The sequence below is a fragment of the Eublepharis macularius genome, chromosome 12 (genome assembly GCF_028583425.1).
Source record: "Eublepharis macularius isolate TG4126 chromosome 12, MPM_Emac_v1.0, whole genome shotgun sequence".
In the NCBI taxonomy this organism is placed as follows: domain Eukaryota; kingdom Metazoa; phylum Chordata; class Lepidosauria; order Squamata; family Eublepharidae; genus Eublepharis; species Eublepharis macularius.
This window is the reverse complement of record NC_072801.1, coordinates 65,162,105-65,294,437: the sequence shown is the minus strand read 5'-3', so window position 1 is coordinate 65,294,437 and position 132,333 is coordinate 65,162,105. Positions and strand designations below refer to the sequence as shown.

At 45.3% G+C, this 132,333-nt stretch overlaps 7 protein-coding genes across 10 annotated transcripts; 6 read left to right on the top strand and 1 right to left on the bottom strand.

The window, feature by feature from the left end:
- Positions 1-2,542: 2,542 nt before the first annotated feature.
- ZNF646 (zinc finger protein 646) lies at positions 2,543-15,362 on the top strand. Its single transcript, XM_054995366.1, has 2 exons — positions 2,543-3,575; positions 7,750-15,362. Exon 2 carries the CDS (start codon positions 7,900-7,902, stop codon positions 12,823-12,825), a length of 4,926 nt encoding a protein of 1,641 aa, XP_054851341.1. The 5' UTR covers positions 2,543-3,575; positions 7,750-7,899; the 3' UTR covers positions 12,826-15,362.
- A 611-nt stretch (positions 15,363-15,973) lies between these two features.
- Positions 15,974-36,090, bottom strand: LOC129340526 (serine protease 53-like). Its single transcript, XM_054995368.1, is given in 12 exon segments — positions 15,974-17,310; positions 18,052-18,283; positions 20,468-20,631; positions 22,907-23,166; positions 23,358-23,508; positions 24,198-24,414; positions 25,821-25,987; positions 27,302-27,582; positions 28,831-28,999; positions 29,933-29,959; positions 35,861-35,958; positions 35,960-36,090. Coding segments are annotated over 12 exon segments (1,914 nt in total). The 3' UTR covers positions 15,974-17,293.
- Positions 36,091-50,054: 13,964 nt separating this feature from the next.
- Positions 50,055-71,410, top strand: LOC129339549 (nucleolar protein 3-like). Its single transcript, XM_054994130.1, has 5 exons — positions 50,055-50,126; positions 56,000-56,297; positions 67,116-67,247; positions 70,365-70,436; positions 71,319-71,410. The coding sequence occupies exons 2-5, from the start codon at positions 56,027-56,029 to the stop codon at positions 71,408-71,410; spliced, it is 567 nt and encodes a 188-aa protein (XP_054850105.1). The 5' UTR covers positions 50,055-50,126; positions 56,000-56,026.
- A 2-nt stretch (positions 71,411-71,412) lies between these two features.
- LOC129340525 (up-regulator of cell proliferation-like) lies at positions 71,413-77,001 on the top strand. Its single transcript, XM_054995367.1, has one exon. The coding sequence runs from the start codon at positions 71,421-71,423 to the stop codon at positions 76,092-76,094; it is 4,674 nt and encodes a 1,557-aa protein (XP_054851342.1). The 5' UTR covers positions 71,413-71,420; the 3' UTR covers positions 76,095-77,001.
- A 2,954-nt stretch (positions 77,002-79,955) lies between these two features.
- On the top strand, positions 79,956-84,148 carry VKORC1 (vitamin K epoxide reductase complex subunit 1). Its single transcript, XM_054995383.1, has 3 exons — positions 79,956-80,185; positions 83,075-83,184; positions 83,507-84,148. Exons 1-3 carry the CDS (start codon positions 80,016-80,018, stop codon positions 83,734-83,736), a joined length of 510 nt encoding a protein of 169 aa, XP_054851358.1. The 5' UTR covers positions 79,956-80,015; the 3' UTR covers positions 83,737-84,148.
- A 4,693-nt stretch (positions 84,149-88,841) lies between these two features.
- BCKDK (branched chain keto acid dehydrogenase kinase) lies at positions 88,842-112,325 on the top strand. 4 transcript variants are annotated; one of them, XM_054995376.1, is made up of 14 exons: positions 88,842-88,940; positions 96,639-96,705; positions 97,694-97,776; positions 99,131-99,343; positions 100,342-100,410; positions 100,825-100,935; positions 101,416-101,463; positions 102,321-102,440; positions 102,901-102,999; positions 103,960-104,033; positions 105,427-105,555; positions 107,651-107,740; positions 110,179-110,340; positions 111,272-112,325. In XM_054995376.1, the coding sequence occupies exons 4-14, from the start codon at positions 99,149-99,151 to the stop codon at positions 111,414-111,416; spliced, it is 1,242 nt and encodes a 413-aa protein (XP_054851351.1). In that variant the 5' UTR covers positions 88,842-88,940; positions 96,639-96,705; positions 97,694-97,776; positions 99,131-99,148; the 3' UTR covers positions 111,417-112,325. The 4 variants fall into 4 exon arrangements, with proteins under 4 accessions (XP_054851351.1, XP_054851350.1, XP_054851352.1 ...); XM_054995375.1 differs by lacking the exon at positions 88,842-88,940 and adding an exon at positions 94,179-94,268; XM_054995377.1 differs by lacking the exon at positions 88,842-88,940 and adding an exon at positions 94,204-94,226.
- Positions 112,326-117,914: 5,589 nt separating this feature from the next.
- LOC129339548 (up-regulator of cell proliferation-like) lies at positions 117,915-131,329 on the top strand. The gene is made up of 4 exons (XM_054994129.1): positions 117,915-117,953; positions 122,107-122,356; positions 124,828-124,899; positions 126,618-131,329. Exons 1-4 carry the CDS (start codon positions 117,915-117,917, stop codon positions 131,327-131,329), a joined length of 5,073 nt encoding a protein of 1,690 aa, XP_054850104.1.
- The last annotated feature ends 1,004 nt before the right edge of the window (positions 131,330-132,333 follow it).

Genomic DNA, 132,333 nt, shown 5'->3' with positions numbered 1-132,333 from the left:
GTGTGAATTGGAATTCATGGGCAGATCTGACCCTAGTAGACTTGCTCAATAGGGACTCGGAGTGATTAGCCCGTTTCTTCCTCACCTAATTCATCAACTGATGTGAATAGCCCAAACCAACTATGAGTGGCTCTTTTATTCTTTTGACTGGATTTCTGCTCTATTTACTATTTATTTGTTCACTTCAGTTATACTCGATCTTTCTTCCCAATGAGAACGAACCCAAAGTCTCAACACTACACAACACTGCAGTGTAACACTGGCTCTGCAATGTAATGCAACACATCTTGTGCTGAAAAACGGAGTGTTCTGACCTTCACTCAATGAGTAGTTAAACTGTGGGACTCAGTATCAGTGAATGCTGTCATGGCACTGGTGTATTTAAAAGGGAATTAGATGACAGGTCCATCACTGGTTACTAGAGGAATTGATCTTGGCAGTGGACTGGTGATCAGTTGTAATTCTGGGAGATTCTCAGCTACCACCTGGAGGTTAGCAATCCTAGAAGTCTGGACAGAAATCTCACCGCTGACAATGTATTGCTTCACACATCTGACGTGCACAGGGGTCATTTCGTAGAAAAAGAGCTGGAGGAACGCATTAGAATAACTCATTAGTATATGCCACACCCCTTGCCACCACCGGAAGTGTCATTAGCATAACTGATTTGCATATGCCACATCACACATCACCTAGCCTGGCTGTTTTGGACCCAATCCTGGCCATTCAGGGCTGAAAATGGCCAAAAGGGGCCCAAAATGGTCAGGATCAGGCCACTGCTGAGTGGGAGAGAGATCCACCACCCATCAGAGGCCCAATCCAGGCCATTTTGGCCCCAATCCAGGCTGAAACGGGCCCAAAATGCCCGAGAGTCAGGAGGACAGGGCCACCTGACATGTGACCTCTTTGGGGAACTGCTGGAACTGCGTTCCCCCTCAAAACGAGCCCTGGACATGCAGCTAGTCAAGACTTTTTGCAACCGGCCTTTCAGGTGCCTTGAGACTTCGTTTGTTGCAGTTCTTTTCCAGGGAAAACTTCTTTGGCTGCCTTTCTTTTTTGCTTGAATGGTTATTTTGGTCAATGCACAACTGCGGCTGTCTCTGTTGCTTTTTGTTTGTTTCTGTCCCGTGGAATTTGTTTGCTAAAGTTATACTTCCAGGTGTCTCCCCCAGCAAAAATAGGTGATGAACCTGAAAACATAAACGGCAGCTGTAGGTTTGCCAACCTCCAGGTGGTGACTGGAGATCTCTCGGAATTACAGATGATCTCCAGGCCACAGAGATCAGTTCCCCTAACGTCCTAATGGTTGGTTATATTGTATTCGCTTCCACTGTATAATCCGCCTTGGGTCTTGGTGAGAAAAGTGCACGAATCGTGCAGCATGATAGATAGATAGATAGATAGATAGATAGATAGATAGATAGATAGATAGATAGATAGATAGATAGATAGATAGATAGATAGATATCGCTGTTTTGAATGTTTTGATTGCCTCTATGCTAATTGCATTCTGCCTTCTTGTGATTTATGACCCCTCCCTTTTCTGTCTCTTTCCCCCTCCTCTTCTGTATCTGCCCAGTTTTGATCAGGCATCTGATGAAGAGAACTTGATTCTCGAAAGCTTATGCTATAATAAAATTGGTTAGTCTTAAAGGTGCTACTGGACTCTTTTTGATTTTGCTGTTTTGAAAAGTGGACTCTGTGGCATTATGCTGTGTTGCGGTTCCTCCCCTCTGCAAACTTCATCCTCTCCAGGCTCCAGCCCCAAATCTCCAGGAATTTCTCACCCTGGAGCTCACAACTCCAGCCGCCTGTCTCGAGGTAGGTGTGAGCTCCCGTTTAAAACGGAACTAGGCTACTGTCCAGATTGGACCGTTGTTGTTGAGGTTGGGACGTCTATTTTTGCCTCACATCTCAGGTCGCGAACCATAGACATAGGGAAAAGGCTAGAGCGCTACCCAACTCCACAACTTCCGGTCAATGCAAGCCCTCACTGACTAGGACCCTCTATGGACATCGGAGTGGCGCCACTCTGGGCACCTCTGTCGGGGAGATACTTCTGGACGTCCACTTCGAGCCCAAAACCAGGTCATTAACGCCCCCCCCCCATCTCCCTTAAGAAATCCACGCGTGCGCAGTCGCGGTCCTTTTTTCCCCCATGCGCCGCGTCGTAGGGAGAAGACTTATGATAATAGAGTCGTTTGGGCCTAGAGCGACGCCATCCTGAACCACCTTGGAGACCCATAACCGACGGTGGCTTCCGTTTTGTCTAAACGGAAGTTCAGAAAGACTCACTAGGCTCCCCGTCTCCGTGGTCTGTTTTGTTTCCTGAGGGGGGGGGGGGAAGGCTTTGGCCGTCCTACCTTTTCCAACCATAGACATAAACAAGCCCTGCAGGAAGTGAAGGCTCGCCTAGGTTGCAGGGGGAAGGCTTTCGACGGAGCACATTTCCTGTTTCCTAGCAACAAAAGGAAGTATTGATGGTTGCCCTGTTCTGTGTGACTTCTCCGAGCGCGGACCCGCGGAGTTCCAGGCGAAAGGGGCCTGGGGTCGCCGACCCCTGAGTGGGAGACGCCTCAGGGAGCTGTGGGGGCGCCTCAGGGGCCAGGCTGGGCGCTCAGGGGGGCCAGGTGTGCCTGGAAGGGCAGGGCAGCCCGAGTTTCCTTCCCACGTTTTGTTTAACCTGCTTGGCTTGAAGCGGGGCTCTGTGTCTTTCCAGGAAATTGAGGCACTGGCGTGGGATTTGACCTCTGCCTCAGAGCAGCTGGATTTTGAATGCTCTCTGGAGTTCCCTTGTTCATTCCCTGCAGCTGGAATAGCCCTCAAGCTGGGACCTGATCACTTGATACCTCAGATCTGAAGCCTGTACTTGAAGCCTCAGGGCTCAAGCTCCACACACTCCCGGTGAAGTTCTGCCTCTGGTCGCACCATAGCTTCTTGTCCGTCAAGATTCAGATTCCGTTGGAGATGCCCAGGGTAAAAACGATTGCAGATTTCTACCTGCTTCTGGGTAATTAGGGTACCAAAAACCCACAAAGCACTGCCTCTTCTGGTCTTTTTTGGGGGTGGAACTAATACAGAAGAATGCATTGATCTCTCCACCTCGAGACCTCCAGTACTTGAACTGAAATCCCTGAGCCTGAAATCCCTGCCCGTACTTCAGCTTTAGTATTCGGATATATTGTGAAGGACTTTTGCAATCTTTAGCTGAACCTGATATTTTAAGGTACAGTTTCTGTGTACTCAGGGTACGTGCGTCTTTTCAAACTTTGAACTGTTTCTTGTTACCTCCTGAAGTGAAGATGGGACTCTAAAGGATCTCCTGAAGACCTGCATTTTCTCCCTACCTGTCAAAAATCCAAAATATAGACATAGAGGATTGAAGCCTGTGAAACTACCTATGAAATCTGTTGAACAAATGTAGGAAATTTGTTCCTCCTGAACTGTTTAAAAATTCGAAGCAAGATGCCTGCATCTTTGACTTTGTTTCCTGCCTTTGGGGAAGGAAATTCATTTCGACTTTTTATGCTGGAGAAGTTTTGCTCTCATCTGGGTTGCTTTACATGATCTGAGAGGTAAGCAAGCAAAATTCTTTGCAAGTGAATCTGGAGTCGTACACCATATTTTTATGCTGCACATTCTTGTTTATACTAAAACAGAGTGTCTCTTCTTAGGTAAACTACAGAAAAGTGTATTTCTAAAGCAGCATTTGTCTCAAAGGGCTTTATGGTAATCCCCTCCATGGCTGAGACCACCCATCTTCAAGTATCAAGAAAGAAATATGGGTCTGATTTTATGGTTTCTAGTTCCTGTTCAGTTGATGATCAAACTCATAATCTAGCTTGGTGTTTCCCAATTCACTACTCTCCATTCTTCTCCCAAACTTAAAAAAAGAACCGAACTGTGAAATGCAGTGTTGTAAAGAGACTTCTAGTCAAGCATGCCCTGCTCTAAACATCCCCACCCTGTTTTCCTTCTGTACTGCTTGCCCTGCTTTGAGCCTTTTTTATCTCGCTTCCTTCCCTGATTAGGGGTTAGTGCCCCAACACACATTCAGATTCAGGGCAGTTATAACACACTTTCTTTTTTATGAGAGATGTGCAAGAAGATGGCAGTCAAAAGGTTATTAATAATAATAACAATGTACTTATATACCACTCTTCTGGACAGATTAGTGCCCGCTCAGAGTGGTGAACAAAGTTAGTGTTGTTATAATCCCCACAATACAGCCAGAGTTGAGAGGAGTGGCTTACCCAAGGCCACCTGCAGAGCTTCTGGCAGTAGTGGGAGTCGAACCAGCAGAGTGCTAATTGGCAGCCCAACCACTTAATAATAATAACTGTGCTTATATACCACCCTTCTGGACAGATTAGTGCCCATTCAGAGCGGTGAACAAAGTCAGTGTTATTATTATCCCCACAGTACAGCTTGGGACCTGGGTCTGAGAGGTTTAACCAAGGCTACCTGTAGAGCTTATGGCAGTAGTGGGAGTCGAACCAGCAGAGTGCTGATTCACATCCCAACCTCTTAACCATTATGAAGCTGCCTTGCTAGACTGGACCAGGGTCCATTTGAGTCGTCAGTTGCTTCATTCCTCTGGGTATTCCCAGGCAGCGTTTCACAGTAATGGCTGTTCCCTGGTGGTCTCTACTATGAAGTATTCAAAGAGACTCTGCTTCTGTATGCAAACGTTCCGTTTAGCTATTGTGGCTGATCACTGTTGACAGCCCTCTTCTCTGTGCATTTGTCTAAACACCTCCCCCCACCTTTTGTGGGCCAGTGTGTGCAGTGGTTAGATCATAGGATCTTGAATCCCCAAATCCCCACTCTGCCATGGAAGCTTACTGGGTGACTTTGGGCCAGGTGCAACCTCTCAGCCTCACCTAGCTCAGAGAGTTGGGGCTAAGATAAAATGGAGACGATGTAAGCAGCTTTGGAATCTCCCCACCCCCCACCCCCATTGGGGAGAAAGGCAAGGCATAAAAATAAATGGTGAATTTTGTGAGTCCATTTAGCCCTGCATCTTGTTTTACAGTGCAGCCAACCCGTTGCTCTGGAGGGCCAGCAACCAAGTATAGAAATCAAGGCCTTCCTCTGCTGTGGCTCCCAGCATTAGGATTAGAGGTCTGTGGGCTTTGTCTGTCTGTGGAGGTTTCCTTTAGTCCCCATGACTGTTGATGAACCTCTCTTCCATGAATTTGTCTGATTCCCTTTTAAAAGCATCTGTGCTCCTGGCCCTCCCTGCCTTTTTGCTTGAACATGGGTGACGTCTCTGTCCCACCTCAGGAACTGTTGCATTTCAGCAATGGTGGTGGGAAAAACAGCTCCCAAACCTGTCTTGCATTGACTCACACCCTTTGTTGCATCTAGCCCAGGATTGTGTGCTCTGTTGGTAGCAGTTTCCTGGGTCTAGAACAGAACAAGGTCTCTCCCAGCACCTACTACCTAAATTCTTTTGTCGCAGGAGGTGCCAGGGCTTGAACCTTGGACTTTCTCCATGCCAGACACGTGCGCTCTTGCTGAGCTGTTGTCTCTCCATGCCCCATGGACATTTTCTTTCAGAAGATTAAATAGCTGACAAAAAATAGATTTGATCACAGAACAATAGAAGTGGTCGGATATTTTTATGCTTCTTCCGAGCCCTGCTCAGGGTGGCTTGCAGTGAAGATCACCACAAGATTCAAAACAAGCCATTGGACATAAGCAGCATAAGAACTATCCAAAAAACCAAAACAAACCATTAAAAAGTTGGTAAGATTTAAAAAAAACCCTAATTAAAAGCCTGGTTGAAAATAATATATTTTAGCCCAGCATCTAAAAGAAAGTAATGCCTCAAGGGGGAGGGCGTTTCAGAGGTGAGGTGCCGCTGCAAAAAATGCCCTCTCTAGTCACCACCCTGCTCAGCTCTGAAAGCAGGGTACAAAGAGCAGGGCACGAGAGACCAGTCTTGACTGGCAGTCTAGATAGTATGAGATGCCATCAACGTGGTGTGGCCAGACCCTGGCAGTGATGACACCCAACATTCGTTTGTGTGAATTGGTCACATTAAACAAATGTACCTGTTTACACTGTACAGCCCACTTGGGTTCATGGAGAAAGAGCTGTGAGGAATGCTGAAGTCTCATCCTCTGGTGTCTGGAAATCCCGGGGCGCCCTCCCACCACCGCCCCAAGCCTGGCTTTGAAGATATAACCAGCTCCACTGCTTTCAGGCCCATCATAGGGACTGGAGACTTAGCTTTCTGTTTGTTAACAAAGTTCTCAGAGCACTGAATCCTGCATTCACAACTGAATTTTGTGCTTGCAGTGTGCTGGTGGACTGTTTCAGGGCATGGCAGAAAAAGGCAGAGGGAGAGAAATGAATGTAGTGGTGTGAAGGAGAAATGGCAGTGAAATCAGCAAGGCAGGAATGCCAAAGATGGAGCCTGTGAGGAGAGAGGATTAAAACAGGGTCCACTATGTAACTTGGGAGGTGAAGGAACGTAACAGCTCATGGAGCAATGTGTTGGCCTAGGACTGAGAAGAAGTGAGTTCAAATCTGCATTCTGCCTTTAAGGTCAGCAGATGGCCTGGGTCCAGGCAGAAGAGCTGATCTGGCCAATTTGCAGAAGCTAAGCAGGGCCAGGGCTGTCAATGGCTGGACGGGAGACCCATTCAAAACTGCCTTGAGTTTCTGCAAATAAGGAAGGCAGGAATGTCAGTGCAATGAATAAAGAAGATTGCCTCTCAGAATTGTTGTATGGATAAAATTAGGGGGGTGAGCCACCACCCTGAGCTCTTGGGAGAGGAGAGTCAACCGTATCTCAAAAAGGAGATTGCAGAGCTGGAAACAGTATGGAAGAGGGCAACAAAGATGATTAAGGGGTTGGAACACCTTTCTTATGAGAAAAGGCTAAAGAGATGGGGACTTTTCCATTTAGGAAAAGGCAGTGGGGGGCATGATAAAGGTTTATAAAATTATATGTGGGGTGGAGAAAGTGGCTAGAACTTTCTATCTCCTTCCTGTAATGCTAGAACCTGGGGGCACCCAATTAAGTTGATAGGGAATAGGAACAAGACAGACAAGTGCTCTGTAAAAATGTCCAATGTTTCCATTAGAAACATTGGCTGATTCCGCACACGTTGGATAATGCACTTTCAATGCACTTTATCAATCGTTTGAGGTGGATTTTTTGTTCCGCGCAGGAAAAAATCTGTTCCAAATGATCTATAAAGAGGATTGGAAGTGCATTATCCAACGTGTGTGGAATCACTCATTGAGAAACTCCTCAGACGTTTTCATGCAGTACATTTGGAATGAACGAATAAGTGAATTGCTTTGTAAGGCAAGGTTTTTCTCACTCGAAAAGGGAAAATATTTCACAGAAGGCTTTTTTCACAACCCCTCCAAATTTCCCCATTAGGAGTATGGAAAAAGTCCTCAGACTTACACTCTTGAGTGTGAAAACCCTTGCCTTAAGAAGCATTGTACTCATTCTAAAAGAGAAATTTTTTCATAGGAGATTTTTTCAGTGCTTTCCCTAATTTTCCAATTTTTCTATTTAAAAAATTGGGGGTGGGAAACCCTTAACGGGGGACCGAGAAATCCACCCCCAGTATTTCCAGTTTCCCCCCAAATGTTCACATCTCTGCTCTTAGTGAGTTTGGTAAGCAGGATGGATGCCATGTCCCCATTTTCTTTATTGCAGTGATGCTCAGCCCGATGATGAAGATTGCACTAATATTTTTTGTCACTTCCTTGTTTCCATAGGTCTTCGTGTTAGAGCTCCTGGGGAAGCAAAACCTCGCTGGACACACCACCTTGAGGCTCTGTGATGGGACTGTGTTGCCCTCCAGGAGGCCCATAGCTTGCTCATTCCAGAAAGCGGGAAGCGACGGAGGGCCCTTTCTCATGTGAGCAATGGCTGAGGAAGATGCTGCCCAGACCTGTGAACAGTCCACTGGGCAGGAGGAACGTCCGTACAAGTGCAAGCAGTGCCCACGGAGCTATCGCCATGCCGGTAGCCTGGTGAACCACCGGCGCACTCACGAGGTGGGTCTCTTCCCCTGCTTGCTGTGCCACAAAGATTTCTCCAATCCCATGGCCCTCAAGAGTCATCTGCGCAACCACACGGAAGAGAAACGCCACAAGTGCCGGGACTGCGGCCGGGGCTTCCGGATCTCATCCCAGCTCAGCAGCCACCGCTGTGTGGCTCACACCACCCGGGACCAGGAGGAGGAAGAGGAGGGGAGTTACCGTGGGGGCTGCACCTCCCAAAGGGGCCAGGATACCTCTTCTTCTGATGCCGATACCTACTCTGGAGTGGAAGGTGGTGGGAGCCTGCTGACCAATCTGGAAAAGTACATTGCGGAGTCGGTGGTGCCGGCAGACTTCTCTCTGCTGGAGATCTCCATGAAGCGCGAGTCAGAAAAAGAGGATATGCTCCAAGTGCAGCCGGGGGAGAAGGATACGGGGCTCCAGGGTGCCGTAGTGGAAGAGCGGCGCTTCAAGTGCAACCAGTGCGACAAGGCGTACAAGCACGCTGGCAGCCTGACCAATCACAAGCAAAGCCACACACTGGGTGTGTACCAGTGCGCTATGTGCTACAAGGAGTTCTCCAACCTCATGGCGCTCAAGAGCCACACTCGCCTCCACTCGGAGTATCGGCCCTACAAATGCCGGTTCTGCCACAGAGCTTTCCGGCTGCCTTCTGAGCTGCTGAGCCACCAAAAAGCTCATGACCAGGAAGAAAACGAAGCATCCGGCCGGCTTACCTGGGATGGCTCAGAACACGGCATCTGGGCGGAGGACTCCATTGAGACTTCGGCAAAGCTGGATATTTACCAGCCTCCACCAGCAGGCACTCACTTTGGGGACAGTGCCCCTTGTAGCCTCAAAGACACTTCCAAGGCAGGAGGCGGAGAACGTTGCAACCCAGATGGGGAGCTTTGCATCCGCTGTGGTGGGACATTTGCTGATGAGGAGGAACTGAAAGGGCACAGCTGCCTCTACCCGGAGGAGGCAAATGAAGAGGAGGGTGGCAGTGGCACGCCTTCCCGGCTAGCCCCTAGCGCCAATGGGATGTGGGGAACGAGTTTAAAAGGTGAGGAAGGCTATCCCACGTTGGAGGAACGGCCCTTCCGCTGTGAGGATTGCGGCAGGACTTACCGGCATGCGGGGAGCCTCATCAACCACAAGAAGAGCCACCAGATAGGGGTGTACAGCTGCAGCGTCTGCTCCAAACAGCTGTACAACCTGGCTGCCTTGAAAAACCACCTGCGAGTCCACCTCAAATCCAAGCTTGAGTTGTCTGTGCCAGAGGAAGTCTCCCAGCACCCTTCTGCTGTCCCGGACTTAAATCAAGAAGAGGACAGCCCCGGAGAGCCCGCAGACTGCCATGTACAGTCGCCAGATGTCTGGGGAGGATCTTCCTGTCCAAAAGAAGAGGAAGAAAGAGGTGGCGGGGAGGAAGAGCGGCCTTACCGGTGTGAGGATTGTGGGCGGAGTTACCGACATCGTGGCAGCCTCGTGAACCACCGCCACACCCACCAGACAGGGGTGTTCCAGTGCTCCATCTGCCCCAAGCAGTACACCAACCTCATGGCACTCAGGAATCACGTCCGCGTGCATTTGCGAGCGGCCCGTCTGAGCAGCAGAGAGCAAGCCGACGGCATAACCTGCAGCAGCTGCGGAGAGAGCTTTGAAGAGGAGGCCGAGTTCCAGCTCCACCAGTTGCGCCACCTGTCCTGCAGCGAGGACATAGAGGCAGCCGCCATTCCGGGGCTCAGTGGCTTTCACCCCCAGGAGGCTGATCTTCTTCAGGCCATCAAGCAGGACGTGGAAGCCCTAGAGAATGGTACAGCCGTGGCCGAGGATGTCCTTCCTTCCTCCGAGATGCCGCACGCCTGTAACCATTGCAGGAGGACTTTTGCCAGTGTGGCCAGCCTACAGAATCACAGCCTGCAGCATGGCCCTGACAGGGAGCAGCCTGATGGAGTGGCCGAGAGGGCTGAGTCCCCCGTTCCTCTCCAGCGGCTCTACGGGTGCGATCTGTGCGGCAAATCGTACCGGCACTCGGGGAGCCTCATCAATCATAAGCAGACTCACCAGACGGGTGACTTCAGCTGCTCGTTTTGCGGCAAGCACTTCCAGAACGTCGCCTCTCTCAAGAGTCACTTGCGGGGGCATCAGAGGCCAAGGAGGAGCCACTCTGGGACAGCAGGGGTGACCCGTGAGGATGAGGGTGCCGAAGCTGAAGAAGGAGCTGCCTTGCCTGGGATGCCGCCCTTGGGTGAGGAGGCCAGACACAGTTGTGACCTTCTGGGAGATGGTGGTCTAGTGAATGGCTGCCAGCCACAGCTGGATGTTCCCTCGCCACCCCCAGGAAGCACAGAGGAGCCCACCTTCCTTTGCGAACAGTGCGGGGTGTGTTTCGACCAAGCCGGCAGCTTGGAATGCCATAAGCAGACCCACCAGCTGGGCATTTTCCAGTGTTCCCTCTGCCCCAAAGAGTATCCCAGTCTCTTAGCTCTGAAAAACCACTTCCACGGACACACCAAGACCACGGCCTCAAGCCATGGCAGCCCCGGTGGGAACGATGGTGCCGAGGAGAAGCCTTTCCTCTGTACCCTCTGTGGCATGATCTTTCCCAATGAGGAAGATCTCCAGGAGCATCATAACGTCGTGCACGAAGAGGGCGAAGGGCAGGGCGGTAGGCAGGACGCAGAGCTAAAAACGGTTGCCAAGACAGAGGCGGCGGATCCAGGGGAGGATCAACTGCTCTCTCACATCTGCGGCTATTGTGGGCAGACTTTTGATGATATGGCGAGCTTGGAAGAGCACAGCGAGGGGCATCAGGAAGAGAAGGCTGCCGCCTTGGCGGACACTTCTGTCCAGCTCAGACGGGCACCGCGCTCGGAGGCGGATCAGCCACGCTTGTCCCCCAGGGAAATCTCAGCTACTGCCAGTGAACCTTTGGACGAGAGGCCCTATGCCTGCGGTCAGTGTGGCAAGACTTATCGGCACGGTGGCAGCCTGGTCAATCACAAGAAGATCCACCAGATCGGGGATTACCAGTGTGGCACCTGCTGCCGACAATACCCCAATCTCTCTGCCTATCGGAACCACCTCAGGAACTATCCAAAATGCAAGCTGAATGGCAGCGTGCCGGAAATCCGACCGCCAGTCCCCATAAGAGGAGATGGCCCAAGTGTTGGTCATCAGACAGATGAGCTCCCTGCCGGCAAAGTTCTGAAGCGTGAAGAGGGAAAAGATCCACCAGAAACATCCTCCTTTTTGTCCCCTGGGGGAGATCAAAGATCAGGAGAAGAGGCAGTGTTGAACTCTAGCCAGTCAGAGGAGAAAAATACTCAGACATGCGACATCAATGGGGAGGGACATGAAGAAGCAGCAGAGCTAGAGGCCCCTCAAGTGCTCCGTTTGGCCGAAGTGAAGCAGGAGGAGATAGTGGTGAAAGAGGAAGAAACAGCCACAGGAGGGGAGGAAGACGGCAGCCCTGGCACCGAAGAGGAGGGCTCCCCGTCCGAGCGCCCCTTCCGGTGTGAAGTGTGTGGGCGCAGCTACAAGCACGCAGGGAGTCTGATCAACCACAAGCAGACGCACAAGACGGGTCTTTTCCATTGCAGCATCTGCCAGAAGCAGTTCTACAACCTCATGGCCCTCAAGAACCACAATCGCACTCACTTTGAAACCAAACGCTACCGCTGCCTAGAGTGCCCCAAAGCCTTCCGCCTGCAGAAGCAGCTGGCCAGCCATCAGCGGGTCCATCGTGATCGAAAACGGGACCCCTTGTCTCATCTCTCCAGGAGGCTCTCTCACACCAGGCGGACAGGCAAGAGCGAGAATTCCACCCATCTCCCTAATGCCACCAAACTTTCTCCGGATCCTGAAGAACGCCCTTACCGGTGTGGGGAGTGTGGGCGTACCTACCGTCACGCGGGCAGCCTCCTTAACCACCAGAAGAGCCACAAGATCGGCTCCTTCACCTGCACACTGTGCAACAAGGCATACCCCAATCTGATGTCTCTCAAAAACCACCAGCGTATCCACTATGAAGTCAAACGCCACCAATGCCTAGATTGTGGGAAAGCTTTCAAGTGGCAGCGGCAGCTGCTGAGGCACCAGCGCCGACCTCATCCCTGTGGCAGGAGCGCACTCGGGCAAGAGCAGGAGAGGGGAAGCGGTCGTGTGGAATCTCCCCTCGGCCCTTTCCACTGCCTCTTATGCTCGAAGCAGTTCCCGAACCGCACCTCGCTAAGGAACCATGCCCGCATGCACACCAAGAAACGTTTTGAATGCTCAGAGTGTGGCAAGACTTACCGGGCATCTCGAGATCTGGCACGCCACCTCAGGAGACATCAGGTGGAGGCAGAGGATACCAAGGGGGGCTCCTCCTCACCCCGTTATCTGAACACTGGTAAGCCACCGGAGGAGCGGCCCTACAAATGTAACAGTTGTGACCGGACATACCGCCATGCCGGCAGCCTCCTCAACCACAAGAAGGCCCATGCCACTGGCCTTTACCGCTGTCCCACTTGCCAGAAGGAATTCTATAACCTCTTGGCCCTCAAAAACCACCTTCACATCCACACAGACAAGAAACGCCACCGGTGTCCTCATTGCTGCAAAGCCTTTCGAACTGCCAGGCGCTTGGCCACCCATGCCAAAGTCCATGGCGGTCCCAAAGAGGAAGGGACTTCTTTTGCCTGCGCTGTCTGTTCCAAGAGGTTCTTCCACCAATTCAGCTTTCGGCAGCATCAGCTGACACACACCAAGGATGATGGACACTCTGCCGCTGGAGATGTTCCTACAAGGGACGTGAGCTGAGGGTGTAAGCATGTTTGTTAATGTGTGCCAAGGACAACACAGCGAACTGAGCAGGCTGCAAAGAAGTAGGACAGGCTAGGTGGAGAGATGTCTCCAGTGGGCAAAAATGGTCCACGTGTGGAAAGGGAGGAAGGGAGAGAAGGATGTACAGCAGCATATCTGGGGATAAAGAGGCACACCAACTGGATGAAAAGATAGAGGAAATTAGGTGCACGGTTCCCTGTTCTCTGTAGAACATTCAGTCAGTGGCTGAATGTTCTCCCTTAATGGAATGTTGCATTCAGCACTCCCAACTGGACCTCCTTTGTGTCCCTGGAAAATGTCCCCCGATGGCCACATATGCCCTTTTGGGGGATGTCTTGGATCCTATTCGGAGACCTGAGTTTTAGCACCTTGGAACCTTTCAAGCATGTGCTTAAAACCCCATTGAGTCTTCAGGGGTTTAAAAAAAAAAATTTAAATCTGTTTTGAAAACCAGATGAGTAGCAGCCCCCGAGTCTTAGCCACTGCTGGTATTTAAATAATTCCTTAAAAAAAATCTCAAAAGTACTGTCCTAAAAGTGGAAAGGAGGGGGGAACTTAGTTTAGCTGTTCAAAGATAACCACAACCCCTTGGTATGGATTTAGATTGGTGCCTCCTTCCCTGGCAAAACGACAACATTTCTTGGGGCAGGAAAGAAAGTTTTGAAAACTTGTCGAAACTTGAAAAAAAATGTATGTCTCCTTTTTAAAAAGTTTTTAAAGATATTAATTAAAAGATGAACCTGTTAATTAGAAACTGTTTCTAGAAGCAACTCACTTAAAATGTTGTATGTTTGAGTAAACAAGTTATTTTCTGCAAAACGGTACAACCTACCTATTGAACCCATGTTGCCCATTAAACTTAACAGTGCTGTACAAGAGCACAGAAAATTAAAAGTCTGTCTTCCAAAACCCATTGGACGCGTTCTTTACAATCCTAATCCTAGGGAGGGAAATGGTTCTGTCTGCCTGTGCGTATTCCTATTCCTCTGCTCTGCATTCACCCCCTTCCCTAGCCTGTTGTCAAAGGCCCTTCAGAATGGAGGGTGGAGGGGCACAAATTTGCCTGTATCAAGAGACAATCTGGCGTCTTGCAGTGGGCAAGCATTTCAGAACAACAAGACAAGGGATGGAGGGCAATTCAGCACTCTTCCAGCTCCAGGAAGCCTTCGAGTCTCTGGCAGTTTGTGTAGGAGAAAGTGGCTTGAGGTTTTTGGTGGCTTTTCCTCAGTCAACCTCTTAATCCTATTATTTGAATGGCATCCCCCCCACACACACACACACCCTTTTCTGGCTCCTTTCAAGATTTAAAACCAATTTCTGAATTCAGCGTAATCTCTTGCAAGAGCTCTGCTGGGGCTATACCACTTCAGCTAGGACAGGTTTTTGGTATCTCCCTCTAGCTGACATTCAGCTTTTTCACAGATGTGCTAAGCTAGAACAGTTCTCTCCAGCGTGTGTGTGTTTTGTATCATCAGTAAGATATTTTTTTTAAAAAAACAGGAAGAACATTTAAACACATCACCTTCCAATATGGTGTCGTCTTAACAGGGCTCTTTTACATGATTGTTCTATGGATAGGTTGGCTCTTGCCACATCTAAAATGTGCAAACGGGATGGTGGTGATTGTATCAATCAGTCCTTAGAGCCCGGGGCAGGGGTCCAGGAAGGTTTTTTTTAAAAAAAATCTTCCAACTCTGAGGCCTAGAACATTTTCCATGGCTGGTTTTTGTCTTCTGGTAGTAGTAGATGTGGTCCGAAGGACTGTGAAGTTCCTGTGCTGGGCAGGTCAGTCTTTAGCCTCTAGGCGGAACTCAGCATGTTGCAGATAAACTCGTGGGCCAAACCCTTCGAACAGAAGCCATCCAAATTCCTCAGCCACTCACTTCAGTTAAAGATTAGCAATTTTGAAATAGTTGAGAATTTTCAATTTGTGAACGTTTTGTAGGATTTCTAACATAGCTGGGTAAATTTTTTTAAAATTGTGGAGGGAGGGTCATATGTATGTTTTTTAATTGTTTGCTGAAACATGTCCCCCCCCTCCTCTAGTTTTTATTTTGACACCCGATTGTACTAAATGTTCAAGTCCTATTTCATGCTGCTGTTTATTTATGTTTTGGTTCTTGTATAAGGAAAAAACCCTCGTCAGTTTTCCAGGACTTCGTAGTATTTCTCTTCCCACAACCGCCCCCCCCCTTTATCATTCCATGTTTAAATAAATATCCCTTAGTGAGAATGTTCCTGCAACAAGCGTATTTAAAGAAGAGGGGGGGACCCAGGTCTAAATCTACTGGTGTTCCCTCTTCTGCCAGCCATGGCAAGACTATGTCCGGCTCCCCTAGATTACCCTTCTAGACCATGCCTTGCTCAGAGATGCAAATATCTCCCCACCACCACCACCTTAATAGGACAGAATAAATTCCTACAGTATCTGGCGACCCCTGGTGTCCATACCTGAGCTGTGCCACTTAAAAATACTGCAAATAAATTGTTCTTGGTTTCTTTTTTAAAAAGCATTTATTCTCTCTCTCTTATATTCTTTTGTCAAGTGTACTGCAGCTACTGGGATGTTAACCCCACATTACAAAGCTTAGCTATCCAGAAATCAGTTATCCATAGTGGAGGAGAAACACAAGTTCAAGGCCTTGTGTCAGATGGTCAGTGGGTGGTGCAGGGACTGCTAAAAGAGGAGAAATTGCTCTATGGAGGCTCCAGCCAGGCTATGTATTCATTGCAATGTTTAGGATTTGCCCTTTGGAATAAGTTAGTGAAAATTGCCTTCTCCTCCATTCTCAGAAATCCTCTGGAGCCAAGCAACTTACCTTCCTCAGTAGTAAAAAAAAATCTAAAACTTCTTTACCTATAAAAATAGTTGGTTATGTTGCTGTGACAAATCTGAAATTTCTGTTTGGTATTTTGAAGTATACAAGATAAGCAGTCATTACTGCAGGAAGAATCCGTCCTTCGACTGATTGGTGTGGGCACACTGTAGCCCATATTAGAAATGCTTTGGAGGAGTCCCTGTTCTGTTAAAATTTTCTAAAGCAGTTGTAGAGTTTCGCAGCCTATGGGTGTGTACCTGTTTCATAGTCTCCTGAACAGAAATACTGCGAGAGCCTCTAGAGAATAACCGTTTTCTTCAAATAATTTATTTAATACATATTAAAATAAATATGTACTTACACACACATACATATATACTCAGAGCCATGTCAGTCTTACAATTAAAAAAGTAAAAAAAAAATCAGGATTGGCACAATAAGATATTCGAAGAATTTGCAACATAAGGGCTGGATTCCAGTTCTTGCCCGAACAGCGGTTGCTTCATGAGCCACGATCGGTTTATAAGCAGCACTGGTGTTTGAGAGCAGTCAGTGTGGGCTGAAGGCTTAAGTGCAGGGCTGAGAGGCGGCAACTCAGGTTCAACATACTGCTCAGCTATGAAGCCCGCAGAGGAGGCTGCCTTGGACAAGTCTCTGGCTTTATGCCTACCGATCTGGCAGGGTGGTTGAAATGTTTAAACACTGAACTTTTTGTAGGACGGAAAGCAGTTGGCGCTGACCACTGGATAGAGGAACTGAGATTCCGTGTAATTTAAGAAACTGAAATTTCGTAGACTCAGAACCTCTTTACCAGGGCAGTGTGAAAGGTGGGACATTGGTCCACCCGCCCTTCCAAGTTTGCTCTGCCATTGACACCTGTGCAGAGCGATCAGGGCTGTGGGTGGGATGAAATGTTTGATTTGTGGAAATCTTCCTCCCTCTGGACATACTAGAAGCAGCGTTGGGGTGGAATTTCCAGTAGCAGCTGAAACATGCTTGTGCTTGCAGAATACAAGCGAGTTGACTACATACATAACAGTTCAGTCCTAACATCAGTGTCAAACCAGTTCAGATTAGCTCTGGGCAAGATGCCAAGGCTGGCTCTTTGGGTCTGATTTTCCCATGATAGCAGACAGATATGGTAGCAGTGTTGTGTTACTGTAAGTGGCTTACAGTATCGTTCTACCCCTCACAACAAGCTTGTGAGGTAGAATGAGAGACTTGCTCCAAACTGTCTTCCATGGTGGGTCATTAGACCAGCCCAGGTTTCAGTTTTTCTGTCTGTAAAACAGGAGGGAGAGGAAAACCACCTGAGCAGCAATCGCAGTTGGGTAGTGTTTCCGACTGTGTTTGGTATGGGAGGGTCCCTAATGCCATTTGGCATTCATGTCTAATAAGTGACCCCCACCCCAATGCAGATGGTGACCTGATTGCTTCTGAAATTGTAAGGACTAAATCCTGGGCTGGAAGCTTTGAACAGCTCCCCCACCCCCAAGAGTCAGGCGCATGATGGAGAACCAATGCCTCTCAAAGGCCCTTTCAGCTGGAGGCAGATCAGCAGGAGGGAAAACGGGATGTTGATTCCACCGAGTCTTTTGTCTTGAGTTTTGTCTTCTCACTGCCTGCTACCTGTTACCTGCTCCTGCAAAAAGAGAAAGCAGAGCAAACTTATTTCTCTGTGTGGCTTCAGCAGATGAGATTTTACTGACTTTAAAGCAATAGGGGAGGCTAGGAAGAACGCCACTGGGCTCTGCCATTTGCTTCAGCCAGGTACGGAGGACTTGGAGAGGCAGCAGCCACAGTGCTGCTATGTTCTTTCTGATCTGGAAAGGGCTCCTAAGATCTAGCAGGGCTTTGTCTCTTGACAAGAAAGCCAGGCGGCCACTATAGTGCAGCCGGCAAGAGTGCTGGACTTGGAAGGGCAGAACCCGAGTTCTAATCCTTGTCCATTGGGTAGTTTGGGGTAAATCATTGTCTCTCTACCTACATTGTTTTCACAGAGAATAAAAGAACTGGGTCACTCTATTGTACACCTCTGATCTTCTTGCTCAAGGAGAACATAAACGCATAATAACTGGCCTATTGGTTCCAAGTACAAAACAGCATTCCAACTGTGGGATTCCCTACAAGATGATCGCTGCCATGATGGCAAGAGACATGGGACTCTCGGTTTGGCAGTCAGTTTTTGCAGGTGCATCATGTATGGGGAAGCCAGCAACAAAATCTCAGCAAAGCAAACGCATGTATGGATTTTTGGATCACATCCAGAGAGAGCAGGAAGCATAAACTGTGAGCATCCAAACAGCCATCCTGTTTCTATGACTCCAAGAAATTACCCCCTAATGCCAGGACGGTCAGGATTCAATGGGTTTCTCCATCCTACCTGTAGGATTATTGTTCAGACAGCTATCTTCGTCCTTCACGACTGGGCCAGGAGGTGTTTGCACATCGTAGTAAGCAGACCACACAAGTTCCATGATCCAGTCCTCGTAGGCATTGACTGCTGTGTAAACTCCTGGACGCATCACAGTCCCGCAGCCCTTTCCGAAGCTGGAGATACCCGCCAAAAACCAGGAGCCCTTCTCATTGCAAATCAGAGGTTCCCCAATGCTCTCCTAGAGGCCCAAAAGCAGAAAGATTATCCTTTCAGTATGCCAGATGCCAAAAAGACGATACCACCAAAGCCTGATACAAAATGTGTCTGTATTCATGTGTGTATAGATATATAATTTCCTGTATATCCACCGCTTTATAAACAACAAACATCCAAATCACAACATATTGAAAGGAACAGTCAATGCCAATAGTAGCTTTTTAGTACAGCTCAGTGATATTAATAGCAGTACCCATAAGTTCACATTAGCTTCTATATTAAAAACCAGTATGACCACTAAGATTAATGGTTCCTAATGGTTTTCAGCACAAGCCCAGTTTTGGCAAGAAAGCTGGCTTCTACCAAGTTAGAATAATGTGGCAAGAACTCATAAGTGAGTTCTCATCCAGGGGTGGAATGGGATTCAAGGAGGGAAGGAGTGGAGCCAGAATTACCAGGTTCCCTTTTCTGTTTTCCTGGGGTAGGGGAGGTAGGAGAACTGACAGATGAAGTCAACTAGTTCTTCGGTGGACTGTCCCTAGATAGCAGAAAATGCCAGGCACTTTCAGATTTAAAACTGATACATCTGGAGAATAATAGTTTGTTCTTATTGAGAATTTCAGCACCCCAAGAAGTTTGGACAGCTCCCGGGGGCTGTCCTCTATCCATGTGCTTGGGAAAGGAGGCGAGGGCTGAGGGAGAAACGTTGGAACAGGCTAGCAAGAAGGGCAGCTTTGTCAGCTTCTAAGTATGACGCTTGGCATCGTTAACCCACCTGGCAGGGAGGGCATAAAAACCAGAGAATCCTTTTGCTAGAAACTGTACTTTTATGGGGTCATCTTTGTTGCCTTTTCCCAATTCATCTCTCTCTTTGGATGTGCATCGGATAAACATCGGATAACTGAATCGTAGCCTTAGTCGTAGACTCGCTTAGTTTTCTTCCCACAAGGCCCAGCCGTTCAGATATTTCACATACAGGAATGGGGCGGGTGGGGAGGTCTCTTGCTGGAGACAACCTTGCCTGGATCCTAGGGCCAAAAACGGAGATTCCGGCGCACACACTCTGGCAGCTGGCATTTAAGACCATTGCAGGGGGTGGGTGGGTGGGACAGTCAATCCAGACCCAAAGAATTAATCCCCAAGATGGTTGCTGTTCTACCCAAAAGTAGAGGATCTGAAAGTCTCGTGCCTAAATCCTCTTTAAACACACACACTCCAAAGCAGCTTTCTGGCTTTCTCTGTATGTCCGATAGCCAGTGAATTGCGGGGTACAGCAGGCCACATTTAGATCAAACTATTTTTTTTTAATTATGAAAAGTTCACACCTAATAAATGAGTGTAATCAACCCTTACCCATTTCTATACATGAGAAGATCATAAATTTGTGATTCTTCCACAGGTGGAAAACAAGCTGCAATATTGCATTTATTTATTTACTTTATTTATACCCTGACTTTCTCCCCAATGGGAACTCAAAACAGCTGATACTGTTTTCTGTTCCATCCTCACAACAATCCTGTGAGGTAGGTTAGGCTGAGAGTGTCTGATTGGTCAAAGGTCAGCCAGCAAGCTTGCATATGGCAGACAGGATTTGAACCTGGGTCTCCCAGATCCTAGTCTGAAACTCTAACCACTGCACCATGCTGGCTCTCTTACAATGCCATCGTAAGCAGAGTTACTCCGGTCTAAGCCCGTTGATTTCAATGGATTTAGACTGGAGTAACTCTGTTTAGGATTGCAGTGTTTTTCTGCTAACATTGCAGGAGCGGTTACTTGCAGGCTTCATTCATCTATCTCTGTACTGGCTCTCAGCCAGAGCAATTTCAGGAATACAGGAATAAGAAGGAGTTTAGCTTGGAGTTGACCGCTTGTTCCCTGAGCATGCAAAGGCGGTCCTACCACAGGGTAATGTCAGCCTGCTGCCTCGGGGAGCACCATCAAATGCAACTGAGCAGGAAGCAGACAGATGTGGTGCACGGTAAGAATCCACTGGGAAATTTCTTGTGCATGAACCACTGAGAAGTATGGAAAAGCTCACAATCGTTTCAGGAGGGCTTGCAAAGGAGACCACCCTGATGGATTGGGGCTCATGAGAATTCGCAAAAGGGATGTTCAGTCTCAGACAAGAGTGGCCCTATACTGAACACTTAAGAAGTGATAAGACCCTGTCCCCTTTCCTATCCCCCGATGGGTGATGGCTTCTTACCTCACAGCGCATGGTGCTTTTATGGGGCATCGCACACAGCATGTCGGATCTGATGGGGATCTCATGGCCAGGGTCACTGGTCACATTGTAGTGGCAGTTACAAGTCCGGGGGCCAAGGATTTTTACCTCCACACCCCCTGGAGAACTCAGCATATGAGGCTTATCTGCAAAAACATGGGGAAATATATTTGGTTAAGAGGAGAAGCTCCAAATCCTGCCATAGGATTCCCCGTCGCCACATCAGCCCTTGGGATTTCCTTTCCACCAATCCTTTTCTTCTGAAATATCAGGGACTTCCACAACTGGAAGAAGAATGCTGGGTAAACTGGGAGCTTAATGGGATGTGCTCTTGCTTGGATCTAACTAAATCACCATATTTTGAACTGGGCTGGAAGTATCCCCCCAGGCCATGGTCTTTAGGGATCCGGGAGGATGAAGCAGATATCTTTTCTAGCACGGTGGCTTGGCTCACTCAGTTGCGTGGCCTGTAGTTGTCTGCTCTGCAATGCAACGTGCTCTCTTCTTGTAGCATGTTAGGCACCATTTGATCCATGGAGGGTTTCATAGAGCCAAGCTACAAGTGACGAATGACACTTGAACGGCAAGTGAATAGACTCACGTGTATTCCTCCCTGTTCACTTGCGCTCCACTCGATCACTACGTAGTGTTCAGTATAAGGCCACTCTTGCCTGAGACTGAACATCCCTTCTGCGAATTCTCCCTGTTCGCTTGCACTCCACTTGGAACGCAAGTGGAACGCAAGCGAACAGGAAGGAATACACGTGAGTCTGTTCACTTGCCGTTCAAGTGTCATTCGTCACTTGTAGCTTGGCTCATAGTCTTCCCTTGTGACAGGCTGTATGTAAAGGGGACTCTTCAGCCCTTTTCTTCCCAATTCTACAAACTCAAGGAAGGGGGAAACCACCTTGTACTCCTGATACTTCCTGAGAAGAGGAAACAAAGCATATCCCCAAAGAGCCTAGGCCATACTACAGATCAGAACTGGAGGCCCCAGAACCAAACTGACATTCACCAGGGAGCACCAACTGTCCATCCCAGCTCAGTCTGCATCTCAGAGGCAAAAGGTGCCTGGTGATAGTGGAGGCTGTGGCGATGGGACTTTGGGAGAATGTTGGGGAAGTCTGGTCCTCCCCCGCTCTTCAAAGTGTCCTTAAAGTGAAACTAACTGCGGACATGGGACTTGGCCTCAAACAGAAGAACATAAGAATAGCTATGCTGGATGCAGTCAAAGGCCCAGCATCTGTTCACACAGCGGCTGACCAGCTGCCCCTAGGAAGCCTGCAATCAGGACGACTGCAACAGCATCTCCCAGTGAAAAAATCAGGCATCCCATTCAGTCTATAAAATACAAAGTGCAGCCCCTCGGTTTGCTTTGGGTTGTTCAGGGAAGGAACAGAGGGTTTAACCCTTCCACTTTTGACATCTTCTGGGCATGGAGCAGGGATAATTGGGTGTGTGAGGGGGGAGGTAGTTGTGAATTGCCTGCGTTGTGCAGGGGGTTGGACTCGATGACCCTGGAGGTCCCTTCCAATAATAATAACAACATTTGATTTTTATACCGCCCTTCAGGACAACTTAATGTCCACTCAGAGCGGTTTACAAAGTGTATTATTATTATCCTCACAACAATCACCTTGTGAGGTGGGGTGGGGCTGAGAGAGCTCTGAGAGAGCTGTGACTGACTGTAGGTCACCCAGCCGGCTTCAAGCAGAGGAGTGGGGGATCAAACCCGGCTCTCCCGATTAGAGTCCTGCTGCTCTTAAACATTACACAAAACTGGCTCTCTATGATTCTATGAACTTCCACTTCTCTTCACTATTTGAAATTGGGCTCCCCTGATTTGTTATTAGCATTTGAACTGTGTTTTTAAAGGACACATCCTTTCTCCTTGAAAATGCTAATAGCAGAGCTGTGGGAGTTGGTGGAACTAAGCAGAAGGAAGTTGGAAGGGTTAATCCTCCTCTCCTTTCCCCTGGGGAAAAATGCGGCTGGAACTGACTACATTTTCTGTTTTATGGACAGAGTGAGATGGGTGATCTTCTCTGTTTCAGCCTTCAGACTATGAACTAGATGATCAGCCTCTGACTGGACTGTACCACTTCATACTGCAGTTGACGGTTACTGCATGTTGGGGGAGAGAGGTATACGCTTGCCTTTCCATGCCACTTTTCTGAGTGAATGGAATTATTTTGTACAAGGGAGCACTAAATTATGCGAGCCTCCCCAACAATGGTATAGCCCTGACAGAGAGATCTGCCACCTCAGTTAGCCTAGGCCTAAGATAAGACCCTATCTGGCATTCACTACCAACTGCTTAGTTTCATGAATCAGCTTTGTGTGATTGTCATGTTCTGGGATTAAAGCTAATGGCTCCTGGAAGAGAATGCCCGTGTAGTCCTCTGTCCCCACTCCACATACCCATTTTCCGTCCACGGGTCCAGCAGGTAGAGCTGAATGGGAACTTGTGGGTTTTATACGGGGCGCAGATCGGCCGGATGTAGTCGTTGAACTCTACGGGATGGGCCAATTGGGCCACAGCAATATCAGACCCTTCGGTTACGTTGAGGTAGAGGCCATGGAGGACAATGTTCCGAAGAGACCTCCTCTCTTGCCACTCGTGTTTTAACCCCACCTTCTTCTCGCCCAGCAGGACCTCCCAGCCCTCAAGTTCCTGGCGCCTGCAAGACAACAGCAAACTTCATTATACACACTATACTTTGCTCTGAATAATTTAACTCGAGGCTGTAAAATCTGGCTTTTCTTGGCACTGAATCAAGATGTTAGCACAGAGTGGCATGCTTGCTGCTATTTACCCAGCATGCTTCATGTCCCCACATGGGCCATTTCCCGCCCAGTCCCCTTTGCTTACCCAATGAAGCACTGTGCAGCTGTCACGATCCAGTCTTCTGAGATCAAGGTGCCTCCGCAGGTATGCTGCCCATTGTGCTGCAGGCTCACATACCATGGCCAGAGTCCCTCTGCACCCAAGCCAGGTGTGTCCTGTTTCAGTGTCCCACAGCCTGGAAACAGAGTAAAATATGAAGTAGTCCCAACACCTTCTACTCCCCAAAGCCAACCAGATCCCATTGAATTTGGCTTAGAACCCAAACCCATCAAGTTACATACAAGGACAAAGGATTTGCTTCATATGATTTTGAACCTCCCATGCTTGACTACTGTAGGGGGGGGATTTACATGGGGCTGCCCTTGAAGATGAGCCAGAAGTTCCAGCTGAAACAAAATACTCCAGCCTGTCTTGAGTTAAAATGTCAGGGAACAGGAGCATGTGCAGGCTTTGTTTGGTCAGCTACACTGATTTGCTGTTATGTTTCCAGGCTTATGCTTCATAATGCCTGGGGTCGATATAGAGACTGCCCCTCTCCATAGCAATCTTCCCATCATCCCTTTCTCGTGTCAGATTAAGCTTCTTCAGGTATCCATTGTCTGTGCAATACAAACACCTACCACTAGGGGGAGGACCTGTACAGCTGTGGCCCTTTGGATTTACTTATTGGACTTAATTACTTAAGGTCTTGCTTTGGAATTGAGAAATTGTCCTACTTTAGAAGGCTGGCAAAATCTTCCTGACCTTTGGGATTTCTTTCTAGAGTATCTTTTCTAAATATCTGATATTTTTGTGGTTATTTTTCTGTTTTGTAGAGCAGATTGTTGGTGTGAACAAAAGCCCCTAGAGAATAAAGAACCATACCTGTACACAAATATTTGTCCGTTGTATTGGGCCGGGGCTCTGTCTGATTAGCAAAGGTAGCCCCTTTGACATGGCTCTGGATCCAGTCAGCATAGGCCTTGGTCTCTGTCAGGATTATAGGCCCATTGAAACGTTCACAGCCCATGGAGAAACTCATAATCCCTGCCTGGAACCATTGGCCATCCTCCAAGCAAACCAGCGGTCCGCCTGAATCACCCTGAGACAAAAAGAGAGGCTTTTTACTATTTTTTGTACGCTGTGACACAGCTGTGGGCCAATCTTTCCTTTCTTAGGAGCCCTGAAGTCCCACCTCTTCTCCAGTGGAAACCTTGCCCAGTCTCCCTAAGGATTCCTTGTTTTCAAAAATTTATTTTTATTAGTACAAAACAAAAAGAAAAGAAAAAAGAAAACAGTGCTGGCTACAAAAACACTGTTAGCAAATCTTTAAAAAGTTTCCAAGTAGCTAAAAATCAGTCCACACCCAATTGCCATCTATATGCTCTACATTCAAATGCTGGAAAGTTTATAAGGTCCTCAGTCCAGTGATTTCCAGGAGGTGGACATTTGTCTTTCCAGTGTTTAAGTGTTTTAGCAACTGTAAGGGCATGGAGGGTCCATTGCCACTGCCCATCAGTTAGATTCAGGGGTCATTTCGCAGAAAAAGAGCTGGAGGAACTCATTAGCATAACTCATCAGCATATGCCACCCCCTTGCCATCATCAGAAGCGTGTCATTAGCATAACTGATTTGCATATGCCACACCCCCTGACATCACCTATCCTGGCTGTTTTGGACCCATTCAGGGCCGAAATTGGGCCCAAAATGGCAAAAAGGGTCTGAAAATGGCTGAAAAGGAGCCCAAAATGGTCAGGAATCAGGATCAGACCACTGCTGAGTAGGAGAGTGATTTCACCACCCATCAGAGGCCCGATCCTGGCCATTTCAGGACCAATCCTGGCTGTTTTGGGCCTGATCCTGGCCATTTTGGGTCCGAACTGGGCCGTTTTGTCCCCGATCCTGGCTGTTTCGGCTCCAATCCAGGCTGAAATAGGCACAAAATGGCCAAGAGTCAGGTGGGCGGGGCCACCTAACATGTGACTTCTTTGGGGAACTGCCGGAATGGTGTTCCTGTGCGTTCCCCCTCAAAATGAGCCCTGGTTAGATTCCAAGAGACAGGCAAATAGTTTAACAGTACATGAACATCCTCAAAAATAAATGAATATCCTAATACACAATTAATATGATTCATAACTTCCTCCCGAAAGAGCTGAGTGACTGAACATGTCCAAAACATATGCTTAAAAGCTGCTTCTTGTGAATTACACCACCAACAATTAGACACTGTGCTTAAACCTTTAGTAAGGATCCATAGCAAACAGGTATATGGCTTAAAGCCTTATCCCATTGTTTTATTGGGTGCTCGTTATTCCATTCATCTCCCCCCTCTGGATTCCTTCACTAGATACCGCCTATGTCTCTGCAGCCTAGAAACCTGGGGAGGGGGGGCTGAGTTTGAAAAAGGAGAGAAGCTTTGTTGGTTTGCTGTAGCTGTGAGCACATCTGTATAAAGCACCAGACCTGTTTCTCCCTCCTTTGAGAGAATCACGCAAGTTTCCCACTGACCTTGCAGGGCCCCCTCTTGCGGTCAGGAGTCATGGCACAGACCATGCCGGGCTTGGCAGGGCGGATGATCTTCCTGTCCCGCAGGTTGTTGTAAATGCAGTTACAGGTGTCTCTCGACAGCAGGTCTAGGGTCATCTCCTGGAGATGCATAGGGTCCGACAGAGAAGCTGCAAGAAGCAGGGTGGGGGGATGAGAGATTAGAATGCTGGGATTCTGGCCCTTCTTCACATCCTAAGCCAGATGTTTAATGAAGCTATATTGATGCTACATGGGGTTCCCATAGATTTGGGACTGACCTCATTCATGCCAGCTTAACCTCAGTTAACCTTACTGCTTCAGGTGTTCCCAGACCATTCACAGGGTGAGGGTCCCTTTGCCTCCTCCTTGAACCCCACTTCATTCCAGAGCCAGGAGTCTGTCAACCACACAGGGATTGGTCTTTCCAGCTTCTGCATTACAGCAGAAGTGCCACAGAAAAAGGGATGACGAGGAGGAGGGGGAGCCCGTGGCACAACCGTTAGACTGACAGACTGGGGCCTGGGAGATCCAGGTTCAAACCCCCACTGGCCATGAAACTCTCTGGGTGATCCTGGACCAGTCACACACACAGCTCATAAGAGGAAAAAATGGAGGTGGGGAGAGAACCATGCAGGCTGCCCTCAACTCTTGGAAGGAGGGCCGGGATACCTACATATGCACGTGCCATCAAGTTGCCACTGACTTATGGAGACCCCAGCAAGGGGCTTTCAAGGCAAGTGCGAAGCAGAGGGGGTTACAATTGTCTTCCTCTGCAGAGCCTTCCTTGGAGGTCTCCCATCAAAGTTCCAACCCTGCTTAGCTGCCAAGATCGAGCTATACCATGCAGACTTCCCTCCCAAGGAAGGACGGGATAAGAACATATTAAATAAATGGGTGCATACCAAGCCCCTTTTTTTTCACTGAACCTGCTAGGTTACTTGTCTGTCAATTTGAGGGATCTCTGCTTGCAGCTTCTGGGAACACTGCCTTACATCCTACCACTCTGCTCAGCTTACATCCTACCACTCAGCTTGGCTGAAGCCTTCCGCTGGCCTCAGAGGCCTTCCTCTGATGCATCACGCTTGACTCAATGGAGTGGTAGGATCAGGGCTTTTTTCCAGCAGGAACACAGTGGAACGAAGTTCCGGAACATCTTGAAAATGGTCACATGGCCGGTGGCCCCGCTCCCTGATCTCCAGACAGAGGGGAGTTTAGATTGCCCTCCACCTCGCTCAGCGGCACAGAGGGCAATCTCAACTCCCCTCTGTCTGGAGATCAGGGGACGGGGCCACCACCCATGTGACCATTTTCTCCGAGGGCAACCCACTGAGTTCCACCACCTCTTTTCCCAGAAAAAAAGCCCTGGGTAGGATACAAACCCCGCAATCCACTCCGCAAGATCCCATGAAACGACAATTCATATTGGAAGCTCCCCTGCTAACCTGTGCTGTTTTTTCACTCACCGTTCATGCCTATGTCCCCCCAACCGGAGACCCAGCACTGCGTCCCAAAGGCAAACTGGTGATTAGCGTAAGGCAGGCAGATGGGGGATATATCTCGGGTGAACTTCACAGGCTGCGCCAGGCGCACCAGGGCGATGTCGTTTCCTTTCTCGTAGTCAAGGTAGTTTTCATGAAGGATGATTTCCGAGATGTCACGCTCCTCCCCCCGGGGGAGATCCCCTGTCAGTTTCAGCTGCCCCAGCACCACCTTCCAGTCCTGGGGGACTATCTTGTACCCTATTCTGTAGGAGAGGGAGAGAGAAAGGAAATTTTTGTTATTCCTTCTGCTGATCAGGACAAGCCCTAGAGAGCAGCAGATGAAAGACAGGTGGACAGGAGCTCTGCTCCGCTCTGCTCCGCTCCGCTCCACCGTTAGCCTGGTGTGGCTCCCCCAGCCCATTCCCAGGACCCTTTTCCTCCCACTCCCATCTCGCAAGATGTCTTGAGGCACCATTTTGATAATAGGCTGATGTCATTTCCTAGCTAAGAGTGGGAGTTGCAAAGTCCCGAATTCAAATTCTGTCTCAGTTACAAACTCACTAAGTATCCTCTCCCAGCCTCTGCTCCCCCATAGAGGTAATAATAATATTATCTTGAATGAATATTGTAATAATCTTGTTTTGGATGGGCGGGGAACTACAAGTATTATATCAATCACGATGCCCAACATATACATCCCTATGGATTGCCTACCTTACATCTTCACAACAGCCCCAAGAGGTATGTGAGTATGAGAGAGTGACATTCCCAATATCACCCAGTGAGCTTCATGGCAGAGTGGGACTTCAAATCCCATCTCCTAGATTTTTGACTCTCTGACCACTACACAACACTGCCTCTCAAGGCTACTGCGCTGAGATCATGTGAACAGCAGTACATTGCATAATCTAGAAGGCTATGTATCGTGGGGAGGGTTGCCAGCTCCAGGTTGGGAAATTCCTAATGATTTGGGGGTGGAGTCTGGAGAAGGCAGGGGTTTGGGGAGGATAAGGATCTCAGCAAGGTATAATGCTATAGACTCCAAAGCAACCATTTTCTCCAGGGGAACTGATCACTGTGGCCTAGGAGCAGTTGTAATTCTGGAACAGAGCTCCAGCCACCACCTGGGGGTTGGCCACGCTAACAACTAAGCCTAGGTATTGCTATCTCTCCTAGGCTCACCACTTGGTCTGCTTTTCCCCTCATTTGGCATCCTGGCTCTCTCATTTGAATTGAACTTATAGAGCAACTACACCCAATCAAAATTTGGCATGCAAATAAACCTGGCCAAATAAGGCTGCCAATTGGCTACATTACTCCAAAGAGGTCAAAGTTCACTTCTCGCTCCAAAGGTCCCTTCCTATTTTTTTTCAGAAGGCAAAAAGGGGAAAGCCTGTTTGATTGGCACCTAATGGTCTGACTGGGTTGGGCCACAGATGAGAAACTGGTGGGAATGGGGGGTGTAGTAGGAAACTGGGATGGATGGACTCATTCTAAGAAGCAAGCCTTACTCAAGAAAGCAGTGAGCAGCCGTCAGGATCAATGTATGGCCGATGATGCTTCCACCACAAATATGCTCTCCATGGTACTGGATGCTGACTTGCCACGGCCACTCCCCTCTCTGAGCGTTCACTCCACCTGCCACCCGGGTAATTGGTCTTGGTTTGCCACAGGTTAGACCTGGAGAGAAAGAAGAAGGTAACAAACTCACTTCCTACTAAATAACCCGTTCTGAGGTCACATCTACACTGCGGTGTTATTAACAGTTTTCCCTGGGACTGCATCAAGGGCTGTAGAGAATCTCTGAGAATTTACAGACCTTCCCCCTCTTCAAACTTCCCTAGGGGAATCCAAAATAGTTAAACAGTGGTATGTTTTTAAAATTTATCTCAACAGCCCGTCTCTGGGTTCCCCTGACGTCTGAAGCAAGGCCTGCTCAGTTGTGGCCCCATACTTCTGGATTATCCCTCCCCTCTGCTGCCTGAAGTCCACCAGGCGCCTTCATCACCGGCCTTGAGGCGCCAGACCTTTCCGTCTGGCCAAGCTGCTCTGTTCCTTGGGTCAGGCGGCTGGGCTTGTTGCTGCTCTTTATTCCTATGTGTTTTTAATGTAATTTTCAAATTTTTTTTGTTGAATTGCCATGAGCCAATTTGGAAGAGTCTTTGGTATAGCCCCCTTAATCTGTGTCCTCAAAGGTCATGAAGTCCTAAGTACATGGAAACAGGCTTTTCTTTCACGTTCACTTCTGATCCCGCCCTCTCTCTTTCTTGCCTTACCTGCTGTTGAGATTTAGATGATAATCTACTTGGGGCAAGTACCTGCCTTTGTTCAGGCCTGTGAGGCTTTGTGAAATGTTTATTGTGTTAATAAAGCTGGTGACTGAGTCCCATGCTCATTTTTCCCCAAACTACCTCCCAAGACAAAGTAAAGCGCTAAGGAGCCATCTTGGCAGCTGCCTCTCTGAAAGAGGTTCAAGGGCTTTTTTGCACTTGGGAAAATTCAGCGCCAATCATATGTACGTTTTATTCTCTGGGCTACTCTGTTCACCTAATGAAAGTTTGAAAAGGGGGGGGAAGGACGGACAGGGAGATCTATCAAGTTCAAAGTACATACCTCCAGTAGTTGATCTTAGAAGAATACCTGGGTAGAAGAGAAAAATAGTTCAGAATGGTTGTTTCCATGCATCTCGCTTCTGTGTGTTATGCAAAATTTGCAAGAATGCGGAGACCTGTGACTGGAGACACAAAAGGCTGAATAGGGGATCCTAAACAAACTTATACCCTTCAAAGGCTGTTGATCTCAACAGGACTCACAAGGGCGTATCTTTGCTTAAGATTGTGCTTCAAGTCACTGAGTGGAGATGCTGCTGCACTAAAAACCTCTGCTTGTGTCCATTTAAAAGGAATTTTTCAGATTCATTTTCTTTTTCCTATAGGACTAGAGTTGCCAGCTGCCAGGGGTGGGGTGGGGTGTCCTGTCCCTAACAGATGTTTAATGGGTTTTTATTTTCCAGATGATTATTAGTAGAAGGCAGTAGGAAAAGAGAAAGACCTAAAATGAGATGGATGGACTCAATAAAAGAAGCCACGTCCTCCCGTTTGCAGGATCTGAGCAAGTCTGTTAATGAGTCTGTTAATGAGAGGACACTTTGGAGGTCTTTCCTACATAGGGTCACCATTGGTCGGAGGTAGGGTTGCCAGGTCCAGGCTGGGAAATTCCTGGAGATTTGGGAGGTGGAGCCTGGAGAGGGTGGGGTTCGGAGAAGGGAAGGGGCCTCAGTGGGGTATAATTCCATAGAGTCCACCCTTCAAAGCAGCTATTTTCTCCAGGGGAACTGGTCTCTGTTGCCTGGAGATCAGTTGTAATTCCGGCAGATCTCCAGCTAGCACCTGGAGGCTGGCAACCCTAGTCAGAGGTGATTTGTCGGCACATAAAACACAATTATTTACCTCCATGCCATGAAAAGCCTCAGCTGCCCGTTTCCAAGATGAAGCGCCCATTAAAGGGAATAGGACATTTTTCTCCAGACCTGTTAGCAACCCCAATGAAGCTGCTTTGGATCCCTTCTTTGCTTTTATATGTTCCAACTGCCCCTGTTTACCAAGGGCAGACCCTATTTTCTGGTACTGGTCCCTAGTAAGTCTGTGTCCCTGTTTGTGTCTTGTTCAAATGTTTGCTAATGTGACTTGCTAGAATTGCCCTTCTTCAGGGTTCACCCCATTCCACCTAGAATACACACCAGCCCACAAAACTGCCTTATTCTGAGTCGGATCACTGATCTATCAAAAGCGGTATTGTCTGCTCTGACTGGCAGCAGCTCCTCAGAATCAGGCAGAGGTCTTTTCACATCACCCAGTGCTTCGCCCTTTTAAAACTGGAGATGTCTGGAATTGAACCAGGGCCCTTCTGCATGTAAAGTGGATGGATTGTCAGTTCCAGGTTGGGAAACTCCTGGAGATTTGGGGGGTGGAGCTTGGAGAGGGCAGCGTTCAGGGAGGGGAGGGGAGGAGCCTCATTGGTGTATAATGTCATAGAGTTCACCCTCCAAAGCAGCCATTTTCTCCAGGGAAAGTTGTTTCTGTTGTCTGGAGATCAGTCATAATTGCGGGAGATCTCCAGCCACCCCTTGGAGGCTGGCAACCCTATCTACCATCCCCAGGCCCTGACTGAAAACTGACTGTATTTTATCTCTAAAGCACACAACTTAAGGAGTTTCATAGCCCCCACATGTTCTCAAAGCTAATTTTGAACAACAACAGACTGTAGGGCAATTTCATTTTCTAGCATGCCTTTAACCAAAAGAAGTATCATCCCACCTCAGACTGCCATTAGGAGTGTCCAGCTGATCTTAGAAGAATACCTGGGTAAAACAGTTCTTGTAAAGGAAATTCCATGCCAGCAGAAAACTAGCTCACTAGAGAAAAGTGCTGTCCTTTGAACAGCAAGATTCTCAAAAGCGAAGCATTTTTAACATAATGGAGTTTTCCAAAATATTATCCTCTAAGTTCTTCTTGCAGTCTGCAGTGGTGGTCCAGAGGGTTGCCAAGTCTGGTCTGGGAAATTTCTGGAGATTTGTGGTAGTACCTGGGAAAGGTGGAGTTTGGGGAGGGAGCTCAAACAGAATGTGATGTCTCTCTGCGACTTCCTTGTTTCCTAATCTGTATCATTTACAATACAGTCTGCTCTCTGAAGCCACCATTTCCTCCTGGGAAGCTAATCTCTGTTGTCTGGGGATCAGCTGTAATTCCACAATTCCAGACCTCACCTGGAGGCTGGTAACCCTCACGGTAGAATCTACCACCTCAGGTCATTCCGTTTCCCTATGTGAATTTGGTCCCAGATCCAGGAATCAGTGGTTGGTTGAGTGATGACATTTCTTCCCTGTCAATGCACTTTTCCCCCCTGGGCCTTCTCAATCAAACAGCTATTGCGTAATGGCAAGGGAAAGTCGTGATGAGCAGAGGAGCTCTCTAGTAAACAGTGATTCAGCGTCTCTTCCTCAGGGGCAACGATTCTGCAGAGTCAAATTTCTGCCAGGGCCTCCAAGAAAGAGGAAATTGTCATCCCCATTTTCTTTTCAGCAGAAAATCAACCGGCACGGGCCAATTAGGCAATTTGCCACATACACACACGGTCAACATCCTTAATCCGGTGTTCGCTGCCACGCCCAAATTCTCTTACTGACAGATTGAAATCCTTCCCTCTCTTGCCATTTGTCTTCTTTCCCTGCTGTTCCTTAAATAGCTGCCTGAATTGAAGCTGAGAGGGAGAGAGTGGCAAAGAACTGATAGAATTCTGCTCGTTGTGGATACTTTTCCAGCCTGCTTTTCTTGCCAAAATTTACAGAAGTTTGAGAAGGGGGAGGGGAACCTCTCCATCTCTAAATATAGTGCCAACACAGGGCAATTAGTCTGGTACATGAGTCCAGACAGTTGGCGCCTTTGATCACGCCCTTTTGTTGTTCTGTCCTAGGAACAAAATCTCTGGATTGCTACCCCTCCCTTTTAGGAACTTCTTACTAATTTTAAAAACAGGTTAAAGGAGCCATTTTCAAGGTCTAAGCCACACACCTTTGGATGCCAGAGTTTTCCAAAACAGCAGGTCAAAGCACTTTTTCTCATTGTCCTATCTATGTGGGGACTGGTGAGGGCAGAAGAGCACTCTGCACACGTGCAGAGGAATGCTATTCTTTACCAGCATTTCACGCATCCCCATCTGGTATTTGTAATAGGTTCTACGGCTAAAGCAGGGGGCGCACTGGCTCTAGGACCTTTTTTGGGCAGGAAAGACGGATTTGCCTTTTTGAAAAATCCTGATCACATTATTTGTCAGAAAACTGACAGGTACTGGACTGGGTTTCCTCTCTTCCTCTGAGGCTTGCCCATAGGAAGCTTTTGGTAGGGTTGCCAGCCTCCAGGTGGGGCCTGGAGAGCTCCTGTAATTACAACTGATCTTCAGAATACAGCGATCAGTTCCCCAGGAGAAAATGGCTGCTTCGGAGGGCGGACTCTATGGCATTATACTCCGTTGAGGTCCTTCCTCTCCCCCAAACTCTCTCCCCCCCGCCAAGGTCTGTCTCCAAAATTCCAGGAATATCTCAACCGAGATTTGGCCTCCCTAGCTATAGAGGCTATAGAGGAAGGAGATGCAGGACCTCAAATATAGAAAAAGAAGAATAACATGCCCAGCACCAGATTCGGGGTCTCTTGGATAAAACTACATCAATCATTTAAGGTTCTATGCCTTTAATGGTTGCAGGGCAGGCGGAAATTTAACAGGGACCATTATCCCCATCACTGCAACCTCTGGGCCAGAAAGCTGCACCCATTAGATTTCTACCTGTCAGCCAGCCATTTAAAAGCACCTCTTGTGGACCGAGCCTAGCAGAATCAGCAACCAGTACCAAAATGGGAGGGGGATTCTTTTCTACTCCCAGTATACTGTAAACACAAGAAAACATACACTAAGCTTGAGAAAACTCATCTATGCTAAGTTATACCAGGTGCAACTTCACCGCGAACTAAAAGGGAGGCAGTCCCTGAACGATTCCACAGGAGTGGCTTTGGGTATGTGAGAAAAGCGCTGTCTTTTGAATTTCTGCACATCAGACAATTGCTGAGTGTAGGAGGGCACAGAGTACAAAGCACCTGCGGTAATGATTTCTCTCAGTTCTTCCCACATAGTTATATTAGGAGAAAGAGGAATCAATTTCTATCTGTTCTTCCTACACAGTTATGTTAGGGAAAGAGAGACCTGATGTGTTGCATAGCTGTAAAAGGCAGAAGTGTCCCAATGTAGGAGTCCAGAGAGGACAAAGCCTCTGCCATAACAATTTCTACCGGTTCTTCATACACAGTTATGTTAGGAAAAGAGGAACCCGATGTGCTGCCCATCCACTTCCTCTTGTCTCTGCCCTTGTGTTTGGAGTTCGTATGAATCAGAGGACAGGCAACCCCCAACACCAACCCTCCCGTTACATCCAATCTATTGTGACAGATTTGAAGGGAAGTATTTCCTTCCTACATAATTCCCGCCACCACCACCACCACAAGGTCACTAACTTTTTAACCAGCCCCTGCTCCGGTGCTTTCTAACAATAACTTGATCAGCAGGCATTAGCTAAGGATAATGCTGAACTCGGGGCCCATGAACAATTTCACTGTGCTGATTTCTGGAACTAAGACTGCTGTTAAGAGCACAGGAGCAGGGCAGGGTGGGTTTCTTTTTCATCAGTTGGCAACCTCTACCCCATGCATACTCAACATCCTATAATCAGGGCTTAATTCCAAGAGAGAGAGAGAGGGTGAAATACACAGGTGGATATGGCAGAGTTTTGGCCTAGAAGCTCCATTAGAACGTCCTCCACAAACACTGCTAATTGTATTCTACACTTTGCCACAAGAAATTTTTAAAAAACCTCCTGAGATTAGATTGTCATGCTCAAATTCACTACTTAAACAAATCAACTTCTTGGATTCTTTTCAGTCCAGGCTTGCTGATGGAATCTCAGCCTCTTTCAGAAGTAGCTTGAATGCTTTGTCCCCATAATAGGCATTAGCAGGCACTGGTTTTCTCCATACCCAAAAGCTACCAGAAGAGGTAAGTGCTGCTGAGCACATATGGACTGCATTTCCCTCATCTCTGGAGCCCTAGTTAGCCATGAGATAAATGCCCACTCTTCCAATTTGAACGATGTGGCTACCGGGAAAATGTCAAGACCTCACACCTCTCATTGAAAGAGCTGCTTCCATCCCCAATTGTAGAGGGGTGGCCATCTTACCCCATTGCAGTAAGAATAAAGAAGAATCTTGGGGTACCTTCAACATTTTTATTCCCACATAAGCTTTTTTGGAACTGCAGCCCACTTCCAAGATCTTCCTGAAAACCTTATGCTGGAGTTTTGAACGTGCCCCCAAATCCCCACTTTCTTATCCATCCATATACAGAAGTAACATTCTCTCTCTACTTCAAATGTCTGTCCATCTCCCACTTATTTCCTGCCTGTCCCCTTCCCCTGCACCTGTCTATCCATCATCAGCCAAATATGTCTGATCTCTTGCTCGCCATCTCTCTCTCTCGGTCTCTTACAGTTCAATCCTATACAGAATTTATTGGTTTCAATTAGGCACTTGGAGTGGAGTAATTCTGCATGAGACTGAATGCACACACACAAATCTGCCTTCTAGTGAGTCTCGCCATCATTCCATCAAGGTCAGTATTGTCTACTCTGACTGGCAGCAGCAGCTCTCCAGGGCCTCCGGCGGAGTCTTGCACATCACCTGCTGCCTGATCCTTTTACCCGGAGACGCCAGGGATTGAACCTGGAACCTTCTGCATGCAAAGCAGAGGCTATTCCACTGAGCCACAGCCCCCTGTATTGTCCCAAACCTCTCTCTAGCTATTTACTCCTCTGCCCTTGGAGAGTTGGAGACACGTCCTCATCCATCCATCCAACCCCTCAAATCCACCCACATGCTCATCCATGCAGCCGTCCACTCTCAACCAATTCTGGCACATGGGCTGCACGCAACAGGAACTCACCCATCACGACCAGTAGCCACAGCAGTGCTGTGCTGGCAAACTCTTTGGTGTACTTTCCCATCTCTGCAGATCTTCTCTTTGTGTCTGCCTGATCCCCGGGGATCCAGCTTTATATGCCTCTCGTGCCCATTGCAGGAGGAGGCGCTCCAGGTCACCCCGCCCCACCACACCTCATCAGTCTTGCACAATGTGGCATTTTTCTGCATGTGTAAGAACTTGCCGTTAGTCATCGCTGGGACTCTGTATGCTTTGGCAATGTATTGGCAACATTGGTCCTGCTGACCTGACAAAAGGAAGGGAAAAAGTGGATTTATGGCGGTTTCACCAGCCTCTTCCTAGGCACTTTCAGGGTAGATTCAGAAAGTATTTTTCATATAGGGTGGAAGTGGGGGAGACATATAAGGGAATATGCAACATTTTGTATTTTTATTAAAGCATCTATGAAATATGGACACTTTACAAACATCTCGATAAGACCAGGCACACATGTATGTCTTCATTCTCTGAACTCCCAAGGAGTTTTATCTAGTCTCTCATGGCTCTACTAAATTTTAATCAGTCTATGATAAAAAGGTTGTTCGCGTTTTAGGAAAATTAAAAAAAAGCTTTCAAGTTCTAAGAAATAGAAATATTATACCCTTTAATTTTTTTTCACATGGAAAGTTTATTGTTGGTTATAATTACATACACACAGAGAAAAGGGAAAAAATATACATATATATCCAAGCAAAGGGGAGGGGAGAAAAATTCATACACAAGAAACAGAATAATCTACAACAACAAATCATAAAAGACAAATGGGTAAATCCAGGGCTTTTTTTCTGGAAAAGAGGTGGTGGAACTCAGCTCCCAGGACCACACAATGATGTCACTTTGGGTCAGCTGAAACAAGGGGGTAGTTTTTAAAAGTTAAATCGCTGTCAGCGAAAATGGTCACATGGCTGGTGGCCCCGCCCCCTGATCTCCAGACAGAGGGCAATCTAAATTCCCCTCTGTCTGGAGATCAGGGGGCGGGGCCACCAGCCATGTGACCATTTTCAAGAGGTGCCGGAACTCCACTCCACCACATTCCAGCTGAAAAAAAGCCCTGGGTAAATCTTATCACTTATTTTGTCATTCAGGAATATAATAAATGTTGTCCAGTGTTTATTAAATGTATCAGGTCTTTTAAAATTGCTTCTTCAGGATATACTATATTGATAGTATGTTTGATAGAGTTTACGTAAAAGAATAAGAATGTGCTTAGAGTAAGAGATATTATGATTTAAAGTTGGTAGGAAAATATAAATGAAATAGATTTAAGTAATAAGAAGGGTTAAGGGTTGGAAAGCTGTTGGAAGTCAATAGGGAGGGGGGAGGAAAAGGGTGGGGGACAGAGTAAGGGGAAAAATGGGATTATATGTGTTAAATTTGGAAAATTTTCTTTTGTTTTTCCACTCACCAATAAAATTTTATTTTAAAAAATAAAAATTAAAATAAAATTGCTCCTTCAGGTTCTATGATAATATATCCAGAGGAGTTAACCGTGTTAGTCTGTAGTAGCAAAATAGAAAAAAGTCCAGCAGCGCCTTTAAGACTAACCAACTTTACTGTAGCATAAGCTTTCGAGAATCACAGTTCTCTTCATCAGATGCATTGATAATATGATAATATGTTAATATGATAATATGTTAGTCTTGTCAATTAAGCAGTACACCAGATTTTATTAAACCATTATTCATAGAAGCAGGTCCTTTTTCTGGTTTGCTGCTATAACCATCTTGGCAGTACTGAACAAATTTAAAAATAGCCTCCTGATATTAAATATATGAACTCTTCAATGTTGTATCACTGTTTTTTGGATTTTGTGCATAAGGCAAAAAAACGTACATGTCTATGTGTGATGCTGTGCTCAAGCACATGAGCTCCATAAGTTCCCACAGCAGGAAGCACTGACTGTACCACGAGGTATGTAAGTTTACTGGGAAAATACACTTCCAGGCTTTGGACTTCCGCCTGAGAAGATAGAATTTGGCCATTGCTGCACTGAGGGATTGCCTTGTTGATAATGCAGTCACTGGCCAATACAGGCCAAGCTTCCCAAATACTACAGAAAGAAAGCACAGGTAGAAGAGTTCCAGGCTCCCATGGCTGAGCTGTCCATGTTTCGGAGAGAAGCAGATAAGGCAAAAGCATTGGAGGAAGGAGAGAGGAAGCTCAGGCAGCTTAAGCAAGGCTCATTTCGAGGGGGAACGCGCAGGAACGCAGTTCCGGTAGTTCCCCAAAGAGGTCACATGTCAGGTGGCCCCGCCCACCTGACTCAGCCATTTTGGACACGTTTCGGCTTGAATTGAGGCCGAAACGGCCTGGATTGGGCCTCTGATGCGTGGTAGATCACGCTCCCACTCAGTAATGGCCCGATCCTCACCATTTGGGGCCCCTTTTTGGCCATTTTCACCCCTTTTTACCATTTTGGGCCCAATTTCGGCCCTGAATGGCCAAAACAGCCAGGACAGATGATGTCAGGGGGTGTGGCATATGCAAATCAGTTATGCTAATGACATATTTCCAGTGATGTCAAGGGGCATGGCATATGCTAATGAGTTGTGCTAATGAGTTCCTCCAGCTCTTTTTCTACGAAATGACCCCTGAAGTAAAGTCTAGGTAATGACAGCTGCAACTTGGATACATCCAGAGGAATTAGAAGAAGAGATGGCCCCTCTTTCTCATTCAGTAATGCCATATTATCAGGCGGGCCTTCAAAACAATGGATTGAAAATCTGCCACTAACTCAAAACCAACCGAGGGGCCAGGTCTCCCGCTATAATGGTCCCACCTCCAGTCCCCCTCTGCTGCACGGTACAGCAGTTGGAGAAAACAAGGGTGACAAGTGATGTCATGTAACTGGAAATGATGTCACATCTTGCATCAATGCATGGCATCAGTCCTGGTTATGTGACCAGAAGTGATGGAGTGGCATGTATTTTTACGTTCTTATCAATTGTTAGTGCTAGGAAATTATATATTGAATAAGAAGAGTTATTTTAAAAGGAGTATTTGCCAACTTCTTTAAATAAATAGTGACTCCCTTAAGTTACCCTTTGTCCCATTTAAGCACCCTTCTGCGTTCACGCGCTTAGTAGTTAAAAGGGAATTTTTTTAAAAGGATGACTTCATCATGATACGTTTGTAAGTGATTACAGACAGTGAGAAATCCATTCCCAACCCAGGAAGATTCTTGAGAAGGCAGAGCTGAGCAGATCAGTGAGTTGAGTTCGGAACGCTATGATTTTTGGAGAAAGAAGCACTTGCCACGGATAGTTTTATATTCCCACCCCCAAACATTCCTACTCTAAAATCAAGCTATCACTCTCCCACTGAGATGTCTTGTCATAAAGTGGAAATGTGAAGTTTTCCCCAAAAAATCTTAGGTGGGGCAATACAGTGCTCCCAGTGGGGCAGTGCCCTTCCTGGCCCCACCTTGGACACAGCCCGCAGGCAGTGTTGATGACTGATGCTGGCGTGCTTTGGGATAGGGTTGTTCCCCCTATGGAGAAATTTGAAATGTTTTAGGAATTATTCATTAAACAATTATTGCACCTAATAATTGTTAACGGCTGTTCTCATGGTTTGCCCCCGTTGATCCTGGCCTTCTGGAGCACCAAGGGTTATTTCGCATGGCGGTTTCGCTTCACGTACCCCGCCAACTGCAACATTTTTTATTTTAGCTTCTGCCTCGCTCTGTCATGTAATTACTCTTTCCCCCTGTCCCTGAGCACATTTCCTCAAACCTGCTTTGGTAAATCTTTCTGGGAAGATTGTGTTCAAGGTAAGCTTGGTTACAGGGTGGATGGGAAGGTGCCGATTATCTGATTTCTCCTCTCACACCCAGTGCCATTTCCCCCTTACACCATTTTATCCTCACAACGACCCTGTGAGGGAGCTTTTTCCTGAGAGAAAACTGGCTGGAGGTCACATGTTTCATGGCTGAGTAGGGGTTTGAACTCAGGTCTCCCTGGCCCCAGCCCAATACTAACCACTATACCATACTGGCTCTCCAGACTTATAAGTTTCCAAAATGTGGGCCATGACCTCTTTTTGCCCATAAAGGTCATGGTAGACCTTAACTAGCCTCAGCCCTGAAACCAACCCCTTAAGGTATTAGGGCCCTGACCTGGATAGCCCAGGTGAGCCTGATCTCGTCAGACCTCAGAAACTCAGTCAGTCAGTCATTTATTATTACAGCAAAAGCCAGTAAAACAAAACAAATCTGAGATAAAAGAAAAGTTATTACATCAGGGCATTAATGATAGGAAAATTAATAAAATAAAAACAATGAGGATAAAAGAGATTGTAAAAAATTGCAAAAGCAATTATACCACATTTTCAGCTAAAAGGAGTCTGCGTTTCATAATGGCTAAAGAACAAATTCTGGCCACGGCATGTCACTGAAATCTGAGCGTCTTCTAAAAGGAAATTGTGCCAAATTTCTGGTCTATAGTTGAGATAGGACTGCAAGGGGTTGAATTTAGAAAAGAGAGACAGTATAAAGCAAGCCCTTTCCTCTTGATACAGTTTGCAGAATAAGAGAACATGAGTGATCTCAGAAGCTAAGCAGGGTCGGCCTTGGTTAGTATTTGGATAGGAGACCTCCAACAAAGATCAGGGTTGTAGAGGCAGGCAATGGCAAACCACCTTTGTAAGTCTCTTGAAACGAAAACTCTGCCAGGTGTCACCATAAGTCAGCTATGATTTGAGGGTCCTCTCCACCACCAAGTTATTAGGAATTAAAAGGAAAAAGGAAATCAGTCTCCAAATGACATTTGTCATTGCATTAAAGGTAAGAAGTACAATCACCTTTCAGTACAGCCCCTCCCTTGTGAAATATAGCTGATGTCTGCGTAGTGCCTTACCTTATCGAATGTGCAGATCGCCTGCCTTCCCCCCAGGGGAAGAGGGGTCACAAATCCTGCTGAACTTGCATTTCGACAGCCAACATAGATAGCATCAACGATCCCGCTCAGTTTGAGTGACGGCTGTCTGATAAGAGCATTTGGCAAGGTTTTGTGGCGGGTGCGGGAAGAAGCCCATGTGCAGGATGCGAGCTACGTGAGTTGTTCCCCTTATGCAGAGGAGCCAGAGCAAACAGCCTGCCTTGGCTTGTGCCGCCACTGGGCATTTCTCACAAAGAGCTGGGGTAAAAAGCTGCCAAATTCCAATGGGTAAAATCAGCAGGTGAGCAAACTTCAAAATAACCCCAGAAGTTGCTTCTCAAAAGTCTATTTGTTGCATTCAGTGCTAATGCGGCTCTTCTGCAATCAAAAAAAAGAACACGAGGTGTCCTTAGGTCCTGGAAAATCCTGGCCTTTGGGTGTCCACCAAGCTTGAACGAAAAAAAGGTGGAGGAAGCACAGTACAGTCGAGCCACTTTCTAAGCATCGTATTTTGAGCCGATTCCAGGCGCTCCTGGGCCGTATCCAGTTTTCCTTGCAGAAAAGAATTGGTAGGTGAAAAAATAACCACCTGGCAACAACTGCATTTGCTACAGAAAACTTCCATAGCCCAAGCAAGCACCTCTGTGTGTTTTTGTGTCTGGGTATTGTTTGCACTAGAAAAGTGCAAGCTGGATAAGAGCAATTTAGAAACTTTTTCCTCTGTACAATGAGCATGTTCCTTAAATCAACAAATGCCTTGTTTAAAAAAAAAACACATAATAGTTCTCAGAGGATTTATGTAGGTCAATGCAACAGAAAGTCAAGTGTAACAGAAAATTCAGTATGAACACCTTGAACGAGACAGTGGAATGTTTTTTGTTTGCTTCGTAATAATGATAGATAATGATACTACGCAGAACTGCTGGGTGATTATTATCAACATGGAGTAAGCTGGGGGGGGATCCATTCATTCATGCATGAGGTGAAGTTCCAGACTTCCAGCATTCTTTAAATAGAGATTTTCTCTTTTTCAGAAAGCAGTTTCCCAGGAATACTGATATGGTGGTGTGTGTGTGAGGGGGATGAGGGAGGACTCCTCAACCCTTCCTTTAGCCACATTTCCCTACTGAACATTATCTCCACTCCAAGCTGCTTATGGCTCAGTGAGGAAAAATTACCAGTATTCATATTTTTTCCCTGTTGGGGACCAAATGATACTAGGTTATGGGAGATTCAGTGGGAAAATGGCCCAAGGGGCAAGGGTTAAATAGCCCCTTCCCCCTCACAGTCTCCTCATGTACTCAGTGGGGAGGCGAGATCCTCGAGCTATACAGAATGTGTTGTTCTAAGTTCACTGGCAGCATGGTTAAATATTATAATATTCGATTTATATACCACACTTCAGGATGACTTAACACCCACTCAGAGCGGTTTACAAAGTATAATATTATTATCCCCACAACAAAACACACTGCAAGGTGGATGGGGCTGAGAGAACTAGAAGCTGTGACTGACCCAAGGTCACCCAGCTGGCATCAAGCGGAGGAGTGTGGAATCAAACCCGGGAAAATTCTCGAGGTTTTACCACATGCAAGTCGCCATATGTGGTTTATGTGATTCAATGTAGCTGCCCACTGGTCCATGTGGGCAGCACCACGCATCCCCTCAAAATTAGGGTTCAGGAACATGTGTCCAGAATCAGGAACCAAGTTAGAGAGGCACCTTTGGTCTTGCATTATTTGAACTGTCATCACAATCTTGGAGACCTTAAAATAACAGTAGTGGATATGATCAAGGAACCGTTCACCGAGGATAGTCCCAGGAGACTATTGCAACTGGAAACCAGGTGGATTTTCAAACTTTGGAGTCTCGCCCCGGGTGGGCTCAATAATGAAATTGACTATTCGTGTTTTCTAGGGTAGTACTTTGAGATTGCTGTTATTCCTTCCACTTCTCCTAGCTGAGCACTAATAGCCCAACTTTGGGGTATGTATAGTTAGTTTACATAGATATATAGAATGGCATAGTATGTCTATCTGCCCTTGGGTATTGTAGGATTTATGTAAGTTTCACTATTTGATGGATGCTTGATCTATGTAAGTTTTGCTGTCCTCTAGGATGTTATTTGATGGATGTAATTATGCTAATCAATCAATTTGTAACTATGTATTTAAGAGATCCCTTTTCATGTATGTTTCATGTCCACGTCATTATTCATGTCCGTGATGTATTGAAGTTGGGAAGAATATTATGAGTAGTCACATCGGTGTATCTATTTAAATGGTGACCAGTAAGTATGTGGTATACACAGTGGAATATTGTTCTTGGATTGTAAATATTTTAAAGATTTTTAAGAAATTTTAAAAAAATTTTTTTAAAAAGATTGTATTCTTAAAAGATTATATTTTTGTTACAGTCCAGAATTAACTGTGCCCAGGAAGAAGTATGACCTATACGAAACGGGAATTGTATAAGATGCTCGCATAATCCCGTCGGCACATTTGGATTTTACTTCAATTTGGACTGGGGTCACCGCCCATCCAGTACTGTGACTCTCTGTTTAGTCCCCATTGTGGGTTTTCATGCTATTCCCCTTTGGACATTGTTATTATTCTATGACCACTTGGACATAAGAAACAAAAGACCCACCTGGAAGGGTGGCAACCCAACTGGGCCGATTCCAGATGGCTTACCTCCTTCCGGAACGTCGCGCGTCGTTGCGCTGAAAACGTGAAATATCGCATTTTCTCACGCGAGTTTTGTGCGACGTCGCGCAAAACTCGCGCGAGAAAATGCGATATTTCGCGTTTTCAGCACAACGACGCGCGACGTTCCGGAAGGAGGTAAGCCATCTGGAGTCGGCCCTGGTTTCCCTCCCATCTGATTGTGATTCTGAGTATTTAATTATAGGAGGACTCCCCCCGCCCCCAACCTCTCATTTTGTGCTGGAAAGGTTCTTCAGTTGGAGTGTACTGGAATCTCCCTGCCGACTGCGCATGGTGTGTAGGGGCTAGGGAAGAAATCCAATGTCAAAGTTGCAGGAGTTTGTCCCCAGGGTAAGTTTTTGGGGTGTGCCGAGGTGATACCTCCTCTTTTTCAACAGCGGAAAAGATGGATGGATTGAACTCATTGATCGAATTCTCTTCCATGCATTGGCCTAACACCTTTGCCGTCCCTGCTTCTTGGGGGTAATGAATTCTTTCACTTAAGCACATGCTGCATGAAAGAATATTTCCTTTTGTCTGCTTGGAACGTACTGCCTGCCGACTTCATTGGATGACCTCAGTTTCTAGTATTGCGGGAAAATATGACCAAGCTCTGCTCCTTCTATGTTCCTGTTCCAGCTCTATGATACCCTTTTTACAGTTGGAGTGTCAAAAACTGTACATGGTGTTCCAAAGTTACCTAGACTATAGAGGCAGGAAGTTCGATCCCTGAATCTCATTCCTGATAACCACTAATATGGATGGAATATGGCTTTGCATCCATCACATACTGAGCTGATGTTTTCGTTGAACTATCCACCGTAGCCCCAAGATCTCTTTCATGGTCAATTAAACGGGCTCTGCTGTGTACATGTGAAATTACAAGTCTTCATCCCAATAGGCCACAAGACTTTTGTTTGTTTCTGTCCTGCTGTGCCTCACCTTCTGTTGCTGACCCACCCAGCTCTTTCGGAGCTCTTTGCAATAGGTTTGGGTTTTCTCGTTTTGCAAATTTGGCCACCCCGCTCGTCACCGACTCCTGATGATTTACAAATAAGCACTGGTCTGTTCCTTTTTGCACTGGTCACATTAGAGAGCCCTTGGCGATGCTAGTGCTTGCATCCATCCCTTGTGAGGGCTTCTTGTCTACCCCTACCATCTCCTCTCTGCTTTTAATCAGTGACCAGTGAACGAGGGGACCCATCCTCTTATCTCATGACTGCTAAGTGTGCTGTCGTGTTTGGTCTGACCCCCAAAGCATTGTTACCCACTCCCTATTTCTCCGGGCAATTAGAAGTTCTATAGGTAGCCCTTAACTTGGAATCGGTCCCTATTTTTGGAGAGAACACTGGAGATCTACAGCATTTTTGCAACATTTGCAAAGACACAAGCAGAACACTAGTGGAGGCAAAGAGGCAACCCTACGGAGCAGCAAATTGGAAAACACTCATCAGGTCCCCCCCCAAGCGACATGGCACCTTCAAAGGGCTTCAGCCAGCTCAAGGCAGTGCCTGCCTGTGTGTCCCTCTGTCTCTTTCTGAACCCGAACTGTTAATTCTTCCCGTATAGAGACACATGTCTGTCCCATCCCTTCATCTGGGGGAGGAACTCCTTCAGAACCTGGAGGGAGCCATTTCTCCATAATTAGGGTCCATTGAGGAGATATCTACAGTTCTTAAGAAAGATTACCATCTTAACCCCTGGCTCTCATGAGGCATGTCACTTCAGGCCAAGCCCATAGGACAGTGAACCCCTCCCCAAGATCCCCTCTCTACCAAGAGCACAATTCCAGGAGTTCCCTTAATTTCTAATGCCCGGAGCAGCCAGAGGTACAGGGAGACTCCGTCTTATATCACACTAGTGAATCACGATCTGTATTACATGCAATTAAGTGCATCTCACAATGAGACAGAGAGGTGCTCATAGAAAAAACTATTACACGCCCTATCAAAAACTCATTCTGTGACTCTCTAGGATCCCTCACACCCAGGCCAAAATGAACCAGTGGTATTTGCAGGACAGCTCCGCGTCCTGTCCCAGGCAAGAATATCCCTCACAATACCAATCTGCCTGGAAACCTGATCAAGTCCTTCCTTACACAGCAGGAGAACTTCATCTCCTGCCTTATCGACATGCCCTTTGGAGTAACTCAAGGACCCTGAATTGAATTTTCCTGCCATGTGCAGAAAAGGGTGTGAATTATAAGTATGAAAGGGGTTTAGTTGACGGAGAACGTAACTTTTATATCAGCAATAGAATGCCCTGGAGAAGAGTGACAGGAATGCCTCCACCAAGTAAAGTTGGGATGGGAATTCATACCAAGATAAGAGGAGCCTTCCCTGGTATCAAGAACTTCTAAGCTATTATTCCCCTCTGCAGATAAGCCTGAAGCCATCTCCATACAGGTGAGCTGTCAGTGATCTGAGATGAGAGCTAAGATGCATTAGCACTGCATGTTACATTTGGGTGTGGAACGGACTCTAAAAATTACACTTCTATAAGCTCTTTGGAAAGCTCTGACATCACAAATGCCAGCTACTGGCTGGGCTGAGAGCATCTCCTAATTGGACCAGGTCCTGCCACACTATTCCAGAATCATTAATTATGTGGCATTAGCTCATATTGCAGTAAAAAAGGAGTGATGGATGTTCCTAAGCAATTAGTTGGCTAGGAATTAGGGAATGTGTTACTCAGCTTCCGCCACTTGCAGCCAAGTCAGAACGGTGCACCACGTCTCAACAAGAAAGCTTGGTGGTAAAATATCAATCGGCTGGGGTCAGCCATCTCGTGAGGCTGCTACCAGCAAACAGAAATGTGTGACCCGTTTGCTACCACCCGGAATAGGAGACCTGCCACTTGGACACTGGAGTCTCATGTCCTGGTACTTCTACTGGGGCTTCTCTGGCAAGCAATGAGACTGGCCAGTAAGCTCCTACAATGTTGCCAGGTCCTTCTCTGAATTCTTCTTTACCCAGTTTTTCCTTGAAACCTAACAATCCCTTTCTTTTCAGGTTTTTAGGAATTTGGAGGCTCAAAAGAGAAATTCAAAGAGAGGAAGGGCAGAAAGGGAGGGTCTGCAAAATTTCAGAATTTCACTCTGCATATGCTCAAAGTCAGGCAACATCTTTCTAGATGTTGTTCCAGGCTTGTTCCAGGTTTTGGGCCCCCGGGCAGAGAGTGCTCATGGCTCCCTATGCCCACAACTAGGCTTTCTTTCTTGCCCTCCCACCCACGTGCCCCCACCTGCCTATATGTCCTTCCCTTGCAAACTCGCAAGCTCTCCCATCACCTGCAGTCAGAGTTGCCCACTATGCCCGCACATCCTTTCTCTGATGGTGCTGGGTGGCAAGCAAGGCTTTTTTCTGGGAAAAGAGGTGGTGGACCTCTGTGGTGGAACTCAGGACCGCACAATGACGTCACTTTTTTATTTATTTTATTTATTTTGTTACACTTCTAGACTGCCCTCCCCGTCAGACAGGCTCAGGGCAGTGTAACAACATACAATTTTTACATAAAGATTAAAAGCAATAAAAACATTATAAAAACATTAAAACATTCTTCCATATACAATTAAAATTGGCAGATACAAATATTAAATACCGCATTTTAGATGCAGGGCTTGACTCTTGCATCATGCCCTGCGCCACACTTATGAGCTCCTGCATGGGTGGTGGATGGTCTTCAGTGGTATGGCCGGCGAGAGGACAGCCTAGCCCCCACCAAATGCCTGGCAGAACATCTCCGTCTTGCAGGCCCGGCGGAAAGATAACAAATCCTGCTGGGCCCTAGTTTCCTCAGACAGAGAGTTCCACCAGGTCGGAGCCAGGACCGAAAAGGCCCTGGCTCTGGTAGAGGCCAGGCGGACCTCCCTGGGGCCAGGGACCATCAGCTGGAAAAGAGGTCAGCTGGAACAAGGGGGTAGTTTTTTAAAGTTTAAATCTCCCTTGTAGAAAATGGTCACATGGCCGGTGGCCCCTCCCCCTGATCTCCAGACAGAGGGGAGTTTAGATTGCCCTCCACGCCATTGGAGTGAGGGCAGTCTAAACTCCCCTCTGTCTGGAGATCAGGGGGCGGGGCCACCGGCCATGTGACCATTTTCAAGAGGTGCCGGAACTCCGTTCCACCGCATTCCAGCTGAAAAAAGGCCTAGTAGCAAGTATAGATGGGAGTGCCACTGTTAATGGCCACCAGGAATGCTGATGCTTTGTGCACCACCCACATGCCCTTCTCCAGCAGTGCCAGGCAGCAAATGCAGCTGGGAGCAAAGATGGCAAAGCATTCAGAAGCAGGCAGTGGAAGAGTGTGAGTGCAAGCGCCAGAGGCGAAGCGTGAGTAGGGAGTCAGCAGCCGTGGGTTCCACCAGAAGCCCGAGGCCCCGGCAGCTGCCCCACTTTGCCGTCTGCTGACACCAGCCCTGTTACACACCATGGTTTGTTAACATCCAAGAAACCTGCACAGGTTGAAGTTATGAAAGGGTGCACCGTGTCACCGAAAACTACAAAGAGAAATCAAAGAAATTCTTCGATTGAAAGAGGACAAGAGATTAAAAGGAAGCTGTAAAAGGTGAACTTTAGAAATAGAAATTCCATTCCCCATAACAATGCAACTGTAGGGTGATCTCCCATTGGCCGTTGGGAGTGGCGCCTGTGGGAAGGATGAGAGCATGACTCTTTCATGCTCCCATAAGCCCCACAGGTCCTTCCAGAGCTCCTCCCAGCAAGGATTGGATGATGGAATCAGGGTCCTTGCGCTGTTGCTGGGGCCATCACTCATTCCTTGCGTTTCCGTGGAGGAAATGGCTGCTTTGGAGGGTGGACTCGATGGCATTAAAGCCCACTGAGGTCCCTCCCCTCCTCAAACCCTGCCCCTCTATGCTCCACCCCCTAAATCTCAAGGAATCTTCCAGCCTGGAGCTGGCAACCCTAGAAGGTGTCTTTAAGGGGCAGCTGCTGGAAATCCTCTTGCCAAAACCCCCCTAAACTTGGACCCAGCCCAGCCTCCACTGTCTTCGTTGGCAACAGATTTTGCCTTGTTGTATAATACCGGCATCTGATTCTCGGAGATATGCGGCCTCTGCTATATGGAGGGTCCATTTAGCTGTTATGGATGATGCTCCCTGTGGAACCTGTTCTCCAGGAAATTGTTTTTCCTTGGTGATCTGTAGTTGCACTTGACCACAAGCAAAGCTCACCTACCCATCACTGGCCTATGGACATGATCCAAAGAACAGCAAGATTATGGAGCGCATGAATGCACATGAAGCTTCCCTGTACTGAATCAGCCCATTGGTCTATCAAGATCAGTCTAGCGGCTCTGACGGGCAGCTGCTCTTTAAGGTCTCAGGTAGAGATCTTCACATTGCTTATCACCTGACTTCTTCAATGGGAGACGCCGGGGACTGAACTTGGAACCTTCTGCATGGAAAACATACTCTGCCACGATTCTCCCCACTGACCAGTTAGTTACAGGTGACCCGTACAAGTGAGCCATGCCACAGGCTGCAGAGGAAAGTAATAAAAACCTACTAACTTGGAGTGGAGGGGAGGTTGTCCTATTCTTAAAGGAAACTAGGAGAAGGGTTGCCAACTGACCTGGAGAAAAATGTCCTGTCTTTTTAACAGAATGTGGAAAAGGACAGGTGAAGATTTTCATGGCATGAAGCTAAATATTGATATTGGTTCCAGATCAGCCTATTAAAGGGGCAGGTGGAGGTTGCAGTTTAGAAGTTGGCCACCCTGGATATCCTTTTTTAAGAACTGTGCAAAGTATCCAAAATGCACTATCATACAATGTAAGGCCGTCGTCACACGGGCTTTTATTTAGCGCTAAAATGGCGCTATTTCCCGGCAAACACCCACCTTATTCCAACACTGTAGCGATTTTCTCTCTTCTGCTTTGTGCTTGATAGTTGCGCTATTTTGTGCCTCAGTGTGAATGCCTCACATCGATGTATTTCGCCTCGCAACGTCCTATGCCCTCCCTTCAATCCCAGAATCCATTTCTTCCTGCGACTCCCCTTTTTTAAATTTTATTATGTCCTTATAACGCCATAACGACATAACACAATGCAAACTTTCTGCTGAAGTAAAAATGACTCAATCGCCATGGCAGAGTCGTCAGCGATGGGGATCACGTCAGACAGGGAGTTTTCTGCGGGCAAAGGGCTATTTATATAATTTCAAAGTTGGAAAAACAAAAGGGTCGTAATGTTTTGCTCTAACGGAATGTTTATATGCTGTTATTCCGTTATAGCGGAATTAAACGCCAGAATAATTTTAAAAAAGGGGGGAGGAGCTGCTTCTGCGCGGTTAGAGAGAACAGAACAGAGTGCTTCGGTGTGGACAGCTGGTGGCGCGAAGAGCCGTTAGGTGACCCAAAGAAACGTTACTGTGCCGATAACAGGTAGGACGCTATATGCTGTAAATTTAATGGAAGAGATGCCCGTGTGACAACGGCCTAAGTGTCATGGGTTAATTTTTGCAGATCAGGCCTCTGTTACCACATAGGAACTCTTTCGACTCCAAGAATACTAAGAAAAAGAAAGCTTTCTGTTTCGTTTCTGTTAAAATGAAACAGATTATGTTCAGTTTCAGATATATGCCAAGGTAGACTTTTTATTTCCCTATTTCTGCATACAACAGGATCTGGGTAAGTTTTTGCTGGAGTTTTTTCTCAGAACAAACAGGTAAGGAGATATTAATTGGGAGATGGGGTCAAGGCAAGATTCTTCTAGTACTTTACTCTCCATTGTTTTTTCCTTCCTTTCCAGCTGCATTTTCTTTTGAGATATAAACATATTATTAAACTTGGGAGTGAGGTTTTCCAGTCCCTAATGATACTTAATAGCAGGGCTTTTTTCTGAGAAAAGAGGTGGTGGAACTCAGTGGGTTGCCAGCACAGGGGGCAACTCTTGGCGGGAGGTAGGGCCCCGGTACCACATGTGCGTACGCAAAGTGTGCGCACGCTCCCAGGACCGCACAATGATGTCACTTTGGATCAGCTGGAACAAAGGGGGAGTTTTTTAAAATTTAAATCGCCCTCGGCGAAAATGGTCACATGGCTGGTGGCCGCGCCCCCTGATCTCCCGACAGAGGGGATTTTAGATTGCCCTCCATGCCGCATGGCGCAGAGGGCAATCTAAACTCCCCTCTGTCCGGAGATCAGGGAGCAGAGCCACCAGCCATGTGACCATTTTCAAGAGGTGCGGAACTCTGTTCCCCCGCGTTCCAGCTGAAAAAAAGCCCTGCTTAATAGATCTATCTTTCCAACTTGCACTAGGTTACCAGTGGAAGATACTATTGGGGGTGGGGGGTTCAGCAACCTTAATTTGCATGTATTTTAACTCCCAAACATTACATATTTCTCCACTGTAAAGATGAGAGCTAGAACCTTGAGAGTGATTTTTCAAGAAGAGTAAATCTTGTATGAATTTGTGCATGTTGAGTGGGAAGGGACTTTCACAGAAAGTAAAAAAATCACTGGCTGAATGGTTACAGGGCCCTGATGCTAAATAAATTTTAAACAAAATCAAGCTGTGGTAAGTGCTTAATTGTGTTGTTATTTCAGACTGTTTATTTATTGTACCTTCACCTATTTATACACCTGCATGGTGTAGTGGTTAGAATTTTGGCCTCAACTATGGGAGACCCATGAAGCTCACTGGATGACCTTGGGTCACTCACTCTAATCTTCCTTGCAGGGTTGCAATATTCTAAGCTGCTTTGGGTCCCAATTGGGGGGGACCCACTCCTCAGGCAACAAACAATATGCATAAAACCTCAAAAATAAAAATCACTGTAATATTGTAAGTACTGTTTCCTACCCAATACGTTTGATCCCATCCTTTCCCCCAGGTAGGCTGGCCTACTTCATTCTCCATTTCCCTATTTTAGACTCACAGCAGTCCTCGGAGATATTTTGGACTGAATCTCTCCACATAAGACTCCTTGGCATATGTTCATCAAGTGTAGGGAGACACAATGTTAGCTGGGAAATGTAGTTTTAAAAGACAGAGCCCTTGGAGCTTGCTCCTCAGAGAGTTTATTTTCACCTCCACCTCCCAGAAGGCTCTGTCAATTTCACCTCTCCAATCTAAAATTGTGTGGGATCACAACCAAAGGGCAGCGAGGAATGGAAATGGGCTGGAGCTGCTTTCCAGAGCCGAGCTTGGACCTGGAGAGGTTGCAATGGGCTGAAGCTTCCCTTCTGGCATTTCACAGCCCCTTCACACAGCTCCAGTGCATAGGAAAGCCGCTTCTGTCTTTTTAAACTACCCTTCCCAGCTAACATTGCGTCTCCCAACACGTATTCTTCATGTGTCAGATGTCTCATGTAGAGAGACCAGCATGACTGCCTCAAGGTCATCTAGCCATGGATGAGTAAGGATTTTAACCTGGGGCTCCCAGATCCTTTCTGAAACTCTAACCGCTACACTACACTTGGGTCTATTCGAAATCATTATGCTAATAAGTTCTTAAATGAAACCAGGCTTTCTTATGTATTGCCAATGTAGGAAGCGATTCTATCTAAGAATCGAGTCCAGTAGCACCTTAAAGACCAGCAAGATTTCCCAGAAATAAGCTTTTGAGAGTCAAAGCTCCATTAAGAGCTCAGGGATCTGCATTACTACTTGTATCTGATTAAGGGAGCTTTGACTCTCAAAAGCTTATGCTCTGGAACATCTAATTAGTCTTTAAGGTGCTACTGGTCTTGAATCTTGCTGTTCTGCAGCAGAATAACACGGCTACATGCCTGAAACTTTACGTAAGTTTGCCTCTTTTTTTTTTTTTGGCAAGGCACCTGTGCCTTTATCTGCTGAGTCAAGTAGAAATACAGGAGGCAAAACTTTTCCTAGAACGCTGAGTGGGGAAAACTCGAAACCCTCTTTGCTTTGGCATCTGGGAGCGGTGCGCTCTCTCTTTCCCAGGTGCTCATCCCAGCTGGTTTTGCCCTGGCAGACTCAAAGCGACAGCTTAGGGAGTGGTTCAGCACTGCGTTTCGGAGCCACAGGTGCAGTGAGACACACTCCCATCCCCTCGAGCCATCGAAGTTCCGTATCATCAGCAGAGAGATCATTGTTATGGCAAACAAATAACAGAACCCGTTATATAACCAACTAGATGGAGACTCCTCGATGGTGTTTTGGTTGGTGAATTCCAAAACACGTCCATCCATCCATCACCGGATGGCAGAGGAATTCTTCCTGCTGGTTTCTCTCTCCCTTGTTTCTGCCCAGGTTTATACATTGGCAGTGCCTGCCTCTATAACAAAACAAATATCATTTATCTGGTAGTGAAGGGAAGAGGGAATGTGTTGACCCTTCCCTCAAAGACCTACAAGCCAGGTACTCCACAATAAGGAGGGGGCGATAACTGGGAGGAAGGTCTCTTTTTCCATTTTTCAGCCAACTGGAACCCAAGCTGAGTGATAAAAGTCTAAATACAATGGCAGAACTAAAACAGTCTAAAAACAATGGCAGTCTAAAACAACAAAGCCAGTAAAAAAAAACCCTGCCAGTTATAATACCCATTTCAAAGACCTCTGCCCCACCCCCAAATCAAAAAGAGCATGTCCGTCCTTAAGGCATTTCCAGTTTTTTAAAAATTATTTTTTATTTTTATTGTGGAAAATTAAAAGACAGGGCAAAAGAGGGAAAGTATCACACAACAAAAAGACAACTACAAAGAGTCAAGAATGGCCTACATAACAGTGAACAGAGCAGGGCTTTTTTTCCTGGGAAAAGAGGTGGTGGAACTCAGGACCTCACAATGACATCACTTTGGGTCAGCTGGAACAAGGGGGGAGTTTTTTAAAGTTTAAATCGCCCTCGGCGAAAATGGTCACTTGAGCATCTGTGTGTAAGATTGTCTTGTGAAGAGAGACTAGATCACTGTCTCTATGTAGACGGGAACATGTACTTTTCAGCGGAATTGCCTCTTTTTAAAAATAGACACATTGTGTGCCTTGTGGGACAGGCAGAAAGTCAGCAGGTAAAGATTTCCCCATCATTGCACCTCCTCCATGAAGGACGGGGGATGAGAAGCAGAGCGTACTGGTTTCCGGCTATTCCTGCTTTGATCATTGGCACTTGGTTCGGCCACACCCACCCACACACACACGCACACATGCCCAGCCGGTGTTGATCTTTTGTTCTCAAAATGTCCAAATTATTAAAGACACAAGTTTTCTTGAAGGAACTGGAATGCTCACCATTAAAGAAACCCTAGTTTATTATCTGCATGAGTTTTGATTACATTTTTATGCAAATAAAATTCTGAAGGAAAACAAATCATTAAAAAAAGATGAATCATGTCTATATTGTAGCAGTCTGTGCAGGCACTCCCTACATTTAACAACACATCGTTATACTGTTCTGTTGCTCTCCCTGCTTCCCCAACTGCCAAGAATTTCCAAGGAAAGCATTATCTGGGTTGGTTCACTTTGCAGGAGAGGCCATAAAAAGGTAAAGGTAGTCCCCTGTGCAAGCACGAAGTCATTACTGACCCATGGAGGGGATATCACATCACGATGTTTTCTTGGCAGACTTTTGTTACGGGGTGGTTTGCCATTGCCTTCCCCAGTCAGCTACATTTTACCCCCAGGAAACTGGGTATCAGAAGGATGGAAGGCTGAGTCCACCTTGAGCCAGCCACCTGAACCGGCTTCCACCAGGATCAAACTCAGGTCATGAGCAGAGCTTAGGCTGCAGTACTGCAGCTTACCACGCTGCACCACGGGGCTCTTAGGAGAGGCCGTGCTGGTGGTGTTTTTGCAACACTGCCGTCCAACACTAGCACCCAACAGCAATAGGTGCCTTTTTACAGTTTATGGCAGGGTGTTCTTGCAATGTGGCCTTGTGAGTTTGGCATCAGGGAATTGTGAATAGGTCTATTCGGTGAGCGTGGCCTTGAGTGGCATGCCTCAGAGGAGACCACAGGCAAAACAAATGCTCGCATTCCTTAGATCTTTCCTAGGAAATTCAAAAAGAGTCCAGTAGCACCTTTAAGACTAACCAATTTTATTGTAGCATAAGCTTTTGAGAATCAAGTTCTCTTCGTCAGATGCATGATACAAACTGGTCAAATACAGAAGAGGAGGAGGGAGAGGGGAGAGAAGGGACATATATCAGAAGGGGACAAGATGCAATTAGCGGGGAGGCAACCAAAACATTCCTTTGCTAGTAAATGTAAACATCTCCTTTTGGTGTGGAGTCAGTTTGCCGTGTTAGTTTGCAGCAGTAAAAGCATCCAATTCCTATGTAGTATAAGCCTTCGATAACCACAGCTCTCCCTGCCAGATGCATCTAGGAAATGATTCTGTTCAAACACCCAGCAGGACTTGGAGGAAGTGACCCCTGTCCCCAGCTGAAAGGAAGGGCAGATTTGCACCTCTGTGTGCAAGCACTTTAGATGCTGGAAGGGAAAAACAGAGAAAAGCAGATAAAAGACCATTGTGAGGTGGCTGGAGTCTCTTGGGAAGGCAAGATCTCTTTCTCTCTCTTCTTTCTGGGGATCTGGATAATAGCAGATCTTCTACCGTGTAGGAGCATCTCTGTGCCCTCGGCATGGTTTCCTCGGGCACTGCCCCCTGGGACCCCTCCCTGCTCAGAGAAGTGGGGAGCACGTAAATATTTTGTTGAAGACATTTTCTGGACAGCTAGAGCAGGTCTTGCAACATATTAGTTTGACAGAAGTTATTTTAAACAAATTGTCAAAAGGGGCCTGACAATTTGACTTTGGGTGATGCTTATTAGGGTATTTGTTGAGATTTTAGCAAGTGTCCACGTTCAGTCATGAAAGAGTTAAATTGTTCTGTTACTTGGTTGGTCAGTTAGTTTGCATAGAACCACTTAGCTGTTGAGTTAAGTTTCCCGCCACAGAAAGGGGAGTCTTTATGCCTAATGAAGAAGATCTGGGATTTGCTATTGGGCAATCAGTTTATGGGGGGCAATTAACTAGCAACTTATTGCTAGTTTATTGCTCTTTGTTCTCAGAGTCTAAACCCACTCTCAGGGTCTTTCTCTTTGACCACCAAGATGTAGTAGCCAGATAGTTAGCTACTTTTCACCAATCAAAAAGAGTCCAGTAGCACCTTTAAGACTAACCAATTTTATTATAGCATAAGCTTTCGAGAATCAAGTTCTCTTCATCAGATTTGATTCTCGAAAGCTTATGCTATAATAAAATTGGTTAGTCTTAAAGGTGCTACTGGACTCTTTTTGATTTTGCTACTACAGACTAACACGGCTAACTCCTCTGGATCTACTTTTCACCAATGTAACCTTTTAACCCTGATAAGCAGTAAAGTATTTTTCTAGAGCTAAACACAGGAGTCTGTTCTTATTCTATTCTAATACACGATAATCTACTTTGCTAATCAAAATCCAACATTTTTGAAAGACTGAAGGCTTAAAGGAAACCCCTAAACTGGATTTTAGGGAAAATTTCCCCTCATAAGCACATAATGGGATGAGAGCTCTCTGAACAGGAAACAGCCTTAAAAACCAGTTTTTTTTCCTCCAGGACAGTTTCCTTAGTCGTCCCCCGCCCATGGCCTTCGAGACGATCCGGAGGGGCCGTGAAAAGCTCATCACCTTCCTCCAAAGAGCACCTGATCTCATCTTGGACGACACAGCTGCCCAGGGCCTTGTTTCGGAGGCTGACTATGAAGTTTTGGATAAGTTGTCGGACCCGAAAGAGAAGATCCGCAGGCTCTTGGTTAAAGTCCAGATCAAAGGGGAACAGACCTGCCAGACGTTCCTTGAGGGCATCCGGGGCCTCTTTCCAGATCTGCCTCCGGATCTGTGGCCTCCAGCGAGTGGTGAGTTTGGGATGTGGTTCAGGTTATCTAGATCTGATTCACTGTAGCCTTGTACATGTGACCTGTCTTAACTCGGAGCTGAATGCAGTTTAAGTGAGGTAGGAATGCCAACTCCAGGTTGAGAAATTCCTGGAGATTTTGTGGGTGGAGCCTGGGGAAGGAGGGGTTTGTGGAGGGGAGGGACCTCATCAGGATATACTGTCATAGCCTCCACATTCCAAAGTAGCCAGGGGGACTGATTTCTGTGGCCTGGGGGATCAGCTGTAATTCTGGGAGATCTTCAGCTACCATCCGGAGGTTAGCAACCCTAGGGCTGGACTGGGATGCTCCATCCCACTCCAGCTCTGCACACATTTCCCTGTACACTGAGAGCCAAGCTACAAGTGACGCCTGGCACAGGTTGGACACTTGTCAGCTTCCCTCAAGTTTTGATGGGAAATGTAGGCATCCTGGTCTTGCAGCTGTAATGGAGAGCCAAGCTGTAAAACCAGGACGCCTACATTTCCCATCAAAACTTGAGGGAAGCTGACAAGTGTCCAACCTGTGTAATAGATCCAGAGGAGTTAGCCGTGTTAGTCTGTAGTAGCAAAATCAAAAAGAGTCCAGTAACACCTTTAAGACTAACCAATTTTATTTTATTGTAGCATAAGCTTTCGAGAATCAAGTTCTCTTCATCAGATGCCTGATCCGAACTGTATTTGACCAGTTCGGATCAGGCATCTGATGAAGAGAACTTGATTCTCGAAAGCTTATGCTACAATAAAATAAAATTGGTTAGTCTTAAAGGTGCTACTGGACTCTTTTTGATTTTGCAACCTGTGTAAGGCATCACTTGTAGCTTGGCTCTGATATGTCCTACGTGTCTCTCATGAAGATCCGTCTGTGTCTATGAACCTTTAAATGCTTTTAATTCCTGAATCTTACTACATAATCCAAATTCTGTCCTAAGATGTGATGCATTTCAAAACAGATGACATGCAAATCTGCATGTATTTTGTTTAATTGGTATAATTCTGCAAACTGTGCAGCAGGACAAGAACTACATACATCACTGGTGGCTTTGACCACTAGAAATCCAGCCCCCTGCTGCTAGTTTTTGAGGTTTTGCCAAGTATCCATTCCTTTCCTTAAAAACAAAGAAAGAGTAGTGGAAACTTTCAGGGCCTTGAATTCTGTGCCAGTATCAAACTGTGCCATAAGATTATAGAAAAGCCTATGTATATATGAAGAAGGTGGAATATCCTGCTACAGACAGACAGACAGACAGATATGGTGAGCCAGTTTGGTGTAGTGGTTAAGAGCGCAGGCAGGGGCGGCGCTAGGGTTTGCCGTGCTCGCGGCTGGCTGGCCAAGTGCCCCCCCACGCGTGCACGAGCACGCGCGCACCTGCCTGCGTGATGACGTCATGCGTGACGTCATCATGGGAGCGCACGTGCCGCTGCCGGCCCGATCACTGCGGCGGGCAGCCTCCGAGCTTTCCCGCTCGGTTGCCTCCGCTGCAGCAGATGCCTGCCCGCGGTGGCTGCGCCCGGCCGGGGGCTTGTGCTGGCGGCGGCGGCGCGGGGTGGGAGGAATAGGAGGCTTCTGCTTTGGGGGGCGCGCTCTCGCCCCCCGCGCCTCTTCCAGCGCTCCCTCCGGCACCCCGCGCCTGCGGCCACCGCCTACCTGGCCTCAATAGGCGTGCTGCCCCTGAGCGCAGGACTCTAATCTGGAGAACCAGGTTTGATTCCTCCACTTGAAGCCAGCTGGGTGACTTTGGTCAGTCACAGCTTCTAGGAGCTCTCAGCTCCACTCCCCTCACAGGGTGTTTTGTTGTGGGGATAATAATGACATACTTTGTAAACCGTTCTGAGTGGGTATTGAGTCATCCTGAAGGGCGGTATATAAATTGAATGTTGTTGTTGTTGTTATAGTTGAATCCAGTGAGAAGTAATATCATTTTGCAGATGTATTTGTTCAGATAATATTGAACTTCATTTAATAACTATATACAGAAAAGCGAATGGCAAACTATGAAACTTATTCATGACTTGTACATAAGAGAGAGACAGTTACAGTAACATACCTTTTTTTTTAACCTACACAAAAGGAATGTTCATTCACAGCAGGAAGGGGCCAGTTCAATAACAACAGATAAACAAACTGACACTATACAAAGTATCAAGCCCCCTTTCCATCTGCAAGTACTTTTCACTCTTTCTATTCAAATTAGGCTACACTGATTTATTCCAACAAATGCAGCATCTAACCTCTGCTGTGCTTTTTGATTTTGTATCTACCCTTGCAAGAAACTTCTAAGGTGCCCCATTACCGCCATTTCACAAGAAGGAAAACTGAGGCTAGTAGTGACTTTCTCAAAAGTACCCGGATGGTTTAGGTGAGGATCTGGGTTTAATCTGTGCCAGGGTTCAGCCGCAGAAGCCATTTTTCAGAAGTAGAACTCAAAGTTTATTTTTGAAAGATTAATATATTCCATTCACAATTTCTTGCGAAAATTAAGTTTTAGTCTACATGAATCTGGGAATAAAGGGAAAGTTATGGAAATTCTGTGGACATATGATTCCCAATACCAGTTCAGCTCCATTCTGCCCATAGCAAATTGATTTAAGAGACAAAATGGGAGTGTGAGAAAGTATGTTAGAAAAAGGCTTGTAAAAGACAGACATGTTGGGGGGGGGTGACTCAGAAATCAGGATCACAAACTTGGTACACTAGAAAGAATAATAAAAATGAAGTGGAGTGGCCCAAGTGTATCAATTCCATCCTGGTTTGGGGACAGAAGGGGGTAGTCTTTTGTGTTTTGTGGGGGTGGGGAAAAGGCGTTGGTAGAGTTGCCAGCTCCTGATTGGGAAATTCCTGGAGATTTTGGGAATGGAGCCTGAAGAGGCAGGGATTTGGAGAGGAGAAGGATCTCCATGGGGTATAATGTCATAGAGGTCACCCTTCAGAGCAGCCATTTTCTCCAGGGGGGACTGATCTCTGTGGCATGGAGATCAGTTGTCATTCCAGGAGAGCTCCAGCCACTACCTGGAGGTTGGCAATCCTAGGTGTTGGTAAGGACTGGGAACCAGGATTGCCAAACTCTGTCCTTGTGCTTGCTGCTGGCTCTGAGCCACTTAATTCCTGTCTCTCACTTTTCGTTTCTCCAGGGCAATAGCTTTCCTTGATATTTGATGACTAACCCCAACAGTAAACTTTGAGAGCAGAACTTCCTATAACTTAGTCCATGACACAGACAGACTTCCTTCTTCCATTTTGCTAGAGCTGTGAAAATATTGTTAAGCGCTTCTGCTTTCTGAGAGCAACACATATCTGAGAGCAATACGTATTTGAGAGCAATACATATCTGTCAGATCTTGTTAATTTGCAAATCTCCCGGTAGAGCATCTAGAGAGTAAAGGCAGGCAAGACATATAACCAAACCACTGATCTGGCATTAGATTCCCAGGCAAGTGATTGTGCCTCCCATAGCCCCTCTCTGGATGCTTTCCAGTGAGGATAAAAAACCTGCCTTGTGCTGAGCTGGACCCATTGGCCACTGATAGGCTGTGGCTTTTCAGAGCCTAACTAGGTACCGAGCATCTGTTTAAATATCTAAGGAAAGCATGTGTGTGTGCTGACTGCTTTATTTTCTCTCCGTCCCAGCCCCCCCCACAAAGCATGGATACCATGAGTTTCTCTACACAAGACATCTAACACATAAAGAACACGTGTCAGGAGATGCAATGTTAGCTGGGAAGGGTAGTTTAAAAAGACAGAGCTGGCAAAGGGCAAAGGCTTTGTGATACACTGGAGCTGTGTGAAGGGGCTGTGAAACGCCAGAAGGGAAACTTCAGACCATTATAACCTCTCCAGGTCCAAGCCCAGCTCTGGAAGGCAGCTCCAGCCCATTTCCATTCCTCTCTGCCCTCTGGTTGTGATGCCACACAGTTTTAGACTGGAGAGGTGAAATTGACAGAACCTTTGGGGAGGTGAAGATAAAATTAACAAACCCTCTGAGGAGCGATCTCCACCGGCTCTGTCTTTTAAAACTACCCTTCCCAGCTCACATTGCATCTCCCTACACTTGACGAACACGTGCCGAGGTGTCTTGTGTAGCTGGCAGGTTGATTTCTAGTTTAGGAAACTGCCTCTTGATCATTCTTGATTATTGTTAGCAAGATAGAGATTCTGAGTGTGTGTCCTGTTCAGTTGCCCAGCCCTTTCTCGCCATCTCAAAAAAGCAGCGAGCAAACGAGGCATTCCTATACATCATTCCAAATTCTTCAGCCATAAGATCAATAAATTCTGACAGCGAGGAAGACAACTGCAAGAGGGAAGGACTGGGGTGCGGGCAATAAGGCATGTACGTGAACAATTGCATTTACGCGAACTTGGGCTTCAGTACACTAGGGATATTTGGAAAGCAACAAGGACCTGACCTCTTCTGCATGTTGTCAGTGTGAACCATGGAGGAACCTTGTTAATTTTGAGCAATACTTGCATTTCTGGTTCGTACTGATGCAATCTGGGTGATTTTTTTCCTCCATTTGAGATTTCACCATCCCCCTGATAATGAACTATGAGCCAAATTTGTCACTTGGCATAATACTGATTATTGGTTTCCTCCTTAGACCTCTTATTTTTGGCTTTTTGTCATCGGCTTTGGACCCACACAGAGGTCAGCTACAGGATATGAAGCTTCCTTTAACTACTACTAACTGTATTAGTAGACCATCTGTTCAATACTGGGGAACTGTTGGCTAAGGATTTTCTCCATCTTTTCTACTTCCCATCTTTCAGGTGATCAGGTGCTAATAATGGCTGATGGCAAAGACTATAGGCAGGAATAATTGTTGAAGAAGGAAAAATATCTGTCTTTGACAGTCACACATCTACTTTTTATTCCTTCCTGTGTTCCTGGCATAATTTAAGGGTATTACTCCTTAAGCTTTCAAGATGGGTCTGTTTTTCTGCTCTAAATCTATGTCTTGAATGTTGCAATATTTAAAATGAGGGTGCTACCACATGCCAAAGATTCTTTTCCTTGCTTTCGACTCATGTTGGGAGGACTATAACAGCACTACAACATGTGCTATCTCTGGAAAACGAAAAGATAAATTTGAATTGGAAGCAGAAGCACAGAAAAACCTCCATGAGGAAAGAGCAATTTCAAATTAATGATTCAGGATGACATGGGTAGATTTTCCCTGAATGGACTTCCAATGAAAGGGGCAGGACATGACCAGAGATTGACCTGTGAAGAAGTACTGGATGTTCTCCTACCCATTCATCCAGCTTGCCTAAACGTTATTAACAAAAATATTTTCTGTATAAATAGAAGTCTTTTTTAAAAAAGTTATGAAAATTATGAAACATTACTTTTTAAAAAGGATAGGTTATAGAAAGGTGAGTAACAAAGGCAAAAGAAGGGAAGTGCTGTAGCATAATGGTTAATTGTTTGGGTTGCGAATCAGCACTCTGCTAGTTCGACTCCCACTACTGCCATGAGCTCAGCAGGCGGCCTTGGGTAAGCCACTTCTCTCAGCTCCCCAGCTGTATCGTGAGGATAACAACAACATTGACTTTGTTCACTGCTCTGAGTAGGGCTGCCAGACCCCAGGGGAATTGCCCCAACTTACCTGGCCAGTGCACCTTCCATGCGCGCCCCCCTTTGGAGCTGCGCACCCCCGTGCACAGCCACTGCCAGGATGCCTGTTTTGGCATGGATCGGGGCCACTGGATCCGCGCCCAAACAGGAGCGGATTGGGCCTGTTTTGGCACAGATTGGGCCCATTGTGAGCCCCTGCTGAGCGCAGGAATGCTCCCATGCTTTGCAGGAGCCCAAAATGGGCCCAATCTGTGCCAAAACGAGCCCAATCCGCGCCCATTTTGGCGCAGATTGGGCCCGTTTTGGTGTGGATCAGGCCCGTTTTGGGCTGCTGCGAAGTGCAGGAGCGTTCCTGCGCTCCGCAGCAGCCCCCAACGGTGCAAGCTAGGGGGCTGCGTGATGACATCACTTCAAAGTGATGTCATCATGCTTGGAGGAGCATGTGCGTGAAGCATGCACGCACCCCCCCCCCCAGGTAAGAGCCAGGCCCCAATCTCCCGCTGGGAGATTGAGGGGGCCTGGCAACCCTAGCTCTGAGTGTGGCATTAATCTGTTCAGAAGGGCGGTATATAAGCACACTATTGTTGTTATTAGGGGGCGCTATATTTATGATTTCAAACATTAACATATCAAACAAAACAACAGAAACTGTGCAAATACTGGAACCCACCACCAGAGAACCACTGGAACAGCATAGAGTTTCACACCCCCTCTTCTGCCTCTTCCTCACACACAAAAAGTCTCCAAAATGTACATAGAGAGCTACAACACTCTCTTCAAGCTTCTTGAAGGTAATGGTCAGATGTTGATCCAAAGATTGACCCTATCAGTTTAATTCCATCTTTCACATGAACACTAGATAAATTCTGTGATGGAAAGAAGATTGAGGACATAGGTTTGTAAAGATTTTTGGTTGGCAATGGGTGTAAAGATTTTAGCAGAGATCTGGTTGACAGTGTTGCCTAATGCAAATCTACAATTCTGTGGTATCCTGAATCAAAGACAACTGATTAGTTAATGGTTACAGACCAGGAGGTCCAGAAGATATTTACATGTCTGTAAGCCTGTACTGGAAAAAGGGTTTGGGGCCTAGGAGCTAGGTCTGATTAATAGACTGCAGATACATAGATAGACCAGACTAGCATATAACTGAGCTGTACCTAGAGTTGTATCAATTTGCATGTTTAGCAAAGGCTCATGGGGCATGTGTATTAAAAAAGAGGTCACCATGAGTAGGAGAGGTGGTATAATACAGGACTAGGCTAGCTGGAAAGACAGGAGAGGGAGAGATTAAAGTTGATTCTACTATTCTTTGGAAGGCAAATCTTGTTTCCAAGTGTTGGAGTGATGATCATAGAGTTAATGCTGGTGGCTGGAAGAACTGAACTCTTCTTTCTAACAAAACAGCAGTAGCTGGGAAGAGCTCAAAAAAGAGCAAAGAACAGAAATTGCTGGCACTTCAACTTGTTGAGTGCTTCAGACCAGCACCCTAGTACAGAGCTGCCCCACTTCCATCTTGCTAGGAGAAAAGGGGAACTGATCCTAGGGCAATAAGCAAGCTCCAGGATTCAGACAGCATCTTCACAGAGTCCTGCTGTGGCAAGGCCTTTTGGATATTTCGGATGCTGTTCCAGGCCTAGCCTCTGGCCAAATCCACAGAACTGTCTGTGCACTTTACCAAGGGATTGTGGGTAGGACTGTGTTCTGGGATCACTGGTTACTGATACTTGGGGAATTTTTCATAGCTGTGTTTAAATAAATTGCATTTATATTTTGAATTGGTAAACATATTTCTAGACATGGGAATCTGGGAGTTACGTGTCCTTCTGGTGGTAACACTCCAGATCTACAGATAGCCCTAGTGGGTTCTCGAACGTGTTCATATATCAATTAGACTGGAAGATGACATGAAATGAAAATAAATGATGTTAACTTTTCGCATAGGAAAATAAACTCTAATGGTATTGACTGTATTTGTTCTTTAGATTATGTCCAGGTGGTACGGTTTGTGAAAACGCACCAGGCAAGCTCAGTTACTTAACCTCACACTAAAGGGTTGTTCCGTCATATATAAAACCTGATTTTAAGTTTCACTTTCTTTTATTTATTAATTTTTCAAGTGCGTGTTGGAAAAAAACACAAAGTTAAACAGCATGCTTATGTTCCAATTAAAATTGCTCACCTGGAAAGCAAGAACACACATGGGGTGGGGGATTATAACGGGCAACATAGCAGATGGTGTGAATTGTGATCTCCACACACACACACCCCAACTGACCATCTTTCCCTGCAGTTGCAAGTTGCGTACCTTCCCTCATGCGCATCTGTGGATGTTGATAGTGACCTCAATCATGATCCTGCTCATGGTTCATTCCATAGTGTTCTGGAAGAAACAAGACAATGGATTTCCCATTAGGCAATATATGTCTGTCTTATTTTCTGCATTGATGACAGAGGTGGGTTCTTTTGGACTGAAGTGCTTCCTCAAAACCAACCACTGTCGGCATTTAAAACCTGGAATGCATCCATTGTTATCCCACCATCATACCATTAACTACTCACGCCGTGCAACCTGCTTAGCCAGTTGTGGTGGGGCCAAAGGAGAATGTGGTGTGTGTTTTTTTTCCTGGACAGTGTGCATAACTTCACGTCACACACGTGGCCAGCACAAAGCTCTGTCTCTTCTGTGTCTAACAACACTGTCACATTCATAGTCTGTGTCTAACAATACTGTCACATTCAGGACAACAGGATTCCCCAGTTGTCCTGGGTTCCATATCTGCCATTCTATCAAAGGAAAACATCCACAGCCTGCATAGCACAGCAGTTCAACCAGTCCCCTGTAATGGTGGTTTACTGAAATATTGTTTTCTGGTCCCTAAGAGTAGTGATCTGCTGTGTTCAGACACTGCATTTGTGAGTGTCCAGTATTTACCCAAGAACTTTTGCATCTTGTCTTCAAAGTAAGCTTTATGTCTAATTTTGGGGAGAGGGCTGTGTTTTAGTTTCAAGGGGGCTTAGAGTACAGCAGGCTCACTCTGGAGTGACTGGATGCATTAATCAGCCAAGTGCATTCCTGGACCCTCTCCTGGACCCGGTGTGCTTTTGCAGTCAGAAAAAGGCAGTGGGAGGTGGGTTGTTTCTCTTACTGCTGGAGACATACAGGTGGTAAGACTAACAGCCCACGCACCTACCTCTTTTTTGCCAGTAAAAATACACTGGGTGCAGGGGAGGGAATCACAAAGCCTTTCCCAGCTCTGCATGTGCTATGGAGCCTGTCCCCCCCCACACACACACTAATTTGAAGGTGAGCACCATTCACTTGTTAAATGTGTTTCCCCCAACCTAACTCTCATTTCATGTCTCGCGTAATCAGACCCTAAGGGTTTGATCTAATCTCCTAGTCTTACCCCTTAGTAACTCCATCACAAAGGCTCACCCTTTTCAGGGAATGCATTCCATAACTCTGAACCATAGAAGTGTAATGTATATGTGACACAAAAACACAGCAGCTGCACTGTGCCTGTTGTGCTTCCCGTGTACAGTCACCCAGGCTCCCTGCGTAATACTGCATACCCATATCTTGTATGCATGACCTGAAATTGCAGCCTCTTACATTATGGGGTGGCATTAACATCTACAGCATCCATAGTCTGCATAATAGAGCTGCTGTAGCACAGTGGTTAAGTGGTTTGGCTGCAAATCAACACACTACTGGTTCGAATCCCACTACTGCCATGAGCTCAGTAGGTGGCCTTGGGTAAGCCACTCCTCTCAGCCCAGCTCCCCAACTGTATTGTGGGGATAATAATAACACTAACTTGTTCACTGTTCTGGATGAGGCACTAATCTGTCTAGAAGGGCGGTATATAAGTGCTATTATTATTCGATTTATCCGAAACACAATCAACAATAGGCAGAGGTCACATGTTATTATTGATTGGCCTTGCTAAGCTGATACAAGTTTTCACTGGAGACCTAAGTATCAACCAGATATCAGTGTAATATGTATGCTGTTCCAAGAAGCACCGTCTTTTGCAGTTCTGTAGGTGTTATGTCAGAAAGCTGCAGTTTTTCCATATGAATTGCAAAGTTTTTTGAGATGGTTCCAAGTGCCCTGATGACAATGGGGACTAATGTTGTATTCTTCTTCCATAGTCGGGTGGTTTCTATTTCCAGATCTCTATATTTAATCATTTTTTCTTGTTTTTTTCCGACTCTGGCATCCCCATGAATTGCAATGTCGATTATCCAGACTTTTCAATTTTCCATGACTGCTATGTTTGGTGTATTATGTTCAAGGTGCCGATCAGTCTGAATTCTGAAATCCCACAAGATCTTGACTTGTTCATTTTCTAGCACTTTTTCCACCTGATAAATTCTTTGATACTGGCAAGTTACACTTTTTACACAATAAGCAATGAATCAGCTTTGTGGCCCTGTCATGTCTAGCTTTGTAGTCCGTCTGTGCAATTTTGCTGCATTCAGAGATAAGGTGGGACACAGTTTCATCTTTTTCCTGGCACAGTCAACATTTTGGATTTTCATTGATTTTCTGAATTTTGGCTTTCATAACATTCGTTTGCAATTGTTGTTGCTATTGTTGTTATATCCGACCATGCCCAGTCCTGCTGTTCCATTCCAAGGGTGTCACATGTCACTTTGCTGACATTTAGTATTGCCCCCGGCCACAAGCATAAGTGAGGTGTGTGGGTTATACGCAGATTCAACATAAGTACCCCATAATGGTGCGTGTGTGTGGTTTCAAACTGTACAGAGGTAAAGACCCCTCCCTAGGGGTCTCAGGGCCATCCATGGCTGAAGTATACTTCTTCTCTTTTTTGACCCTGAGTGTCCCAACCCTTGCTGACAGGGACTTGACAGCAAACTGTAATGTATCTCAGAGCCGGAATACACACCCTGAGGCACCCCCATACACACACCCTTCACTCACTCATGCCTGTCATAAATATGGAATTTTGGAAGGAATTTAATAACTCTTTCTGAGAACTGGAAAATAAGACCAGGGGGCTGGGAGAGGAGGTAAATCCTGGAAAGACTTGGCACATTTTTTAAGATTCTTGAGCAATGATACTAAAGTGCTGGGGGGAGGTTTAGGATGGAAATCTCTTTTTCTTATATGTATGGGGGGGACAAGGGATAAAGCAACTGATTAGAAGAAACCTTCACCCATCTATAGTTCTTTTATTCTTCTTTTATTCTTTTAGCTTGCTCCCCTCTAGCATGCTCAGATCTAAATGGAGGATGTAATCCTGCCATTTTGGACAACGGTGGGCCAAAAAATCCAGAAGTGGAAGAAGCGAAAGTGAAAGACGAGTTATTGGCTGAGGATTCTAAAGGTACATGAACATTTTCTAATATGTGTTCTCATTTCCTGTGGCAGAACATGGCTTGGCTCTCTCTCCCCCTTTATCCTTACATTTATTATTATTTTTTTCATTTTTATCCCACCTTTCTTCCAAGCAGGTTTAGGTGGTGTACATGGTTCTGCCTTCCCCGTTTAATCCTCTCAACAACCCTGTGAGGTAGGATAGGCCGCCAGAGAGTAAGTGGCTGAAAGTCATCCAGCCCTCTTCATGGCAGTGTGGGGCTTTGAACTTGGGTGTTGCAGACCCTAGTCTGACACACCACCATTACACCATGCTGGCTCTCCAGGCTCCCTTTCTGCTAGTCTAGGTCACGCTAGGTCTTACATGCCAGCCCCCAAACCAGTCTCTATGATATTATCACTGTGCAAATTAAAATGAAAAAGGAAGTCAGTTTCCAAATGACATTAGTCACCCTGTTATATGTAGGAAGGACAATCCCCTTTTAGCAAGGGGAGATGTTGCATCCTCCAACAAATGTACAGTCTGACACTCTATTACATCACACTGGCTGTTATGCAAATTTTATCAATTCTTCAGAATAAGCAGCCTTGCTCTGTCATTGCTATGACTTCATGATAATGATAAGATTTTAAAGTCGGCTTCCATAACTCAACCGCACAAAAATCTTTGCATCATCACAATTAAAACATGCCTTTCCCCCCAGAAATCATGAAGAATACTAATATGAGGAATGATAAGTATTAAACTTGATTCAGTCTATGGGTCTCTCTGGTGAATCATCTTGCAAAGGCTGTTGTGTGCCCTCTGGAGGCTGCAGAATCCAAACTCTGGCAGACTGTTTTGTTTAAGAACACTCGGGTCACGTAGATAGAAAATCTAACTAGTGATTTTTCTTTCTTTGTTAAGACCATTTTACATTCCCAAATAATACTTTTGTGTGAACACCAGTCTTCTGATTTCAAAGAATAAAGCCCATTTGAACTGTTCTTAGCCTGAATGCTACTTTAATTGGTTGTTTGAATCAGGCTTTAAAATGTACTACTGCAGTTTTTAAGTGTGGAGAAACTTCCATTTCAAAAACTCATGATTAGATCTATTGACAAAAGAGAAGACTTGAGCGTAGGGTTGCCGACTGGCCTACAGAAAAATGTCCGGTCCTTCTCTTAAGAGCTGAATGTCTGGAAATGGGCAGTTCAAGCTTTTCATGGCATAGACATCACTAACATCATCTGGTAAATAATGGCTGTTTCCACACGGCTTACCTTTTGCCAGAACACAGAGTTTCATGCGCGAAATTGCGCCAGGAAGACGCTGTTATCGCTCAATTTTGCATGAGAACACGCTGTGTTCCGGCAAAAGGTAAGCTGTGTGGAAACGGCCAATATCTTATTACACCTCTGTTAAAGGGACAGGACATTTTTTTTCTTCAGGCCTGTTGGCATCCCTGTTTGAGCCTTGGAGCAAGCGGTGTTCTGCAATCTTATGTAGGGACAGGTAGACTGGTATTTTGTCCTCCACCAACCACAGTTTCATACTCTCCTTCCAAGGGTCCTAGAATGACATATCTGGTTCTTCCCTCCTGTTTTATTCTGACAAGAACCCTGTGAGACGTGTTAGGCTGAAGGAGAGAAAGAAGCCTAAAGTCACTCAGTGAGTTTCATGGCTAAATGGAGATTTGAACACCCAACATTTTAATTATTCTCTCATGTTAGACTCCTTCCCCCTCTTGATAATAACAACAACATTCGATTTATATACCGCCCTTCAGGACAACTTAATGCCCACTCAGAATAGTTTACAAAGTACGGCATTATTATCCCCACAACAAAATACCCTGTGAGGTGGGTGGGGCTGAGAGAACTCCAGAGAGCCGTGACTGGCCCAAGGTCACCCAGCTGGCTTCAAGTGGAGGCGTGGGGAATCAAACCCGGCTCTCCAGATTAGAGTCCCGCTCTCTTAACCAGTACACCAAACTGGCTCTCAGTAGCTCTGTAAGGGGATGGCACCAGAACCTATGCCATCCTGGGATGATAGTATATGCTGTAGAGGCTAGTAAACACTAGTGATAGCCTGCTGAGGGAGACTGGCCAGTTGGCAGCTGGCCCTTTCTCACAGAAATACATCACTTAAACAATCTTGTGATTTTTCAGGCCGCAGATTTGCAACCAATCCATTTGCAACCCTTTTATCAACAGCTGCCCATACACACACATTCTCTGTGGTGGCCCTCACCTTATGGAATGGCCTGCCAGAAGAGGTCAGGGAAGCTTCCACTCTCTTAACTTTTACAAACTATGCAAAACCAAGTTATTTAGGAGGGTTTTTTCCAAAGATAATAGGGACATACTGTAAGAAATGGTTCAGATAGATGCTTTGGTAAAGGGACAAGGGCTGTATATGACTGTGTACTTGTGTCTATCGCTGTACGTATGACCCTACTGGGTAGTTTCCATGTTGTTTCATATGTCGTATCAAATTGCTTATGTTTTGTTTTCCACATTGTTTAAGCTCTGTCTTTGGATTTCGGCTTGTTTTCAAATTCCTGCAATCCATACCCTGTTGCCTTGTTTATTCAATGTCCCAGCCATTGATCATAATGACTTATACTCTGTAATCCACCTTGAGTTTCAGTGACAAAGATGAACTATAAATAATGTAAATAAAAATTAAAAATAAATAAATAAATAGTATTGTGCCAGCCCAAAAACCTGTATCTGGTTTATTTTGAATGGTGCATGAAATTCTTACCCCCTCCCGCCCAACCAATCACATAAGTTCCTCATCTTCCAAGGCCCCATGTAGGATTTTCCATATCTTGTTTCCTTGGATTTCTGCCCATCCTGAACCTCACAGCCTAAGCCCTGTGGTTTCCTCTCATCCAAATGGATGTTTTACTTCCCTTTCTGCTGTTCAGCATTCCGTGTCTGAACCTTCCCCTTCAGCATTTAGAACAATCATGAGTATTCCCTGTAATAGCACAGCACCGAGTAGCTGGAGTAGAGAAGGAAGCACACAAAAGTTGATATATTATCCCCTGTGGCTTGTCTTGATGATATTCTCATGTCTTAAATAACAAGTAACTACTAATCCTCCTCCTTAATTTTCTGGGTTTTTTCCCTCTTTCAGATGAAGAATTGGAAAATGTACCTGGTGGGCAAGAACTTGGTCAGGAACCAATGGAGACAGAAATGTTTGATGGTGAGGATTGGTTGCCCCAGGATTCTCTGAGAAATTTTTTGAAGAAAATTATAGGTTGGATGCAAAGTTACTTTGAAGTAAGCTGTTTTCACATGAACAAAGCAAGCAGTGCTAGGTATTAAGTTCTGAAATGACTAACTCACTCCTGTACTACCCATATACTCAGTATTTAGAACAATACTCCCTTCTCCTTCTGCAGAAGGCCGTTTAGTGACATTGTATGTGAATATTAATATTATTTCTAAAATCTTACAGTAGGTAGCCATTGTAGGTAGAGCTAATTCTTTCATGTGTACAATCTAAAGATGGAACGAGTTGGTCTTATCCTGTGTTTCCTTCATAAATATATAGAAGGGGCGGGAATTTCTTAGAAAAGAGAATCACTGAGAAAGAAGAGGATCCTTTAACCTTCTAACACCCTCTGATTCCTCTTTGCTACTATAAATATTAAAATCAGATCTTAATGGTTCCTCAGTAAAGGCCTGGGGAACAAAGCAGCAGTATAACTTCAACCAAAACAGTTGCCCTGGGTAAAACAACTGACAGTATTCATAGTTACTTTGCTGTGAGAAGGCAGAGTGAAATAGCTTTCTCATCTTCACACATACTTCCTCCCCAATGTGGTACAAAAGTATGTAAGCTGGTGAACAAAGAAGCCAAAAGGAAAGGAGTCCTTGAGAGGAGGAAGGAAAGCAAATTTCCCTTCAGAAAAAAGAGGTGCCACTGCAGTAAAGGCCCTGCTTCTCATGGTCAAAATTATGTGTTCTTGCAATGAGGGCCTATGATGCTTCACCATCTAACCACAACTTTGACACACAGCCTGATACCGATTGTGTAACTGTCTGACACACATTTCAAAATGTTTGTTGCTCTCTTGCTCAGCCTCCTCCAGCCCCAGGCAAATCCGCCTCTTACTTCCAAAGTTTTTATGCCTCATAAGTAATAACAACTCCCTTTTCCACAGGAGGAGTTAAAAGCTTCCTGATGAAGTTGGGTCTCCACAAGCGAAGCAGCAGGAAACTTACCATGAGGGAAATCTTGGAAGTCAACTCAGAAAGCCTCACAACCATGACTCCTCAGACAACAGAAGATTTACCATGGCACTTCTTGAGAAAACTGATGGCCCTCAGTGGGACAGCCAGAAATACAGGCCTTATACACCAGGATGAGGAAGATTCAGACGAGGAGGTTGATATGGATGATGACGGGTTCTTTCTGAGGGGAATGGACTCTGGGGGTTCTATAAACCCCCTTGATGTCCTTTGTGCTGTTTTGCTTTGTTCTGATAGCTTCCTTCAGCAGGAGATCTTCCTCAAAATGTCCATGTGCCAGTTTGCCCTCCCTTTGATCTTGCCACCTCCCAAGTGCACCTTTATGCTCTGGGCCATGAGGGATATTGTGAGAAAATGGAGGCCTCACTTCCTGGCAGAGAAGAGGGGCTTTAGAGAGGAGAGTCTGGTGCGAACCTCCATGCCAACCATTTCCTTTGTGCGGATGGGCACATCCAGCCTCTCCAAATCTAGGCTTCTCAATGAGGTCCTCAGCTCCCCTCAGCAGCACCACGACTTCTTTGTCCACAGGGACATGGAGTGTGGGAGCGTACCACGAGAGATCAGCAATGGGCTGATAGAAATCTCCTGGTATTTTCCTGGAGGGAGGGAAAGTTCAGATCTTTTCCCAGAGCCTGTGGCAGTTACAAATCTCCGTGGGGACACTGAGTCACACTGGTTGCAGTTCAGCTTTTTAACAGAGGTCTCATCGGCTGTGTTCATCATTACAGAGAACATGTCTGAAAAACAGTATGACATGCTAGCAACTCTCCAGGGTTCAGCATCTAAATACTATTTTATCTTGAATGTTGATGGTGAGAAATCAAAGGAAACCCTGAGGTTCCTAAACAAACTCGCACCGTTGCTGAGCGTGACCAAATCACAAATATTCGTGAAAGAAAAGAACAAAAATACCACAGAATTTGTAAACAAAATCCGGTCGACCATAAGGAACATTGTGAGCTCTCCTCAAAAGGTGATCAGTATTGAAGAAATGGCAACTGTCAGCCAAGAACTGAGAATCCAGACTGATGAAGATAGAAAGGACTGTCAGAATGGAATTTTGCATGCCAATGAAATTATTGAAGAAATAGAAGATGTTGTCTCCTACAAGAAGAAAATGCTGAAACTTCAGGGGGACTTGTGGAGAAACCTGGCCAAAGTGGAGAAAGAACTATGCAGGATGAAAAAGCAAGCTGATACCCCAGCTGAAGATTACAAAGCCCACCTAAGAGAAAAACTGATAAGCCTACGTTCTCAGCAGAATCAGTGTGACCTCACCAACGGAATAACAAAGTTTATTAATGGAATACAACAGCTTCAACCAGCGGAGAAATGTTATTTCCTAAAATGGCTGAAGTTCAACCTGGACTGCGTCGCTAGGGCAAACCTGTCAAAATTAAGAGACAAGTATAAAGAACATTATCACACCACTGAAAACGATCCACGACAGCTGGCACAGCTGGATGAATTGATTTCCAGCAGTTCCTTAGGTGTGGAACACTTCATGCGTGAGTTGGGGCAGTTTTATGAAGCAGAGTACACAATGGTGAAGGAAGGTAAGATTATCGAGAAACACAGACAATTCATACATTTACCAGGAATAGCTGCTGACCTGATGTTGGAAGGGTTTCCAATGGAATTGATTGACGGGGATGCATCTAACATCCCCCTGCAATGGATAACAGATGTTTTGAATGAACTTCATGCCAAACTCAGGGGCAAATCCAGGATGAAAGTTTTAACAGTTCTGGGTGTTCAGAGCACTGGCAAATCCACCCTTCTTAATACTATGTTTGGGCTGCAGTTTGCAGTCAGCAGTGGCCGATGTACCCGAGGGGCATTCATGACACTCCTAAGAGTCTCGGAGAACTTTCAGCAAGAACTCAGTTGTGATTTCATCCTGGTGATAGACACTGAAGGCTTGAAAGCCCCTGAGCTGGCCAAACTGGAGGACAGCTATGAACATGACAATGAGTTGGCCACCCTGGTGATCGGATTGAGTGACGTAACTCTTGTGAACCTGGCCATGGAGAATGCCACTGAAATGAAGGACATCCTGCAAATTGTAGTCCATGCATTTCTGAGGATGGAAGAAACCGGGCACAAACCCAATTGCCAGTTTGTCCACCAGAATGTCAGTGATGTTTCTGCCCATGATCAGAATATGAGGGATAGGAAATTCCTCCTGGAACAGCTCAACGAAATGACGGGAGCTGCAGCAAGAATGGAGAAACAATTCAGGGAAGTTTCATTTTCAGATATTATGGAATACAATCCAGAAAAACACAACTGGTACATCCCCGGCTTGTGGCATGGAGTCCCACCCATGGCTCCAGTAAATATGGGATACAGTGAGTGTGTGTCAGATTTGAAAAGATCCCTGTTTGAATTTATGAGAACCTGCTCCCAAAGCAGATGTTCCAAAGACATCCCCCAGTTTGTTGAATGGGTCAGAAGCCTGTGGAACGCTGTAAAGCATGAAAATTTTATCTTCAGCTTCCGTAACAGCCTTGTAGCTGATGCTTATAACCAACTCTCAGTGAAGTATTCAGAATGGGAGTGGGATTTCCAGAAGGAGATGCATCTATGGGTGTCCAAAGCTGATACTACAATTCAGAATCAATCCCTGGAAGATATAGAGGCTGGTGCATTAGATAAACTGAGACTTGAAGCCAATCAGAAATTGCACAATGGCCAGCAAAAAATAATACAGTGCATACAGAACTATTTTGAGAGTGACAGAGAGAGCTTGCATCTCATAGAAAAGTACCGAGAAGATTTCATCCGGAGTGCGAAAAGTCTCCGGGAGCAGCTGGAAATCTATTCCATTAGCAAGTGTCAGCAGGCCATCCTCATACGCAAGGGACAGAGTAAGATAGACAGTCTTCAGGCTAGGTACATGAAAACCATGGAAGGGAAGGTAAACAAGCTCCTGGAGGAGTGTAAAAGGAAGCAGTGCAAACTGAATATCAAGGGATTGAATCGGGAATTTGAGAAAATGTGGAAGGAAAGCTTACTGGAGTTGCCACCTAGCAACTTAACCCGTCGTGACATTTATGCAGATGTCCACTTTCAGCTCAGAAAAGACCTTGAATCACGTGGCGGCCTAGCCAACCAGATCTTCCAGAAGTTACCGTGCTTTTCAGCTTGTCACAGGAGTCCTTTCGTTGTGAAAGATTGTTATCTAGAAAAATCATTAATGAAAGCATTAAAAGATCTATTTTTTAAGGACGTTATTAAACAAGAACTACAGGAGTACGCCAACTCCTTGATTTGCGTATGTAGCAACTATGTCACGGAGAAAATCAGCACAAAAGGAGATTATGATGAAACCTATTGCCGTGAGTTGCTGAGACTGGTCAATAAAAGGTTTCTAGGAAAAGATTTTCAAAAACTTCCTGCTACCATTTATTTTGAAGTGGATGTGAAATATTTCATTCTGGGAGATGCAGCGGATGCTTTTCAGAAGATGCATATCAAATTCTTCGAGGTTAACAACCCTCACCGGCGTCTAGAAAAACTCAAACCTCAGTATTTCTCCACCTTCAAAGACCTTTACTATGAGAAGGACGCTTGTCAGAAGAGAGCCAAGGATTTTTGCCATCTGTGTCTGAAACCAGCTCTGGTGGACCATCTCTACAAGAGGCTGGGGATAGAAATAGTAGATGATCTCCTCAGCAGTGGGCAATCCATCCAGTATGGAAGCAGGAGCTTCTTTCAGTTCACAGTGCAGAAGACATTGCTAGAAGAAGGAAATTTTGATAACTATGTCAAGTATATAAACAATTATGAGGAATTTGTGAAATCTTGGATACAGGCACACCTGTTAGACCATTACAGTCAGAGAGAAGATTTAGCTGTCTTGGAGAGAGAAATCCTATCTACTGCAATGAAGAAAGCAAAAGAGGTTCTGGAGAAGTATGAGAACCAAACTGGGACGCTAGTCGAATTCTTGGAGTATTTTTGCCAGGAGATGAGTGAAGAGCTTGTCCTTTCCAAGGATACTTTGGATGTCATCCTGTTCAACAACACTGCCAAAGCCGGATCCTTCTCAACTGAGATACAGGCCTGTATCCCTACAATGATAGAAGATATCCTTTCAGGGAATTTTATGATGAGCGTTGAAGAGATACTTTCAAACATTCCCTTAAAGCCCCAGGATGAAATCTTCAAGCGTGTATTCGGCTGTGGGAAGCAGTGCCCCTTCTGCAAAGTCCCCTGTGAAGCCGGAGGCAGCAGTCACCAAGAACATTTTGCATCAGTCCATCGACCTGAAGGTTTAGGACAGTATCGTGACATTAAAACAAACGTACTTGTTTATTCCCTATGCTCTTCTAGTGTCAGTTCGAATGCACTGTTTAGGAATCTGGATACAGCTGGAAAATTGCATCCTTATAAAAACTATCGCGAGTACTATCCTGACTGGCGCATCCAGCCTGATGTTAGCATCGCAGCCTCAGATTACTGGAAATTTGTGTTCAAAGAGTTCAATCAGCGGTTTGCAAAAAAGTACAAAGCTCTTCCTGCTGATCTCCCCGAGGACTGGAAAAGATTAACCAAACAGCACGCACTGGAAAGCATCCAAGAAGCCTTTAATATGAAATAACACTCTTTTCAGCTACTCCCAAATGCCTGGAAGTACTTCTATAGCTGACAAAAATGACCACAGCCTTAAGATTTATATCGCTTTGAGCTGGCACTGATTTTTCTTGCAATTATGGGGGACCATAATTATGGGGGACCGCCCTCCCCGTGAAAACAGGGAGGGCAGAATATAAATGTAATAAATTAAATTAAATTAAAAATTAAATTAAATTAAAAATGACTTTTGTAAGCCCAGACTGGAAAGTTAGGCGTAGTCTGTTTCTGGAACTAGAAGGATTTTATAGATATAATAATGTATGGGAAACACAATGCCTTGAAAGAAAGCTAATAATCCAAAATGCAATGAGATTGACTCCCCTCTTATTTGGGAAAAATCACAACAGGACAATTTGGGGAAAATCCAGGTGAGAGTTAGTGGTCTTCCAGTATTGCCTCCAAACTGGTCTGAATCTTAGATAATCACAATGAAGATTATATTGTAGATCCTATCTAGCAATAAAACAAGCCTAGGGAGTCAGGTTCCATTAGGGCCATGTGTGCCTGATGCTCCTAAACAATCACAGATAACGGCTGTTGAAAAATGTTGGCAGAATCTGGATATCTGAAATGAGTTAAAAACTAATTGGTTAGTTCACAGGACAAGTCTATCTAGCTTATTCAGAAGGTGAATTATTAATGTTATTTACTGCCATTCTATTGTTTAATGTGCACAATAAAGCCCTTGCTCTTGTAATAATAGTCACTGCCGTCCTTTGTTCCCCCAAACTTGTTTTACTAGAGTCAACTCTGCATACTGATGTCCCTGAATTCTGTTTAAATAGTTGATCTTATGAGCTTTACTCTCCTTCCGGTGGACACTCTTTTTAAATATTTGCATTTGTTCAATAAACACTTTCTTAATTTGTGCAGACTGGTGATATTTTGTGATATTTTGGCTGTGTCTCACACACCCCTCCATCTGTATAATGCAAACAATAAATTGCTATAGGTGTGAGGATGAAAGAAATAAGAGAACGTAATTCATGGTGACATAAAGGCTCCCTGTACATGTTTACAGGCCTGCGTATCTTCCAGGACTGATTTTAAGAGGCCAGAATTTTTGTACTTTGGATGGGTGGCTGGAACACTGCAGAGCAGCTACGATCAAAATACAAGTAGCTTAATACGTTCTAAAATTATTCAGCTATAGTAAGATACATTCAAAATAAATGCTTGTCAGTTACACAAAAACAAAAGCATTGAGCGGCCACAATGGTAAATTAGAAAAAAATCTTAAAAGTAACACAAGGCTAATTATTAGGGCCAACTGAAATGTCACAAAGTACCCAGCAAGTTTTTGAGTGTAACAGAACTCTTCTTCAGGCTGGATAAGCAAAAAGAAAGAAGGGGATGCTTCTGGCCATTATGAAAAATCCTTAGTTTGTACTTGGTGAAATGGAGCAAAGAAGAATTGATGCCGGTAGTTCAAGTCACAGTGGGGGCCTAAAAAATCGCAGATGGAACTAAAGGTTATGGGCAACAACAAATTCATGGCTGTTCTCCCTTTTGAAAATATTTTTAAAAAACCACTGGTGTTGGATCCTTCCTTAGTTGGAAACAGTGATTCCGCACACGTTGGATAATGCACTTCCAATCCTCTTTATAGATCATTTGGAATGGATTTTTTTGTGTGCGGAACAAATAATCCACCTCAAATTATTGATAAAGTGCATTGAAAGTGCATTATTCAACGCGTGCGGAATTAGCCATTATGGAGTCAGGACATTTTGTAACCGGGCAGATGTTAATAGACTAGACCAATCACAAATTAAAATGCAGAGTTCCAGTTTTTGAGTTTTTCTAAGTAACGCTTTTTCTGAATGATTGGTTAAGAAATTTTGGTCAAGAGATAATTAATTTGACAAAATAATGTTGCTGAGATCTGAACATACTTGAGTTGTGCTATATTTTGCTAAATTTATATAAACATATTTATGTCATTTATACTTTGCCTTTCTCCCCAATAGGAACTCAAAGCCACTTACATTTTTCTCCTTGCCTCCATTTAATTCTCACAACAACCCTGTGAGGTAGATTTATATCTTGAGAGATGAATTGTGACTGAAGTCACCAACAAATGTTTGGGAATACAGTTAGGCAGAAACATATAAGTATACCTTGTGTTCTGCTAAGGGAAAACTGCTACCAGTGCTAAAATGGAGTGTGTTGCAAGAGTAGCCCAATGTTTGCAAAGGGGATTTCCTAACAATTTGCCAGTGCAATTCTTGAAAGGGTTACACTATTCTAAGTCCATTGAGGGGGCTCATGCTTTTAACAACTGGCATTAAGTACATTGCTCTGAATCATTGGTTAGCGTATACCTGCTTTGAGGTCATGGTACAAGAGGATCTTTTGGGGAATTTGGAGCCTCAAGGGTCTTCCCAACTCTCAATGTTGCGCAACTCCTAAGCTATGCAATTTATGGCAACAGGCACAGAAAAATATTGGAAAGGTGACTAATTTTATTTATTTATGTTATTTATAGTCTGCTTTTTGCACTGAGACTCAAGGCGGATTACATAGTGTGAGATTAATACCATCAATTTCAAGGACATTTCGGTAAGCAATGCCATAGAGTAAATAAATACAAGTTTACAAAGACATAGCAAGAAATCCAGTACAGAGTTGAAGAAATGCTGAAACAGAGCAGCATAAGCAATTCTAGGACTAACATTAGACAACACATAACAACCCAGTAGGATCAACCTGGAAGCACAGAGGGCACATGGAAACCACCAATGAATTTTGGTGGTTGTGGTCCCAAGCCACAGTATATTAAGTTGCAATATTTAAATGAGAAAATAATGTGACCTTGGAGCCAAAAATCCTAGTCTTAATCTACACTCACAAGGCTCTTCTAAAGGAGTAAACAAAAGTTAAGGGAGAAAAAAAACCTCTGTATGTTTTCAAAGCAGATTAATCTGAGCTAGATAACCTTGGTCCTGGTTCCCTAAGGTTGCACCAGCCTGCGTATCACTTCCTCTGTCCTGTTTTAAAACTGTTGCAGACTAGGATTTTCCATCATGCAGCGGAAGCATGTTTATTGCCTCTTCCAGTCTTGCCCCCAACACTTTGTTTTGTTCTGTTTTGATCAACATCTTGGCCAAAAATTAATTCTGGGGAAACTCAAATATTTGCACACTCCTTTGTGATTATCAGCCGGTTCTCAAAACGGCATTTGCCCTCCTCCTGTGACTTTTGACATTACGTCTTTCTTTGCATTGGCCAGAAGAATCAGCGGAAAGCAAGACTGGGAGTATTTCCTAGCAATTTCCTACTGCATTCCTACAACATTCACACATATGAGAATGGAGGGTTTGCCCTTTTTTACTTTGTAATGAAAGCTGAGCATTCAGGGAAAGGGGGCTGGGATATCCTTGAGATGGACATCTGAAGCTTTGACTCCTGAAAGATAATTATAATAATATGCTTATATACCACTCTTCTGAACGGATTAGTGCTACTCTCAGAGCGGCTTACAAAGTCAGTCTCACTATTATTCCCACAAACATACACTCTGTGGGGGGTGGGGCTGAGAGAGCTGACTGACCCAGGGTCACCCACCTGGCTTCAAGTGGAATAGTGGGAATCAAACCCAGTTCTCCAGAATAAAAATCTGCCACTCTTAACCACTAAGCCAAACTGGCTCGCTTGTACCCTGTTGGTCTCTCTACAGCGCCTCTGGACTCAAATCCTACTATCCATATTCAATAGACTACAACCCCCAGCATGCTCTGCTCTTTCCCCCCCCACCCACTGTGCCCTAAGTGGCTTTCGTGCCTGATTGGCAGCCGCGACGTGCAATGAGGGACGGCCTAGTGTCCCAGGCCAGGTGAAAGCAAGGTCCAAGGCGGTCGGTGGCTGTGGCTTCCTTGCGAGCAGGATGGCCGTGCCCGGGTGGGAGCGCGGGGCTCGGCTGCTGTTCTGCGCCTTGGGGCTGGCGCTGTCTGTTTACGCCTTCCACGTGGAGACCTCCAAGGAGCGGGACGCCACCTACCAGGCCATGTGCGACATCAGCTCCTCCATCAGCTGCTCCCGGGTCTTCACTTCCAGGTGGGTGGGTGCATCCCAGCCCATTGCTGTCGCCTTCCCCTCTCCTCGATGTCTAGCGAGCCTACTCTGGTTGCACCCTGGAAAAGATCTGGGGGACATTATCTCGCCTGACCCCTTGCTTGGTTACTTGGAAGTTTTTCTGTTCATGGATATGCATGCAATGGGAAGCAAACGTGTAATGTAAAGCAATCCTAAATATGCCTCGGCGACTCTTCAGTGGGATTTACTTCCTAGTAAGAGCGTTTAGATGTGCAGTGCAGTTTGGTTTTAGGGGACTGGCTCCCTCTAGTAAGTATGAATCAAATTGCAGCCCTAGAGTACAGCCGGAAGCTAGTCCTATTTTATTCAGTGGGTTTTTTTTTTTACTATCTGTAAGAAGAGAGCTGTAACTCACGAAAGCTCATACCCTACCACAAATTTTGTTAATCTTATAGGTGCTACTGGACTCTTGCTCTTTTCTACTGCTACAAACGGAGTAACATGGCTACCCATCTTGATCTATCCAAAAAGTGTCCACACACCTGGATAGTCCAGACATCCCCAATCTTGTGGAAGCTAAGCAGGGTCAGCCTTGGTTAGTAATTGGATGGGAGACCTCCCAAGTAGACCAGAGTTGCTATGCAGAGGCAGGCCATGGCACCCCACCTCTGTTAGTCTCTTGTCTTGGGAAACCCAGGAGGGGTTGCCATAAGTCAGCTATGACTTGATAGCACTTTCCACCTCCAAGTGTACACACAGCGCAGCCACTTTAATCTCTCTTGCATCATTCCCGCCTAGAGTCTCTCTGCGTGAGATGCCTTGGAGCATGTTTGTCAAGTGTAGGGAGATGCAATGTTAGCCAGGAAGCATACCTAGTTTAAAAAGACAGAGCTGGCCCAGATTGCTCCTCAGAGGATTTGTTAATTTCGTCTTCACCTCAGGAAGGCTCCATCAATTTCACCTATCCAGTCTAAAACTCTATGGAATTGCAACCAGAGGGCAGCGAGGAATGGAAGGGCTGGAGCTGCCTTCCAGAGCCAGGCTTGGACGTGGAAAGGTTATAATGGATTGAAGTTTCCTTTCTGGCATTTCACAGCCCCTTCACACAGCTCCAGTGTATAGCAAAGCCTTTGCCCTGCTGCCAGCTCTGTCTTTTTAAAGTACCTTTCCCGGCTACCATTCCATCTCCTGGAATGTGTTCTTTGTATGTTAGATGTCTCATGTAGAGAGGCTCTCAGTTTGTAGCTCATGGCTTGAAGCAGAGTTTAATTTTCAGTTCTGAGTTTATAAATATAGACCCAGAAAAACTATGTTAAAATACTAGGAATGTGCGGTCTAAGTGAAATGATGGAGACCGTTAGCTGGTATGGCTTTAAAAAATTAAACAACATTCATGGACCCTGTCCAATAGCTGTTAAGCATGATAGTTCAGTAGAACTTCCATGTATTGAGGTAGTCTACCTCTGAATCCCAGTCGTCAGGAGAAACAACAAGACTGTCACATTCGTACGGTGTGAGCTTTCCCGGGGTTTCTGGCAGGCCACAGTAAAAGACAGAATAGCTAGATCACTCCCCTTTTCTCTTAACTTGCTAGCTTTCTTTGTGCAAGGAATATTTCTGTATAGAGGAGCATTCAATCATATGAGCCCCTATCTGCAGTCTGAAGCTGTATAGCTCTAACATAGGAACATCTACTTCAGTGGGAGGTGGGCTTTAGTGACACTTTAATTCCATAGCACTTTAATTAACATTTTTTAAAAAAATTAAAACATTTCTCTGCTGCCTTTCTCCCCAAACAGGGTCCCCAAGGCAGTGAACATTATATTTAAACATTAAAAACTTTAAAAATAAACTATGTATATTTCAATAAAAACATATTTCAATAAAAACACTTAACTTTCATATACTACACTGCTCTCTGGATTGCGCCTCCTCCGTTTTATTTACTGTCTGCATGCTCTTCACTCCATAGCCTTCCATGTCAGGATTCCCAAATGATCCCAGATTTCAGGGGTAAAGGCATCATGTTGTGGGTTTCCCCCCCTTTTATCCTTCCAGTAGCCCTAGTGGGTAGGTTATGCTGAGAAACAGTGACATATACAAGGTCACCAGGGAGTTTCATGGCTGAGCAGGGATTGGAACTAGATCTCCCTGATTCAAACTCGGCATTCTTTCCCTTATGCTGATTTCAATACTCCAGTGTGCATGTGAGTAGAGTTACAGCTGACTGCTGGTGACCCCATAGAGTTTTTAAGGTGTGAGATGTTCAGAGGTGGTTTGCCATTGCCTATTGCTGCGTAGTAACCCTGGACTTCCTTAGTGATCTCCCATCCAAGTACTGACCAAGGTTATCCTGTTTAGCTTCCAAGATCTGACAAGAGCAGGCCGGCCTGGACCATCCAGATCAAGGCCGGTATATCTGAGCCCCACTTGAAAGTCCTGCATTTTGTATCCTTTTGGCTTTCTGGGACAAAATAAGAAGCGAGGAAGGGTAAGTAGCTGGCAGAAGCAGGCAGGGTTTTTGCAAACACCAGAAATGGATAGACCTGCAGGTGGCTGACCCTGCGACTGAGAAGGGGTTGCACAACTCTGGTCTACACACCCACTGAGCTGTGTGTCCACGCGGGTGGAATTAGGCAACTCTCCAGCCTTTAATATGTAACGTGGAGATAAAGAGCAGGAGGTGCTTCTAAAACTTTTACAGACCTTTTGGTAAATGCTCAAATGGCCTCCCATTGGTTGGAGCAAACCAAAAAGCAATCTTGAGACACCTTAAAGATGTAACGTGTATGCTTCAATAAACCTGTCTTTAAAGCCCCTCAAAACTCCTTTTTATATAAGCACTAAGAGTTCTTATTGCTGCAGTCATTTTTCCAATACTCCATTTTCTTCAATTTTTCTTTGTTGCAGGTGGGGTCGTGGCTTTGGCTTGGTGGCAGGCCTCTTGGGGCCCCGCAGTCTGTTCAATCAACCTAACAGTATCTTTGGGATTGCCTTTTACACCCTCCAAATCCTTCTAGGTGAGCAATCCATATGTGCGTGAGAACAAAAACATTCACACATGTCTTATCCAGCGTGACGGCCAACGTAACACTAGCTCCTAGGTATTCCTCTGGGGTGAAAAGCTCTCTTGTTGGCCTGTTATGATCTAGTGGATTCATCAAGTAGTTGTGGGAACACAGAAGACTCAAGGGTGCAGACTTTCCTCTTCAGGGAAGTGGAAATCTTTAGTGGGAGGGTTGGAACGAGAGAGGCATTTGCTTCTGTCTCTAATTCTTGGCTGTCATTCCTTCTGTGGTTGTAGTGAACACCTGGTAACACCAGCCTCCTTGTTCCTCACAGGCTTCTTCAACAGTGGCTTGGCAGCCATTGCTCTATTGGGTTCCTCCCTCGTCTCCATCGCTGGCTCACTCTACCTGGCCTACATCCTCTTCTTTGTGCTTCATGACTTCTGTGTGGTTTGTGTTAGCACTTACCTCCTCAACTTTGCCCTGTTGTTCCTCAACTACAAGCGGCTTGGCTATCTCAACGAAGCCTGGCAGAACCACGCACCCAAAGCCAAACGTCAGTAAGGTGATGTCCCCTCAGACTGTTGGTAATACTCTTGAGGGTACAACTGCACATGGACCTCACTTACTCCTGCAATTTTTTTATAACCACCATCTGTTTTGTATAACACTAGCATGCTTCTTCCTGCTTGGAAATCCCCCATTTGCCCTCCAGATCAACGACTCAGTATTGACCCAGATCAGCGACTCAGTATTGATCCTTCTGGTGCCAATCAGATTAGATCCATGCAGCCCAGTCTGCATTATGGAATTAAAATGGATGTCACCTTTGGTTGGTCTTTTCCTTTTTTTTTTTTAAGACAAACATTTTTAATAACTATTTTCTTAGCCATTTCTTTCTTCCTTTTAAGTCATTTTTATACAACACAGATTGTACAAATGTAGTTTATTGCTAATAAACTTCATGTGTTAAGTTGTTGAATTGTTTTTAATTGGGGTGATAGATATGCAAGCGGGCATAAGTGGGTTGGTGGGCAGGCACACAGTATAAAGTAAAGCGGAAATAATAAATTTTAAAATTGTAAGTTCCTTGGGGAACAGACCTCTCGTGCTCTGTAAAGTACCATGCACATTGATAGCGCTATATAAATAAATGAAGTTCAATATTCAGATTTCTCTTCAGGCCTGCTTCAAGGTTCATTTCTTCATCATCAACAAGAACTTCCATAGAAATTTCTGAAGTGTGTTTTAGGTACGGTGAAGCTGCCTGTTTGAGGCAGCAAGGCTATTCTACATGCCAGACTTAGGGTACAATTAAAGTGTAGCGAATTATCAATTGTGAAATTATTATTAGAACTCCTAAAACTACTTGGTGCTGTACAAAAATTAGCTCACAGGTTTTCAGTCTCAGTCAATGGTTCTTGAAGCAGAAAGCACCTCTAAACTTACTGTACTTTTCAGGATCTACTTGCAAAGAAATTCTACGTTCCTTTCCTCCTCCTCAATATGAAACTCAGGAATCTCAGATCAATTATGCTCAATAAGTTTACATTTTTAATATTTATAAATAAATATGTGAGAGCCACTGTGATGTAGGGGTTAGAGTGTCAAATTAGGATCCCCGGTCTGCCATGGAAGCTTGCTGGGTGACCTTGCTGGTTGCACATTCTTAGCATAGCCTATTTCATGAGGAAGTAATCTCATCTCCTTACTGATTCTTCCCCCTGTGGCAGCTCCTTCATCTTCTCCCCTTTCCCTGCTTCCTTCCCCCCCCAGCCCATCTCCCTCTTGCCTTCGTTCCATTTTTCTTTCTTCCATTCCTCCACTCTGGCTTTGCTTCCACCCTCCCCTTCCTCCTATCTTGCCGGCCCACTCTTAACCCCTCAGGAATTTAGCTCAGATTTCAAAATGAAACTGCGGCAGCCATTTTGGGTTGCCTAGGTAACCCAAGGCAACATGTTTGTGATAAGTTTTGATGTTTCCTTGCTAAAACATCCCTAGAAAGAGCAAGGCACCTAAAACACCTCAGTAGTTTTATTTTTACACACACTCTCTTTGCATGGTTGTTCCTATCATTGTTGGAGAAAGTAAAATCTGAAGCAGGGCCGTTTTGTAAGTTACAGTTAATTTCTGGATGGGGAAAATGTGCGCTTGTAGGGGGACAAGCAGCGTTATTTCATGTTCCTTTTCAGATGACGTGTTCTGCCTGCAGAGAAACAACTGGGGCCGCTGTGGAGCCACCAGCATTGACTGCCCAAAAGCAAAAGCAAGAGGCATGTTTTATGAGGAATAATAAATATAAGGCGAGGAGCCCTATAGCCTGATCTTGTCAGAGCTCGGAAGCTAAGCAGGGTCAGCCCTCAAGTACTTAGTTGGGAGACCATCAAGAAAGACGGGTTGTTCCTGCTGCCATAGAAGCTCATTGGGTGACCTTAAGCCAGTCACTCTCACTAAAGCAGCTAACCGCCATGTGGTGGCTGGAGAACTCCCAGAATTACAGAGATCAGTTCCTCTGGAGAAAATGGCTGCCTTGGAATGTGGATTCAATTGCATTATATCCAGCCTCCCCAGGTTCCACCTGCAAAGTCTCCAGGAATTTCCTAACCTGGAGTTGGCAGCCCTAGCCTTCACCATACCTCGCAGGGTGTTGTGATGATAAAATGGAAGAAGGAGAACAGTGCAAGCTACCTTGGGTCCCCATTGGGAAGAAAACCAGGGTAGCAATATCTATAATAAATAAATATTAAACCTGAAATGACCTGAAAATAGCAGAAGCTGTCATCTATCGCTTTAATTTTGATACTCTGTATCTTTTGAGATGGGGGTCCCTGTTCAAATTGCCTCTTTGGGACACATTAGGGGGGAAAAGTATGATTGCAGAAAGAGGTCAGGTGGCCAAATTAAGGGATTTATCTCTTGCATTGTAATCTTCCTCTCTGGGAGATGCACGTATCCACTTTCCTTAGATCACAGCAGTGGAGCCAGCTTTTTCCTGGCTCACAAACATGGGTTGAGAGCACAATGGTATTCCATGGTGCCAGAGAGAGACATCTCTTGCTCCTTGAAATGAGGAAATCTTAAATGACATTTTAGGACTAACACATTTACTGCCTGGGTCCAAGTAGCACCTTAGCCACCAATTAGATTTTCTGGGTGTGAGCTTTCAAGAGTCAAAGCTCCTTTCGTCACATTGACTGTTGTAATCTAGCAGTCTGCTTGCCTTCATGGTACCGCAGGACTTCTTTCTGTTTTGCTGCGATCACTATCTGACAAATATTAGGTGTTATATCATGGGAGGATTCAGTTGAGAACAGAACAACTGCTGACTCGTAGATGTTCTTGTTGATGTGTGTGTGTGAATTCTGGTCCAAAAGCAAAGGAATTGCTTTTGTCCAGTTTCACCTTCTGAGTTTGTTCGGTTGTGTTTGCCTGGCTAGAAGCCAGGAAAGGCCCTGCTTTCTTGCCAATAAACTGCTCGGTCTTGTTTTACCGTCTCTCCGATGATGATTTTATGCCCATTAAAAAAGAAATATGAAGAGAAGTTGCTTCCAAAACTTCCAAACTCTGCTATTCTGTTCTAGAGAGTAAGTACTTGCAATGAAAACTTTCTGCAGTGTGCAGCTCTAGCACTTACTTATTTTATTGGATTTCTATTCTGCCCTCCCCGTGAGTGGGCTCAGAGTGGATCACATCATTTAAAAACACAGTAATATAATTACATACAATCATTAAAAACATTATAAATATCGTTAAAAGCATAAAATCTCAGTCAATTATAATACAAAAATTAAATAAATTTCCCAGATGGCAGCATCACTGCTTAGCTAATTAAAAACAGGGCGGTGGACAGAACTGATAGGGAGGTTTAAATCGTTCACCTCCTACAAGGCCAGCAGAGGCCTGGCCTAACCTCAACCATATGTCTGGTGGAACATCTCTGTATTACAGGCCTGGCAAAAAGATAGCAAATCCTGCCGGGCCCTAGTTTCTTGGATAGTTCAGAGAACCAATGGCTGAACATCTTTTCTTACAACCTTATCCTATGCAGGGTTAGGCATGCCTGCGTAAATGTTTTAATTTCAATGAGCTTAGGTGCACCTAATTCTGCATAGGATCTGATTATAAAGTGTGCCTTACCCCATTGAAATCAAAGGGCTTAGGTGCTCCTTGTAGCTTTGAGTATACCTCTGTCTCCCCACCAAGTGAATGCAACACTTCATACATCTGATGAAGTGGACTCTGCCTCACCAAAACTTATGCCGCAATAAATTCCTCTTAAAGGAACTCTGAGGCTCTTCGGTGTTGTGGCTGCAATAGTACAGTCCTAAAGAGAGTTACACCTTTTTAAGCCCATTGATTTAATTGCATTTTGAAGGGTGTAACTGCTAGAATTGCACTGTCACGTGCTTGCCCTGCATGGATCAGAATGTCAAGAGGCTAAATCAGGACACGGTAGAATGGGGGCAGGGGAGAGGAAGTTTCCTTTGTAAAATAAGTTTCTGGTCGCAGAGATAAAAGGTTATGGGTAATAAAAGTGATAAAAGGTTATAGGCAATTCAGTTATTTGTATAGGCTTGTACAAATAATGTGCTAGGGCTTTGTTTCCTCTCAGAGGACTCCTTCAGACATGTTGGGACCAGCGTGGGCACGTGGCAAGATTCTCCTGTAGCATATACCCGAGACATTAAAAAGTCCCAGCCTTGCTTCACTATTAGTGCATTGTTATGACATACATGCTTTTCTAACATGGAAATGAAACTGGGTCTCAAAACAAAATGTACAGTTCCTTCCATCCAGAAACAACACTGCCTATGCAATATCCTGCTTTAGTGCTGCTCTTTTGCTTGGTCCCAGTTATGAAACTCTACTAAACTGTGGCTACAATCCTAAGAGCACTTTCCTGGGCATAAGCCCTATCGAGTAAAATGGGTGTTACCTTTGAGTAGACCTGCTCTTTTTTGCTTCCTGTATTTCCCCAGTCAGTGCAGCAATGTTCAAACGAAAGAAGGGAGATCCCAATGTGAAACAACTGGATTGGAGTTCATTGAGAGGTTTTATGCTACCTTGAACAAAATTTTGGAATTTCTTACTCAGACGTGTATTATAACGTTCTTACTGCATTGTTCTGAATTGTGTAATCCAACTTGAATAGCAGCTAGAAAGACAAAATATAAAGAAGTTAAAAATTAAATCGCCAGTCATTAACTCCTTTAGCAAAACTGTTGAATAGGCTCTGTATTTTCTTAAACGGGTTTTACTTTTGCATAATTACATTTCAGACCGACCATCCCGCATTTCATGGACCCCTGACTGCTGATTTTTTTTCATAAAAATGACCGCATGGTGCAGAATTCCTCATAAGATTTCACTGTTTATGCCGGAATTAAAAAAAAAATCTTCAAAGTGCCATTAGATCCGCGTTTATTTCTATCGCAGCGATCACATCTCACCCCTGATTTCAACATCCTTGTCCTCAAAGTAAAGCATTTAGTAATTTAAGCCCTCCATTCCTCCGAAGACTACATTTCCCATATAACTTTCCCCTTCGTGACTTCTTCGCGCGATGCTTTCTGGGCTTCGAAGTTTTGTGAATGCCCTTCATGATTGGGCAACCTCCATTGTGGGACTACATTTCCCATGTAGCATTGCTGCCTGACTCCGTGCTGATGGGCACCTCGCCCCTCTCTTTTGCTTTCCCCCGTAGAAGAGGACAGCTGGTTCAGTCCGGTCCTCAAGTGTGGAAGCTGCTGCAGTATTCGGCATTGGCGGTAAGAGGCCTTTATGGGACGTACCATTACGCTCACCGGAAGAGGGGACAAAGTTCCTTCTGAGTCATATGTTATGCCAGAGATGGAGAGCGCCGATGGGTGAAATGCAGGACCCCCTAAATTATCTAGGTGGGAAGCTGTGGGTTAGAGGAGAGGGAGCTACGATTCTTGGGTTCTCTTCGTAACCCAGGGAAGGGTATGGTGGAGTCAGAGCAGGGGATGCTGGGATCCAGGACTCCTGGATTCTTTGGAAGAAAGGTTGCCATCCTCCTGGAGTTCTGGAATTACAACAGATCTCCAGACGTCAGAAATCAGTTCCCCTGGAGGAAATGGTTGCTTTGGAGGATGGACTCTGTGGCATTATAACCTGCTGAGTTCCCTCCCCAAACCACACCCTCGCCAGGCACCAACCCCAAATCTCCAGGAATTAGAAGTGGCATCCCTAACTGCTGTAAATAAGAATTTTGGGTTCCTTCCATACAATAGGGCATAGACAAAAAGCATTGTGTTGTAATGGGATGGGGGGAGTTTGATATGTTAGGGGGTTCTGTGAGCTAAAACCTGTATCCCCTGTGAAGCCCATTAGGGTAAAGGTTGCTATGAGTCCCGGAATCTCTCTGCAGATCCTTTGGACCAGGGAGGAAGGGGTGGGAACCAGATACCTGCATTCTGTCCCCTTGCCTCTCTCAGATTTTAAATTGCAAGTTTCTTGATGCAAGATCTCTCTGGGTTTTTGTAATTGCTCTGCAAAGCCCCTTCTACATTGATGATTTGGAATATTTAAAAAAATCATGACCCAATAACAGAGAAGAGAGATGTGAATTTGAGCAAACAGTAGGAGGCCAGTAAATGAAACCGAGGGAATAGAAGGGAAGGACAGCAGTTGGCATATAAGAGTCCTGTTATATCTGGCTGCAGGACCTAAGGCATACAGTGCTGAGAGAGGCTGAGGCTGGCACCCAAGATGTCCCTGTGTTCTTCCTTTTCCTATAGCCTGCTGTAACCTAGACAAGAGAATGTAAACAGTTGGACTTGGCAAGGAAGAGACAATTGTGTTGCAACTCTTGGCACCATGAAGCAGTTGCTATAAATGCTCCCTCGAAAAGGGCGTTCAAACGAGTCATGGTGGAGAGAGGTGATCTTGAGAAGAGGGGTTTGGCCCCACTCATTTCCCCGAAGGCAGGAGAGACCTGTCATTCTTTTGCATATGTAGCTCTAAAATGCATTGATTAGCACTGTGTAAAAATTAAACTACTACTATTTAGAGAGTCCAAGTATGCCCAATCGTCTGTTCAGCCTGGTAATTTAAACACATTGCACAAGAGGGATAGGTGTTATTGCTTAAGAATCACTGAGTTAGGAGGACTGGTTTTCAAAACGGTGTTGTGGGGGGAACCTCTTGGAGGTCCTTATCCACTCATTTTCCAAGTGGAGGCATCTTAATGGTAAGATCCATTGTTCAGCACTGCTGACCATTCCCTGAAACGGAAGTGCAGGCCGTGTTTATGTAAGGCTTGGCCAGTGCCCTGTACGGACTCTGCACCCTAATGCATTTCCCTCCCCCACCCTGAGAATCCTTTGCCGTGCTCTGAGGTTTCTTGGCAGGTGAGTCAATGTAGGTTTCCTGTAGATGGAAAATCTTTGAAAACACCAGCATGCAGGTCAGTTGGTGCTGGGACCAGGCCTCCCCAATTCCATAGAGATACCGTCTCTCCGTTTCGGTTCCTACCAGTTCAGTGATGGTTTTTGAAGCCTGGTTGTGGAAATGAGAGTATGGCTTTAAAGTGCCCTTTATATTAGAAGCTTGCATTTGTTAAATAATAACCGACATGTAAGCCATCTGTTTCTTAATCTGAGTAAAGTATAACTGTGAGCCCTACTTTTAAATAACTGCCTGCTTTGTACAGTTGCTGATCCACATTTTTTTAAAATGGAGAGGGGAGAACTCAGCCGAGGGCTGTTTTTCATGGGACTTCATAGCCCTTTGGAAGGGAAATACCTATACTGAATCAGACCAGAGATCCACCAGCCTGGCTGCTCCAAGGGATTTGAGGAGCAAGGCAAAGTGGTGATTGGTGACCTCTCTTGGTCAGACTGGTAATTTGAAAGACGCTGCAACTATTAGTAGCAGCAAAAATGTGAAGTATCTTAAATGTAGCAAGTAAATAGCACGTATACAGTGCTTTTCTCCACTTCTATTCTAAAAGGTTCATATAGAATCATAGAGTTGGAAAGGGCCATACAGATCATCTAGTCCAACCCCCTGCCCAGTGCAGGATCAGCCTAAAGCATCTCTGACAAGTATTCATCCAGCCTCTTCTTGAAAACTGCCAGTGATGGGGAGCTCACCACCTCCCTAGGCAGCTAATTCCACTTTTGAACTACTCTGACCCTGAAAAAGTTCTTCCTAATATCCAGCCGGTACCTTTGTGCATGTAATTTAAGCCCATTGCTTCGGGTCCTACCCTCTGCTGCCAACTGGAACAGCCCCTTGCCCTCCTCCAAATGACAGCCTTTCAAATATTTAAAGAGAGCGATCATGTCCCCCCCTCAACCTCCTCTTCTCCAAACTAAACATTCCCAAGGCCCTCAGCCTTTCCTCGTAGGGCTCAGTCTCCAGACCCTTGATCATTCTTGTCACTCTCCTCTGCACCCTCTCGATTTTGTCCACATCCTTTTTGAAGTGAGGCCTCCAGAATTGCACACAATACTCCAGGTGCGGCCTGACCAAGGCAGTATAGAGAGGGGCTATGACCTCCTGCGATTTCGACGCTATGGCCCCTTTGATACAACCCAAGATTGAATTAGCCTTTTTTTCCACCGCATCACACTGACTGCTCATATTCAGTTTACAGTCCACTCTTACCCCAAGATCCCTTTCACATATACTACTGCGCAGAAGTGTATCCCCCATCCAGTATTTGTGCTTCCCATTTTTGTGGCCCAGATGTAATACTGTGCACTTGTTTTTGTTGAATTGCATCCTATTCACAGCTGCCCACTTCTCCAGAGTATTCAGTTCTTGTTGAATTTTAATTCTGTCTTCTTGGGTATTTGCTTCTCCTCCTAATTTGGTATCATCAGCAAATTTAATGAGCAGCCCTTCCACTCCTTCATCCAGATCATTGATAAAAATATTGAAAAGTACCGGGCCCAAAACTGAGCCCTGCGGCACCCCACTGGACACCTCCTTCCAATCTGATGAAACGCCGTTGACCACCACTCTTTGGGTGCGGTCCTCTAACCAGTTCCCTATCCACCGAACTGTCCTATGGTCCAGTCCACAGTCTTCCGGTTTGCCCATCGGAATGTCAGAATATAAGATATAATGTGAGATATAAATTATCTCAGTAACCCTAACAACAATCCTGTGAGTTAGGTTTATATTCTTCTTTTGAAACTGTGCATGCAGAAAAGCAGAAAGAACCCTGAGAAGAGAGTGTCTTATTTAAGGCCACCCACATCATTCATGGCTAAGCTTAGATTTGAAGCAGTAAATTCCCTGGCTAATAGTTTATGCTATAATCTTGCCGCCTTCTGTATCCTTATAATCTTAATAAGTATTTAACAGCTGTCAAGAAGCAGTGATTTATTTTATCAAGAAATTGTGCTAAAAGTGTACACCCATATCATCAGATGTAGGGATTGTTTTACGGTACGCAGAAAGCTAAAAAATATGACAGACTAAAAGGGAGATTGTTGCCTATTTTGAACCTTTCTGTGGAAGGCCAATTGTAAACGCTGAAATGTTGACGCTTTAAAATAATTCCTTCTCTGCTGTGGCAGCAACAAATGTGTTGTGTTAGAGTCAAGAAAACGAAGCTGAAGTTGGTTCCCAGTTCCTTATTTGCAGTTCCAAGTCACTTATTTGCAAATCCAAACACAAATATTGGGGGAAATTGAAAAGTTTTGCACCCAAAAATAAAATTTGGAGGAGCACATATTATACACCTCCATATTAAGGGGATTCTGCTTTCTAAGTGGATCTATGCGGGGTTCTCCTACTAAGCCCAGTTCTTGAGTTAACAGCTTGAAAAGAGGGTGCCCCCGGGACAGATCAACATGCAGAAAGGGCTGCACCCCAAAAAATCTTTGGATCACCCCAAATCACTGGGAACTGGGGACTAACTTCAGCTTCGTGTCAAGAAACGATAAGTTTTGAACAGGGCTGCCATTAGCTGCCACAGGCCTCCAAACAAGAACACCACCACCCGTGCTGCCCAGATTGAACCCAGGCCTTCTGAGGCTTGTTTTCATGGGTCTTGCCTACCTCTACCAGGAGGAACAGCATCCTGGGATTTTCTACCCAGTCCCTGCCCCCTTGGAGTAGGATTGCCAAGTGTCTAGAGAAAGTGTCCTGTCCTTTTAATAGAAACGTAATTTGTGGAAATCTGTAGTTGAAGCTTTTCATGGCATGGAGCTAAATAATGCCTTATGTGGAGGAGAGGCATTTTTCTCCAGGCAGGTGGCAACTTTACTTGGAGGTTTTAGTTTTGATGTTTATGAAGCCCTCTGCCCAGATTTTTCTTACCTGATCGATATTCCTTGATGCATAACCATCAGCACTAAGAAGGATTTTAAAAAGGATAACATAGGGTTACATTATTTTAAGTAAATGGGAAGTGCCTGTATTTTGGTTGGGGAAGTTAATAAACCTTTACCTGTAAGATGCAATAGAGGGGAGGGGGCAGAATCAGTGGTTAATAATCAGGACTTATGCACATGTACTCAGAAGTCAGTCCCACGGATTTCCATGAGGCTTCTTTCCAAGTGTGTGCCGTCTGAATCCATTTCTCCCTAAATTTACTTTTTCAAAGCAAAGCATTTGGAATTCTTCTCTGCTGTGTGTGTTTTTCCAGCTGCTTTTGCCCTCTCCTGCCAGCTTGACTCATAACTAGAATGGTTGTCTGCGCCCCCGCCCCCCCCATGCAACTGTGTTAACCTCTGATTGGCTGCAATCGCTAATGAATACGAAGACAGGCCAAGCTTTTCGGGGGGCAGAAACAATTCTGCAATTAGCACCCACCTGGTTTTGGTGTGCTAAAAGGTGGCTGAATGTTCTGGAATCGCCCAGGCCTGTTCTCCAGGTTCCTTTCTGGTTCTGCTCCCATTTCTCCCCCTCCCTGCCAGTCTCAGCCGCTGGGGTGAAATGAGGTCGCTGGCTTAGGGAGGGGCCTGGCTCCGCTGCTCTGTGTGCATAAGCTTTGCCAAGAGCCTGAAGGCTCTGTTGATAGCAGCCAGAGCTGTGGTGTTTGTGCCTTTGCAGCATTGCCTTTTTGGAATCTGGTGAGCAGCATGGAAAGGAACTCACAGCCGCTTGGGTAGGAGGTGGGTGAACGCATTTGGGCTTCCCGGAGACCCCATCGACCCCCATACCCCATCAGCCTGAGCCCAGAGTGAGCCGCTTGTACTCAGCTTCTGGTTGAGTGCTCTAGCTTCTAGTTTTTGCCAGACCTCACTCTGCAATTAGAACTGGAAATAGAACCCAGGTGTCCTGCTCCTTGTTTTAACCCCTATCTTGACTCGCCGGCCACTCTGGTTTGGCACAGGGCTAGGGTTGCCAATCTCCAAGTGGTAGATGGTGGTCTCCTGGAATTACAACTGATCTCCACACCATAAGTGATCCGTTTCCCTGGAGAAAAGGGGCTGCTTTGAAGGATTTGATGGCATTACACCCCGCTGAAGTCCTTTCTGTCCCTAAACTTCGCCTTCTCCAGGATGCACCCCTAAAATCTCCAGGAACTTCCCATTCTGGAGCTGGCAACCCTATGATAGGACCCAGGAAGTGTGGCTTGCAACCTTCTTTGTGTTGAACTTCAGGAGAACCCGCAGGCTCTGGGATCATCATCATCATCATAATTGTGCTTATCAACCACTCTTGTAGACAGATTAGTGCCCCACTCCAAGCGGTGAACAAAGTCAGAGTTGTTGTCATCTCCACAATACAGCTGGGGAGCTGGGGCTGAGAGGAGTGGCTTATCCAAAGCCACCCGCAGAGTTCATGGCAGTAGTGGGATTTGAACCAACAGAGTGCTGATTCTCAGCCCAACTGCGCTGGCAGCTTATGTCCTTAACCCCTTTGGCCTCTCTGTCGTCCCCCCCCCCTCCAATTTGGGAATTAATCTTAAACGTTCTGGCTGTTAAGGTTTGTCTTGTTACAGCCTTCTAGCATCTATTTCTCAGCCCGGTTGTAAATCTGTGTTTTGGCTGTATCACTTTGGACTGCATGGGGGGGAAGGGGCATGTATGACAGAATGCTAATCTGTACAAAAAAAAAATACCCTGCATGTAAAAAATCGGTATATGCTGCTTGGCTAGCACCTTTCCCCCTGACTCCTAGATGTCTCTGTGCAGTTAATTCATTTTTAATGGAGGAGCGTTCAGCCCCCTAGCAACTTGATGTGGTACAGCCCCGGAAGAGTGAGGATTAGAATTAGGGGAGTGGGAAGTCTCACTGTGTCAGCCTACCATTTTCCAGCCTTTTTGGTTTTCTTGCTAGGTTGTGTATCCCCACTCCCTACAAAGGAGGCCTGACTTGGGTCTCTTTCTGGTTTGAATTTCCCTCTGCATGTTTCTTAGGAGGCAAAACTCAGTATGGTGTGTTTGTGTGTGCGTGTGGAGGGGGGCCAGGGTGCTGCTGTAAAGGCAGAATTGACCTGACAGGCACAGAAGGGGTATTGCTGGCGGTGGCTGATGTGAAGTAGAGTTTAATGGTTAGAGCAGGGTGGCCTCCCAGCTTTCTGGGCACTTGCGTTCTATCCCTGGCTCTGAGATGGTAGAGAAATCTAATGGTTATTAGAGTAAAGGGGTTGGGTGCCAAGATTCCTGGCATGTCTGGGATGAGAGAAAGGAACTGATATGGAAGAGTGACTCCCTCTCCTACTATTCTTTCACCTGTTCCTCCAGGTGAGCAGGCCAGAATTGGCTGCAGAATTCTTCTGGTGAGCAGGAACTATTAAAAATCTTGGTTTTAATTCAAAATTTTCTGGACTGAACAAGACAGGGGATAGACATTTTAGAAGTAAACGTATGAGTTTTAATCCTACATGCTTACTTTCTAGTAAAGAGCATGAATGCTGGAAGGAGGAGAAGATTGGATGATTTGGGTTTGATGGCCGTGATTCCTAACTTGTGTTCTCAGCGGTGTGTGTGTAGCGGGGGAGTTTTGTCAGGCAGGGAGAAAAACTTCCTAAATCTAGTCTCCTGTTCTTTGTAGAATCAGGGCTGTGCAGAAGGTTGTGTGTACACAAACAGGAGGTGAGAGATTTTCCATACTGAGTTAAGGGTGGGATTTGAGTTCCAGGGAAAGCAGAGTTTGGGAGACCTTTTCAAAATCTGGCCTTCTTTGGCAGTTCATGGCCTTCAGTATTCTTGAGAATATTTCCTCAGGAATTTTTCAGTACTTCCATTTCGTTATTATAAATGTATAACATTAATTTATTTCTGTACTTACCTCGAATTGTTTTAAGGAATTGCTTTTAATCCTGTTTATCTGTGCTGGGAACCAGTCCTGGGTAGAGGGAAGGGGTAGAAATATGTTAAATAAATTTTCCCACAAGGAATACCGACAGGAGTACTCCTGTACTTGCAATGTGCCAGAAGTCAGCTGGGCCTCTTATCCCAGCCTTGGAGGGTAGAAAGCAGGTGCCCAGTAACCAAACTAATTGGTTTCCCCCTCCACTTCTGCTGTTTTTTCAGATGGAGACGGAGCTCTTTGTCCTTGTAGAACAAGGAAGTTGGCGTAAGATAGCCAAGCTTACTTGAGGTAAGTTGGTTTCTGCAAGGTTTTCCTTAGATTCCTCTTGGATTTGAATGACATATTGCTTCTTGTTTTCCCCTCTACTCTCCCAAGTCACGTCAGATTTATATTTGATAAGTTTTGAACCCCAAAACTGTAAAACTGTCAACCTAGGAAATTGGACTATATAGGTGTAAGAGAAGGGGGATGGTGCTGAGAAGATAGATATTCAAGATCCAGTATTCAAATGATAACCCAGCCACAGCAAATGTGATATTTAAGGAATGCTTAGATCATGGATCCCCATGGCGCAGAGTGGTAGGCTGCAGTACTGCAGTCCAAGCTCTGCACATGACCTGAGTTCGATCCTGGCAGAAGCCGGGTTCAAGTTGCCAGCTCAAGGTTGACTCAGCCTTCCATCCTTCCGAGGTCGGTAAAATGAGTACCCAGTTGCCTGGGGGTGAAGTGTAGATGACTGGGGAAGGCAATGGTAAACCACCCTCTAAAAAGTCTGCCAAGAAAACATCGTGATGTGATGTTCCCCCATGGGTCAGTAATGACTCGGTGCTTGTACAGGGAACTACCTTTACCTGGATCATGTTAGCAGCCTGACTATCCCAATCTCATCAGTGCTCAGAAGCTAAGCAGGGTCAACCATGGTTAGTACTTGGATGGGAGACCACCAAGGAAGACTCACCTTCCTGGAAGGCAAAGGCCAACCAACTCTGCTCATCTCCTCTCTTGGAAAACCCATGGTCCTGGGATTGCCATGAGTCGGTTGCGACTTGACAGCACGCTATTATTATTATTATTATTATTATTATTATTATTATTATTATTATTATTATTATTATTATGGGATCAAATTGGCCTCTGAATAGAAGGTCTCTTGGAATGATGGGGCATTCTGAATGGCTTTTGCTGTAAGGTGATTGATGGGTAAGGGGAGATCTCTTGCCCATATGTTCGGTAATCAAGAGGGGTGCCATGTCAGCTTTGTGTCTTCTCACTCTAGGGAATGTACAGAGGCCCTGGCAGAGGGGACAGTGCTGAAACTCGGGGGAAGGAGAAACGTCCCTGTGCCTTGTCACTTTAGGAGTAAGTACATGATAATGTGGATATAGAGGAAGGATCACCTGGATTTTCCTAGCATCAGAAGAGGAAACTAATTTGCATCTGGGCATGAATCCAGGCATTCTGGCCAAGTCTGTCCACAGACCCAGCTGGGCTAGAGGACAGCAGCATAAGAACAAGATGCAAGTTCAGTAGCACCTTAAAGACCAAGATTTTCAGGGTAGAAGCTTTCCAGAGTCAAAGCTCCCTTCTGACTTTGACTCTCAATAGCTTATACCATGGACTTTGGTCTTTGAGGAGCTACCGGACTTGAATCTTGGGCTACAGGAATCTCCTTCACATTCTGCTGTATATCGGTGGTATCCCCTGCCTCACCTACTAGATCAGCTTCTCATGGCTTATTGTCTTCCACTGGAAAGCTGCATCCAAATTTTGACCAACCCACAGGTTAAGAAGAGCGCGAGGGCCATCTGCCACACTTTTGAGTAGATTCTGATCATTTCAGCGTGACGTGTGCAAGAGAACATTGCAGCTCATGGATATCAGATCTTTGCGTCTTCCCATTCTGATGATGTTAGTGGTGCCCAAAATATACATCCTGAGATGTTTGCCACCTTGTCTTATCATAGAGCTGTGGTCAGGCTAAACATCTCAGCAGAATGCAAGCCAACTGAGATGTGGCTGATGAAGCCCTGCCATAGGAGTATATAAATTGCCCTGCTGGGGTTGCACCCGTTTTCCATCTAATTTGCAACACTGTCATGTGAAGCTAACTATCCTGAATTAGACTGTTGGCCCCTGGAGGTCAGTCTTGTGTACTCTGACTAGGAGGGACTCTGTCTTTCACATCACCTGCTACTTGATCAAGAGCCCTGTGGCGCAGAGTGGTAAGCTGCAGTACTGCAGCCCAAGCTCTGCTCATGACCTGAGTTCGATCCTGGCAGGCCAGGTTCAGATAGCTGATTGAGGGTTGACTCAGCCTTCCATCTTTCCGAGGTCGGTAAAATGAGTACCCCCGTTTCCTGGGGGGTAAAGTGTGGATGACTGGGAAGGCAATGGCAAACAAACCCATAACAAAAAGACTGTCAAGAAAATGTCATGATGTGACATCAGTAATGGGTCAGTAATGACTCAGTGCTTTCACAGGGGTCTACCTTTACCTACTACTTGATCATTTTTAAAACTGGCGATGCCAGGGATTGAACACGGGACCTTCTATGTGCCATGTAGATACTCTACCACTGAGCCACAGACCCTCCCCAATGTCTTCATGCCTCAATAAGTTTCCCAAGCAGGGTGGGACTGCCTTCAGGGTTCCATACACACGTGCCGCATGTAGTGAAACTGTTTGAACACCACTCTTCTGTCTTGTCTCCAGGTGTCTGGGGAAGAAACAATGATGTGGAAATCACTGCTGATGGTGGACCTAGGGGGAGCAGGGAGCCGGGCCCCCTGCGTGCTCCCCCTCCTTCTGCCCGCCTTCCGGTACCGGTCCACTTCGGCTATTGATCAGCATGAGCTGGCTCGTGAGAGATCCAAGACAGTCACCTCCTTCTATAACCAGTCGGCCATCGACATAGCAGCTGAGAAGGTGAGCACTGTCCGCAGCTGCAGTTCACAGCTCAGATTTAACCCAAGGTAAATGTATCAGGCAGGACTGGTGTTCTTCTTTCTCAATCCCTACTCCTACGAGGCATCTTCTTCCTCATTTGTAATGAATCCTAGTTTGGGGCCAAGAGCAGGCCTAGGCTTCCCTGTTTGAGCTTCTTGGCAACAGGTTCTCAAGGAAGAGCAGGTCTAAGCAGGCCGGTTGCATTCCTCGGTGCTGGTTTCTGGCCCAGTTAAAATGCAGGTACCTATGTCAGCTTCTGTGCCCTCTGAGCTTGGAGCGACCTGGACCAATTTGGTACCTGGGTGGGCGGGAGAGTAGAAGCATTTTGGAGTTTGTGTTTCCCTCAGAAAACAACCCTTTCATCTGTGGTTATGAACAGAATTATCGCTTGGCTCTTGGGTCCCATTTTGCTAATCACCACAGCTTAATGAGTTCCCCTAACATCTTGGCACTAGCCCTGGAGAGACTGTCCACATGGTTACAGTAGCGAGAATGAAGGCCTAATCTTGTTCATTGTCTGGAGCCTGCCCTGGGGGAAAATGCTGGTTAATTAAATAAACTTTTGCTCGGTTATTTATGCTGAGACTTTGTGGGACAGGCTCTTGTAATCCCTCCGTCTGTTAACGTGTCAGTGCTTGATTTTTTGACAGGGCACCTCAATGGTTACTTAAACGGGGTTGAAATCTTCCCCTTGTTGGCATGAGCTGGAAGAATTAAAGTCTTACAGATTACAAGAGGCATGACTTGTCTGAGAGGTTGCCATTTTTTTTTCTATCAGGGCCTCTTTGGTTCCAGATTGGCCATTGTAGAAAACATTCTTATTTTTCTAGTGGCAGGTAGTTTCCAATAGCAAGAATAAACAATTCATATGTTTCCTTATCTTATGTGGTGTCCTGTTCTCCCCAGGGGAAAGGGCGGGGGAGCTTTGTAGCCAGTGAAGAAACACTTGCAACACTTATTCTCTGTTGTTTCTCCAGCCGTCCGTGAGGTTGACACCCACCACCATGTTGTATTCAGGACGTTCTCAGGATGGAAGCCACCTGCTGGTAGGTGTGAGACTAACAGGTGTTCCTGAGTTGTTATGGCTCCAGATTGAACCCAGGAGTCCTGACATCTAGCCATACCCCTGCCCTGAATTACCAATCTTTATTTTTTAGTATTGCGACATTTCTTTCACACAACTGAGTGATCCTGGTTTATAAGCTAGGATTCTAAATATGGGAGGAGTGGGTTGGTGGAAGGGGTTTTGTCTTTAATTTGGAGGGGACAGCAGCATTCTGACATGAAATTCTCTGAGTATGAAGCAATAGACTAAGGAAAAACACCCTCCTTCCTGATCTAATCCACTGCCCCCATCCTCCAATGACCCTCAGAACTGGTGGAGAGAATTCAGCCCCCTCTCCATTTCTTAACTTCCAAGGATGTGCGATTAACTGTCAACTGCTTGCACATTGTTACAGAAAAGTGCCCGTTACCTGCATCACGAACTACCTGTCCGCATCGCCCACCGCATCAAGGGCTTTCGGAGGCTCCCCTTCATTATTGGCTGCAACCCTACCATTCTCCATGTGGTATGTACGACATGGGCTGGGGTGGGGGTGGGCAGCCAAAGAGATGGACAATGATCCAGGGATGGTTTGGGGACAAATGCAGTCAACAGCCAGGCACCCACAGGGTGTCAGTGATGCAACATACTTGAGCCTTGAGGTTGCTGGTTCCATTTTCCATTCAACCATGGCTGATTGGCTTCAGGCGAGTTATCTGTTTAGCCCCCAGCTGCGATTATGATGCTTTACAACAACCCTGTAAAGTAAATGAGTAAGGATTACCAAGAGAGCCTTAGGAAAAGCCCTATGTAAATACCAAGTACATTGTTCTCTCCCTGGATTACTTAGCATTGCCAGCAACCTCCTTTGCATGCCTTTAAACTCTTCAACAACTCAGCCTTCCTAGACGCTAACAAGATGATCCAGGAACTTGGTGCTTTAATGACAAATATTTTTATCTGTGTTTCTGCTTTACTCATTTCTGTCCTCTCTTTATTTCTTCAGCATGAACTTTACATTCGAGCCTTCCAGAAACTAAGCGAATTTCCACCAGTAAGTATGTATCAGGTCATGGAGCACAAAAGATTGAAGATGTCTTGAGAATCTTCTCTTGTGTTTTCACTATTGTTCTATGTGTGTTTACTTCTCAGGTGTTTTTTTTTTTTTGGTTTCAATTGCTTTTTAGGTGTGCTTTTATTACGCCTGTTAGCTGCCTTGGTGGTCTGGCCTGAGTAGAAACGCAGAATGCAAACCTTGTAAATAAATATAGGATCCTCAAATTGTAATAGAACCATCGGATTTTTATTTAAAAAGCATGCAGATATGATAGCGAATGGCAATACTTTTTTCAACCTGGGTTCAGGGGACAGAGATGGTGTGGGGTTTAGAGCAGAGACAGATGGGCAAGGTAAGGGCTTTTTTCCCTCCCCAAAATGACTTTTATTGTTGTGTTGGTGGTAGAGACTGCTATCAAGTCATAGCTGACTTATGGCAACCCCTGGCGGAGTTCTCATGGCGAGAGACTAATAGAGGTGGTTTTGCCATAGCCTGCCTCTGCAGCCTGGGCCTTCCTTGGAGGTCTCCCATCAAATTACTAACCAAGGCCGACCATGTTTAGCTTCTGAGAACTGACGAGATCGGACTTGCCTGGGCTGTCTAGGTCACAGCATTGTTGTGTTAGGCACTTTTATTTATTTATTTAAGAAAATTGGTGTGCCACCTGCTGGAGACAGCTTGCAAGTAAAACACAACAAAACATGATCTTGTCAATAAAATGACAAATGAATAACATCAGTTCAAAGTGGGACTGCTGACCTTTTAGGGGTTGTTAGTTTTGGACTAAGTGGGGAGGAATGACTTCATGCTCTTGTCTGAATGTCTTCTGTCTCTCCCCGCCCTTTCTCTGACAGATCACAGACCATGATTCAGAGACCCAGTATTGCAAACTGGTCCGGCAGCTCCTCGATGACCACAAGGATGTAGTGACGCTACTGGCTGAGGGCTTGCGGGAATGTCGTAAGCACATACAGGTACTCTGACCCCGACTTTCCCAACCCTGCTGGGTGGCTCTGGGTGAGGTGGGGGGAGCTGTGGCCTAGGAAGCCTGTGGTATGCGGCTCGATACAGTGTGGGTTTGAAAAGAAGAGAACACGCTAGGGCTGCTAGAAGGGGAAGTTGGGTTGAGAAGGGGGAAACTGGAGATTGTCGGGACTCCTGGAAAGTTTCCTCATCTTTGCCATACCTTTCTGGAATCCAGCCTTGCCTTTGTCTTTTCCATCTTTAATCTGAGCTAAACAGAAGGTGGGCGGAGGCACAAAATTCCAGCCAACTTTTCTAAAACATTATAAAAGAACCAATTGAAAGGGAATTTTAAGGAGGCAGAAATAATACTTTCAGGAGACAATTGTCAATGTTTTGAAGACAATAGTCAATGTTTATGGAGTCTTGTGGTTACTCTGAAATTTGTTGATTTTACTGTTCCCGTGCCAGGATGAGCAGCTAATCCGCTCTTTTCTGGACAAGACGCTCACTTCCCGCCTGGGAATCCGGATGTTGGCCACTCACCACCTTGCTTTACATGAGGACAAGGTACAATTTTATTTATGCTGTAATAGTTCTAGTTTACAGCCATTTTAGTTTGATTCTATATATATTTAGCTGCTTATCTTTTTTCTGATAAGCCCACAAACACACACATACATGATGAGTGAAAGTATATATGTCCTTCAATTTCAAAAACAAAATATCATCATTCCCTTTAATAAAAGTTGGTCCACCCTGAGACAAGGGAGGATTTTTTGTACGCTGGGGGGACTCCCCAGATGCACCGATTTATTTTGTAGAACAGAAGATGCTCAAAGCCCTTAAAAATCTTGACAGTGTGGTGAGTGAGGGAGGGGGAGAGAATGGCAGTTGGTGACCGTTGAACGTGGCAGTTGGCCTGGAAAGGGGCAGCAAACTTCTCAGAACCGAGTGAGGCCCTGTGAGTGGAAGGAGGGTTACCTTGTGAAGTGTTGGCTGATGTTTGGGACTGAAAGGGGTGGGGGCAGAATAGCACTGGCTGATAATGATAGGTAGTAATTTGTAGAGAAGAATTAAAAATAAGAACACCCTCAACGAACAGAGAAAAGAGGGAGAGGGACCAAAAGGATTAAAAAGAATGAAGAGGGAGGGAAAAGTACACTTAAGAAAGGGAAGATCATAATTGTGTGAAGGGAGGGGGAAAGCGGAAGATGCCTTGTTGGGGAGAGGCTGAGAACACCTTCAGTTTTTATGGCTGTTCATGTGAGAGCACGTTGGTGTTCAGTGCTGAAACCTAGGTACATTTTGCCTGTCGCCTCCCACCCCGTGCAAGACTATTAACCATGACAGAGTGTCATTGTATCTCTTCTGAAATCAAAGCAGACTGTTTTTGTTCATTTCTCATGAGGTTTTATGGACAGGATGGGAATGGGGGAAAGTTACAAGTTTGATACATATTGTTGGTTTGAGATGTTCCAGTCTGAAATATAATACTGACTTTTTAATTTTTTTAATGTTTTCCTGCAGCCAGACTTCGTTGGGATTATATGCACCCGTCTCTCCCCAAAGAAAATAATTGAGAAATGGGTAGATTTTGCCAGGTATTGCTTGCTGTTGATTTTTAAAAGGAACCTGTATTGGTTGGTTATGTGCTGTGCGCAGTGGTCTGTTGCTTCCCCCTTGTGGCAGCAGGATGTCATTTCACCTCCTCCATTCTGCTGTGTTTGCCTTATGACAATGTAATGTTTTATTTCTGCTTGCTACTACTTCTTTTAAGTCAGTTAAACACATGACAGTAAGCAGGGGTCATTTCATAGAAGAAGAACTGCAGGAACTCATTAGCATAACTCATTAGCATATTCATTAGCATTTGCTGCACACCCCTGATATCACTGGAAGTGTGTCAGAAGGCAACACCCACCCCTGAGGCCCCTTTCCCCAAAAATCTCCAGGTATTTCCTGAAAATAAAGCAGAATGAACTCAAAGCAGCTTACTCTCCTCTGCAGAGCCAGCCCCAGCAGCCCTGCTTGCACGCATGCACTCACTCACCTGGATCTCTCTCTCTCTCTCTCTCTCTCTCTCTCTCTCTCTCTCTCTCTCTCTCTCTCTCTTTCTCTCGTCACGAATGAAAATAAAGCAGCAGAATGAATTGAAGCAGCTTACCCTCCTTTGGAGATCCAGGCCCAGTAGCCCAGCTTGCACTCACTCACTCTCTGTCTCTCTCACACACACTCATGAGTCACAAATGAGAATAAAGCAGCAGAATGAATTGAAGCAGCTTACCCTCCTTTGGAGATCCAGGCCCAGTAGCCCAGCTTGCACTCACTCACTCTCTGTCTCTCTCACACACACTCATGAGTCACGAATGAAAATAAAGCAGCAGAATGAATTGAAGTAGCTTACCCTCCTTTGGAGAGGAGGCAGAGGGGAGGAAAAGGAATCACGTGGGTGGGGCCAAAACCCACGTGACCTCTTTCCCCCTCTACAGGAACGCTGTTCTGGCACGTTCCCCCTCCAAATGAGCCCTGACAATAAGGCAGAACATTAGACCAATCTTCCATTTAACTATTACATTGAAATATTTAGTTAAAACTATTGAATGCAAATTATCACCTGTGTAAGGTTTGGGAGAAGAACTACTGTCAAAATGATTGCCCTTTGGTTAAGTGTGCATAGTAAAAAGCAGCATCCCAGAGCAGAAGTTCTCTTTTTCCTGGATAGTTGAAAGTGTGGGCTTAGGTGGAGCTCACAGTTACAGATGATGTTCTGTTATGTAAAGGAATTGTTCCATGGCTCCTGTGTACAGTTTTCCCAGTGTTGTTTGTGAGCACCAGGTTGTGGGCACAGCTTGGGTGAAATCAAGTGCAAGTGTGAACTGGGGAGACTGGGCATCATCTGCGGTTTATTCTGGAAGAAGTATGTGATGTGTTTGAGAGACAACTTGTCTGAAGCGGGTTGCTTCTATCCTGATCTGGTTGCCGTATTTCCTTCAGGCGCCTGTGTGAACACAAGTACGGAAATGCTCCACGGGTGCGGATCAATGGACATGTGGCTGCTCGCTTCCCTTTCATACCTATGCCTCTTGACTACATCCTTCCAGAGCTGCTCAAGAATGCCATGCGGTGAGTGCACTCCCCTTCCCTTTTTTCAGGGGCAGCCTGTGACGTTGCCTAGAGCACCAGAGGATGCCTTCAACCTGGCCAGCTGGCTGCTTGTCAACACAAAAGGCTTTCTCGGTATCTTACTATGCACAACTAAAGGAGAAAAATAACAATTTACAAAGACTTTCGTGAAAATCTGTTTTTCTAATTTTTTAAAAATGTTTATCATTTTACAGTGACAGTGCTAAAAGTGCTCAAAGTGTAAATTCCTATTTCAATACGATAAATAAGATACAATAGATATCAGAGTACAATAATCATCACCAAGAATCTTTTCTTAAGATCCCAAATCCAAATCAAATATCATTAGTCCAAGATAAGTACAATCAAGTTCATGTTATCCATTAGTCCTTGATGTTGTCTTTTAATTCATGATGCTTTTTCTTTCCAGGAAATGCTTTAAATTCTACATCTTCAGCACAGTATCCAGATTGCCTTTTCCAAACCAAATTCAAAACGTGTCCTACAGGCCTGCTAACATGTTGCATTGCCATGATGTTAAAGGACTGGCAGGCAATGCAACAGTAATGTCTGTGATATATTGACTTATTTATAACATTTACTGGCCTATGAGGAAACTCTGATGAAACGGGAAATTGACATGCTAGCAATCCCGTAGGGCACATTTTGAATTTGTAAATGTTATTTTTCTTAGGTGAATTTACTCCTTTAGTTGTGCCCAGCTGGCTGCTTGGCCAGCAACCCAGCATTGGCCTCACTTGCCCACCGATGCAGTGGAAGGAAATGTGAAGGGGGAATTGCCTCAGAAACCAGAAGTGATGCTACTTCTGGGTGATGTTCTGGAAACCCCCAAAATCTCTATGGTGCCGTAAAAATGTTGGGGATTCCTAGATAGTCACCCAGAAGCGGCATCACTTCTGGATTCCAAAGCCGTTCCTCTTCCCCCTCCCACTTTCTAACACCACATCAGCAGTAAGTTAGCCCCAAGCTGCCTGGCTAGCTGGTGGAAAAAGAACATTTGGGCCAGCCCTGCTCTTTGCAGTTGCTTGTGAAATCCAGACTGCCTCTGTGAGGACAACAAGATGTGGACATCCCCTCTATAAGGAACTTTGAGGAAGTGAAAAACAAGTGGCTCCAAAGGACAGTTTGGTGCTAAGTTTGTTTTTATGCTGCTAAATCTGGCTTTTATCATTATTTAATGTACCATTTTATCAATGTGTTTTTATCTGTAGGTTGTAATCCGCCCTGAGCCCGTCCACGGGGAGGGCGGACTATAAATTTAATAGATGATGATGATGATGATGAGTGTCCCTGTTTTGGGCACTGCCTTCTGTGGAAATTCACTTTGAAGGATATGAGGTTATTAAAGAACAGCAGTCTCTAAAGAAGTGGCTGCTATGCTGAATTAGGGACTTTGTCGTGGTTGCAAAATCTAAATGATTATTCCAGCAGAGTGATGATGTTAGCCATGAGAAAAAAGCAAGAGTCCAGTAGCACCTATAAGACTAACAAAATTTGTGGTAGGGTATGAGCTTTCCTAGCTCTTTTCTGTTGCTACAGACAAACACAGCTACTCATCTGGATGTTAGCTCCAACTCAACTGGCTGGCATTCACAGTCTGAAGGGCCTCCCATAGCTGTAGTCTGAGGTGCTTTGGCCCAGATGAGTGCAAGGCAAGCAAAAAAGGAAACAGAGAAACAGTAACAGCAAGGGCCTGGAAAACAACAATATAAAGAAGACCAGGAAAGCTGGGTTGGAAAAAAACCAGTGTGTTTGGGGAACATAGGAAGGCATGGGGGAGGGGTGGAGAAAATAGGCAGAAAGGTGAGAGAGAGAGAGAGAGAGAGAGAGAGAGAGAGAGAGAGAGAGAGAGAGAGATGGCCAGAAGCTGCAGAGATAAGAGGCTGAAGTTTGCCTGCTGATCTAAAATAACTTGCCACATCTTTGACCAGGCTTTCCAACAGTGGAAGAACAAGACTGCAAGTCTTCTCTTTGGATTGTGAAAGAGGTTTAGCACAACACAAATGAGAGATGTGTTGGGCTGCTGTTGAGCAGGGGATGAAGTTTTAAATTCTGGCCGTTCCCTTCCTTGCAGAGCCACCATGGAGTCTCACTTGGACACACCGTATAACGTGCCGGACATCGTCATCACTATTGCCAACAATGACATTGACTTGATCATAAGGTATGCCTTGAATGGAGCTTCTTCAAGTACAATTAATACTGCTTTTTTCCATAGAGGTCAAAAGGAACCACCGTGGCTGATCACGGTAATTTCTGCCACTTATTTGGACTTTTTGTCTTCCGGCTGTACGTGATGTTTTAGCAGGTACAAGAAATTTGGCATCAGCGGACAGATCTTATGGGTATTTCTGAATCCATTGGGACTTATTGCTGGAGTGAACGTCTAGAGAGTCCTTCCTCCGAGTGGAGAGGCTTATGGCTGAATCTCATTTGCTATGTTGTTGCTTATTTGTCTGGTCTAGTTGGAGTCTTCTGGATTGTAAAAACTTACCAGAGGATCTCTCCAAACCAAATGAATGAGCAGCAAATGAGATTCAATGTAAGGAAGTGTAAAGTTAACCTTATAAGACAAAAAAGAAAATCCTAACCACGTATGCACTGTAGCCGGAAATGGCAGTGTACAACCAGGAAAAGGATCTTGGGGGCATGGTAGGTAGCTCAGTGGAACCGCATGTAGTGTAAAAGGCAAATTCCAAGGTAAGAGTTATTAGAAAACCAAGTGTTAATAAAATATCCTATACTGTAATGCTCTTGAATACATTGGTGGTGCTGCCACATTTGGGATATAATATATAGTTCTGGTCACCCTATCTTAACATATATTGATTGTAGAGCTGGAAAAAATATGCAGAAAAGGGGCAACCAAAGTGATCAAGAGGTTAGAGTATCTTCTCTGTGGTGAGAGAAGCCTGAAAAATAGATCCTTTTAGTTTCAGACAAGACAACTAAGATGGGACATGATTACAGAAATACACATTGCATGGAAGAAGTGGACACAGAGAGAGGTTTCTTCCTCTCCCAGAATACCAGAACTCACAGTCAACCTGTGAAACTGATTAGCCATAGATTCAAGACAAACAAAAATGCTGTACTTCTTTATTAATATAATTAATAATAATAATAACATTCGATTTATATACCGCCCTTCAGGACAACTTAATGCCCACTCAGAGCGGTTTACAAAGTATGTTATTATTACCCCACAACAAACCCCCCTGTGAGGTGGGTGGGGCTGAGAGAGCTCCAGAGAGCCGTGACTGACCCAAGGTCACCCAGCTGGCTTCAAGTGGAGGAGCAGGGAATCAAACCCGGCTCTCCAGATTAGAGTCCCGTGCTCTTAACCACTACACCAAACTGGCTCTCAAATTAGTAGAATTTGCTGTTGCAAGATGTGGTGTCTGTTAGTTTAACTGTTTAACTATTAGCCATTCTCTCTGAATGGAACTTTATTGTTCAATGGCAGTGTTCCTCTGAACATGAGTTGCTGGGGGTACAACAGGAGGGGAGGGTGTAATGATTTCAAGAAATGGGTGCGTGTGTCTTTAAATGCTTGGTTTGAGCTAGGTGAAGAGTGGGGGTGAAAGAGAGGAATGAATGAGCGATGTGATTGGTTGACTGAGATTGTGGGCGGAGTGAATGCAGTTTAGACTGAGAGTGCAGGAAGAAAGGGGGGAGTCAGAAGAAAGGCTTGCTGTGTGTTTCCTGAATATGTTGAAGTGTTTATGAGCGAAATATAACCTGTGTGGAACCTGAACTGAGCATGTTTGTGAAAGGACACTCAGTCAGGGAAGAGAGGCCAGCTGTGTGCTGCCTGAGCAGGTTTAATATTTCTGTGAATGAGAGTCAGAGGAAAGCAGGCTAGCTGTGTGCTGCCTGAGGAGTTTAAGCATTTCTGTGAGACAAATATTGAGTTAGAGAAAGAGGCTAACTGTGTGTGAAGCCTTAGAAGAGGTCTGTGTGAATGAGAGTAAATGAAGTAACTTTAAGAACCGAGAACTACATTTATGAAACCAATACGCTTCTTGACTAAATAAAAGTTTATTTTTGTTTTGTTATATTCCAGTGTAGCTGTTGTTGCTATATCCCATTCCTATCCTCAGGGCCACATAGAACCACGAAGGAGCCTGACGCTTAGGAACGTTACCAAAAGGGAAAATTTAAATAAAATATCTTGGAATAATATATTCCTGGTGGCAGCAAACTACCCAGAGGGTGTAAGGGAAAGATTAAAAGAAACATCTACCCCAAGGAAAGGAAAGATCGTAACAGAGGGCTTCTGCCTTCATGCCCAACTTGTGGGCTGCCTGGAGGTACCTGGTTTGCGGCTACCAGAGATTGGATGCTGGACTAGAGGAACCTTTTGCCAAAAGACAAAAACATATTTAGCTGGAAGACAAAAAGTCCAGATGAGTGGCAGAAATTCTGGATCAGCCGCAGTGGATCCTTTTGACTTCTAGGGGGGGGGGGGGAATTGTATTAATTGCTCTTGAAGAAACTCCATCCAAGATGATGCTCTTTGGCAGGTGGGATATAAGAAAGGAAGAAACGGCATCAGCAATGACATGACTTCTAACATCATATCCTTTTTTTTCCTGGTAGAATTTCGGACCGAGGTGCTGGAATCCCTCATGACCATGTTGAAAAGGTGACTGATTATCACTTCACCACTGCTGAAGCCAGCGCCCAGGACCCTCGTATTAACACTCTGTTTGGCAACATGATGGAAATGGGGAACAGCGCCCAGTCAGGGCCCATGCATGGGTAAGAATAGGGGGTACCAAGGGGAGAATACATGGGATTTTCCAGCAGCTACTGGGCAAAACGAGCAGGGTTGTGTACCTTTGGGGAAGAGAACACATGAAGCTGCCATATACCGAATCAGACCATTGGTCAGTATTTACTCAGATTAGCAGCAGCTCTCCTGGGTCCTTTTTAACAGAAGCTGGGGATTGACCTGAGACTTTTGGCATGCAAAACAGAGGCTCTACCACGGAGCCATGACCCCCTCTCCATTCTACACCCACCAAATCTCCTGTCACTAGGAGCACTAAGGCTAGAATTGGATGAATCTCTACTGCTGTCGCATTATTTTGCAAGTTTTGAGGCTTTTCCAGGCATTGCCCCTTCACCTTTGTATTAATAACTGCAATCTGAAAGACTGGAAGTGCAGTAAACAGAAAAAAAAGAAGAAAACTCAGTTTTCAATATGTCAAATGTTTCTTAACCTGGGCCGATTCCAGACGACTAACCTTAAATCGCTCCACGCCGCCCTCTTCCGGATCGCGACGGGGAAAATGCGAAATATCGCGTTTCCTCGCGCGAGTTTTGCGCGTCGTCGCGCAAAACTCGCGCGAGGAAACGCGATATTTCGCATTTTCCCCGTCGCGATCCGGAAGAGGGCGGCATGGAGCGATTTAAGGTTAGTCGTCTGGAATCGGCCCTGTATTATGCCAGACCACTACCTTGAAAAGTACCTTAATGAGATGTTAGGCCACCTTGCAGTTAGCCTGGTCTTTTTTTTTTTTTAAGTAAAATTTATCATGGAATTATGGCCATGTAAAATCACTTTCATGCACCTTCCGCCAACTAAGTCTCCTCCAAACTGCATGTAGGGCTCTTCGCTCCTTCTGCGACCTACTGCTAATTTCTCTGCAGCACTTCCCATCCATCGTTTTCTGTCTTTCTTTTCCAGGTTTGGCTTTGGGCTGCCGACCTCCCGTGCCTACGCTGAATATCTGGGTGGCTCTCTGACCCTCCAGTCCCTGCAGGGCATTGGCACAGATGTGTACCTTCGCCTCAAACACATTGATGGCAAAGAGGAGAGTTTCCGGATCTAGAAAACCCTCTCTTGATGGGCTGAGCCCCTCTCAACTGTTGGACAAAGTTTTAATATATATGCCCAACCCAGTTCTGCATGAATTCTTGTTCTCCAATGGATTTTTAAGAATGCTACCCCTCTGAAACTCTTCGCTCCTGGATATTTGGACATACTTCTTTCTTTGCGATTACTGAGGGGCATCATCACTTGTTGGTTAGTCCAGCCTTCTCAGGTGTACTCAGTGGTTTACAATCCAGATTATTAAAAGAGCCTGTGGACAAATCTATTATTCCCACCCCCTTACGTGGGTTTATTTAAAGCCACAAAATGGTACTGGAACAAACGAAAGTCAGTTTTTGTGGCCCTCTATACACTGCCAGGTCCATCCAGGCTCTCGCTTGGCCTAACATCGTCCTCTCTGCTGACGGATACAAAGACTTTGGGTGTGGGAACGCTTGTATTGTTGCAAGTCCTCACCTCATTTGGTCCTCTTGGGCTCTTTTTGAACTGAAAAAAAGAAAAAACTGATTCTGAACACGTAGTGTCAGAAATTTCCCTCTTACTACGTAATTCTCTGGTGAGGACTTCTGTAACATCTTGACAGGGAAACCAACATTTACACAACAGACTTCAGCAGGGAAGGACTGTTTGTGTTGCTCACAGCCCTGAAATGCCCTCAGCTTGAGAGGGAAAAGACTGCCACGACACCAAAGAGGTACCTTCACCCTCTTCCCTACATGGTGACGTATTTTATATCCAGCCTTTCACAATTCAATCTTTGTGTTGTCATTGTCTCATTTTTTTATCACAGGGAACAGGATGAGGGTTTTCTCTTTCTTTCCACCATCATTTAAAGGAAAGTGGTTACAAGACAGATTCACTTTTTTTGCTGTGATAACTCCAATAAAAAGCTCAGATTCCAAAACCATGCAAACATCGTTGACTTGATACATGGGGTGGGGGGGGGGGGTGCTAGGAGAGATGGTAATTGAGCACAGCGGTTTTGTGGCTCTGTTTTTTAAAAAAATAACTTATATCCAGCCTTTTGCCCTCTCAAGCAACACGCAAGCTAGCTTACAATCAATAGTAATACAACAAAGTAAAACCGCACTATAAATAAATAGGAAAAGACAATACAAACATCATAAAATGAATCAACAGCCAAAGCAATGCAAAAGTCAAAGGCTTGGGAAAATTCTTTCATATGTAACTTGAGTATCAACAATACATTCCAAATTTGTTTTGCTGCATCATCCAGCCAGCTCCCAGGCAGCATATTGCTTCTACTTGCCACTAGAGAGTTGGTAGGTCCGGCATATTCATGCACGCCTAACCTGGTCACTGAAGGGGAAGGAGGTGTCAAGCAGAAGTGTGTTTCCTTAAAGAGAGTACTGAGAAAGCAGTGCAATGCCATTTCAGTTCCATATGCACCATAGCTCATGGCTTGTCTAAACAGGACTTGGCCAGAACATTTTCATACAAATCCAAAGGGAAAAGTGGGGGATACAACTTTGAGAAACAATTTTGTTTCCCTTAGAGGTGGTGCAATATAAATCATTTTACTCTGCCTTGATGATGTACACATTTTTGACCATTGTGCAGCTGGATAAAATTGTTCTGCGTCCTGGATCGGATGCATTAAATGCCAGTTGGCTGTTCTTGGGATTCTGCATTCAGCATTCCGTACCTGGAAACTCATAGCCAAAGTGATAAATTTGCAGTTCAGGAGTGCATGTTTATCACCAGCTTTATGTTTCAGAACTGGCCCTTCCTGATCAAACGTCCAGGTTTTTTAAAAATAGTATTGCTAACAATATTTTTTAGACCATGTCCAATAACAAATTGTAGATGATGTATGACCAGTCAATCTTTGGAGGGGTTACAGAAGAGCCTTTGTCATCCCTTCAGTTTCTGCTTATGTGTGGACCAAGGAGCTGAATTCCCTTTTCCTGGCTGACATTTTGATTGACCAATTAATTGAGACTAATTAAATGTAGTGAAAAGTGTGATTTTAGGCATGTACACCTTGGCCAGGGATGAAATGGTTTAGAGGTAAGCATTGCTAAAGAGAGGCAATTTCCGGAAGAGACTTGTTCCCAGCCCAGGTGCAAGTGGGAGTCCAGAGAGCCAAGGCCGAAGCATTCCATCCAGTTAGCTTATCTAAGCCCAGTTTTGGTTCTCAAGAGAAGCTGGTACATGCGGGGTGGACATGACACAGCTGCAGAGTGTCTTCCTCCCACGTAACTGCAAAGGCCCTGATTGGTCCATGAAATCTCCCCACACTGCCCGGCAATTTGGGATGAACTGGAGAAGTTCAGTTATGCCTTTGTCTTGAGTCAGGGGTCCAGTCTGGATTCCTGTCCGTTGGCTGCTTTGTCTTGCAACCATGCTTTCAGGCCTGGAAGGGGTGAAGTAAGAAGCTGCGTTATCCTATCAAGAAACTCTGCCAGGTATGTTAAGCATTAAGTTCTTTAGCTTACATTGTTTTATCTATCCTTCTGCATGCTCTCAAAAAGTAGTCTTTTATTCACCTTACATGCCATAATCTGGATAACCCAGGCAAGCCTAATCTCATCAGATTTTGGACGTTAAGTAGGGTCATTTTGGGGGAATAGATAGGAGACTTCCAAAGAAGACGAGGGTTGCAGAGGCAGGCAGCAGCAAACCACCTCCGTCAGTCTCTTGTCTTGAAAACCCTGCAGAGGTGGCCATAAGTCAGCTATCACTTGAAGGCACGTTCTACCACATTCACTATATCAAACAACTGTGTGATGTTTCAGTGGTTTGTGGCTTCAATCAGAATCAGTGCCCAGGCCAACTTAGTCCCTGTTCTGTTTTTGTGACTTTCTGGGTGGAACTCAGCTTTGCTGGCCCTCAGGTACCATCCAGTAAGGCTTGAGGCTAGTTCCTCAGCCTCTGAGCTGCTAAGACTTAATAGAGGACTTGTTGGCAGCAACTAGGCTGTGGACTGGAAGTCTCTGTGAAGCACCCCCACCCCCAGCAAACTCTTTGTGTTTCTCCCCATAGAGGAGGAAGAATATGCATACTTGGCATATGCATACTTGGAAGAGAACTTGATTCTCGAAAGCTTATGCTACAATAAAATTGGTTAGTCTTAAAGGTGCTACTGGACTCTTTTTGATTTTGGCATCTACAGTAATTAAACAACAATTCATTGGGAGGAACCATTTCAAATATTTACACCATTGGGAATTAAAAAGAAACCCAAAAATCTTCTCTACACTTAAGCAATGAGACTGAAACCTGTGAGATTGAGGGGAGGGGGAATTGGGGAGGCTGCCTTGTGTAAGTAAATGGGATGGTGGGCAAAAAGGGGGCTTTGGGGCTGGCTTGAGTGGGTGCCGTCTTTCTGGTCCTGAAGAATATACTTCTAAAAAAATACTGGGGGGCAGGCCTTACATCTGAGCCGTGGGCCAAATCAAGAGAACTGGTTTAGGAATGGTTGGAAGAAAAGGGGAGAGGCTGTATTTTAAGGTGGCCAACTTCCTTTTGGTTAAGCTATACAGAGAAGCATCAACAGGTATAAATACTGTCTGTTACAAAGGGGCTCCCCCCTCCCGTGGCCAGTATGAAAATGATAAAAGAATCAATCAACAAGAAATCAAAACAACGTCTGTAATATATAGTGCATCAGTGAAACAAGTTAAAGTGCTAATGGTGCAATAAATAATCCAATTCCTTAAAAAGGTTCTGCGTTTTCCCTTGGGAAGTGAGCACCTTTGCTAAACCATTTGAAAGAGGTAAACTTGTCCTCTTTGTTTTACAAACTTAAGAAGATGTTGATTAGCTGGCACAGGGCTCTCCTCCCAAGACAAGGGAAAATACAGCCAGCTGACATGGTTCATTCTGTGTTCCTGTTCAAGAGAATGAACATCAATTTGATTTGGGGGCCACAAAAATTTTTTGGATGTGTTTGGATCAATGTATTTATTGTATTTGTTGTTCTTATAGTGCTCATTGAATGTTATGATCCTGTTATATAGGGGATTGATGGGAGAACCTTTTTAAGGAATTGTATTCTTTATTGCACATTAGCACTTTAACTTGTTTCACTGATGCATTATATATTATAGACAATGATGTATAGAAATTTGGGAAGCAGGCTACCTTTAGGTTGGTTTGGGCTGGCTGCTCCTTTTTCAGGAAATTCAGATGGCAGGGGTTCTCCTCTCCCCTTCTATCCATCTCCCTTGCTCAACTCCAAGCTCAACTCCCCTGTTAGCAGCTCTGGTCAAAGTACTGGACGCAAGATCGGGGATGCAGATCCCAGGACATCTGTGTGCCTTTTACAGAGCAAGAGAGTTCCGCCCAAACTTATTACTTGGGGTCTGCATTCAAATGCGTGGGTACTGATTTTGAATTTACGTGGGAAATTCAAACCCCTTCTTCACTCCCACACTTACAGAATTTTCTGCTACCATTCCCTGGTATATCTGTTTCACTGAATGTCCTAACTGTTGTTCTTTATTGTACTTTGCTCAGTGAATGTCCTAGCTGCTGATTATATTGTATTTCACTTGCACTGTGTAATCTGCCTTGGATCTCAGTGAGAAAGGTGGACTATGGGTGGTGGTGGTGGTGGTGGTGGTGGTGGCGGCGGCCTGGAATAGGTTGATGAGGTTTCCTCAGAGGACACTGTGGTCCTTTGATAGCTCTGTGTGTGTGTGTGTGTGTGTGTGTGTGTGTGTGTGTGTGTGTGTGCGTGCGTGTGTGTGTGTGTGTGAGAGAGAGAGAGAGGCTGCAGCTAGACTTTGAGGTTCAGTATCTCCCTCAGTATCTGGTGTGGACTACAAGGTGAGCTGCCCTGAGGGCTCACCTTTTTGCACAGAGAACAAAAGTGCCAAAAATCTACAGCTCTCTCCTCCAAAGAAACCCAACTTAGGAACTGCTGCCCATCAATGTTTTGTTTCTTGGGAAGTGGGGGCATGTATAACTGCATCTTTAAAAGTCCTCAGGACTTTCTGTCCCTGTACTCTGAGATGAAGAGGGCCATGGTCCTCTCATCCCCACAATAGCCTTTCTGGGCAATTTAAGAGAGCCCTTTCTTAATTTTTTGTTAGCAAAAAGCGGGTTGGATCTCACTCAGAGGGTGTTTTCAAGTTGGAAGGGGCCTTGTCTGTTCAAAGTAAGTTTCCCACCCAGGCAAGTGATGACCCCATCCACATCTGCTTTGTATGAATGCGGTTCCCGCGGGAATAATCCGAAACCGATTCACACAGTAGTAAGTCCCCTGCTGTTCAGGGAGGCTTACTCCCAGGAAAGTGTGATCATGTACACTCCCTGGCAGCCAGGGCAAAATCCAGAGCAAAAAGATACGATCTTCTAATGTTTGCATCCTTGGCTGCTGCTACTATTAAAAACAATTTGTGAGGTCAGGAAGAGCTATTTTCTGGGCTCTAAACAGGTTCCTTAGGCATCAAAACAACACAGCCTTTCAAGCAGGGGTGAGGGGATCGAGAGAGTACAAGCAATCCAAGCCCAGGGCTCAAGGACACACGAGTGTATTGATCCGGGGCAGGGGCACAAGCCGCCTCCACGGACTTGTTTTCAATTTCTCTCTTTGTTTCCTTTCCTGTGCTCTCTGGAACCCTTTGGCCTTATGAGAAAGGCTCAAACAACCACATACTAGCAGGAGCGGAAAGGTCTCTTTGTTCTTGTGGAGAGTGAAAGGTAGGAGCCAGAGATGAACAGCTGGTTTCATTTAGGGTTACCAGACATTGATCAATGAAACCTCCTCCTGCTGCCATGCATTTGACCTCTGGCAGGCATCTGGCTGGCCTTGGTCTGACCTAGCAGGGCTGTATGTTTTTACCTGTGTGTCTGAGTGAGCACCTGCAGTTTATCTCAGTCTTTCCAAACTGAGAATAAAGGGCTTTTGCAGGCTGTAACAAATAGGATCAGGCTTACCATGTAAAGTTTTGTATTATTACATTCCTTTGGTCAGATCCCCATACATTTTATGTGAATAGGGAACAAATGAAGCAAATCGTGTCATGGTTAGACTGATCCACTGGGGGATAGTCACTAAAGTTTCCACATTTTAATGAACAGAAACTGTATCTTGGACAGCTGTGTAACGGGCCGAGCTCAGCAGATGCAGCGTCTTCCTTTAGAATGGGGACCTAAGGGGGCACCTGCTGAAATTTCTGCTCCCCAGTAGCTTATTCTTTTGTAAAAAAAAAAATTCACCCAGTTAATTGTTGTAGGTCAACAGGCAAAACAAGGTAAAGGATTCCATCCTGACTCTTTGAGAATGCCCACTTGGTCATCTTAAGGCTGATCATCCATCGGATCAACTTGAATTTCTAACATCTGGATTCCTGCATGGCCAATTTTTATAATTAGAACTCAGAGTGGAATAGAGGATTTGCTCCCACATTTTTCTAACTCCCATTTTCTGCCTAAGCAGCTCAAAATACTTAGTGTCCCTCTCCTAAACTACCTTTTATAAATTTTTTTGTTTTCTTTTTTTGACACCATTTCAGCTCCCTCCACCATGGCTTCAGCTGAAAAGCCCTCTGACATTATCCAGAAGGCCAGGGGGAAGTTGACTGAAGCTCTTCTTCAGATAGAGACAGACTTGATCCTGGATGTGGTGGATTCCCATCTGCTCCTCACTCAGGGCGAGTACTTCTCCTTGAGTTGCACGAAGGATCCGCAGGAGTTGCTACAAAACCTATTTGACACAATGTTGGAAAAGAGAGAGTCCGCACAAGAACAGTTCTTAGACTGTCTGGAAAACCTGAGACACGCCTTCCCCAGTTTGCTCCCAGTTTCTGAATATTTGGGAAATGGTGGGTAGTGCTTTGTGGTGCTTTCTGTCCATTCTTCTTCCCTGGAATGTAAATGCTGCCAACTTTTTATTGGCCTCTGGTCCTGTGACTTAACTGAGTGGTGGTGACTTGCAGTCATAAGTGATGCCATTTTTCTCTATGCCCTGAAAAGCTTTGTCTGCATTAAAAGTTGCTGTTGAAGGCACAGTGTAGGCCAGGCAATATTTTTCCTTGTCAGTTGTAGAAGATCTTGTCATCTTTGTCTGGTGGGGATTTTGTGTCCTTTTAACAGCTGCATGACAGGCAAAAATTCAACAGGTGCAGCATCTCCTTTTTCTGCCTTTATGCTGGGAGCATCTGTGTACCTGCTGAATGTCATTATATCAGACACAATGTGTGTGGTATTTGTGATGATATGACTCATCACCTAAGTATCTATGTAACATTTTTCTACTCTGCAGTGTGAATGTTTGGTTTTACACTCTAGGAAACTTTGGGAGTTAAACTCAAGCAACCTGCTTGAAGGAAAGGTAATTTCCTTCCTGCTTTTTCCTATTCCACGTAGCAGAGAGGGAGCAATAAAACTATTTGGAGGCTAATGAGGGAGACAAAGGAGAGATGGCACTCTAGCCTGTAAGAAATGGAGAAATTCCCACCCTGGCATATATACACAAAGGGGGTTGGAGAAAGACAGACATTGGCTTTATGGAGGGGCCAGCCATTAACTGGGACTCTTTCAGGGGTAGGCATGCTTTGAGAAAGCAGAGAGAAGCAACCATAAAAGAAAACAGATATGCCAGCATCTGGTCTGATGAGAGATGAACCAGATGAAGAAGGTAACTGGGATTATTTGAATCTGAACAGCAACCCTAGAACCAATGTGTCAAATTTGCCTGTCTCTTTAAACATCACAGAGGGAGAGAAGTACAGGGAAAAGGAATGCAGGGTTCCCCCCCCCCCCATATTTTTTATTTTCCTGTACTCACATGTTGTAGTCTAATGTACTTTTTGAGTCTCCAGTATATGCTGTACTCTTTTAGATTAAAAAAAAACCCTTCTTTTCAATTTGGAGTAATTTAGTCTCTGCACTCCTAAAACACCTCTTGCTTTGGGCTCAATCACACATACCATGGTTTGTATCCAAATCCGAGGGGGCCTTGTACGCAGTGGCAAAATCTGCATCTTTTTGCTTTAAGTGAGGTTTCTCCTTTAGCCATGATGCTCAAAGGGTGCCCTTTGCCCATTACTCTCTCTCTCTCTCTCTCTCTCTCTCTCTCTCTCGGGCTAACTGAGAGCCAATTTGGTGTAGTGGTTAAGAGCACGGGACTCTAATCTGGAGAGCCGGGTTTGATTCCCCACTCCTCCACAAAGCCAGCTGGGTGACCTTGGGCGAGTCACAGTTCTCTGGAGCTCTCTTAGCCCCACCCACCTCACAGGGTGATTGTTGTGGGGTAATAATAACACTTTGTAAACGCTCTGAGTGGGCATTAAGTTGTCCTGAAGGGCGGTATATAAATCGAATGTTATTATTATTATTATTATAACTGACCACCCAGGGTTGTTCTAGGAATAAAACAGGAGGAAGGAGATAACCATGTACTCCATTCTGAGGTCTTTGTAGGAAGGGTGGGATAAAAACCAAAAAGCTAATTCTGGAAGACAATATAAGAGCCTGTCTCCACTAAGAAAGGAAAGAGCCATTGGGTTGTGTCCTGATAATGAGCACCAGAGGTCTGGAGACATGTGAAGGGACTCTGCCCTTGAAAAGCAGCTGGGAAAGCATGCTGCACAGGATACAGTTAGTGGGAGCTTTGTATTTCTGGTTGTGAATTGCTTTAGTGCATGTGGGGGCTTTTTAGCACTGAAATCTGAGGTTAGGGAATACAACTCTTCATGATTCTTTGGGAAGCAGCGAGGTATGTGCTTGAGCTGTAGAAATGTCTGATAAGATTTAGATGAATGTGGTGAAAAATCTGGGTCTGCATTTGCTTTTTGGTGCAAAACCACACGGTCCTGCCATTATCAGGCTACATCTTGGAAACTGGTATGACTCAGCAATTCTTTGCTGGTTACAAGCTAGGGAGAATGAATGCATGTGTGAATGGGTGTGGTAGTGATGCCTTCCAGTCCTGCGCCTGACATGTTTGTGTCCTCAGAATTTCTGCTCAGACCCTACAGCAGGTAGCTATGCGTAGGCTCCCCCCGCACTGTGCATACCTGGATGTGTGCAGCTTGCATGTGCGTGGAGTGTGTTTAAGTGCTGATGAATGGGTGGAAGTTCAGGGGTGGGGCCAGCAAGTGCAATCCTGACCACTGGTCCACACATCTGTTCTATGTGGATGCATCTGGTGAACCGAGCTAACAACATTTATCATGTTTCTGATTTCTAGCTACAAAGCCGCTGTCTTTAGCAGTAGCAGAGGATCTTGCCAAGTTGCAGAGCGCACCAAACTCACCTGGGTCACCACCAGCTGAAGAGAGATCCTGTATAGGGGAGATGGAACAGAATCTGCGAGGAGACGCTTCACCTGGACCTTCCCCCTACTGGTAACCTCTGTGCTTAAATGAGTCAAACCAACTCCTTGAGTGTAAAGGTACAATAATACTGGGGCAGCCTTCATTTAAACTGGGCTGCTGATCAGTCTCCTTTTGAGTTCCTAGTGAACTTGGCTGAGAACCCAGCCTGGTCTGTTCCTGTGCCTTTAACAGCAGCCTGATGTGCAGAAGTCAGCAAGGTGAATTTTTCGCACTATGGAGATACAGGCAGGCATGATCACCTTCTTATGCTTGCAGCTCAAGTTCCAAGAATTGCATTGTGAAAGGAGCCAAGCTGCTCACTGTTTCCTTCATCTTTCTCTGTTTCCCTCCTTAATGGATCTCCCGTGCATTAGTTTCCTGGTACTTTAAGGTCCCAATCTGTAGCTGATATTTAACAGGAGCAGGAGCCATATTTTCAACTGAGGAAGGGCTGGAGGCAGAGTTGGTAAGGCCAATAGGAAAATACCGTTTTTTTTTAATACAGGTTTAATGGGATGTTATTTACCTCCTCACCACGAAAGGCTTAATCTTCCCATTTCCATACACAAAGCCTCTATCAGGAAAAAAGGACAAATTTCTCCAGGCCTGTTGGCAACTCTGCCTGGAAGGCTGGCACCATTGGCTCCGCCCACAGACTGAATTCCAAGGCAGCCCAAAGAAAGGGATCTCTGTCCCTGTTAAGCCTCCGGGCAGAGCCCCCTCTTTAAGCACTGCTGGTCCTGAGAGGGAGAACTTCTGTTGTTCATTTGACGGGGTGGGGCAGGGTGGGAATTTTCTTCTCTGAAGAAAGTGATTGGGGGCACATTCATGTGTGTAGGAGGGTGGGCGGGCAGTGTCTTTTGGTCAGTGATCTGTGAAGGCTTTGGGGGCTAGATCTGGGCTAGATTTGGGCTCTCCTTTTTTTAAAGCAAGCCATTCCCCAAAGTTGTTGTGTGTCTGGGCGAGCCTGGGTTAGCTCCATGGAGAACACATGAAGGAAATAACGTTTGGATTGACACCTCTTGGTAGTTTTTATTCTGCTAAAGTCTGGTGAGGTCTTCACACTTCCCATTCCAGACAGGGAGCTGCAACAGTCATTCTGGACGCTTGTTGGAGCTCATGCCTTTAGCAGTTGAGAGACAGAAGTGACTTTATTGTACCTTTAGTCCATTAGATGGGTTATAGAGGGACTGCTAAACAGTTGCATAAAGAATCAGCACACTTTCATAACTGAACAGCCAAACTGGGGCTCTTGGTAAGTCTTACTTTGCTCAGATCTGTTGGTCTGACTCAATATAATGAAGTTCTTTTTTTAAAAAAATATTCTGATGTGTAAAATCTTTCTGCTGCAGGTCCATGGGTTCAGCAAAGCCATCTGCTGATGAAATTATATGCAAGGAAAGAAAGCAGTTGATTGAAATCATCCGTGAGGACCTAGAACTTGTCCTAGATGACTTAGTCTCTCAGTCCATCATCACAGAAGAAGAATATGAAGCACTGGACAAGTTGAAAGAGGATTCGAGGAAGAAAACTAGAAAGCTGCTAATCTTAGTGCAGAAAAAAGGGGGAGGAGCCTGCGGCCAGTTCCTGGAACGTTTAGAAATTGCATACCCAGGTTTAAATCTGGCTCTACAGTGTTCAGACCACGGTGAGTTAATCTTCTTCCTAAAAGCTAAGGATGGTTAACATAATTTCTTTATTCATTCTCACAGCATCCATGAAGGATGAGCAATTTATTATCCTCACATTACTGGCCAGGGCCGCTCTTAGGTTATTTGGTTTCCTGAACAGAGTCCTGCAGAGATGAATTTATTCATCTTCCTGTTTAGACCCAAAATTTGGCATGTGAATAGGTGTCTCCCTTGTGCTGAGGAAGTTCCTGTACCCGTCTTTCATTACACTGGCAAGATATTTAGCGGGTTGAAATCAGCTGGAGAAAGACAGTCTACACTCATTAAGCACCAATCTCTTCAGCTTTGCTGCCTTCCTGGCTTCTGGACCCACAGTTTCCTGGCCTTTGATCCTTGTTGTTTTGCAAACAACACAAAGCATCCAGAAGGTCTTTCTGGGATACTTTGTCTAGCCAAACTGACCTTTTCCTACCCCTTACTTCTCCCTAAGAAGTTAAAATGTGTTTAAATTACTTGTGACATCCATAGCAGTGGATAAGCTGTTAGGTAGATAGCTATCAGTTTAAAAACTTAAGCTTTTGATGAAAAAATGATTAATGAAGCACTTTTGATGTGCAAACTGCTTTGGTTCCAGCATGTTGCCTGAAGACATCTGATTAGGGTTGCCAGTTGCCTGCTGGGGGGAGAGGGATGCCCCGCTCCTTCCCTAAACCCTTCACCCCCGCTTACCTGGCCGGCAGGGGGTACGCACCTCCCAAGGTGTGCTCCCAGGCTGTGTGGCATGCTCCCGGCCCTGAATCGTCCAGGATTGGGCCCAAATTGGGCCATTGCAGAGCGCAGCAGTGCTCCCATGCTCTGCAGCAGCCTAATCCAACCCAAAGCCCAAATTAGGCTGCTGCAGAGCACAACAGCACTCATGCATTCTGCAGCTGCCCAATCTGAGCCAAATTGGTCCAAATCCGGCCCAATATGGCCTAGATTTGGCCTCCCGGGGTATGCTCCCAGGCCAACCAGTGCGCTCCCGGGCCGAAGAGGCCCAAATTTTGTTATCAATTACCTGTAAGTTTTCTTCTATTTCATCCTCATCACTGGTAGCGGCTATCTTAATTCGTGTTTTTCATCCCCAACTAGTGCCTTCTTTGGCTTCTCCAGTTGAGAAAAAACTTTTACAGAAGTGGGAGATGGCGTAGAGAGCTTGCTTCTGCTGGTCTTTCTCAGGTTTTTTAAGCGGCTTTCGCTGTCAGAGCTTAAATGATCAGTTGGGAGGAGTCTCAGTTTCCATCACCTTGAATAAAATGGGTTCCAGTTTTCTGGAGTTGTTGTTTTTTCCTTCCCCCATCTCAAACTTAGTAAGTACAAGTAAAAATAATCTTTCCAGAGTGTTTGTCTAATGAGGTGCCCACCCACAGAAAATAGTGTGTGCTTTAATTGAGGTGAGCTTATGTCACTTTGTGCTGGATTTTGGGATGCCAGACCTTGCTGCCTTCTCTCCCTATAATTGAAATAGTCAAGGGCAAAGGACATGGAGGAACCAAGCCAAAAGCCTGGGTGAGCAAAAATGTCATTTCCTAGATAAAAACTAGATGAGCTTGGATCCAGGTGAGCTGCTGTGGGGAGTGAAGCTCACAAACAAGGGCCGATTCCAGACGGGCACAAGTAAAGCGAGTGCTTTCGCTTTTCCAGCGACCTCACTCGTAAAAACCCGTAATGTCCCATGCCTGCTTACCTCCGGTTCATGGCGCTGTGTTGCGCTCCAGAAGTGGATGGTGTGAACGCCGTATTGCGGGTTTGCACACTTCTGGACACTTTGTCGCCGTGGAGAGGCCCTCCCCTTTTCCTCCTTCCTTTGTCGGCCGGCTGGCAACAATATTCCCTTAATTTTTTTTTAAAAACCGGGCGCCATTTGCGCAGTCGCACGTTTGCACAAATGCACAAATGCACAAAAGTTGACGCTGTGTATTCGCATACCTGCACATTTGCGCATTTGCGCATTTGCGCAAAACACGTAAAAATTTTTTTTAAAAAAACTGAAATGCGAACCAATGAAGGCCCCCGACGTCAACTGTGACGGGGAGGAAACAACCAATCCCGGGTACCTCAGTTGGCCGTGCGAACATCCGGAAGCGGGATGGCACGGCACGCTGCGAGACAAAGCGGATGGAGACGAAAGTGAACGTGTGGCCGGTAAGCGATTATTTCCGCAGAAAAACCGCAATTTCTGGCCATCTGGAATCGGCCAAGGTGCTTTCACAGAGAAGGCCCTGTCCTTCATGGCTGTCGGCCTCCTTACCATAGGATTTCTAGGATATATCCATAAGGGGCTTCTTCAGAGAGCAACTTGTTCTTACTTTGAAATCTATTTGGAGTATATATACATTCAAAGTTCTTTTCTAAAAGAAGGATTTGTGATCTAAAGGTATATTTCCAAGAATAACTAAACCAGTGTGACTTTTCAACATGGCATTTTAATGCGAGTTTGTGTTTCTAGGCTGCTCAAGTCTGGAACAAAAAGCTGAGATTCAGCAAGAAGCAGAACAAGAAGAGAAACACCTTGCCAAAGGTAACTTCTTGTCCATTGCCCAGCTGAAACTTTCATTAATATTAGCTCCCATCAGGGCTTTTTTTCTGGGAAAAGGTGGTGGTGGAACTCAGTGGGTTGCCCTTGGAGAAAATGGTCACATGGCTGGTGGCCACGCCCCCTGATCTCCAGACAGAGGGGAGTTGAGAGTGCCCTCTGCGCCGTGGCATGGAGGGCAATCTAAACTCCCCTCTGGCTGGAGATCAGGGGGCGGGGCCACCAGCCACGTGACCATTTTCAAAAGGTTCCGGAACTCTGTTCCACCGCGTTCCTGCTGAAAAAAAGCCCTGGCTCCCACCCATCTCACAAGGATCATCGAGTGGCATCCCCAGATGACATCTGATCCAGGCAGGAACTCAGCATGTCCCCATTCCGCCTTCTGCCCAACTGCTAGAGTTTCTTTTGGACTGGACAGTGGTGGGGCAGGCCTGGGAAGAAACATTGGCCACCAATGTCACCTGACACTTGCTTATTTTGGCACCCTGAGTGGCTCCTTCAGTCATTTATGTAATAAACCATCGCAGCCTCCTGTTGTTTGTCAAGATTAAACATGCTTTTCTTCAGACATGAAGCCACATCGAGATAATTTCTTCCCTAATTTTTTGATGTTTTATGTTTGTTCCATTGAACTAGATTGAAAGAAGAGTTGTTTTACTTTGGGTTGGTTGCTAGTTAATGTTATCCTCATCAGTGGAATGCTACACACAAGAAATATTGTGTAAATCAGCGTAGAATAAAATCCATAATAGTTTTGTTAGAATGTAGTTTAAAAATTAGATGCTTGCGAACTTGAGGATTTCCCCTCATCATTTTCTTCTTTTTATAAAAGCCTTGTTACCCCTGATTTTTGTGGAAGAGAGCTCTTCCTTTCTTCATTACAGACTGAAAAACTGGAATAGAGTCCAGTGGCACCTTAGAGACTAGCAAGATTTTCAGGGTTTAAGCTTTTGAGAGGCAGAGCTCCATTCTTCAGACACCATGACGCATAGGAGCTCTGACTCATGAAAGCTTACACTGTGAAAATTTTGTTGGTCTCTAAGAGGCCCCTGGTCTCAAATCCTGCTGTTCTATGGCAGGCAAACAGGGCTACCAACATGGCTATCCACCTAAGACTGAAAAATTGATGTATTGGTTCATGGGAGGAAAATAACTTGAACAAAACCAAGCAAAGATATTTGCAAATATTCTTAATGCATGAAATGGTATCCAGAACTTTAGTGCTACGTATCTGTTAAAGGATACTCTTGTTTCTTATTATTGCACAGTTCTAGGTTAAAGTTCCATCACCAGGCGAGTCCATTCCCTCTATCTGTCAGCGTATGATCATTACCTTTCCAAAATATTGGCTGCTCCCAGCTACTGCTGATGTCCAGTTTGGGCCTCAGGACCTCATAATAATACTATACAGTGTACCTCATGAGCTATCCCCTATAAACAGCAGAAAAGAGTGCAAGAACACTGAATGGGATAGAGGTAGGGCTATTCAGAGTTGCCATGCCCCCTCTCCAAATCCTCTGGAGTCCTCACTCCATCCAGTTCCAACACTTATATGATATGAAAAGAAACCACAGAACTTGCTCAGCTTTATGGCTGAGCAGGGCCCTTGGAATTTAGTCCCCATAACCCCCTTTGTGTGAATCACTGGATGCTGAGCTGCAGTGATATATATACAGTAATACTTCTACAATCTCCTCCTACAGATAGAAGAGGAGCACTTAAAGATATTCTAACCAAGTTAAAATTGCAGAAGAATCAAAGCAAGAAATTCTCCCAGAAAGAAGTCCTGGAAATCAGTTCTGAGAGTCTCGAGGAATGTACTCCCCGTACAATGGAAGACTTGCCATGGAATTTTCTGAGGAAGATCTTGGCTTTGAATGTGACAGCCAGGAGCACCAGACTGGAGAAAGGGACATCGGATGATCAGAGAGAAAAGGAGGAGAACAAGAGGATTGATGAGATTATCTTTCCCAGTATCAAGATGGACGAAAGCATTTCTGTGAACCCCCTTGATGTGCTTTGTGCTGTTCTGCTTTGTTCGGATCGTTTCCTCCAGCAGGAGATCCTTTTCAAAATGTCCATGTGCCAGTTTGCCTTGCCTTTACTTCTGCCTCCTTTAGAGACTTCCCAGTGCACCTTGATGCTCTGGGCCATGAGAGACATTGTGAAAAAATGGCGGCCCCATTCCTTGGCGGACAGCAGGGGCTTTAAAGAGGAGAGCCTGGTGCTCACATCCATGCCGACCATCTCCTTTGTGCGGATGGGGAGTCTGAGTTTCTCCAAGTCCAAACTCTTGAATGAGTTTCTGAGCCTCTCCCAACAGCACCACGATTTCTTTGTACACCGAGACATAGAGGGTGGGAACATCTTTCGAGGAATCGCTGATGGGCTTGTAGAAATAGCCTGGTATTTCCCAGGAGGGCAGAAGAGTTCAGATCTCTTTCCAGAACCAGTAGCATTTGCAAATCTCCATGGAGACCTTGAGTCACACCATGCGCAGTTTAACTTTTTATCAGAGATTTCCTCAGCTATATTTATATCTGCAGACTGTATTAATGAAAAAGAATATAAGTTCTTGTTATCACTGAAGGAATCGTCAACTGAGTACTACTTCATTTTGGAATGTGGTGAAAACTTTGGTAAAACTTGGGATTATTTAAATGACTTGGCTCCAGTGCTTAAATTCAACAATTCACATATCCTAGAAAAAGCTGCCAGGACTAATACAGCAGAATTTGTAGAACAGCTACGATCTACTGTTGGAAGAATTGTCAGTGCTCATCCCAAGAGGTTAAGTATTGATAATATGGCTGCAGTGGCTCGTGAGCTTTCAATCCAGGTAGATGAGGATAGCCAAGAATGTCAGGATACACATAGATGTGCTTTAGAAATAAGAGAAGATGTCAGAGATGTAGCCATGTACAAGAAAGACATGCTGAAACTCCAATGCGATCTCTTGAAAAACCTAGCAAAAGTGGAGAAAGAATTGTGCAGAATGGAAAGACAAGGAGATGTGCCTTCCGAAAAGTATAGATCTGAACTGGTAGGCAAATTGATGGCTCTGCGTCAACAGCAAAATGAGTGTGACCTCAGTACTGGTTTGATCAATTTCATCCACGGCATTGACCATTCACAGTCAGCAAAAAAGCATTACTTCTTAAAATGGATGAAGTTTAACCTGGATTGCATTGCTAGGGTGAATCTTTCTAAGCTACGGGATGAGTACAAAGAGAAATGCCGGAGTTCAGGAGATGATAGTCAGAAGGTTGCCGAGGTAGACCATCTGATTTCTTCTTCCTCCTTGGGCATTGAGCATTTCATGAGAGAACTGGGTCAGTTTTATGAGGCGGAATGTTATGAGGTGGAAGAAGGCAAATTATCTAAAACCCGAAGGCAGTTTGTTGATTTCCCAAGCATTGCAGCCGATTTGATGCTAGAAGGATTTCCTCTAGAGCTGATCGATGGAGATGTCTCAAACATTCCTCTGCAGTGGATAACTGATGTTCTGACTCTACTGAACAGCAAGCTGAGAAGTCAATCCAAAATGTTTGTGATAACTGTGCTGGGAGTGCAAAGCACTGGAAAGTCCACCCTTCTCAACACTATGTTTGGCTTGCAGTTTGCTGTGAGCAGCGGCCGATGTACACGCGGTGCCTTCATGACCCTTCTTAAGGTCAGGGAGAATTTGATTCATGAGCTGGGCTGTGATTTCATTCTAGTGATAGACACAGAAGGCTTGAAAGCTCCTGAACTGGCCAAGCTGGAAGACAGCTATCAACACGACAACGAATTAGCCACTCTGGTGATTGGGCTGAGCGACATAACAATAGTGAACATGGCCATGGAGAATGCCACTGAAATGAAGGACATCCTGCAAATTGTGACCCATGCCTTCCTCAGGATGGAGAGAATTGGGCACAAACCCAACTGCCAATTTGTCCATCAGAACGTCAGTGACGTTTCTGCGCATGACCAAAATATGAGGGACAGGAAACATCTCGTGGAACAACTCAATGAAATGACCCAGGCTGCAGCAAAAATGGAAAAACTCGACAAAGACATCAAGTTTTCAGACATCATGGATTATGACCCAGAAATACACAACTGGTACATCCCAGGCCTGTGGCATGGAGTCCCACCTATGGCTTCGGTCAACAGGGGCTACAGTGAAAAGGTCTTTGAGTTAAAGAAGTATCTGTTTGAATTCTTAAGGGAACGTTCAGGGAAAAGGAGTCCCAAAGACATCCCTCAGTTTATTGAGTGGCTCAAGAGCCTGTGGAATGCCGTGAAACACGAGAACTTCATCTTCAGCTTCCGAAACAGCCTCATAGCAGAAGCTTACAACCAGCTATCTACCAAATACTCTGAATGGGACTGGGGCTTCCGCAGAGAGATGCACCTGTGGGTATCCGAGCAGGAAACGTTGATACAGAATGCCTCACCTGATGAACTTGACTGCTGGAACTGGCAGCTTGAGCTTCAAGAGAAACTTTTGTCTGGAGAGCAACAGATTTTGGAGAGTTTGAACAGTTACTTTGAAAGTGGAGCATCAAATCTGCATTTGGTGGAAAGGTACAGAGAAGACTTTGTCAGGAGCACCAAAAGCCTGAAGAGTGAGCTTGAAAGTTATTCTTACAACAAATGTAAAGATGCCATTCACATTAAAAAAGGTGGTCAAAAGATTGACAGTCTTCAAACTGAATACTTGAAAGTAATTGAAGGAAAGGTTGACAGGCTTCTTGAGGAATGCAGGAAAGAAGAGCATAGGTTAGAACATTACATGTTAGAAAGAGAATTTGAAAGAATGTGGACGAAAACATTGTCAGAAATATCACCTGTTCCTTTAGAAAATCGGCAAATATATGTAGATGTTGAAAGGTATTTGAGGAAGGACTTGTCTCATCGTGGAAGTTCAGTCAACCTAAAAGTACAAGAAGCAACAAACTGGTTAAACTACAGGATGAACACTTTTGAGATGAAATCAGAATATATAAATCCATCGTTCTGGCGCCGTGTGAAGAGCATGTTTTCTGATCAGGAGCATTTGTGTAAAGCTGAAGAATTTGCTAAGGCATTGAAGTCCAGTTGCATGCAGTACATTAATGAAAAGGCCAGTTCCAGAGGAGATTACGATGAAAACTATTGTGTTGAACTTCTACATTTGATCAATGAAAAGCTTCAGCTTCGTGAGTTTACAAAACTTCAAACAACACCTTCCTTTGAAGTGGACCTAAAGCTTCATATTTTGGGAGAAGCGGCTCATTCCTTTCAGAAGATGCACGAAGATTTCGTTAAGGAAAATGATCCCCGGGTACGCCTAGAGAAACTGAAACCTCAGTATTTCTCCACTTTCACAGATCTTTATCTGGAAAAAGATGCCCATCAAAACCGAGCTAAGAATTTCTGTGACCAGTGCCTCCACCCTGCTCTGGTGGATTATGTCAACCGAAGACTTGGGATAGAAATAGTGGATGACCTTCTCCTTGGCACACAGTCCATTGAATGTGCCAGTCGGAGCTTCTTCCAGTTTACAGTCCTGAAGGAGCTGTTGGAAAAGAGAAATGTCAACAACTATCTGAAATATATAACAGCCTATGAGAAGTTTGTCAAGAGCTGGATTTGGAGACAAATATTAGAGCGCTATAGAAAAAAAGGAAATTTGGAGAATTTGGAGAATGAAATTCTCTCTGCAATAGTAAAGAAAATCAGGGAAATGCTGAAGAACCTGGTGCATAAAGGTGTTGAAAAGATACCAGAATTTTTGGAAATGTTTTGTAAAGAAATGCAGAAGGAGCTGGTTATTTCTAAGGACAGCCTGGTAGGCATACAATTCAAGAACATGTCTAATCCTAGCCAATTTGCTGCTTATGTGGAAAATTTTCTTCCAGATATGGAAAAACAAATAGTATCTGAATTTGATGCCCTGGATCTTGAATCCAAATTCTCCAAACTGCCAGTGAAGCCCCAGGATGAGCTCTTCAAGCGGGTGTTTGGCTGTGGGAAGCAGTGCCCCTTCTGCAAAGTGCCCTGTGAGGCTGGAGGGGGTGCTCACAAGGAACATTTTGCATCTGTCCACCGGCCTCAAGGGCTGGGAAGATACAGAGAAATAGACTCACAAAAGCTAATGTATGGTCTGTGCTCCACGTACGTGGCTTCCCAATGGCAATTCAAAACTCTAGACACAGGCTGGGAATGGCATCCATACAAAGATTACCGGGCCTATTATCCAGATTGGTGCATCCAACCAGACCCCAGTATCCATGCTTCTGACTACTGGAAGTTTGTTTTTAAAGAGTTCAATCATGATTTTGCACATCACTACAATGCTAAGACAGCAGATCTGCCAGAAGACTGGAAAAATATTACCGAGAAACAAGCACTGGAGGCTTTAAAAGAAACCTATAACATGAAGTAAGCACCGCTCTCTTTAAAGAGTTTGGCTTATAGTGGACATTGTTTCACGAAAGGTTTGCATTAAGATTCTGTAATTTCTCTGTGAATATCGTGTTCTATCTTCTGCTAATGGCCAGCGATTGCACGCATTACACCAAGGTTACACATCTCGCTTAGCAAAACAAGACTTTTTTTTTTCAAGTGACAAATCAAAAATGTCTTACACCAAATCCGTGGTAGCAGTCAGCGGTCAAATACTTTCTACCTGTTCTCTTGAACTATGTACTCCTGTGAAGATTGGTAATGGGAAGCAAAGCTCCTCCCCACCAACAGCTGGTTTTGCATGGGCTTCCCCCCTCGAAGGAAAAGATGAGGCATCCTGCGAAATCCTGTAGCCTTTTCTTGGACAACATAGAAAAACACTTCCTAGATGGATCCCCTTGAGTATCACCTAGTCTTAAGATATTCTTGGTGTGCATAAAAAGTTTTGTTCAGTCTTAGACAAGAAGCCAACTTCTGAGCCACTACCTGGGAAATGTTTTCAGCAGAACTGATGACTTATACCACTCCACTTCACGTGAAATTTTATCTCTCCCTCCATTATCTTTTTTCTCTTTTCCTCTTCTCTGACCTTTCTCCTGAAATTTGTGCACAGGAGTTAAGTTTTCCTGAACAGCAATTGCACTGTGTTAACAAGCTGCTTGGAGTTTGAAAAAGCCACAATTCACCCTTTCATAGTGACAGCCACAATTCACTCTTCGGCAAGTTCATGCATTTCCTAGTAGAGTTAGTTGGACTGTAACCTTTCTTATACTTGTGAATCATGACAATAACTTTCTAACTACTACATGAAAACCACATGGGAAAAAATCGTTCGTAAATGTCAGATGTTACCAATGGTTGCATGTATTAAGGGTTTTTTTTATAAGTCTTCATATGTTGCAACAATTTTTGTTTTTCTAAAAAAGAAAATAAAAATTATCATTGGAGGATGCACCAGATACAATTGCATTGAAATGTTTGTAA

Excerpts from the sequence above, each read along its gene's own strand:
- ZNF646 (XM_054995366.1), top strand. The coding sequence starts at position 7,900 with ATGGCTGAGGAAGATGCTGCCCAGACCTGTGAACAGTCCACTGGGCAG.
- LOC129339549 (XM_054994130.1), top strand. The coding sequence starts at position 56,027 with ATGGCCTTCGAGACGATCCGGAGGGGCCGTGAAAAGCTCATCACCTTC. Across the intron at positions 56,298-67,115 it reads TCTGTGGCCTCCAGCGAGTG|CTTGCTCCCCTCTAGCATGC; the intron begins GTGAGTTTGGGA and ends TTATTCTTTTAG. Across the intron at positions 70,437-71,318 it reads GGAGACAGAAATGTTTGATG|CCTCCTCCAGCCCCAGGCAA; the intron begins GTGAGGATTGGT and ends TCTCTTGCTCAG.
- LOC129340525 (XM_054995367.1), top strand. The coding sequence starts at position 71,421 with ATGAAGTTGGGTCTCCACAAGCGAAGCAGCAGGAAACTTACCATGAGG.
- VKORC1 (XM_054995383.1), top strand. The coding sequence starts at position 80,016 with ATGGCCGTGCCCGGGTGGGAGCGCGGGGCTCGGCTGCTGTTCTGCGCC. Across the intron at positions 80,186-83,074 it reads TCCCGGGTCTTCACTTCCAG|GTGGGGTCGTGGCTTTGGCT; the intron begins GTGGGTGGGTGC and ends TCTTTGTTGCAG. Across the intron at positions 83,185-83,506 it reads CACCCTCCAAATCCTTCTAG|GCTTCTTCAACAGTGGCTTG; the intron begins GTGAGCAATCCA and ends TGTTCCTCACAG.
- BCKDK (XM_054995376.1), top strand. The coding sequence starts at position 99,149 with ATGATGTGGAAATCACTGCTGATGGTGGACCTAGGGGGAGCAGGGAGC. Across the intron at positions 100,936-101,415 it reads ACCCTACCATTCTCCATGTG|CATGAACTTTACATTCGAGC; the intron begins GTATGTACGACA and ends TTATTTCTTCAG. Across the intron at positions 101,464-102,320 it reads AACTAAGCGAATTTCCACCA|ATCACAGACCATGATTCAGA; the intron begins GTAAGTATGTAT and ends TTTCTCTGACAG.
- LOC129339548 (XM_054994129.1), top strand. The coding sequence starts at position 117,915 with ATGGCTTCAGCTGAAAAGCCCTCTGACATTATCCAGAAG. Across the intron at positions 117,954-122,106 it reads CCTCTGACATTATCCAGAAG|GAAAGAAAGCAGTTGATTGA; the intron begins GCCAGGGGGAAG and ends ATTATATGCAAG. Across the intron at positions 124,900-126,617 it reads AGAGAAACACCTTGCCAAAG|ATAGAAGAGGAGCACTTAAA; the intron begins GTAACTTCTTGT and ends CTCCTCCTACAG.